The sequence below is a fragment of the Caloenas nicobarica genome, chromosome 2, assembly GCF_036013445.1.
Source record: "Caloenas nicobarica isolate bCalNic1 chromosome 2, bCalNic1.hap1, whole genome shotgun sequence".
In the NCBI taxonomy this organism is placed as follows: domain Eukaryota; kingdom Metazoa; phylum Chordata; class Aves; order Columbiformes; family Columbidae; genus Caloenas; species Caloenas nicobarica.
Genome location: NC_088246.1, coordinates 80,276,816 through 80,420,994, shown reverse-complemented (window position 1 = coordinate 80,420,994; position 144,179 = coordinate 80,276,816). Strand labels below are relative to the sequence as shown.

Below are 144,179 nucleotides of genomic sequence, written 5' to 3'. Positions count from 1 at the left end.
AGAAAATAAATGTTGGAAACAAATTGGATTTTATATATCAAGTCACTAGCACCATTAAAAACACATAGAAATATTTTTAAAAGAACAGTCTTATATGTACATGAGCATGAATGCATGGGCATATGTGATGGAGTTTTTTAGGCATGCTGTTGTATGTATTACTTATATTTTCTTCCTAAACGAATCTTATTATAGGAAAAAATCTCTTTTATACCTTTCTACAACAGATATAAAATGATAATCTAATTCAGCCCCCAAAACTCTTTGTAAAACATTTCACTACTGCCCTCTGCATATCCTAGGTCACTTAAGATGAATGATGGATGCAGGAGTTTCATTGAACCACACATGAAAATTAACAAGTGGTGGCAAACTAAATTCTTACTTAATTTTGGCATTCATTTCCTGTTTAGCCCCGCAAACTTGAATTTTAAAAATGATGCTGAATTACTGTACTGAAACTGAAGCAGAAAAATTTACACAGGAAATCACTGAGGTGGGACCAGGCATCTGGGTCTTGTGTGGCAATAGTTATATCTCCTTGAGTTTACATGACAGATTGCAAAGTCAGGAAGGCATCATTGTATACTCTATTAATTGCAATGGGAAGAGGTGACACTCACCACTTTGTAGGATGGTTTTTCAATGGGTCAAAGAGGAACAGAATAGAAGAACTTGGTTACAATAAGAGGTACTAAATATGCCTTATGTTATTACAGAGATTCTTGTAAATACCTTATTACAGAGATTCATGTTTTAGGGCTTTGGGTGGGTCAAAATGAATCCAAACAGTAAGCAGCAAGAAACTTCGTAAAATGGTGTTAATAAATAATATAGGAAGACATATATGGCTTAATAAAAAGTAAATGTATTCTTTATGTTACTATATGGATATCTATTATTTTCAGGACTCAGTTTGCTCAGGTTGTACCTACAGAGACCAATCTATTCCAACAAAAATTTTAACTGCTGGAGATAATTTATGCAGGGTCAGATGTTCTGTGGAAAAAAAAAATCTAAAATTCAAAACACATCCCTTTTTTCTCTGAGATGCCAAAATTGTGCATATTGTCTTCACCTCTTTCAGCTCTGCTCTGAGATATAGAAGAAGCCTAAGGCAAAAGAAAAAGCTGGTGTCCTGGTTTTGTTAAAAACAAGACCAGTCCTCTTTTAGTGATTTTTCCTTTCAGCTAACCTCTTCTAAGTACCTTCTAAGTAACTGCACTTTTCTGAATTTAGCTACATGGTTTTTGAGACGCTGTTGGCTCTGGACTGATAAGGTGACCAATGGAATGCAGGAGAGGCTCATGTTTATATTTATTGCTATAACAACTAAGAATGTTGATAAGATTTCACACGTTCAGCTATGAGAGGGGCGTATTTGCAAGGAGGGGAGGACAGAACAGGTGACTAAAACTGACCAACTGAATATTCCATCCCATTCACGTCATATACCCTATAAAAGAGGAAGATCGTGATTGTCTCGCTCTCTTCGACCATGGCCAGCATCTGAAGAAGACCCTGACTGTTGTGCCTTCAATCCAAGGCCTGAGACCCTGCATCCCTGAATCCAGTTCTAGTTTGCTCTTAAGTCCCGCCCAGGACTTCCGGGTACCTGCCCTGCAGCCGCTGGAGCCATGCTAGCTCCGCCCACCATGGAAGGGGTTAAACACTGCTACCTGTGATATTCAAGATTGGGTTTTGTATATTTTGTATTGTTTTCTCTATTTATTAGTAGCATTAGTAAAGCATTTTAAAACCTTTCCAACTTGAAGTCTCTCTCCCTTTTTCCTTCCTATCACTTTCCCTTAGCGAGGACTTTTTCCTGTGTGGAAAGGGTAAAGGGTGGGGAGGATTAACAAAGAGCGTCTGCCACAGTTTATTGTCGCCTTGCAATTAAAATTTGATGTATTTAATCGGTGGCCCATACGGGGATAGAGAAACAGTAAGGAGACAGAGAAACCATACGGGGAAAGATAAGAGAAACTGTGACAGCTGGAAAAAAATTAACATCCGGAATTCTGGCAAGGCAGAACAGAAGGACAGAGAAATTTAAAAGAACAAAACCAAATCAACCTCAAAAAAACAACAACATAGTTTAATTCACTGATTAACTAACAACATAGTTTAATTCACTGATTAACTGACAACAGTGAAATATAAATTATTTCTAGAAATTGTTGTATGTGTCTTCTGAAGAATGTCTAACATATTTGAAGCATATGGACTAAATATTACATTAAACCACAGCTGTGTCATAGGGAAATTATGAGGTCATATTACCTAAGTAGAATGACAAATGTATGTTACTGAACCGCAGACAACGATGGTGGTAATTTATGTCATAATCTCAGATAAAGATGTCTGAACAGTTTAGTATTAGTGACAGTTCTCCTGTCCCTGATGCAGTTTTGCATTTCTTCCAGTCCTTCTTCCTGCCTAAGATGCAATGGTGGCAGAAGACTTCCAAGTTCACTATCCGCTGAGCACAACCTGCTCACAGGCTGACTGCAACCTGTCTTCCTATTTGTAGGTGTCACTCAGCACTCTAATGTGTTAAAAAAACTATTGAATCAGCAGATATAAAAAGAAAAGCAATAACTTTTTTTTTTTTTTTTTTCCCATACTGAAGTACCAGGGGAAATAAAAGATAGTTTGGAATCTATGAGTGAAGTTGGAATTCACCAAGGTTAGCCTGCCTGTACACACCCATTTTCCTAAAAGGTGTCCTGAGACCTTAAATGATCGCAAGTAACCATTGGCTCAATTTTGTCATCACTAAAATATGCTAAAAATAGTTATAGTCTACTCTATATTAGTTACCACATTAATTGGTACAGAGTGATTTTTTGAGGTTATTTCAATTTTTTTCAGTGAGCCAGAAAAGGTTCACCACAGCTGTTAGCATTAAGAAACACCTGTCAGAAAGTATATTTTAATTAAATTGAAATAACTTTATAATAAGAAGACATTAATATGATATTATAGAGAAATTCCTTTGGAATTCCACCAATTGTTGAAACAAAAAAAAGAAAAAAAATATATGAAAACAAAATTATCAATATGAAATGAAATGATTGAGATGCCATTTGCTTAACTTGAGGTATCGAGTGATAAGAAAAAAATATGTTATATGTATTTACACATATAAATAGTAATTTATTTTCCAATAAAAAATAAGAAGACCATGGCATTAATGAATGCAGAGACTTGGGAAGACCAATGAATGAAACTATCTTCTGCAGTCCTGAAATGAAACAATAGCTTTAAAAGGGTGTATAATTGTAAAAATACACTGGACACCTGCAAAATACTGTTATTTTAAACATCTAATGCTTAAAAATCTACCTCAGAACCACTTACAGAACATCTGGCATAAAGCCAAGCATATCAAGTTTACTGCCGTACTGAAAATTATCGGAATTCAGAGCTCAATTAATGTAGATATCCTTAAAATTTAAAATTCAGTACAGTGCTACTTAGATAACAAAGGCAGGTGTAACAGCTCTGCAAGGTGATGGAATGAGCTATGGAAACTAACTGTGGGTCTGCAAACATAATAAAGAAAGACTTCTGAGAGCTGTGAAATACCTCAGGCAACTCCCTGGAGTCTTGAAGTAATCAGGAGAATATTCTTGTCCGTCCATTTAATTTCAAATGTTTCTGTTCTGCAAAGAGAAGAGAGTTCCATAAATGACATTTTTTTAAAATTAAACACTCTTTACCTGAAAAATTATCAACAATTCAGTTAATATCTTAATGCAAGACCACCTTAAAAGACATCTCTGACAGAAGCAGGTAAGGAGGAAAGAAGGTTGCCCAGACCATTGCTTATGCAGACACAAGTGAAATAATAACAAAACAAACAATGGAAAATCTTCTCATTCTTTCTTCTGTAAATACAGACAACAAAGAAAAGGAATTTTGGCCTGGTTATTCTTTGAAGGAATAAATACAGTGGGGAATGGAAAGAGAAAGAATGAACTTTGCTACTGAAGAGCAACAGGCAACAACTTCTAAGGATATCTGGATGGACCTTACCATAAAAGAAAAGAACAAGGAGAAATAAATTAGCGGTAGATAAAAACAGCCAATTATCCCTCTGCATCATGTTATCCTAGTGCATCTGTGGCAGACCCTAGAGGAATCCAAATTTTCAAGAGTGCCTTCCCTCCCACGGGTTCATGCAAGTCTCCCTTGTTTTGTAGTGACAGAAAGTGTTCAACAACAGCAATGGATGCTGTTTAGTAGTTAGCTGAAATGAAATAATAGTTTTATTGTATATTTTCCTAAAATGTTCGCAGACGTTGAGCTGCAGAACATGAAAATGTATAATGGAGATACCCACATTCCAAATGCCTCTAAAATTTGGCATGTGGAAACGAATGATGTATGCCTCTTCAGTGAAATTGCTTTGGCTGCCTATAACAAAGATCCTTGCTTACATCTCAACACAACTCTCTGCTTTTTAGTGATATGACAAAAGGACATGTAACTCTAATTGTGTAGCAAAAGCTGGTCAAAACCTTGGGCTCCTTGTTCACCAGAAATTCCATTTTTATTGGTATTTTTCTAATTTGTCGTGAATGAAAAGCTCCTAGAGCTCTCTTCATCCATGACATGAGCATTTTTTTTATGCTAAGGAAAAATATCTATTTCATGAAACTCTAAGTAAAGGGCTGCAGATCTTCATTTACTAATATGCCAGAAATTTTTCAGGGGCCTCCTTAAGGGTTGAGAAAAAAAGTTATCAGATGCAAAACCTTTCGAATAGAGGTTTACTAGCTTAATAGACCCACATAGTTTGAACCAAATGTTGTTCCAGTGGATAATTCACAGGCACCTGTATTCATCGAAGACTGAACACCTCAGCAATTAGATTTAATTAAAAAAAAAAAAAAGAAGCAAGAAAAAAAACAAAAAGAGGGGAAACAAACAAACAAAACAAAACCCCAATGCCAAAACTTATTAAACAAATATTGAATGTAGAAATTTTACATCCTTTTTGTATAATATTTTTCTTTAGAGTTTAGGCTAGACACAGTATTCAGATGGGATCTCATAAGTGCCAAGCAGAGGGCAAGAAACCCTCCCTTTGATGTCCTGTCTGTGCCCCTGTGATTAACTCCCAGGGTGCCTGCCGTCTTTGCAGCCAGGGCACAGTGCTGGCTTATGCTGAGCTTGTATCTGCCAAGGCCCCCAGGTCCCTTCCCACAGGGCTGCTCCCAGCCAGGCAGACCCCAGCCTGTGCCCTTGCCCCAGTGCTTCCTGCCCAGGGGCAGCGCTTGGCTTTACCCTTGTTGAAATATATGAGGTTCCTGTTGATTTATTTCTCCAGCCTGTGTAGGTCCCTCTGGATGACAGCATCGTGCTTGAGTGTCCTCAGTGGTGCTCCCACTCCATTTTGATGTTGTCTCCAAACCTTATTAGAGTGCTGTTCCTCACCTTCTTCTTCAGGCCATTGATAGAGGTGTTAAACCATACAGGTCCCAGACAGACCCTTGCAATAAATGTTTGCCACAAAATTCCAGACAGAGTAAGAAAAATTAATAACTACTCTCTGAACCTGACCATCCAACCTACTATTTAGCCATCTCATTCACTACTCACTCAGAACACAAAGTCCTAACTTGGATACAAGAACATTTGAGAAACAGGTTGCCTTTCACCTATTCATGGATGGAGACCGTGGTTTTTTTGCTAATTACCTTGACTTTAGTAAGGCTTTCAAAGTTATTTCATGACCTGGGTTTAGAGAATTTTGGAGTTAACTAATAAGAAATTCAACTTTATTTTTAAAATACTCCTTAATCTCTTTGAAAACAAAAATTCAAAGCAAGCTTGTACTGTTTCACTGGCATCTCAGTTTAAGAGCAAAGATCTCATCAGACAGATTTCAAGATCCTCATTTAATATGTAACAGTAAGTAAGAACATTGTTTGTCACAGTTACTAACTTTCCTAGGATTTATTGGTTTCAAACACTCAAAGTTTAGAGGCTTAAACAGCAAAACCTTATTCCCTTTATTTTTGTCTATGCATTATGATGCAATTTCAAATACTGGATAGCAGATTTTTTTTTTTCCATAAGTAGCTTCTCTACTTTGTTTGGAAGGCTTGTGTTGGTCACAAACTATTTGGTTCTGCTTCACACAGATCAGTATGTGGCCTTGGATCTGTTTGATAATCAAACCATGCTGGAAGGAATATCCTCGAGTCTTTATCTCTGATGTTCGTCATAACAATTCAATAAGTTCTTTCTAAACACTAATACATTTATTTTCTTGTGACTCCAATCAGACTACTCTTTTTTCAAACAGAAAACTGAAAGATTAAGGTGAAATGCAGTCTTTCATTCAAAGCACCCCATCTGAGACACTAACACTTAATTTCTCAGGGCAGGTAGAACAATACAGTGTTTTATATGTTCTTACTGACTTCAGCTGTTGTTTGAAGAGTTCTGCTTTTTTGCATGCTAGACTGGAAGATCTCAAGCACAACACCTAGAGAAAAATGATGCCCTGCAATTCCTCAAAACTTTATTTAAATTAGTGGTGCAGCCTAATCTACCATCTACATTGCACAGATAAAAAACAGGGAGTTTTTCTGTCTTGATTTCCATTTTCTTATTCTCCGAGATGGTTTTCTTCTTTCTTTTCCTCTCACCTTTAACCTTATTCAACATACATCTTACATATTAAACATGCAAATATATCAACACATGAAAAAGGGCAATTTGTGTAGTAGTATTGGATATGAGCTCTCTGGATTCTGTCTGGTTTTAGTCTACCCTGCTCAGCAATGTCATTTCACCTTTCCTGCTACAGGGCCTCATCACATTTGTCTCACAAACTCCTCTTCCTGTTTTTATTATTTCCACTGGCTCATGTTGATGTTTTCACCCAGGCAGCTTGTGTCATGCTCCACTCAGCTCACACTTGGTCCCTACGTTTTTTTCTTCCCTATTCCCTTTTTCAGTCACAGTCCTGGTCTGCTTTAAAAAATTCATGGACAGTTATGGTGCTTCCTTCCTTTTCTCAGAAGACCCCAGTCAGCTTCATTTATTTTTATGTCCTCAGGCTTTTTACTTTGATGTAACTCGATTTTCTCTGCACTCTTCTAAGACTGGTCTTTTTCCTTCATTTGCTTTAGTGGTGGTGAATTCGCCACAGGAAATATCGTTTTCCTGGCATCATGAGAGTCTGCATCCCAGTAGACAAAAAAAACCCAAGAGATAGGTGCTAAAGAGAACAGACATGTCTGTTGAAAGAGGTGGTTGTGGTTCTGCTTAAGATATATCTCCTTTACCTCCTAAAGAGAATATTACACCCCTGAAGGAAGAAGGTGGTCCAAGAAGCCGTAGACATCTGGTCACCAGAAGACCACACTATGTGACAAATGATTAAAGCAGGACAGGCCAATTATGTTAAAGAAGTGCTTTCTTATCTGTACTAGTTTTACAGGAGAATCTAGGTGACTACACTGACAACACTTACCTGAGAGATGTATATCGCCTCTAAGGTCACTCTTGAGAAACATCTGCATGACTGTATTATTGTGAGGTTATGTTGCTCTTAGCCCTGAGACAACACAGCATAATCAAGCCTTCCTTTGTGTCTTATGCTTTGAGGGCATCTTTTTAGAAGATGTGAGTCAACTTAAATATTTTATTTGATGACATGCTGTTAGCAACATATGCCACTGTGACCTCAAAGCTTGTTTATTAAGATTTCATTTTGACGGACGTATCAGCAAGACTCATCTGCTGCTTGCAGCTTGTTAGGATATAGCATCATGTTTGCCTTGAAACACTGTGGTAAGATCCTCCCCAACCTTGAAACATATAGTTTTATGAACATTGGAACTAATCCATGAAATTTATGTCTTGAAGTTAATCGACTTCAGTGTCTGAGTTGAAAGCCCTGGTTGAAGCTTTTCCTGCTGCTGAGAAAAGCACAAACATTCACTCTAACAAATATTAAAAATAGTTATAAAACATGTAGAAGATCACGTTCTAAAATTCCTCTTTTGAATCTCTGACTATATCAGCTGCATTGTCTCTCTACTTAATTTCCTTAAGGGTTCACACATATGAAAATTCTTTCCTTCAAAGATCTGATAGGGTGCTGCACTTATTTTGAGTTACACAGTGACACTGATTTATGAAATATTTTAAGATTTCCTAAACAGTTATCCTTATAATTTATTTCCTTCTGACTTGAACTTGTGATATTAAGAACATTAGTATATTAGAAGCAAAAGAAAACAGAATAAAAAGAAGCTTATCTCTTAACAATTAATTTTATTTTTTAATTTATTTGTTTATTGTGTGGGCTTTATGTGCTGGGTCTAGTTGGGATGGAAGTAACTTTCTTCATAGCAGACTGCATGGTCCTGTGTTTAAATCTGTGAGTAAAACAGTGTTGATAACATACCTCTGTTTTAACTAGTGTTTAACAGTATTTGCACAGTATAGAGGCCTTCTCTGTTTCCCACTCTGTCCCTCCAGTGAGTAGGCTGAGAATTAGCAATAGTTTAAGAGGGGACACAGCTGGGACAGTGGACCTAAACTGACCAAGGGATATGCCTCACTGTATAACTTCATGCTCACTAATAAAACTTGTTGGGGACTTTTTCCAAGGTAGCCATTCTTCAGAGACTGGCAGGGCAATGGTCTGCTGTTGAGACATGGCAAGTGATTACCTTTGCATCACTTACTGGTGGGGTTTTTTTGATCTGTGTTTGTTTATTTGTTTTCCAGTCACTTATTAAATTGTCATTGTCTCAACCCATGAGTTTATCTTACATTTGCCCTTCTGACTCTCTCCTGCATTCTGCTAGGAGCTGGGAGTGAGCAAGTAGCTGGTGGGTGCTCAGTTGCTAGCAGGGATCAATCCACCACACTCTGGGACTGAACAACTTCTGTTTCTGTAAGATGAGGTGCATATGCAAAACAGAAGATATTATCATTCCACACACAAATATTTTTATGATGCAGTTAGCATGACTTTTTCTGGATAATTTTGAGTGCTGCTTCATTTTTCAGACGTTGCCTCATTTTTTTTCCATAGTCATTAAGGATATTTTTTTGCTTCCAAAGATATCTAGGTATTAGATTCAGTCACCTATGTAGTCAGAAAAATTATACTCTTGACATCCCAAGTGCCATAGTATTTTCTGCAAATAGGAGTTACACTTCAATATCTTGTAGGTGTTTTGAAAAGTACTCTAACTATATAGAAAAAGAATGAATATGTCCAAGTCTTGATTATGAACTTCTTCCAACTTCCAGAGAATGGAATTAGCATTTGAAGGTAAGACTAGATTTGAAGCCAGAGGTATTTTAGAATTTTATGCTCATCTGAATTGGAAATGAGAAATACTTATTTCCTGTCTTGCAAAGGGTGTCCTATGAGCACATGTGCATTTAGAAGTGTTCTTAACTTTAGCAATTTGAAATGTCATGAAAGTAATCGCTCTCATAAGCTTTCCACTGATGGAGAAACTAAGCCTTATGGTATCTATTGACATGGGATCTAGCTGTCAGGCAGGGCTGAAGTCAAATAAGAAAAAATCTCCACATCTAAGTCTTAATCTTGATTTCCATTTGGGTTCAAATTTTCTCTGAAGTTTCATATCCCTGACCACAGTGACATGAGTGAAATTCAATGATAGGTCAAGTTACAGAGCTTTCAAAATGAGATTTAAAAACCTTGTAGAACAGTCAAAACACTTTTTGAAAGTTTTATGGGGTTATTGATTACACAAAAGTGACAGATCCCTCTAATACATTTTCAGATCAAGTGAAATTTGTAAGGCAGCTTCACTTTTGATTCAGTAATGAGAAGAACAGAAGTTATATGATAATCTTGTCTTTCTTACAAAAGGAAAACCCATTTGATCTAAATGCATGCTAATTTATTGCTCTGTAAACTGAATATCCAAATAAATTAAATATATGTCTTCAGAATAGATTCTTCCCAGTTTAAATTTTGATCTACTAGAACAGACATTGATATAATTCACACAAATTTTGGCAATTCACTGAATCATCCTGTCTATTTGGCACCGTAGTCCAGAGATATTCCATAGGAAGAGGAATTTTCTTCAAACTCTAATGTTTAACAGCTTCAGATATGAAATAGTGAGTTGGATCATTTATCATTAAAATATGTAGCTTTATGAATGAAACAATAACTACTACAAAGCCAAACAAATACAAGAATTTAAATAAAATGGGCTAAAAAAAAAGGCAAAATCTTTCATCCATGTTTTCAAGCACATGGCCAAAATACCAACCTTTTTGAAAACCAGAATTAAACTGTCCTTCAACAGATTCAAATATGGTGCAGAAATATACATTTACAGGAAAAAACAACTAAACAAAGAAATAGGCAGATAAAACACTTTTTATTGCATTTTATCATACTGATGTAGTTCCAGGCTTATGTGATTTACAGATATATGTGTGAGGTTTTCGTGCACATACATACAAGTTCAGTGAAATCATGCACACTGGATTCTCTGGAGCCAGAAATGCAAGGGATAGGAAAGATATAGTATTTTAGCTAGAATTAGAATCTATTGGTGCATGTACCAATGACAATTGTGGCCTGAAATTCATTATAGTTGACCTTAGTCAGGGTCACAAAAACAAAGCTAGCTTCCGGGAAACTAGTTGAAATTCCTCCCACGATTTATTTTTCTCTACTCAGAGATCCTGCTGATACCACCTGACAGAGGAATATGTTTGTCTAAGTGAGAAGTATTACAGTTTAAAAGACCTTATATATCAGCACCAGGCTTTCAGGATGATTTGGGAAGTTTTCTCTCCTGAAAGAGGACGTTTTCATAATAACAAAAACAGTGTAAAGGAAGGAGACCTCCTGGGCTGAAAGGACTGTATCACAAGACTTCACCTGCTAGCAGGTGTTATTGTGGTTTTCAGAGAGGACTGCTCCTTCTGAAGATAGCCATGGAAATGCCTGAAAATAATCCTCACTGACATCTAGAATTCAGAAGATAAAACTGTGAAACAGTAACAAGCTGGAGTGCGACAAAAGTTCCCACTGATGAAACAAAATGCATTTTGCAGGAGAGTGACACAATTTGTGCAAGGTAGTCCAGAGGTTGTAAGACAGCAGAGTCCAGAAGGTAGTTCACAGGAGGCTTTATTAATAAAGCTAGAAATCGTACCTCACCAAAGAAAATCATAGCTTTCATGTTTTACAGAAAAACTTTACACTCATCTTCCTGAAAACAGTCTAGAAAAATGAATTAAAAAAAAACCAAACAAACCTCAGACGCAAATGCTATGTACAAAGGAAACAGAACATTTTTGGTTTTGTGTCAGGATGATAGATAGATGTAAATATTTCATCACAAATGCAAATCAAATAAAACTTAATGTTTTGGGACCTTTCACCTTCTCCATGTAGAAGAGAATCCTGTTAACCCTCTCCCCAGTTGGAGAAAAGATATTGGATTGGATGACGTCTTGGTCTGACCTGCTGGGCCATTGGTGAACATAATGTTTGGTAGTGGTGGTAGTGGTGGTGGTGGTGGTGTTTGGTTGATTTTGTTTGGTTTTAGTTTTGGTTTTCTGCAGAAAATATCTTTGATTGCTGTTGACTGTTTATAATTGTTCATATTACTGCAATGTCACAGTTTTGAACCAGCATCAAAGGAGGCAGTACTGCATAGGTATAATTATAAGGTTTGTACCAGACAACTTTGAAATCCAGTTATAAAAGAAGTGCAAGATTAATAAGGCAAAAATTATGGATACAAGTTGCCCTGGCAGGCAGTGATTTTGAAACACTAACAGCCTAAATACTGTCAAATTTCCTGTAGAATATTTTTACAAATGAAAGAAAAGAGAGTTTTGACAACTAAGAATGCAGTACCCAGCCTCGTACTTCTCTTAAATTAGAGGACAAGCACTATAAAAAATTCTGAAGCTGTTTATTTCAATGTTTAGCAAAATAACAATGAGGGCTAGTGTTTGATCTTTTCAGGGGTTCCAGGTAACTTTTCAGTAGAGAATAAAGAATGATAAGCAGAGTGACAAATTGTGACTGATGGCCTTAAAACCAACACCTTTTTAGGCAAGATATAGAATGGTAAGGTGCAGGAAAGAGAGAAAAATGATGAAGCATTTATGATCTTGATAACACAAAGCATAAATTAACTGTGCAGCATGATTTTATAATAATCCCAGAAAAATAAAAATTAAAAATGTTATTTATTCATTTATCAAGGGTGGATAGTATGATGTTGTAGTATAATAGCTGAGGCAGGAGTTTAGCTTTGCAGGCAGCCACCAAAGCAGTTGTCTTAGAGGCATTATACAGAACAAACTAAAAAATTAATATCTAGTAAATTTCTGAATTAATGATGATGAAATTAATTAATGAATGGAACTGAGTGCCATTCAGGATGATGATATAGTCAACAAAATATAAGAATACTCTTGGTAGATAAGAACCATTCAGGGAAACCTTCTGGATAAAGAAGAATGTGAGAAAAGCTCTGCAAAATACTATATATCTACTGACTTCAGTGGTGGAAGAGCAAATGGAGATGAGATAGTTAACGGAAAAGCAAAATGGTCACTGGAGGACTTTTTGATGGGGAAGAATGCATGCTTTTATCATGAAGAAAAAGTCAGAAAACCACTGACAAGCATGAAGATTTAGAGAGCAAAAGAGAATCATCATGAGAGAGATCAGGGGAAGAAAGCAGATGAAGTAAAAGTATAAAACGAATTAGAGGAAAAAGCAGGTGAATAGGAGATGGCCGGATGAATCAGGCTGTGTGAGCATTGCAGCAAAATATAATGGCAAAAAACCCCAACCCAAACCAAACACAAAAAACTCCAAAACAAACAAGCAAAAACAAACAAAACCAACAACAAACAGAAGAACAAAACAAAACAAAAAATTTGCCATGGGCAATGCTGCCCATTAAATCACTTCCCAGAGTACCAAAACATTCTTTGAGGACTTTGTCTGTATAGCTGACCAAACCCTTACTTTTAAAATCCTTTTAATAGAGTGGCATTGCTGCTGAAGAGAAGTAAAATGAAAATGCTGAAGGGCAAAGTCCAGGTACAATGAGACTTTAATTAGTCAGGTTCCCAGCCAAGGCTTACTTCAGCTTTCACTGAAGTCAAGAGAAAGCCTCCTACCGATTATAGTGAAATTGGATCAAAGTTGCATGACAAGATGAAGACTCTGTAGAGTTTTTTTTCCTCAGCTCCTTTTAATAGAGATGTCGAAAAACATAATTTTATTTTGAAGGATTATTAAAGTTTAGACTCATGTTCATATATTTTATAAAGCAAAAAAAAAAAAAGCAAAATTATTTGGTTTTCTTTCTTCTACTTTGTCAGACTTTTCCTTTTTGTTTTTACACTAGACTAGAAAAGGCAGCAATAAAACAGTTTAGAAGAGTCTTCATCAAGGTGATGCTTAAATGACTTTTTTAAAACATGTTTAACTCTGCCCTTTATATTTCTCTCCCTCCTGTGAGTATTTTGCTGGTCTATTGCCTGATAGGAAGTTGGTTTAAATTGTTACAGTACTTTACCTGTGTGTGAAGAACTAGAGATGTTTTGACTTCTCTGCTCTCCATTTTGAGTTAAGGAAAAGTCCTCTATTCTCTGCCTATTGCTGTTTCCTGAAACAGCTTTCTTCTATAGGTAACATATAAATGAAAGCAAGCTTCTCAATGAAGTGTTATTCAGAAAATTAACAGTTACTTGACAATGTCAGAACTGGTGGACAGAAAATTTGCCATTTCACAGAATCACAGAATTGCAGAATCACAGAATGTTAGGGATTGGAAGGGATCTCAAAAGATCATCTAGTCCAATCCCCCTGCCAGAGCAGGAACACCTAGGTGAGGTTACACAGGAAGGTGTCCATGCGGGTTTTGAATGTCTCCAGAGAAGGAGACTCCCCAACCTCCCTGGGCAGCCTGTTCCAGTGTTCTGTTACCCTTACTGTGAAGAAGTTTCTTCTCATATTTAAGTGGAACCTCCTGTGTTCCAGTTTGTACCCATTGCCCCTTGTCCTATCATAGGTTGTCACCGAGAAGAGCCTGGCTCCATCCTCATGGCACTCATCCTTTAGGTGGATATACTCCCTATTCAGCTGTATTGATCTCACAAGACAGTCATAAACACTAAGGAATATTTGATTAAAATACAGCTATACAGAGATGAAATTCAAAGGCTGATACAATAATTTTATAGAATCACAGAATATCCCACAAGGATCACTGAGTCCAACTCTTGTCCCTGTGTATGACAGCCCCACAGTTCACACCATACGTCTGAGGGCATTGTCCACTTGCTTCTTGAACACTGTCAGGCTTGGGGCCGTGACTGCCTTCCTGAGGAGCCTGTTCCAGTGCTCCACTACCCTCTGGGTGACAAACCTTTTCCTAATATCCAACCTAAGCAACCCCTGGCACATCTTCCTGCCATTCTCTCAGGTTCTATCATTGGTTGCCAGAGAGAAGAGATCAGCATCTGCCCCTCATCCTCCCCTTATGAGGAAGCTGTAGAGTGCGATGAGGTCTCCCCTCAATCTCTTCTCCTCCAGGTTGAAAAAATCTAGTGACTTTATCTGTTCCTTATATGGCTTCCCCTCCAAACTCTCCACCATCTTTGTGGCCCTCCTCTGGACACCCTCCAGTAGCTTTATATCCGTTTTATCCTGTAGCACCCAGAACTGCACACAGTGCTCCAGGTGAGGCTGCACCAGTGCAGAGCAGACTGGGACAACCACCTCCGTCTCCTGGCTGGCAACGCTGTGCTTGATGCACCCCAGGACATAGTTGAGTCTCTTGGCTGCCAGGGCACGCTGCTGGCTCATGTTCAACTTGCTGTCAGCCAGAATGGTCAGATCCCTCTCCGTGAGGCTGCTCTCCAGCCTCTCATTCCTCAGTCTGTAAGTAAATCCAGGGTTGCCATGTAAAGTAATCGCCGCTGCACTACAAGGCCTACACGTAACTCTAAGGAAATAATTATTAAGAAAAATATCCAAGATTTATCTAATAAAATTTATCTTTCAGTAATACACATTTTATGTTTTACAGCATTTAAATGAAATCAGACAGGAAATATTTTTCCACTCCCTAATAAATGAATGGTGTTTCAAATTTTTTAAAAAATATCAATTTGAAGCTTGGAAAATATTTTAAAAGCTTAATTTTTTATTAATTAATCTCTACCTTTAATTTCTTCTTCAATTCACTAAAAAAAGGGAATATTATGTTTTAATTTTCAAAATGTGTAGTTTCAGATCAATAATTTAATAATGACTTTTGTTTTGACTAAACTTGAAATCACTCACAAAAGAACAAATAGTGTTCAATCCTAAAAACATATTTTAAAATCATTGCAATAAGATCCTTTCGGGCAATTCATTAAAAATATCTTTGTTTCTTCAAAATGGAAAATTTATTTATGCTATCCTTTTAACCTATACATTTCAGTTTCCACAATCATCATTTTGCCAAAAAAAAATTCAACTCTAGATTTGACTACATTTATGAGCCACAAGTTTGCCAGTTGATCAGTCATATCTGTATAGCATCCCAGCTTTCACTTTATTCTAACATTCAAAATTTATTAAATATATTCCATGAATTTATTCCCATAAAACTGAACTTGTAGTTATTGAGTTGAGGAGAATTTGCTGAAAACACCTCCATTGCCTGCTGAAGATGAAGTAAGAATTAGAGTCACTCGAAAGATAAATACCATCTAGGAATTACTGTGCCTAATCATTAGTAATGCGAGACATAAGTAAATTTGATCACACAGGGAAGTGACCTTCTTTATGGAAATGCAGGAGTGAGTTAGATGGCAACATATTTTAGTGGTCATAACAGAATAAGAAGACTCTTGCAGTGCCTTTTAGCATTACCTTACAAAACCAAATTAAAAATAAATTAACAACAGAGTGAACAACAGAGTGAACAACAGCACCACATTTCCACCTTTGACATGTATGTAGAAAATGAATATTCTAAGAAGACATCAATCAGTGGGAAAGCATCCATCACTGGAGAAAAAATCTAATTAAGGAAGCAGAGGATTTCCTCAAACTGGTTAATATTTTCAAAGGTACAGTAATGGTGGGTTTGTTTGTTTGATTGTTTGTTTATTTGTTTTTACCCCAGATTATACAGTCACAAAAACAACAACAACAACAACAACAAGCACTATGAGGAAAAATATCTCCTTATTTCTCACTCTGGAAAAAGCACACTTCACCCAGCTCCACCATCCTAAATTGTTCACTTCTTGTATAGCCCCGATATAAAGATTTTTAAATGTATAGGTGGGAAACATTCAAGCAAGTTCAAAATAAGGTCTTTCAGTAAGACCTACCAAAACAAGACCTTCCAGAAGACTTCCTTACCTACAATCTGTTGTTATTAACTTCAGAGTCTGGAGCTAAGGAAACAGAGATGCAGTTAAAACAGTGATGAGCAATATCAGTAGTTCATTGTAGAGTCCTGCAACACTGTTGACAAAGTGATCTGTCAGTCTCATATTATTTACTCTAGAGCTCTTGGGACACCCTTAGAGTTCACCTGCTACTGAAACAAGCTTCACAGATGAAAATTGGACCTTGCCCTTATAATACCAAAAACAATAATTAGTGAAACAGTAGTCTGAAAATTAAATTCAAAATGTTTCAGTTCCACTAAAATAATACATCTAAATATTTTCGTGGTTTTCTATTTTTAAATAAGCCAAAGGGGATTTTAAGAATCTGAAGACTGTTTTTGTTGAGTACTGAAAATGTTATTTTTGTGGTTTAGTTGATGTTGTTTCTGTTGGGTTTTGTTTGTTTAGTTGGTTAGCTTTGAGGGTTTTGTTTGTTTGTTTTCATGTTCTGCATGACCAACTTAAAGAAAAATGAAAGGAAAAATGAGCATCAGCTATGTTCTCAGATTGTTTCATTTCCTCAAGCCATGGTGGCCAAGAATTATACAAAACGTTACCTTGCAATGCATTTTTGTTCACAGCTTTTGCTTCATGTAAGAAGACCATCCAGACTCCTGATTGGTTTCATGGACATTTTTTAAATAAATGAATAGATAGATAGATAAATAAATAAATAAATAAATAAATAAATAAATGATGTGAATACTGAAGGTACCTGTGATCAAAATCAATTAACATGTGAATTGTTGGAACTTGTCAAGATTGGTTATTTAAACTGAAGTTTTTTGCTTATTCTTTAACTGTCTAAGGACCTAACGCTTCATTCTCCTTGGAAGCCAAAGACACTAGAAGAAAAATCTGTTGGAAAACCAGGTAGTCAATTTGCTAGAGTCACTTCTTCTAGCTCAAAAATAGAAAAAACTCCCAAAGCTATTAAATACAGGGATATCCAGGATCTGTAGGATGAACTGAGAATAATTATGGTAGCATAAGCATCTCAAAATGCCAAACCTAAAAAAGGCTTCATTTTCCCCCAGGAGGCTCACTATTGGTTGTATTGGTTGCATCCTTCTTCCTATAGCTCAAAAGCAACTTTTTTTTTACATTATTTTTTTTTTTAGCAAAAACCTTATTTCACTAAATTATTTTCAAATGAAAATAAACTGCGAAGAATTATTGGATCTTACTGTATCCGTGCTTGCTTTCCAGCAAACATCATGTGGCTTCACTGCAGTGTTCAACTAATGTGAGGACAACACAAGCTAGCTGGTAATTTTCGCATGAGTACACATGTCAAAGTAAACTCTTGTCACCTTCAAGACATTACCTTGTGCTAGTTACTCAGATTAAAGCAAGGAACCACTTTATTTTCACTGAATTTTTGTTGTAACCTGATTATTTAGAACTAAAAAAGAAACATTAAACATTTTATGTTAGTTATGTAAAGGTTAGACTTATTCTGAGTGGAGAGATTCAGCACTGCCTTAAAGAGAAGAAAGTGTTCATGGGTCACCTGTTTCTTTACTTTTATTGTGCTTACAGCCTATATTTATGTCCTTCTCTCCAAAAAAATTAGTAAGTGTCACTTGCCAACACTCAAACAATCATAACCCTAACCTAAGCACTACACCTTTGCTCAAATAACAGCTGAAATGAGCAGAAATACTGCTGTGGCAGTTGCACATTCCCCTGAGATCTGGAGTCTTCAATGGGGCAGTTGATGGCTCTTTTAGCACCTTTTGTGCCCCACTGTGCCTGTCCCCACGTACACACCTAGGGTGGTACCAAGGTGATAGTCACACCCTCCCCTACCCCGGATCAGGGTGACTTCACCTCCACCAGCTGATGGGACAGGAGGGATGTGACCCTTGGTCAATTGACAGGGTCCTTAATGGGATCCTGAGTCAATTGACAGGGTCGTTAGCAGAGGAGGTGCCCAGAGTAGCTGCAAAACTTCTGGACCATGTTGTAATGCCCACAGCCAGATCTGACCAGACTATAAAAACGGGGTTCCAGCCAAAGGCCACCTTTAGAGTGGTCTTTTTGGAGTAGCAGGTCTGTGAACTGGAGCCCTCTCCTTAGACTGGAACACTGGCTAAGGAGAATTCCCATGATTGAGATCGCCTCACCTCCTCGTTTGGGTGAGTGGTTATTTACTGGATATATCCTTGAATGAGTCTTTGCCTAACCAGGCAGGTGAGAGTCCTCACCTAACCCAGGTGAGTGTTTCTTGTGGGTACTCTGGAGTCAGAGGGCTCTGGTTTTGTTTCTTGTGAGTGTGTGCATGCACGCTGTGGATCCTCATTATTCTTATTTTGCTATACCCCAATAATCTCCTCAACTGATATCTGTACCTGTATTTTATGTTATTGGAGTGCTAACTAATTGTATAAACCCTGTTTCTGGTCAGTTGATTGTTTGCACTTTTCCAGCTAGAATAAAGTCTGTTTTGGAACTTGTTGTCTGCCTAAAACTGACTTTGGGGTTCCTCCGTGACAACTGCTATAAAACATATTCAGCTATGAGATGGTGCTTTACAAAGGGCAGGTTGTCCTTTGTCTATCCCTCAGCCACATCTGAATCTGAAGAGAACTCAAGCAGAAGAAATGAGAAGAATGACGGAAAAGTAGGTTAAGATAGGAACAAATATAATGTAATCTAGGATTATATAGAAATAAGTAAATTCTATGGAATAAAATATTTTTTTTCTAATATGTGTAAAATAATTTAGCATAGTAAAGTAGTTTTTTAAAACCCTTTTGTAAAGGGACAGTAAAGTCTTACACCCTAGTAGTACAGATAATAAGAATGCCCCATACTTAAATAAATGGGATTCTTTCCCTAATCATCCTGACCTGAGACAACTAATAGTTGTAAACCCTTTTAATTACTTCCTAGAATAGGATTACCTTCACCTGACTGAGTAAACTGACATTTTAAATTCCTTTTTACAATATAATGGGTTATGTTCTGTTCAATGCTGCATTTCTAATGGCCCAGTGTCTGTCAGAAGCACATTGTGAATTTAATTCAAAATACCAAGGCAGGTGTTTAAATAGATATCCTATGCTCCAAAGAAAACACAACAAAAGATAGCATTTAACTTTCAACGAGGAAGGAAAGGCAAGGAAACATGTCAACTTGTGCAATCCTTAAGAAACAGAATAACTCACCATCAAATGCATCAAATTTATCTTCCTGGTATGCAAACCTTGTCCCAAAGTCATTTCATTTCTTCAGAGTCACATTTTGTATGAAAAATCACATACTGACTGCAGGGATTTACTCTGCTGAATAAATGTACTCAGATGCAAATCCTGATGATACTGTAGTGGTAACAGTCAAAGTCAGTAGACAATAGAAGGACCAAACTTGGTGACACATGCAACGGTTGTTTATAGCCAGATATGACACAGGTGAGAAATATAGAAAATTTTTCACACATTTCTTGACAGTGCAACTCAATTACAATAAGTGTAAATGCCCTTGAAATGTAGAACTCAAATGCGTTAAGATAATGATTTTTCGCACAGAATTCATACTGAAGAATAAATGGATCTTATAGAAGAATTTGGAATACAAAGTAGAGAAAAATACTTCAAGGATATCAGTTTGACAAGGATACATGTGATTAACTTTATACAGTTGAGTCATCTCACAAAGTCAAAGGAATAACTCATTTTAGCAGTCTAACATTTGAGATTTTAAAAAGTTAGTCACATATAATTTAGGTCCTATAGGTCCTTGTTCAAAAAATTGTTTCAAAACCTTTTCTGGGTGAGCTTTTGTAGGAACTCCAGCTTCTTCCAGTGAAACCTATTGGCTACACAAGATTGAGTTCAGAGGAAAAAAAAAAGAGAAGGAAATAAAACAATATTTTCAAAATAAAAAGTTATCTTCAGATGAGAATAGGCTATAACAAATCTATTCTCAAGCCCAGAGAACATGTCCTGTGGTGACATACAATCCACATATTCAAAGACTGTTAAAACGAGTAGAAAGTACTGATCTGTAATCTGGGTTTTAAGGGAAAAAAACCAAACCAAAACAAAACCTCCCTAAAATTTGGAGGTTAATAGAGCAGAAAGAGGTGAAACCTTGGCTCTGTAGTAGTCATTATATGATTTGTCATGAGCTCCAATGGATGCATGATTTTGGTCAGGAAGTTTGTATGTCCTTTAGAATTTTTCTTTTAATTATACAATGGGAAATACAATTAGGAGTAATGAATAAGCTTGTTGAGGTCTTTTCATGAGACATTCATTACAATTTTTTCCTCCCTAGTGTCATTGCAAAAGAGAGATTTGACAGTTTTAGTCTCAACTTGCATATTTTAATACCAGTTTGTATTTGTTTAAAAGTAAATTTTAGTACTACACTTTCTGAATGTGTAGCCCTTGATTTTGTGATAATTATATCACTATAATCCTTTTGTTTCTGGAAGTATATATGTGTGCTTGTAACTTTTCCTACTTCTCTTTGAGAACCTCCCATGAAAATATTTTAATCATAGAAAAATACAAATAAAAATATTCTGGAATAAAATCTTGTCATAAAATGTTTATGACAATTTAAGCATTTCTATTACAAACTTTAAGCTAAACTGAACATCAAAAAAGACCTTGTTGCTATTGGATTTTGGTTTACCTACCTTATCTGGATCTTTTATTTAACTCAGAATAATAGAAAACACTGAAGGCATGCTCATCAGACTAAAATGCATTTATGGCTGGTTTAGATTTCCAAGAGTATCTGTCAGTTCATGGCCGAAAAATCGAATATACTTCACTAGGAAAACTCGTAAAGGTGTATTTCTGCAAACAACAGAGGTTGCACTATATGGCTTTTATAAGGTGATTTACATTTCAATCACAGGTAGCAGGGAACACCTCCCTTTGTTTATCTAAAATCTGGCATATTACATGTAATTTAGACAAAGAGATCGTCTCTACAAAGACATTCAGTTCTGTGAGTTCAGCAATGCCATCCCAGTTATGAGCAACTGTATCATGAAGAGAGCATCAGCTGATTTCCAGATTGATTATAGGGAAGCCAGGCTAATGAAGCATTTGCTGAAGGCAGTATCACAGATGCTGTGAGAGGAGCAGAACAAAAAAAAGTTTTTATAGTGAGATGGGAACATACATGTTTCTTGTACCACAAATAACTCCGTTAATCAGAGCTGTATTGCCAGCAGACCACCCTATCCCTGTTTCCTCATTCATCTGTCAAAGACACTAGTAAATAGTGGCCCATGGGGATGTCACACTAGGGGGAAGGGCAGCATCAGAGGAAAGGCATTGATATCATGGTAGGGAATCTGTAAACAAGATATTTATGTCTTTGTGAAGAGGTTAACTACTGAATTGTTTAGCTAACCAAACCTTTCAAATATTGTGAAGGTAAACAGTTCATACAATCAGGACCTTGAAAACATTTTATGTTACTTTAGACTCTGGGATGTCTTCTTGCTATGGACAGCTGAATTTTTTCTATCAGTTTTGCCTGACACACAAGATTTGTTTTGAATCAAAAGTGGTTTCCATGGAGAGTTTATTCCTTCTGGATTCTTACTTTAGTTTTAATTTAAAGAAATTAAAAACCTAGGAAACAAAAAGAACTTCAGAAAAATAACATGATTGCTTTGTTAATTTGTTTTCAAATTTTAAATTAAAGAAAAGATGTTCATGTTCAGCTCATGACTTAAATCTTTAGTCAAAATGTAAGAAATTTTCAGACTACTTCTTGATGCTGCTATTTTTCGTTCAAAAAGGACTTATTTAGATACCTTTTTTTTTCTTTTGGTAGAAAGGAGGAGTGTAAGTTCTCCTACCTATTTTATTCATAATTATTCATAATTAAGAAACCCTGCACACACTGTACAGCTTGGTCTTGTCTACATAGCATAACTGATATATATGGTGCATGCCCATAATCAGACATATAATTAACCATACATCAGCAGTTCAGGTGCATCTGGAAAGCCTTGGAATCAGTGTGCACATACTGTACTGATAATTTCCTTAAGAAAAGCAAGACTGAAGCTTCCAACCAAACTATAGCAGGCATGCATACCCCAACTGGCTTCAGGACACCAAGAAACCATGGGCAACTGACTAAACCTCTCTAATTTTATATATTCTTAATAGCCTAAAACACAGACAAACCTTGATACAGTATTGCCCTGCATGCAATTGTCCTAATGTACCCATAAACTAAGGGAAAACATGCATCAGTTTGTACAGAAAAAGAGTTGTAAGATGTGAAATCCAATCACTTAGAATGGATCATACACATAGATTTTGTTCTGAAGGTGGTAAGGTTGTTACATGCATAATTTATTTCAGAAAGCAAAAGCAAGGAAACAAAGTTAAAAAAAAGGAGCAGAGATATCCAACAGAGAGGCACCAAATTACCCGTTATGACAAATATCATGCGCTCTAGATCAGTCATTGGCACTTCAACTGCTATCATTATGGTTTATCATGCGTTATATTCCTAACAGTAGGAATATTATAGATGAGTTGCTTTGGTGTTTGGTAAAAAGAAGGGGTGGTTTGAAGAAGGACAGTAATGTGATTACAGATGGAAAGGAGCAGGCTGCAGCACTGGTATTTCAAGGAATCTGGAGCTGCTCTGCACATTACAGTCAGAGTACACATCAAAGGGTTTGAGAAAGTTGCAAACTTTTCTTTTGGAGAATGCACTTCTTGTATCACCCTATAATCCACAGCAGTGCTACAAGGTGCTAATGTGCTTGGATGATAAAGCATTAACAACTGAGTATTCAAGAAAGAATTGGGTGTCAAATTGTTTCTTTAAAGTTTAGTGAGTATCAAGTATTCACTAATTCATAAATAAATAATTGGTTCTTGAAGTGCATGGACTGCTTTCTTTGTCCAATGTAAATGATGATCACTTCTGGTACCTCTCCGCTCATTCTGTCTGCTGTATTTGCAGTGTGATTTTGCTGAGGTATGTGGATTGTTTATTTATTTATTTATTTACATACAGGTTTGCCATCCTTGAGGGGTGGTCTCACCATAAGCATCCTGAAAGCCAGATCATGTAGTATACATCACAACATATCTTCAGACGCCTCCCCAGATGCTCTTTCAAACATGCCACCTGATTTGCCGAAGTACCAGATGACTGAAAAAAAAGACCACAGAAAAACAAATAACTGCTTCTATACATACATTCCAAAACTTCTGAATTTTCTCACTGAGAGATCTGAGAGTATGATGTGCTTGCTCACCACACAGAACACTGAGCAGTCTATCTTCACTGGCATGCATTATTTGCTCTTTTGAAACTCATGCTGTGTTAAAAGGTTGCTTTGTGTGTAAAAAGGCAATAATTCATAATATGTTTGTATGTGAGAACAGAGTTCTATTATTATCTTGAACAAGTAATTAGATTGAAAGTAGTGATAATGACACACTGACAACACCAGTACATATAAAAACAAGAATGAGCTAATCTTTCAGTGGCAAAGAAAAACCTGTTATTGTATTGCTTTATCCAGTAGGCTTGAATAATACTATCATGACATGATAGCTTATGTTCAATTTTAAACATATGCTTTACTTAAAATATAATATTCATTTAGTATGAATAGGCTTTTTTCCATGCCGCTTTGAAAAATATTCTATAATAGTCTGTAATGCATCTGTTTCAAAGAGTTGGAATGATATCTTAATATAATTTATGAAGCTATACAAACTTGATCATATCAATACAGCTGTCAGGAAACAATTTTACTGTTCTTTCAGAATTTTTAACATATAAAAAAAATTCCCATCTAAAATGGGGCCAGAAAAGTCAAAATTCTCAAAATAAAATAGAAAGAGCTGGTTAATCCTTCAGTCCATATCCAGTTTAGTTTCACTTATTGTGTTTAGCATAACAGCAACAACAAAAAACACTGATTGCTTTAAAATACATTGCATTACTTTGGTAATTTTGTTTTAAACTATTCATTAGCTTTTAATTAAGATTTTTTTAATACCCCAAAAATAGTTAAAAAAAAGAGTCAGGTCTATTAGAGTCAGCTCTTTTCACTAGCTCCCCAAAATCTACACAGAGAACAGCTATGGTAAACTGATTTCTCATCAGTAAGAAGATGAGAAGTATGCATCTGTGAAAGTGCTTAAAGGCAATTTTTTAGCTTAAGAATCATCACACACAAACTAAAGGCACAAGGCTTCCCCAGCAGACTAAGAAAAAAACCCCAGAAAATTAGTAAAGTCTTTTCTGATTATTAAAAATCTGGTTTGACTATACACTTTTTTGAAACTCAAGTCATATTTACATCCTTGGGTTTGTAATTCTAAAAAATACATTCATTCTGAGAAAGATGAGAGAAGCAATACTATATATTCAGCACATGACTAGCAAACACAAATCATGGTAATAATAATAAATCCTAAACAAACAGTTCCCTAAGTGTGTTTTAGACAAAATGATGTTATTTTTTAAAAAATGTAGACATCTGTTGATAGTTTTTTGCATGTTTACACCACGCTTAACATACATTAAAAATCCAATTTTTATTGAAAAATAATTAATGAAAGTAAACCTTATGGCAATAGAGGAACACAATGAAACAGAAACTGTCAGAATAAAGCAAATTTACCCTATTAATCTGAGGCTTTATGATTGCCTGCTGCTTGTGCTAAGATGTCAACAACTGAATTGTTGTAGTTTTGGGATATTTTTAATCTCTAAATGCAACAACCATCAGTCAGAGGAGAAATTTCATTTGAGTAAATGAGTGTGACTCTCATCTAGGGTAAAGGGAAATGTGTCAGAATTATCCCAGCAAGGCTGGCATAGCCCCTGGACTGAATTAATCTATCACACGGGTCTTTAATGTCTCCAGAACAGTAGTGCACACAGACTACTTGCTTCTTCTGACACATCGAGCTATTTCCCAGGAGACCTTGCTCTGGTCTATAGTACCACAAACAGTTCTAGGCAACTTGACAGACTGAGTTTCATCAGTGGTCTAATTTCTCCAGGATTTACACTCCCTTTAAAGCAAACAAGAGTGTTTGTCCTTGGGGAAAGTAGCACATCAATAGTGGTGGTGGTTTTTTTTTTGTTTTGTTTTTTGTTTTTTGTTAGTGGTTTGTTTTTTTTTTTTCATTAGAATTATGAATGGCATTGTGGTTAAAAACAGTGATAATAAATAGTTTAAAGCTAATCAATGTCATGTAGAATATAATCAAATTCTTCTCTCACTCTCAGCACATCCCTAACTTGAAAGGGCAGCAAATTCAGTTTCATCTTTTAAGAAGCTTGGCAGAAAGTTTACAAATGGACAGTAAATATGACAAATAATTTAGAACTTACAAGAGAGAAGAGAGTCTTGAAAAAATTCTCAGAGGTTAGTTTTAAAAGAATGTATCGGAGGAGGAAATCCAGCAGCCACTGGTAAGCTAGTCCCTGTATTGATTCTGACCACAGGTTTCAGGGATAAAAGATCATTGCATCTTCCCTGACATGAAGGACCCTTTGGCCACACTAGTTTTGTAGCTTAGCAGGAGAGAATTAATTTTACAATACAAGCTCTTCAGAGTCCTACTGCAGAACAAATTCTTTTAATTCAGAGCCCCCTTTTTGATGGCCTTCCAACTGTTAGTTTTTGTGTGCTATAAAACATCCAGTTTCAAGCTAAAGGGCAGCAAAGTGGTGCTTAGGGCGCAGACATAGGGGAGGAGCATTAAAGTCCTGTCATTATTTCTCAGGTGAAGGAGGAAAAAAGCAGAGAGCAGTAATAGGAAAGCAAGTGTTGAGGCAGGATTGCACCAGGGCTCTGGTCTGAAGGAGGCAACTACAGGGTAGCTACTCTTTTTAATTTTCCTAGCAGGGTCCATATTAGTCCCTGAAGAGAAGAATTGTGACTGCCAGTATGGTAAGATCAGGTTCAGTGACTGAATCTGCATATTTTATGCCAAAGGAATTGTTGATGTTACACTGTGGCTGAAGCTGAATGCAGCGAGATTGTAACATAGACATTCATTTCATTCTGCTGAGTTCTTATACTCAAACTAAGTAATATTTAGAGTAATTTTTCTGAATAGATGGAAAAGCTTTCAAAGTTACATTTGCAATAGAAAAGTCAGCAAAACATAAACTATTAAATGACAGTACTATAGTAAAGACATTTATTCTTCATTACCTATTTGATCAGCTATGAAGGTCTCTAACTTGCTGCTCTCCTTCCTACAGTGGCCCCAGCTCTATGCTTTACTTAGCTTGAGAGAATAGAAGATAATTCATTGTTATTAACAATACATACGCTAAGTATCTAAGCTTATGCTCAAGGCAATACAATTTTTTTTTTGTGCATATAAAGAAGGTGGTTTCTTGGTAGCAACAGGAAAACATTGCCATTGAAGTTTTATAACAAAAATCCTTATTGAAATTTGAGCAATAACAATTCTTACTCAAAAGTCTTAATATTTGAATTGACCACAATATATTTCTACAATCAAAATTACAGACTCAGTGATCAGAAATAACTAAGGCTATTGGAAAATTATCTGTTTACTTATAGGATATATGAATTATTTGCTATAATATTAATTATTTTGCCAAAAATGAAGAAAAAATTTTACTGGCAACCTAATTATTGCAACACATAATTTCAGGTTTGTATTGCTTATTCTAATACTTTACCCCAGACTTTCAAGAAAGATGATTTGATATAGTATGTTCTTAAAACTTTTCCTACTTCTACGGCTGGCATAGTTATAATTTTAAGTTTTCTTTATTTGCTCCAAAGCAAAGTCTTAAAAATTATGGGCACAACAGCTAAGTTCAGAAACACTGCCACTTAGTTTATCTGGCTCATCTTTTTAGAGTGCTTTTTTTGGCTGTGTTTTGTTTTAATTCCAGTATGTGGCTTCATGAATTTTGATCTTGGGGGGTGGTAGTACTTCTGAGCACTCTTTTAATTCAATAATAAATAATTGCCTCTAAGACAGAAGGGTTCCAGAGGGAAAGAAATGGGAAGCTGGTAGGGTTGGAATATATTCATGTGGGTGCAGTGACTTGCAACTGGCCAAAATGTGCAAGCAGATTGAGCTGTGTAATCGCTACTTAGGTTCCTGAATAACATGTGTCATAGTCATTTGGCCACTGAATGCAATGGTTAGAGCTGAGAGATACTGAATGTCTCCTGACAAGATGGAAGATAGCTTAACACTGTCAGAGGTATGCTACATATCCACAGCTAGTGGTCTGATCTATGACCATTTGAGGAAAAACCCCTCCTCTAGGGGCAGGTGGTCCATTGTACCAATGGACACGCACAACATGCCTCTCCCCAGCCCTCCCCCCACAACCAGGAACAACTACAAAAAAAACCCAGAAAGACAGAAAAATCCAAAAGCTGTCCACATCAGGAGGTGTATATTCCATTCCTACTAACCAGGGCAATGTGGCCACAATTAAGCTTTGAACAAGTTCGTGTAAAGGGGTCTGAAATCAGCATTACGATCTAGGGGACATACAGCACTTAGAGGTGAACGTGGAGAGTGGAGCCCTCCCATTCTTTCCCTAAGCTGCTGTATGATTGAGAGGAGTAATTTCACCATAGCTTGTCATGTACTGTTCCTTTGCATCGCTTCCATTCACATTAAGAGGTCTTTGGCTATTTAAAATGTACATTCAATAATGTAAAAACACTGGTTTACAGCATGCTTTCAAAGCATCTAGCATATTATGTTCCCGAGTTCTGTAAAAGCCCTCTATTCACCACAAAAATAGAAATAGATAATAATAATAAAGACTGTTGCAACATAGTGTTCGAGACTCATTCAAACACCAGTCTATAAAGCTGGCTACATCTAAACCATTGTGTTGTCCGTCTGCTGAAGAAACCTGACTATTCTGCTGTTTGGGAGGGATTCAGTGACAAAGTACCCCTCTACTCAACCTGGCCTTCATCCTCAGAGAATACCTACTCACTCCAGGATAGTATTTTGAAGCTTGAGCTGTTCTGTACCTCCTAACATAATGCATTTTTAGAGCACTGTATTTTGTTGATCATTAAAACGCAAACATCTTTTGGATTTTGAATAAATGCTGATTCTGAATAGTTTTGGATGCTATACTAGAGAACAAAATAACCAGATGATCTGGCCTCACATTTGGATGCATTTATCTAATATATTTTCCTCTCATCTGTCTCTTTTCTTTTTACTCTTATTGTGAGCTGTGCTCCCTCCTGTTATTTTTTTCCCATCTCCGTACCTAACTTACGGTGCTTGGAAAACAGCAGAAATCAGTCACTGATTTCAGGTCATGTAGAAACTATAAGTGAATAAAAAATATAGTATTTTTATGCTAACTTCTATAAGTTAAATTATTGCTGTGTGCACACTTACAAAATATGGTTACAGGTTTTCCATTAACCTCCTGGTAATATCCAGGAATTTGATCTAATCTAGACAGTATTGCTTCTGATATTTATAAAGAATGGTTGATTTAACACAGATCTCCCTGTAAGGGACTCTCCTTGTAAATTATCCTGCTGTGGTTAGAGCAACATTTACCAAAAATACATGTTGTTTAGAGAAAACTGATTATGTAGGACTTGAAGACAAATAATTTTTCTATGTATGATAAATTCACATTATTTCAATCACAGCTTTGTGAAAATAAAGGTCAGGAAACTAAGAACTGTGTAGACCATAGTCCCATAAAACAGGGCATAGGGGTTTGCATTCTAAAAGAAGAGGCATGTAAACATGAGAGGACAATATTAGTTCTTTTTCTCTCCTCCTATTAGAGAGACCAATGCTATTAGAGTTGACTGAAACAGAATTTGTTAAGCAATTTAGGCTATGAGGTTTTTTTTGCCTTTTGTTGTTGTTGTTGATTGTTTGTTTTGTTGGTTTTTTTAATCAAAATTACAGGCAGAAATGCTAATAATAAAAAAAAAAATCAAGAGGATGAAATATTCTGAAAAAAACCCTCTAGACTTCAGAATATTAAAAATGACCTGACTTTTTTCAAAATACATGAGTTAAGTACTTTACCCATGTACTTTATCTTCCCATTGGGGAACCTTAAACAAAGCACTAGGAAGAGTTGCCTGCAGAGAATACTGTCTCCCAAGCCACATATCCCAGCTCAAATTGTGGACACTGGCTTCCCTCAGCACCACAGCTCCAGCCTGGGACTCTCAGGCTTTGCTGTCTCCTAGACTATTGCTGAGTCCTCAAATCTGAACTAACCACCAAAACCCAGGAACTCTCTGATTGCCCGAAGAACTACCCAAAGGCCAAACTAGGTTTCATTAACTTCCTGATTGTGCTTTGGTGAAATCCTGAACAATTCAAAGTGTTCCTTGAAATCTACTGGTATTGCCAAACTGGTTTTGTTGTTGTTTGCTTGTTTTTCTACTCCAAAATATTTTTAATGAGAAAAATCCTAATAATCTGTGTACTTCCTGTGTCCACATGAGTAGTAGAATCTATCTATGGATACATTAAATCTAATCTGTTTGTCTAGGTCAAACTGGTCAATGGCAATGCATATTGTCTTAGTATTGCTACTTTTGTGTGATCTATGTAGATACCTTCTTGTAATTGAGCAGCATGGCAAAGCCAAGCTCTGAGAAAAAAGTTAAAGTTCGTCATATTTTTGAATAAATAATAACACGTTAAAATCTTCTTTCTTACCCTCTTTTTCAGGTGCACTTTCATTCTTTCCTCCCAATCATGATGACTTGAAATACACTTTAACAAGAAGTTAGGAGAAAAGATGGATCTTGAATAGTTGGCATCATGAATGATAGACATTTCAGAATTCCAGGAGCTGGAACTTGAGGACAGGATTTATCTCGCCTAACATCAGCAGTTGAAAGTTAGGCAAACAGTTCGGCTTCTCAACAGGGTTCCCTCTGTAGTCAGCTCAGAGAAAAAAAATAAAAAATAAATAAAAAAAATCCAGGTGAGGTTGCTTAGTAACTCAAATTTTCTTCAAATATCTTAGACAGTTATCTTAAAATGGGATGGCGTTTCCCCTGGAAACCTCTTTCTCCTTCCAATGATTATGGATGAAATAGCTTAAAGTGACTGCCTAACTTCTGGACCAATAAAGTAGGCAAAATTGATTCGATCTCAAGATCTAATTACAGCACAATTATGGATTTCGGTTGTGCTCCAAGGACTGTAGTAGAAGGAAACTTGAGTATTACCACACAGAAAGTAAAATAGTTCATCTCTGTAACCAGAATAGAGATTTGCCAAACCGATGGAGGAAGCAATGGCAAGTGCTGTGAAGATTATACATTTATGCATTCTTTTAAATCCGTAAACAGAGGCAACATGGGAGAGGTCTGGGAATATTCTACACACGTAAACTAAGATCCTTGTTAATTGGCTTATCTATCCCAACGTAGAATAAATGAAAATTAATTTATTGTTTGGGGATCATTCTTTACCTTTGTCACATCAAAGGGCAAAATATCATCACACAGTTTTGTTTCTTTTTTTAAAAAAGCTGCTTCTTCTGATATTTTATTGATTCTAAATAAGCTTCTTCTTCAATGTTAGAGAAAAGTAACTCTCTTCCCACTTTTTTTTCAGTAAATGTTCAAAACTGTCATGTGTCACACACTGTAAGCAAAGAATTTAGGGATGAAGTTTATGAAAAAATGACAGCTGAAGGGTTAGCAGCTCATCTCAATAAGTTTTTGAAAGCACATACAAAGCTCATATTGACTTTAGCTATGGAAATAAGGGTGGAAATTGCATGTGAAGCTGAAGTACTTTATAGTTGTTCCTAAGCAAATAAAAAAACTCACCGTGTTTATTTTTCTTTTCAGAAAATAAAGTGGTTTGTTTTGTTTTAATCACTAATTTTACTGATAGTCTAAAATTCCTCTCAAATTAATTATTTTTAATTTTTTTCTATATTATAGTTTTGGGGTCATATTTGCAGATCAATAATTTAAGATCTACAAGTAGGTACCGAGTCCAAATACCATAGATACATGTATCTGAAATGCCTAGGGTTCATTGTTTCTGTACTTATCCGGTGGCATTCACGCTGCAGAGCACTTTGCTGGTGTCTCTTCTGAATCGCAAGCACTACCATTGTTGCCCTGAAACAGTCAGGTAGTTAGTTAATTAGCCAGTTTGTGTGTATCTGTGTGTGTGTACGCATGAATGAGGGTGGGAGTAGTTTCAGATCAATGAGTCTGATCTAAGATCTGTGCAAATACCTCCAATCATTTTGTGCCAACTTTCTAAAAAAATCACTGTTTTTTTACCAAGCTGAGAAAAATTCAAATCTAGGGATTTAATTTACTTAGAAATGCTGTAAACAGTGTATACAGATTAAGCTCTGTAACTGATTATTGCATATATTCTTAACTAAATCTTGTACTATTCTGTTTCTCAAAACAGAGACACAAATAAGTCTGGAGACATGTTAGTCTAATCCATTGGTCTGTGTGGCACAGGTTGCCTTATATAAGTGTTTTAACTTTGCTTTGTTTTAAATAGCTTGAAGTTTAGAATGTCTAATGTTTCTTACCTTGTTTTGGTCTTGTTACATGTTCTTCCCTCTCCCACGCACATATCTTTCCTCCTCTCATGTCTTTTTTGGGAGCTTGGAGCCATATACAGAAATGTAATTCTCCTTCAGACAAGACAGAGTGGCTGTTCCTTTCATAATTGTACCAAAGGAAGAGATTCAAAAGCAGGAAAGGAACATAAGATTCCTAATTCTCTCTCTTATGCCCTATCCTGTGCATATCAAAGGGGGTCAGCCAAAATCTAGTGCTTGTCAGGTCTGATTTAGTAATGTTCTGACAATCTTTCGAAGTCATACACTTCATCATATTCTTTAACAAATGAATCATTTAAAGTCTTTCATAGAAATGGAGAAGAAAGCTTAGAGAAAAACTGGAAAAGAAGCCAATAGCATTCCTTTGAAATGATTGACTAAGTGAAAATACAGATGTGTTTAGAACTAGTTTTTTAACTAGTGGTAATTATTTTATCTAGTTTCTTTATGTTTCAGAATCTTAAAGGCTCTGGTGAAAATGAGCAGAGCTAAAGTTGCAAAACCGTTAACTTTCTTCTTGTGAATCTTGGGGAGCTTTTCTTATTTATGTACCTCTTGATTGTTCTGTTCAGCTCTGTTCTTCTTTGGCATCACATAGGTTCTTCTATTTGTGAAAGACTAAATGTATATTTAAGATTTCTGACAATGAAAAAAAAAAAAACCTCATATAAATGACATATTGAAGGGAAGTTATTACTACTGAAGCCCAGACTCATTTTTTCTTACAGACTCTTGGACATCTGTGAGAACATAGATTTGTGAGAATTCAGGCCTGCCTTGTCTTACCAGAAGCATGGGAAGAGACTGCCTGAGATATCAAAGTCCCACTGGCAGATTTCTAGACATCATCTGCTTACTGGGTATAAGTGGTAAAACCTAAGGATAAAAATAGATTATTACTTTCCTCTTCCAAAGTTTTATTTGCATTTTGTTTTGCCTTAACAAGTTAAGTGTAAACATGTCAGGAAAAGAAAAAATGATGGGAACCAGGGATTGAACTCAGAATGATTCATCATGGCAACCAGCCCAATTCTGTGCACTGCTGAGTGATCTTAGTCTCTGTGAAATAAGGAAATGCTCAGAATTTCAATGAAGATTGGGTTTGTAATCACAGCTTCCCATGGACTCTAGCAGACAAATCTTTAGGAAGGTAAAGAAAGTAAGATGAATAGGGGTCAAAAGAGAAGAGACGTGATTCAAAAGAGGCTTCATAAAACTCAAAACTGAAGCACAGCCTGTCTTGCAATAAAAACAATCCTGCCTTACCCTTTTGGTTGGTGCACTTTTTGCTTCTCCATATCTCTTCCCACTGCCCACTCATTTTTGGAAGAAGCATTTTGTTTTCCTCCTCTATAAGGAGTAGCCTTCTGTGTGTTAGAACACAGCCTCAGATTTCCACCCATCTTTCCCTATTTGCTATTACACCTACACCTTTTCCTTTTTGGCCTACTTTTGATGTATATTCCATTTACAGTGCATATTGCAAAACTTTTCACCCCCATCATGCAACACTGTTAGCATTAGAACTGTCTTTTGTTTGTGAATGTATAGCACATAATTTCATTTTTTCCCCTGTAATAGTTACTGTGCTGTATTTACAACACCATGAAAAAGATATGTGAGAGAATAGGCATTATGCCATCAAATATAAATAATGTTCCTTGTTTTACTACAAACTTCTAGGTGGCATCAGCAGAAAAAGAGGCATTCCCATTTATCTGAGTGTATTCTGCCTGTTATTCCTTTCAAGAAGAGGCCAGTCCTCCACCTGCCACTGAATAATGTTCTCTAAAACTCAAGGAAGTATTGTGCAAAGATACATCTTTCCAGTTTCAGGGATTTCTCTGTACCTGGATGCCCTCCTGATATTTATTAGAATAGCCACAATGTTCCCAAAGAGCAGCCAAACGAGTGAAAAAAGCCAAGGTGGTGAAAAAGTAGAGCCATTACTCATGCATTTTTATCATACAGGTATCCTCCTTTTAAGAAAATATCTTTTAGGCACCCCAAGATTTAAGGCTGTACTGAGACCATAGGGCATCAGAGATATACATTTGTCGGTAGCTTTTCTTTTTACTCTCCCATGTAATTACTGAGACAAAAATTTTGCTAATTTTTTTTTTTTCCAGTAGTTTCACCACTGAAGTGGACTGACCATGGGATGAAAATACAGATTAAAACTTTGCTTTATACATTTTAGCTGACATAACTGATTTTGTTCTGGGTCTGGATTTTGCTTTTTGGTTTTGAAAATATTAAACCAAATTCTGCACGCCATTACACATATGAAAATACTGGTTTAATTGATGTGTAACAATCTCAGAGAAGACTTAGTTCATTTAGGGCTCAATTTAACTGCCATTGAAATCAATGCAAAAGCCCTGACTGATGTCTATATGAATTGTATCAATGTCTTAATCATTTCAAATGAGATCTAATGGTGAAATGGTTCTCGTTAAGAGACAGTGTATTGTGAATATGAGCCTGCTGAGCTCATCATTGGTAGTATTAAAGCAATAATAAGAACTTTAAAAGCATTAATTTACCCAGGTGTCTCAATTAGCTATTTGACGTAAACATTCTTTTTGTTACAGTAAAATTTCTCTGACAGAAAAAAATATTCCTCCTTTCACCCCAGTTACCGAACCCATAGCTTTAATGATATTTCATAATTAGAAACTAGTCTCATCTTTCTAAGAGGAAATGTTGGTACTAGGTTAATTATGTTACAAGCCCAGACAATGACACCTTGCAGCATTTCATGTTATTCTGTTGGTGCCCACAACAGACATCAGATGAAAGCTGTCTTCAGGGTTTGTTGGCAGAGAAAGTGATTGCAAAGTACACGTTCCTAGAAGTTCCATTGAAAATGCTTATTTTATGTAAGTGGCTGAAATAGTCATTAGTACCCAGAAATCCACAAAAATGCACAAGTAGCAGGTCCAAAACTAGAACCTATGATACTCCAGTTTTAAGAGGCAACATCTTGTGCTTCAGTTGGAGATGCTAGTTCAAGTAAACCACAATATTCTGTAATATTCAACATCTGGTGACATAGTAGGGAGCAGTGATTACTTGTACCCAAACAGGCTGCACCAGGTACTGTTCCTGGCAAAACTATGTATTTCTATGAATGACCTGGACATTATTAGCCACAATTCCTGAAATGTCCTTTGCAACTTTGTATTATGTCCGCTTTCAGGTACAGTGGAAGGTCCATCATTATCAATAGCTGTAAATGACACTAATGCTGTAAGCCTATTGAGTAAAGGGGGAAATCTCCCACACCTTGCCCTCTTTCTACTAAAAATATTTTGTCACTGTAGTGTTACAGGATAATTTTACATTCCTCAATGGGTATGTGCACACAAATGGCACCGCATTGCTAGTGTAGATAATTAGAGTGATTTTTTTCTCCATGTAATTCACAGGTTATGGGCACGCTTTTAGCCTTATTATTAAAACTGAGAACAGATAAAACTGAGGTGGTAGCATGAGTCTCTGTGTTTAAGCCTCAGTTAATAAGAGGGTCCTTAACAAAGCCCTCCTCCCTGAACCCTCCCACTGCATTCACTTGCAAATCACTGTATGGCTGGCAAAGCCGGCATCCCGTCCCCCCCCAGCCCCAAACCTTCTCTTGTTGAGCACTGCGGTTCTATCAGCAGCAGCATCTCTCTCAGTGAGGGCCGTTTCTTATTAATCAGGGGCACTGAATGGAAACCAATCAGAGAGAGAGAGTCCCTTTGGCTTCATGTCTCTGCCTGCTTGATTTAAAAGTGATGCTGGGAGAGAGGGAGCTCTAGTTAGATGCAAGTACATGCAGCGCTGGAGATACAGTAACAGGCAGAAAGGAGGAAGCAGGTAAAGAAGCAGCACTGGATGGACTGAGCTAGGCTCACACTGGCATACACGGTGAGTAGATTAGCTTTCTTTAGCATTGAAATTGCTGACAGCAGAAGAGCATATATTTTCTTAAAAAGTGTCTAAAACGTTGAAGATGCCTTACAGATACTTTTTAGGAAGGGGAGGTGGGGGGCAGGGTCAGCAGAGCATTTTGGGGAGAGTTCTATACAATTCAGAAATAAAACAGTTGTACTAAATTGCTGAAATCTGAACTTCCGTTGCTGTATATATGACAACTGCTTTTGTATATTAGAAAGCTGGCAATGTACATGCTATTTAGCAATATTATTAGATGTTATTCAGTTTTTACTACAATATAGCAGTAACAATACAGACTAACTTTTGCGCAGGATGCTTTTTTGCCTATCCAGATAGAAGTTATCTTCTTTTTCTTTCTTTCACGTCTGTTTTTATCAAAAACATCTAATCAAAACAAACCCAGTTAAGAAGGATGAAAAAGGAGGATGCCTTTATTACTAATAAGAACAAAGTACTGATGCTTTGTTTTATTTTTTCTTCATTGGGAGTAACAAAATTAGTATTTTTTTTTTTTTTAATATGTGTTATGGGCGAAGTGGCAGTTCAGTAAGACTGAGAGTTGAGGCAGATGTCGCTTTGGATATTCACAGCAGTAAGTCAAAGTCAACAGGCTTAAAGTGTAAGGCTGTTTTCCAGAAGTAGTACCAAACAACCTCATCAACCTAATATGTATAATCAGAGACAAGTGCAGAAAGCAAGGCAGAAAGCATAAAAGATTGAAATGACTGCTTGATTTTGAAGTAACCTGCAGAAACCAATTGTCCAATGATTGACATTTTGCTTTTTCTCTTAACATGCAAGAAACCTGCAGTCATATCCTTTCAATTTCACTCTATGAGCTTCAAACAAAGAATGATGAATATGAACTATAAAGAAATCGATATCCCTTGCTGTTGTACAACAACGTGCATACAGTAGCCACTCACTTTCTCACAGATTCAAGTAGCAGGTCTGAAAATATAATGGTATTTTCTTAGGATGATTTCCATCTTCAGTAGACAAAGTTACAACCAATGTATCAGTTTTGCTCTGATTAAAGTCAGTGACAAAACTCATATTTTACTTAAATCACAGCAGGACTATGCTTCATTGCTGAGTGCTACACTAGTTTCTCATGGTAAGGACAAAAATGGTCAAAAAGACAAGTGTAATATTTGCAATAGTTCTGCAAATGGAACAAAAAGCTTTGTTTAATAAATAACATTGGCGGTAATTGCAGGAATTGCGAATAACAGCTATTTAAAAATCGTGGTTTCCACATCTGAAACGCTAATTTCCAATCAAGAAAGTGAGAATGGACTAATTAAAAATTTAGAATATTGTGATATTTTTTCCTACGATTATTAAGAACTACGTAGAAGAATTATGTTAGTTTTAAAAAAGGTGTACTGTTATCTCTGTGTCAATTTGACAGGTAAAATGTATTGTCCTGTCACTTGTCCTTCACTATGTAATAATATAAATTCAAGACAGAATTAAATATGTTTACAGATAATGTGATTTTATGTTAGCAAATATATAAAATTTTACAAGGCCACATTATACAATCAAAAGCCTATGAAATAAATATCTTTTGTTTTGTTTTATTTGCTTTTTAGTTAGATAAACAAGATTAAGTTTAAATGAGGAAATCTAACTGTATCAGTACTACATACTAAACTTGTACCTAAAATAGTTGTCAAGTCTTGAAAACTTGATGGAATGATTTCAATAAAGTTTTTCATATGTTTATTTGTGTGAACAGAGTAGGGTATTGCATTTCAGAGACTGTCTTGAAGCTGTTACTGTGAAAAATCATGTTGCATGGGTAACCAGTACATCTCACCTAAACACAAAAAGCAATAAAATGTGAAGTGAAAAAGCTCTGCCATATGCTTTGTACAGATCCATGGTAAATGTGGTTTGGGCTTTCAGCATTTTCACATTTGTCTGCAAGAGTGACCATGATGAAAAGGCTGTCCCCCCTGCAGAGAGCAGCCCATTTGCAGAGATTTGTGTTGTCCCCTCACTTGGCTGCTGCTCCACAAGGATGCTGAACTCAGAGGCAGTTACATGATGTTGGCAGAGATACTCTCATCATTGCATCAGCCAGTTAAGATGATTTCATTCTCCAACTTCTCTACCAAACAAAATGTAATAACCTAAATCTGCTAGTTTAAATGTTATCACCCATGATGCTGTAGAAAGAACTGTGCAACTTAATTCTGACATTCGCTTATGCCCTGGCATCAGGATATGGTTTCTGAAGCTGCACAACATGGGTTTCAAGGAACCTACTGGTGGTGGTGTTGAGAAGCAGAGCTAGAAAGTAACAAGACTGACAATTTCCTCTGAGCTTGAGTTTGTTCGGGAGATAGAACAAGCTAAATTGATGTCTCCTTTTGGCTGTCCAAAGCCTGATGATAACAGGACACATGAAGGAGCAGTTTTTACTTCAGAATTTTCATTTATTGTAGGGTAACACACACACACAGAATTTTGAATCTATTTTCAGAGATAAACAGAAACACAGAACTGTTCTGCTTTTCTTCATCCTCACCCTTCTTTTCTCAGTTTTTCAAAATGTTCTGGAGAAACAACAAGACCTTACTGAAAATCAAAACTCAGCAATGACCATTGTTTAAAAATTCTCCCAATTCCTACACAAATCTTATGCTTTTAAGAAGACTGGGCTATATAGACCTGGATATAAGACAATATAGTTATATAATTTTCTATGTTTCTTTCATGTAGTTAGTTCTATTTGACTGCAGAAGGCAACTAGAGGAAAAGCCAAGACAAAAATGCCTCTCCCACTCATATCAGGATGTCTTCTGAATTTCTAAGGCTTGCAGCAGGTGTTACATGCAAATGCTATCTGCAGAAGCACAAATATTTGAACATGAATAGGGATGTCTGAGGGAAAGCTAACTGCATTCTGCATGTGAGTGAGAGAGTTTATGAAAAGTCACTTGTAGGAATAAATCAAAAATTTTGCTGAAAGGGGGTGGGAGGAGAAGGAAGATAAAGAGAAATGAACAAAAAGAGTCTTTGTAAAAGCAGTCAAGCAGCATTTTAATAACTTTCTCCTTTTGCCTTTTAAACAAATAAGAAATTGATGAATGGCAAAAGGCAAGTTACCATCCTGACTGTTGGTGACTGATGGAGATAAAAAAAAAAGTGACATCGAGGTCTACTTGCTGAGCATGACTGAACAGGAGAGACATCTTGATCAGATCATACTATGTGTCTGTAGTGCAAAATCCTAGCAAAACTAGGCTTTGGTTACTTCAAGGAAAATGTTGTTACCAACTTCATGGGAAAAGGAGAAATACTGGATATATACTGCAGCTTTACAAAAGTGTCTAAAATGGCTATGTTTTAGAAAGAAATAATTTTTTTAATGCACATATGTAGTGTAATTATAAAAAATCTAAGTGAATTATGTTATTTATAATCTTCATTCTGCAATCTTGGAAAGATTACAAAAGGAGACTTGTGGCATTGTCTTCTTCCCATACACAGAGATGATTGCACAGACAGTTGACTTGACTTGGTCTCAGTTGCGGAGTAGCTCAATGTCAGAGCCCAGGAGTAGAACGGAGCCTCTGCATTTCCAGTCATCCATTTTTTCTGTATGAAAACACCAATGTTCATAAAAAGAAATGTGCCTGGAATGCTTAAATAGTACCATAAACAGCCACAAATATTACTCTGGAAATATATTTCTCTAACTGTAAAATGGAATGCCTCAAGTGATGGCCAATGTATTTCTTTGCTAGTTAAATGCAAGATTGTATATTTAAATTTCACACATTTTAGTAGGAAGAATAATAGCAACATCAAGACAACAACACATTAGATTCAGTTTTCCCTGTCTCATACAAACATGTCTTTCATATTAGAATCTCTTGACATGAAAATGTAAATGTCAGAGAGGTTTATGTAAGTACAAATTTTCTATGCGCTAAATGATATTCAGGTTGCTTCAGCCTCACAAACCCTAGGCAAGGAAAATAAGGGCCAGTTTCATGGAAATTCTGCCTGGAAGAACATTATAGTGTTGGGCTATGCATGTCATTGCTTACAGACTCCGATTTTCAAAAAATACTGAAAGCCTTTTCCCACTATATATAAGTATGTTGAGAAAGAACTCCTAAATTACTTGTCCAAGTTCAAAACATGCTTTTCATAAATGATACCCAAGAAAAGATTCTGTGAAATAGAGAAAATTGCAGATGATGCTTTCATGTTTATGGATGGAAACAGCAGGCCTTTCCATCATTTTAGACAAACTACATGACAATTCTCATAAGGAGATTATCTCGATTCGCACATTTTTAATAGTTCAGTTGAAGGCAATTAATAATGTATATAAGCCTATCTAGCAATATATACAGACATTATTAGATTTAGCCATTACTTTCCAAAAACGATGATCAATGACATTGATAATCAGTAGTGCAGAATTTGACATTTATATTTTAGTACCTCTTAAAAAGGAATTCAATAACACATCAGGTTGTATAAAAGTGTTCAATAAAATAAATTTTAAAAGCATAATGATATAACAACCTCAGCTGAATATCTTACCAAAATAAATTTTCTTTATTTCCTCTGTATTACATTATTTGGTCCTGAGGAGATGACAAAGAGGTAAAATGAAAAACGTGTGAGTTGGGAATAAGGGTGAAGTTAATCCCATTACTTCTGTTTTGAAAGAAAAAATAGGCATAGTACAAAAAAAAAAAACATTTTAAAATCCAGCAGTTATAGGTTATATATTATTAGAAGGTATCAGCAAACTGCTCATATCTGAATTTAAGAAATCAAAGTAGCCCCAATTCATGAACAGAATTGGTCATATATAAAAATACACATTCATGTATATATATGTATATACACATAAACCCAAGCGTAATTCAGGAAAACTGTAAGAAGAATGGTAAAATATTTTTAAATGAAAAGATTAAAATAGTTTTGCTTAATTTTGCAGTGCTACTTTCTGGCTGAATTTGCATTCTTATTTTGTTGTTTATCATACTTTCATGTGATTTGTGTTATTCTTTATCATAATACTTTATAATAGTGAATTATAATATCAAATTCAAATTTTGTAGTGGGAAACTATGGTAAACAAGTTCTTTCTCCTGATTTTAAGGCACAGGTGCTGGTTGTGGGAAATCTCATGGAAATAATTTCACCTGTGTAGTAGCAGGAAAAAAAAAAAGTTATTTCAAAAGGAAATTCTTGCAGTTATTGAAATTATTTGTCAGGAGAGCTGTTTGTGTTTGTGCCACATTCTCGAACCCTTGTTCAGCATGACTAACATCTTGCAATAAGACTAGTCCCACTGAAGCTGGTTGTCATGGTTTGATCGCGGGGAGACAATCAAAAACTGCGGCAGATGTACTGTTTCCTTAATCCTCTTCCCCGCTCCCATTTTCTGCCCCCCTCTCCTCCCCCTTTTTCACTGAGGACAGGCAATTTTGAGAGGAAAGGAAAAGAAGAACAGAGAGAAGAAAGCTGGAAAATTTGAAAACATTTTACTAATGCTACTAAATAAACATAGAGGAAAATAAAGCAGAACCAATATTATAGAACCAGTCTTGCAATTCCCAGCAGCTGCTTCGGCAGGATCCTTCAGCCAGCCAGAACTAGATTCAGTTTGTCATGAGGCCTCAGCTTGCAGGGACAGCCACGAGGCCTCAGCTTGCAGGGACAGCAGAAAAATGCAGAGACGAAGCAAAGCAGCAGGAGACCCAGCAGAAGAGAGAGAGAGTCCTTCGGGTCCACCTTTTAAATCCAGGAAGTCGTGAATGGGACGGAGTACTCAGTTGGCCAATTTGTGGTCCCCTGAGTCAGACCACCTCCTCTCGTTGCCCCCCCCTCAATGACCCAGGACATTCCACCCCTTATAACATACCATTCACGGCATATTTAAACCTCATCAACACAATCTAATTAATACAATCTATCAATGCAATCTAATTAATTACAACAACTATACACATATATATATATGCAGGTGTAGCTCATCATTCTTTTAGTCCATGGACCATCCTTTGGAAAAACTCATTTAAATTCACTTATCACACATCTAGTACATCTCATGACCACTGTTTGTGGGTTAAAGACATCAACTTCGAAGAAGTGGTCAGGCACCACTCGAAGAAACTGGCTCTGGTTCCATCACCACTGTCTTGATCTGAAAGACACTTATTAGACACTGTTAGTATGGCAATTAACATCATGCAGTTCAGCCTTGACTATCTTCACCTAAAATCAAATCCCCTTGAGGTACACATCCAACTTCTCCATCTTTAAGCATCACCCACCAGGTGCTACCAGGACCTTGGGCAAAACCAATCCCACGAATGAGCTTGCCTTTGCCTGAGGTAGGAGTGACCCAAACTGCCTTTCCTAACATATTTTTCATGTGTACTACAGGGACTTTATCTCCTTCTACAGTATGTAGAATTTCTGATTGTGCAGACCCGGCTCGATTAGTTGATCCTCTAGTGTTGACCAACCAAGTGGCTTTTGCTAAATGTGAATCCCAATTTTTAAAGGTTCCACCACCCAGTGCTTTTAGTGTAGTTTTTAACAAACCATTGTACCTTTCAATTCTCCCAGAAGCTGGTGCATGATATGGAATGTGATATACCCATTCAATACCATGTTCTTTGGCCCAGTTGTCTATAAGACTGTTTTTGAAATGAGTACCATTGTCTGATTCAATTCTTTCTGGCATACCATGTCACCAAAGGACTTGCTTTTCAAGGCCCAAGATCGTATTTCGGGCTGTAGCATGGGGTACAGCATATGTTTCCAACCATCCAGTGGTTGCTTCTACCATTGTAAGTACATACCGCTTACCCTGACAAGTTTGTGGAAGTGTAATATAATCAATCTGCCAATCCTCTCCGTACTTATACTTTAACCATCGCCCCCCACACCATACAGGCTTTAACCTTTTAGCTTGTTTGATTTCAGCGCTAGTGTCACATTCATGAATAACCTGTGAAATAGTGTCCATAGTTAAGTCCACCCCTCGATCACGAGCCCATTTATAGGTTGCATCCCGACCTTGATGCCCTGAAGCATCGTGGGCCCACTTTGCTAAGAAGAGCTCACCTTTATGTTGCCAGTCCAAATCCACTTCAGCTACTTGAGTCTTGGCAGCTTGATCCGCCTGTTGGTTGTTTCCATGTTCCTCGGTGGCTCGACTTTTAGGCATATGAGCATCTACATGATGAACTTTCAAAGGCAGGCTCTCTAGCCAAGCAGCAATGTCTTGCCACAGTGTGGCAGCCCAAATGGGTTTACCTCTGCGTTGCCAGTTGTTTTTCTTCCATTGCTGTAGCCACCCCCACAAGGCATTTGCCACCATCCATGAGTCAGTATAAAGATAAAGTATCGGCCACTTTTCTCGTTCAGCAATGTCCAAGGCCAACTGGATGGCTTTCACTTCTGCAAACTGACTAGATTCACCCTGTCCTTCAGTGGCTTCCGTGACTCGTCGTATGGGACTCCACACAGCAGCTTTCCACCTTCGATGTTTTCCTGCAAGACAGCAGGATCCATCTGTGAACAGGGCATACCGCTTTTCAGTCTCTGAAAGGGTATAATACGGTGATGTTTCTTCAGCACGTGTTACTTCCTCCTCCTCTGGGGACATCCCAAAGTCTTTACTTTCTGGCCAGTCCGTAATCACTTCTAAGATCCCTGGGCGACTGGGACTCCCAATTTGAGCTCGTCGCGTGATCAGTGCAATCCATTTACTCCACGTAGCATCGGTTGCATGATGCGTGGAGGGAACCTTCCCTTTAAACATCCAGCTCAGCACCGGCAGTCAAGGTGCCAGGAGGAGCTGTGCTTCAGTACCAATCACTTCTGAAGCGGCTCGGACTCCCTCATAAGCTGCAAGTATTTCCTTTTCAGTTCGAGTATAATTGGCCTCCGATCCTTTGTATCCTCGACTCCAAAAACCTAAAGGTCGACCTCGGGTTTCTCCTGGCGCCTTCTGCCAGAGGCTCCAGGTAGGACCATTATCTCCAGCTGCAGTGTAGAGGACATTTTTAACATCTAATCCGGTCCGAACTGGTCCAAGAGCCACCGCATGAGTTATCTCACACTTAATTTGTTCAAAGGCTTGTCGTTGTTCTGGTCCCCACTCAAATAGGTTCTTTTTATGAGTAACTCGATAGAGAGGGCTCACAATCTGGCTGTAGTCAGGAATATGCATTCTCCAAAAACCTACAACACCCAAAAAAGTCTGTGTCTCCTTATTAGCAGGTGGAGACACAGCTGAAATTTTGTTGATCACCTCCATTGGGATCTGACGCCGACCATCTTGCCATTTTTTTCCTAAAAACTGGATCTCTTGTGCAGGTCCCTTGACCTTACTACGTTTTATGGCAAAAGCAGCATCCAGAAGAATACGAATTATTCTCTCACCTTTCTCAAAGACTTCTTTCTCTGTGTCACCCCATACAATGATGTCATCAATATACTGCAAGTGTTCTGGAGCTTTACAGTCTTCCAGCGTGGTTTGGATCAGTCTATGGCAGATGGTAGGACTGTGTTTCCACCCCTGGGGCAAGCGATTCCACGTGTACTGGATGCCCCTCCAGGTCAAAGCAAACTGCGGCCTGCACTCTGCTGCTAAAGGGATAGAGAAAAATGCATTAGCAATGTCAATGGTGGCATACCACTTGGCTGCCTTTGACTCCAGTTCAAATTGCAGTTCTAGCATATCAGGTACAGCAGCACTCAACGGTGCTGTAACCTCATTCAGGCCACGATAGTCTACAGTTAGTCTCCACTCATCACTAAACTTACGCACTGGGCAAATTGGGCTGTTAAAAGGTGAGCGAGTCTTACTGATCACACCCTGGCTTTCTAGTTGACGAATCAATTTCTGAATAGGAATCAAAGAGTCCCGATTGGTGCGATACTGTCGACGATGCACCGTCATGGCAGCAACTGGCACCTGCTGATCATCAACCATCAGCAGTCCTACAACAGAAGGGTCGTCTGAAAGACCAGGCAAATCAGACAGCTGTTCAATTTTCTCAGTGTCCACAGATGCTATACTAAATGCCCACTTATACCCTTTCGGGTCCTTAAAATACCCTGTCCTGAGGTACTCTATGGCAAGGATGCACGGAGCATCTGGGCCAGACACAATGGGATGCTTTTGCCAGTTTTTTCCGGTTAGGCTCATTTCAGCCTCTACAACAGTCAGTTTCTGGGATCCCCCAGTCACTCCAAAAATATTGATGGATTGTGTTCCTTTATAATCTGAAGGAATTATCGTGCGCTGAGCACCAGTGTCCACCAAAGCCTTGTACTCCTGGGGGTGCGTTGTACCAGGCCATCGTATCTGTAAAGTCCAATAAACTCTGTTATCCCTTTCCTCCGCCTGGCTGGAGGCAGGGCACCACTAATCTCTGTCTTGTACAATCTCTGAGTGTGAATTAGAGGTTCCTTCACGAGCATCAGAATCTCTTCTGTCCCTTCTGTAAACTGGGGCAGCCCTTTTCCTAGGAGTTTTCCCTTTTAACTCACGTACTCGTTCTTGAAGTTCTGAAGTAGGCCTTTTTTGCCACTTATTCATATCTTCTCCCTGCTCTACGTAGGAAGGACCACAGTGAACTTCTGGTGCTGGTCTGCCTCTGCTCTCTCTCCAGAGATTGGAAACGCCTTCTCCTAATAGCTGCAACATTGATTCGTGAAGCATGTGTGTCTTCTCTGAGTACTTTGATTTCTTGCAACAGCTTTTCAAACTGGTCATCAGATTTTTCACACAGTTTCTCCACAGCAGAGACACAAGCCCGTAGAGAATCAGCAAGTGGTCAGACGTACCTTTCAATTTTCTTGGCACAGTGCCAACTCATAGAGTTATAAAACTTGCGGGTCTGAGTGCTTAGGATATTATTTAGTGGTATTAAGGCAGAAGTGAATTACATTGGTTTGAAAATGCTGTGGTATAATTGGTATCAGTTATTTTCTGTTTTATGGACTGCAATACCCAATTTATGTTGGCTGTTTCTTGGGAATAGGATCTTATATTATATCACAACAAAGAACTGGACAATGCTTATGATTGTACTGTGTGGTTTGGCATTGGCTTACTTTATGATATTGCAACCGATAATGAGTTTCTATTAGTTTCTGCTTTACTTTGAGAAACCTCCGAGAGAGATAAAATCCAGCTATGTGTTCGCTAAATGGGCTAGCGAATCTTTAGAAAGGTTGACTAACCATACTTTTGCCTTCTCGTTTGAGCAGATTACCAACATTTTTGAGTGCTTTGAATATCCGTGGAGTTTTGATAGAACTATAGCAGTGTTCTCTGCCATGACGAATATGCTAGTATTAATACTAGTGTTAAGAGAAATTAGATTAAATAGGAGGTTTATGTCCTTTTTGAGCAAAGAGAGTTGCACGGTGTCTGTTGAAGCTGGAAGGGCAGCTGAAGCTGCAGCTACAGCCACCGCGCCCCCAGTCGCAGACACCACAGCTACACAGGCTCAAGCTTCTTCCTCGACTGTGGATGATGTCGCTTGTCCAAAGGCTAACAGGGCTCCTCCTCGCTCAAACACGGGGCATGGCTGCTGTTGCAACAATAACAACCCCTGTGATAATAGTGAGCCCATATCAACATCAGTTGCCGGTTTTAAGAAAGTCACTAGAAAGGCTACTCGTACTGCAGATGATGGCAACAGGCCAGACTCATCCCAAGGGGCATCATAAAGGGAGGAAGTGACCACTTTTAAGAGCCAAAAGATCTCCAAATTTCTTGCCGAACTGAGCCTCAACACGTGGTTGTGCCGAGACGAGGCACGCACACAAAGACACGGCAGGCAGCGCCACCTCGTGGCCGCGTCGCGCAACGCTGAGCACAAACATGTGGCCGCCAGACAAAGAGAAACGCGCCAGGCACGGGCGGCCCCACCTCTTTTTAGTGCCAAAATACTAACTATTTCTTGAACCCCAGTCTTGCCCGCATTCTCCACCAATTATCTGTCGTGGTTTGATCGCTGGGAGACAATCAAAAACTGCGGCAGATGTATTTTTCCTTAACCCTCTTCTCCCCTCCCATTTTCCAACCCCCCCTCTCCTCCCCCTTTTTCACTGAGGACAGTCAATTTTGAGAGGAAAGGAAAAGAAGAACAGAGAGAAGAAAGCTGGAAAATTTGAAAACATTTTACTAATGCTACTAAATAAACATAGAGGAAAATAAAGCAGAACCAATATTATAGAACCTGTCTTGCAATTCCCAGCAGCTGCTTCGGCAGGATCCTTCAGCCAGCCAGAACTAGATTCAGTTTGTCATGAGGCCTCAGCTTGCAGGGACAGCAGAAAAATGCAGAGACGAAGCAAAGCAGCAGGAGACCCAGCAGAAGAGAGAGAGAGTCCTTCGGGTCCACCTTTTAAATCCAGGAAGTCGTGAATGGGACGGAGTACTCAGTTGGCCAATTTGTGGTCCCCTGACTCAGACCACCTCCTCTCGTTGCCCCCCCTCAATGACCCAGGACACCGGTGAAATTACTTTTGTGCATTTCTGTTACCCAGAGTAAAAATGAGTGCTGAATCTGTGTTTTTGTAATAATTCTATTTAATAAAAACATATATTTTCCTCAGACTAGAAATAAAAATTATGTGTATTGTTACTGAATATATTTTCTCATTTCCTGTAAGATTTGCAATAATCCTTACATTTACTTCCCAAATGTAAAAGGAAATTTTACCTCTAATGAGAATTCAGACTTACTGAAAATTGAAATATATTTTAAAATTAATGTAAACTTTTTTTCCTTACTGTTATCTGCATCCCATGGGTTACCAGCAATCAAGTCAGATCTTGCTCTTAAAAGTTTTAAATTTGTGTGATACATGGCTTCTTTCCTAACCAAGACACATTTTTGATTGCATTTATATCTTTTCTAGGGGTAAGATACTAAGTAAAAACGCTTGTATTCTAAAGAAAATTAATTAGTCTCTCCATTTTCCTTCATGGAGATAGAACTTCTTTATCCATGATACTGAAGATATTGTTATTTGTTTAGTAGTAGTAGTAGTAGTAGTAACACTACTAGTAGCAGAAGTATCAAGGGTGAGAACTTCAAGTAAGAGTTTTGTAATATTTTAATAGCATTTGTCACATTTTAATAAAATGCATGACTCTGGTGCTGCTTGCTCTTCCAGGCATAGTCATCCTGAAAAATCCTCACTACTCATGATGGCAGACCATTCCTGCAGCAAACAACAGGATGTTCAAACCAGAAAATTATGTCATGTATTTAATGTACTTCTACATTATGTTTACTAAGTATTTGTTTGATTAAATAGTGAACTAAACTGCTGTATACAGACATAGGACCAAAGTTACCTTTGACTACTGAAAAGATATAGTCAGTAATGGCAAGTAATATGTAAATGATGATTTAGAAGTAAGCATAAATCTGAAGATTTCCTAGTAATGGCAGATGAGACCAGGTAGTTCTTGTTTAGTTTGTGTACAGATCTGTGTATGTAACACACCAGTAGCAGCATATATTCACAGACTGAGTGTTGAACAGAACTAAAATGAGTATTAAGGATTAACTAGAACAGGATTAAAATTCCTGGTCTCATGACATGGAGTCTCAACTTATTTTCAAAAAGAACTTCATTACTTTTTATCTGGCAGAAAATGGTATAAACTCGGTATAACTACTAATGTGTTGTTTTCCTGAAAGTGCAGGTAGATTGAAACTACCTATGTCTCATGCATGTCACTGGGAACTTTCCTAAGACCTAGACATGGGGGTACCAAGCTCTACAAAGCCAGGGCAGAAACACACGCTGGATAACCTGATGTAATTGTTAAAAGATATCTAGAGCCACTAGAAGAAACCCTATCAACCTGTTAGAAAGAATCACTAGTTCCTAGTTCTCGGGAGAAGGGAGAAAGGGAGGAAGGGGGAGAGGGGGGAAGGGGGAAAAGAAGGGAGGAAGGAAGGGAGGAAGGGAGGAAGGGAGGGAGGGAGGAAGGAAGGAAGGCAGGCAGGCAGGCAGGCAGGCAGGCAGGCAGGCAGGCAGGCTTTCTCTCCAAAGCTTCAAGAGTGGATTCACAAAGCTGAAGCAGCAGAAAGATCTGTGTAAACCAGCATAAGATTTTGGATTACTTGATTTGAGCTCCCCTAAACACAGTAATGTGGGCAGCCATGATACAAATAGTGCCAAAATAAATGCTGCAGTTTGTCTACATCCTTTCTGTGCAAATAGCACCCGAATCATTAATTTGTACAGACTGAAATCTGAAATCTGAAAAAAACCCATAGGAACATAAATAGGGGGACATTGCTGTGGAATGGCATATAAATGAGTCACATCAATTTTCTGCTTCCTTCACTTCAAGTTGATCAGCACTAATTTAATTTCATGCTAGTCAGCCTCTGAGTTTACTAGGCAATAAAAAAAATTTGACATTTCAGGGCTTGTGGCGAAAATGCACACACGTGTATGTGTATGCACGTATCTTTATCTGTATCTCTATTGATATCATTTTAGAGACAGAGAAGAGATAAAGAGATCTAGAGATCTAAAGATATCAATGTAAATATATATCTATAACTTTAATGATATCAATTTAGAGAAATGCGTTTTTATATAGGTTTTTTATATGCACAGCATCAGTGTTATGAAAGCCATGCATGTACTTGCATTGTAAGGTGTCCAGTGGTATATGTTCTAGCCAGTAACAGGTAAGGTAAGATGCTTATGTGTTCTGAGTTGAGGAGAACTCTGCAGGCCATTTCAAGTTGCAGTTCTTTAACAGCAGACCCAGATCAGTAAATATCAGAAGAAAACATGACAAAACAGCTGCTCTGCCTATACCATCAATCCAGAATTATTGAATCCTAGAATCATTTGGGTGAGAAGGAACCTTTGAAGATCATCCAGTTCAAACCCCTTTCCATGGGCAGGACGTCTTTCACTAGATCAGGTTTCTCAAAACATGATCCAACCTGACCTTGAACACATCCAGTTATGGGTCATCCACAACTTCTCTGGCCAACTTGTTTCAGTGTCTTAACACCTTCACTGTAGAATATTTCTTCCTTCTGTCCAATCTAAACATGACCTCTTTCAGTTTAAAATCATTGGCTTGTGTCCAGTTTTTCATCCAGCAGTATCCCCAAGTCCTTCTCCACAGGGCTGCTCTCAATCCCTTCATCCCTCAGTATGTATTGATACTGGGGATTGCCCCAACCCAGATGCAGGACCTTGCACTTGGCCTTGTTGAACTCCAGGAGATTCACACAGGCCCATTTCTCAAGCCTGTCAAGGTTCCCCTGGACAGCACCCCTTCCCTCAAGTGTATCAACTGCACCACTGGGCTTGTTGTCATCTGCAAAGTTTCTGAGGGTTCACGCAACCACACTATGTCATTAATGAAGACACTAAATAGTAATAGTCCTAGTACAGACCCTTGAGGGACACCAGTCATTACTGTTTTCCACTTGGATATTGAGCCCTTGACTATAACTCTTTGGACACAGCCATCCAACCAATTCCTTATCCATCTAACAGTCCAATGATCAAACTTGGATGTCTCCAATTTAGTAGCAGTAATGTTGTGGGTGATCATATCAAAGGCCTTACAGAAGTTCGGGTAGATAACATGTGTGGGTCCTCTTCCACTGATGCACTCAGTCCATCATAGAAGGCCACTAGGTTAATCAGGCAGGATTTGCCCCTGGTGAAGCCATGTTGGCTGTTTCAAATCACCTCCATGCCTTCTATATATGTTTTGACATGTCTTCCAGGAGGATCTGTTCCATGGTTGTACCAGGCACTGAGTTGAAGCCAGTAGTTCCCAGGGTCCATCAACCAGTAAGCCTCAGTTCATTCTTTCAAGATTTTCAGGAAACAAATTCTGCTTCATTCAATAACTTCGTATTGAGGCAAGAATTCCCTGCAAAAGGAACTGATGACCAAACCACCTTAATACAACTATATGGCATGACTGATTACTTTCAGTGAAGCATCTGTATTTCCTCTAATACTCATACAATTTCTACCTGATTACATGTATTGATAAAATTCCTACCTTTAGCAAATTTAAGCAACTATTTCCAAATGGGATTTTCAGGTTGTCTCACTGTTTCTTGACTCAAGGGATGAAGATTCAGGAAACCTGGAATCTTGTTGCTACAATGCAGTTTTTGGAATATCATCAGCCTTACTATGTGGTCATCTAAATGATCAGCCAAAAGCTAGATGAAGCAATACTTCTGATAACTTTAATTTAAATGCCTCTTTAAAAGGCAAAGTTCACTTCTTATTCCTACTTCACATAATTGCTTCTGAAGTTTAGCTTTTTCCTGATAACTGACATTGATATGAGCACACTCCTTTTGAACAGAACTTTCCGTCCCAGTGGTCACTATCAGATATCTGAAGGACAGGAAGGATAAGGAAGATACAGACATGTTCTCTCTCTTTTCCAGGTAGCCTGTGGTGTTTAATTCTAAGGCACACTGAATGAAGCATGAGGTTTCCAGGATTGTCACAGAGCATCCAAATTTCTTATCCGATTTATAAAATAGAGAATTGTAGATGTTAGGATTTAAATAAAAAGGTAGTCATAGGACAAAACTACCACTTCCATTTACAAGCAATCGTTTTCTCAGGTGCAGGTGACAACAGTACCTATCCCATTTAAAAGATGAAGAACTGTTATTTGTCTTGAAATATAATGTTGTTCATCTGTGGAGGCAGCATGTATTGTGACTTTTTTTCCTCAATAAATAGAAGATTACCATATGGTATGCTAAACTGTTGTGTCTGAGAGTTGATACATCTTAATACTTAGCCAGCCATATTCATTAATGTTAGGAATAGATGTTAAAACTCGCAGTTTATCCCACTGAGAATTTAATAAGAAGTATTCGTTAATGTTCATTTGGTTTATTGTCCACAGTACCATGGAAGTTATGTGTGAAAGATATTCAAACCTAATCAGTGTAATAAACTTCAATATTTAAATGCAAGAACATACATGTGCGTTACTTACGTGTATATATATGTATTTATGAACATAAATAAGTGTAATTGAAAAGTTAGAGTTGACTTACTAGTGAGAGTCAGGTGCATTATGATTTCACAGAGTGCATCAGCTGGTGAGCAGGAATACCTCAAGATCCCAGTAGAATCTTAATTTACATGATGCCAAAATTATTATCTGCTATAGTATTTTCAACATAATTTCCAATAAACATAACATTTCCAACATTTATCTCTTCTCATACTCTGTACCCCCTCTAGGGTCTGGCCTCACTGCCTTCTCATAGAATCATTCTGGTTGGAAGAGACCCTCCAGACCATTGAGTCCAACCATAATCTAACCTAACTCTAGGACTAAACCATATCCCTAAGAACCTTGTATCTTTTAAACACCTCCAGGGACAGTGACTCCACCACTTCCCTGGGCAACCTCTTCCACAATGCTTTCCGTGAAGAACTTTTTTCCTAATATCCAATCTGAACCTTCCCTGGCACAACTTCTGGAGCAACTGGCCTTGCTGTGTCCTTGCTGTGGTTTGAGCTGGAGGACTGTTGAGTTTTGTGGGGTCAGAGGGACTTGCTGATTTGAAGAGAGGACAGTGGAGGGCACAGAGGTTTCTGACTGGTCCTCATTCTGAGGGAAGTGAGGAAAAAGAAGGTGACACCCTCTACCATGAGGTGATGTGTCAGTGAAAATGTCCTTTCCCTTTGCTCTGGAAACCAAACCAGTTTAGCAAGTGGACGAAGAGATCTTTCCGCCTTACTCCAGGTCTCACTGTCCTCTTGTCCAAAATAACTAATGCTGCCATCATATTTGTTTTAACACTTTATTGATATTCAAACAATTAGAGATTCAGAAGGTCTTAACAAATACTAATGTCTGTACTCCATCATTAAGAGACCTTCAGGAAAGGCCAGGGACTGGGCTAAAGCATAGGATCCAACCTGGCCTAAGTATATGCACTCGCATCACTGGACAGCCATAGCTTGTCAACCTATTAGAGCAGTCATTGATCAGACCACCTGCAAGTTGTATGCTCTTCTATTGTATTTATGTCCACTGATAGTGAATGCCTGGCAAATAATTAACTAATAGAAATATTAGTAATATTTCTGCATTTCTCCAACATGGAAAATATTGCCTATTACTTATGTGAAAGTCAATTTATCATTTGTGAATTAAGGACATTGAAACTAGCTCTTATAGAACAACACAACACTACCTAACTCACTAGGGATACACTGTTGTGTGTGTTTTTTACCCTGTGAGTCTCCAGACTTTCGAGCCTATTTCTACAAGACCCATACAAAAATATATATGCCCATTACAAGGAGGTTTAGATTTCTTGTACAGAGTCCCACTTAACTCATGGGAAAATATTTATAGTGTCTGTAAACCATAGTAATCAAAAAGGAAACAACTTACAACAATATTTGTCTACTGTATTTTCAACAGATTTGACATTTATAAATAAGACACATGGTCTAACTAACTTTGTGTTCATATACGGCAAATACTGGAGGCACACAAAGTGAGAGGTTGGGAAAGGACTTGACAATGAATAATTTTTTATTCATATTTTGGTGTGATTTTGATATCACTAATAAATTTGAAGGACAGGAGAACAGGCAGGAAGGAACAGGCAGTGCTGTTTTAAAAATGAGTTCTAACCATTCTGGTTTTAATGTGCTATTAACACGTTTGGAAACTCACATGGATATAAGTCTGTATTTCTTAAGTTCAACTTTTGTCTTTGACTTCAGCTGAGACAAAAATAAACAAATAATTTTACTACTGAATTTGAAGTTCTATTAAATTACTGGTACAACAGGAGAGTATAAACAGTTATAGTTTACTGTTCATTAAAAATGTAAACTAACTTGAATAACAGGTTTTCTCATTGAGCACAGAATAAAATACTGACATTAAATCTTGAAGAATACTAGAACCTGAGAAAATTATACAAATACTATTAGTGCATCATACGTAATATCTTTGTAATGATATGGTTCTATCTCACTATGACTGAAATGGAAGAAGGTCAGTGTTGTAAGTACCAGGTAAATCGATATTCCTGTGGTGCCTCTCAGAAATTACCAATTACCAGCCAGTAATTACAATGAAATGTTTCAAAGTGTTCTATGAAAGCAGTTAAGTATAAGCTTCAGGTAAACAACAAAAGTGCATGTAGTCCTGATGGAAAGCTCTACATTGTTTAGCTGAATATTCCCATAGAAATTGCTAACATTTAGATTCAATCTTTATAAAGGGAGGAAATACTGTCATGGTCATTAATAAGCAGAGCAGAAGACCTGAGAGCTGCAAAGGGAAAGAAATGGCAAAATTTGCTACTCAGCTGAACACCAGCTTGTTCATGAATGCCTGATGTGCCTGACCCACACCAGAGCCTACAGGCTGGGCAGTAACAGCCAAACTAGAGGGGAAATGGTCAACTATTGTATAACCAGGACTGATGTTAAATTATACTTTTTTTTTTCTTTCAAGCCTCTTTACACACATTCTCCTACACGGGGGTTGGTATGTGTACAAAATCCACATTAATTTATATGTGTGTGAATGTAAGGTGAGTAGATACATAATATTACATGACAAAGCAAATATACATACAATATGTGAAAAAATGTACCATTATTTTTTAAAATGTATTATCTTGTTGACGTGAGTAATAAGTATTCAAACAAATAAGTGGAATAACTCTATGTTTCTTGCAAGATAAATGTCAGAGGAAACAGTATTGCAAAATGCCAACAAATATTGATTTCTGATAGATCAGAGAACAAAGTTAGAAGAAAATCCTGATAGTGTAAAGAGGTTTCTTTCTGCACAGGCTGGGAAAGAAAGGGAAATTATAGCTTGTTCAGCTGGCAAAATGAGATTGCAATATAATTTCAGTATAGCTTTAAAAGGTATAAATAGAATACTGTGAACATATTACTCCTTAAAGTAATAAATTATTTTATTAAATGAAAACCAGTTATACTTCAGTATTGCATAATTACAACATTAGCTAAACACACAGTACAGATTTTAAAATTATAAACAGGGCTATGAAATCTTTGGTTTAAAAAAAAAATCAAAATAAAAATGCATACATTTGTAACTCATGTTGAAGAAGTGATTTCATTAAAAGACAGACACTGAGTAATGCCACACAAAGTGAAGAAAAACTACAGAAATGCAACAAAAACCTAACTGTAACCCACTGAATTTAGCAGAATCTTTTTACTGACTTACATGACTTGGAAGAAAGTTCTAAAATTTCTTGCAAAGAATAGAACAGCAAAAAATATGAACACTACTATGAATATCTGAGCAGAGCAAATACAGTTGATGTAGGAAAGAGAAAAGAAAATCCACCCCTACAAAGATTAATTGCTTATTGAAATAGTGTCCTGTGTAAGTGATGAAGGAAAGAAGAATGGAAATAAAGAGTGCCTTACCACACTTAAGCTTTGAATGCATGCCAAAAAAATAGATACTGAAATAAAGACATCAGAAAATTCTGGAATACATTGGCTTTCAGAAAGAAAAAAGAAAATTGTAATTGTATGTGTCATAGAGAAATCACCAGATGTTGGCAATTCAAACTACGAAGTTACTACCTAAATTCTTATTAAGACCATCTTTTTTTGTGTAGGTACAGGTACAACGTGTTAAAAACAAACAGTAATTCAGTATTAATAATAAATCACTGTATGACAGAGGACTTAAATGATCAAAACAATAAATCGAAAGTATGAATATTTTTGACTTGGTAATAGAGTATTGAAAGTAAGCCTGAAGGCACATAATAGAACTTCAGTGAATGTAACTGGAGAAAATGTGATGTTTTTAAATGCTCACAGGGAAAAGAGAAAGTAAAAATATGGCTGGAGTAAGCAGTTTTATTTATAATTACATTCACAAGGCTTACATCTAAATGAGGAAAGTTTCATATGCAGTATATTTTTCAATGTATTGTCTATTATACTTTCAACATTCACAGTCTGGTGTTAACAAATTTATTTTCATATTTATTCATCAAGACCAAACAGGAAAGCTAAAGATCAAGAAACAGATTTAACCTCAAGCTCATAATTTCTTTTATGACGATTTAATGGCAGCTAATAATATTTTATTAAATGAAATTCTGTGCAAAATTATTCATTTTCATGATAATACAAGTGAGAGGGAGGTTCAGTCTAGAAGTTATGATACAGTATTTCATTTTGTATTACTTAACAAGGCCTTCAATTATGAAAGTGGTTTTATTCTTTAATATTAACTACTAAACCAGACCACATGACAAAAGGAGTGGTGAAGTGGAAAGCTGTTTATGTATGGTGAGATAATATAATAAAAGCTCATGAAATATTGATACTAAAACTGGAAAACATACATTTTAGAACATACAATTAAAGAAGTTCTCTTTTACAGGAAATTTGGAAAAATACTTGTAAAGGGAGTAAATGATAAACTGTGAACAACTTTAAACAAACAATAATAACTTGTTGAACATAAACAGCTCTAAACAATCTTCTCTTTTTTCAAGTTTTTAGTTCCAATATATTTTTGGAGCAAATTATTGGGAGGACAAGTCACAAGCTGTTCCAATAACGCACAGAAAATTCAGCAGATCTCAAAATAAGCAAAAAAATAGCAGCTTTGAAAAAGTTAGATCCATGTTTCTTAAACTGAGCAACTCAAAAGAATAATTCTAATGAACAGCCAATCTTTATCTAACAAATATATGCTATGAATGGTATGCTTACATTTAACTGAAGAGTGCTTATCCTCCTTTCCTGCAGCTTTTTTGTTCTCAAGTGTTTGTATCTCCCTCTTCTCCTCTTTCCTCTCCTCCTTAGTACACTTCCCCTTTCCCTTCCCTACACTTGCTTTCCTCTTTTCTTATTTACTCAGCAGTTACTTCACCAAAAAAAAAAAAAAAGGAAACAATATATTGGTTTAGATAATATAGCATTTGTAGGCTATGGTGTTTGATTTTACATAGAAATAAGAAAGAAAAATACTGGAAACACCTAAAAAAAATCACTTTCCATCCAAGGGGTAACATTTTCACATAAGTTTCATATATAATTTCAAATATATTTGAGCATATCTGCTTTCAACTACAGAATTTCTATTTGATGTTTCATCTCTAGGGTTTTAACTTTGCCCTTCTTTTCTCATGTACTAAGTAGGTCTATAATACCAACATTAACATTACTTTCTGCCAACTACATTGCTGCCAAATAATGAGATATGGTCAGAGCCAAATCAGCAAGAGAGCTTTTTTGGTTTTTTTTGTAAAAGAACAGTCAAATCAAACCTATAGTTTAGTTTAAAAATATTAGAAAGGGATTAAACAACTATCAGTGTTCCTCTGATGCCAAAAAATATCAAAAGTCTTTCCTCGTATAGGCTTACTCGGGTGTGCTGGACTCCCCATATGGTACACAGAACTATCAGGAAGAGGCAAGGAGAATGCTCTAAAGAAATTATGAAAGCAAAGCAAGAATTATTGACCATTCTGTGCTTTTCTATTCTACTCCGTCAGATACATCCTAGTCCACTGACCTTTCAGATACGAAGGCAATATAGTATATGCTTTCGAAAATATGGGTAAAGTCTTTATGAGTACCATGTTCCTCCAAGCAAAGGTTTCATAGAACTGGATGTCTCACCAGTTATTAAGAGTGATATTTTATGTTGATCTCACTTTTTACAGAGGCAAAAAATTGAAGCATGTTTAACTAATAACTCAAGCACTCTTCTTTGATAGTTACATATATTTTTTCCATTTCATAAGGTGGGTAATGAGTACAGAGAGATTAAACTCTTTTTTCAAAATTGGTGAAAATGCATGTGGTAGAATCAAAAGCAAGAAAATTTACTCTGACTTTTTTCTTGTGACAGGATATTTTTCTATTGTTTAAGCATATTTGACTTCAGTAGAACCATTTCACTCAGGTCCAATAAGATCATTAGCATGTATTATCTGTTCTGAACCACACTGCTTATTCATATAAAACCAAAAAAATCTCAGAGCAAACATCATTCTTAAATACAATGAAGAAAAAGGAGTAAAAAAATGTATTCAGTTTCACTGTCTCGTAAAGTGGAAATATATAGTATAATGTTACGGCTCCCTCTTTTGGATAGCATGTATCTAGTATACAATTATAAGAAAACTCAACATGTCTCAACAGCAGAAAATCACACAAGTCTCTGTTTTCCCCTCAGATCCTGCTTAACAGTGATAAATGCAGACAACCAAGATTTTTATAATTTTATTGCAAAATGCAGTTATATTGCAGACCTTTACATTCTTTAAAAATAGACATGCATTTGCCAGCTGGGGCTGTAGCTAGAATATTTTTGTAACACTTTAAACATTAGTCTATCAAGTACCTACAAAAACTGGAACATAAAATTCTGTCATGGATTGTTCCTTATTTTAGCAGCGTTGTTAAAACAAAATGAAGGAAAACAATAAACAGAGATTTGGTGGAAAGCACTTAAGCTAACTTAGTCTCTGGAAAAGTGACTAGAAAGGAATAAATTTTGTTCCTACACTATTATTACTTCATTAGAATCTTTGAGTGAAAAATAAAATAGACAGTCATTTGGGTTACTTTTCTAAACTCTTTAGCATAACTGTGACCCAGCTGAAAGTCCACAGACTTATATACATTGACTTCAGGAAATATTTGAATATGCTTTTGAAAAAATAAAAGATATATAACATTTTTAGAAGGAAATATATATATATATTCTGCTAAAATAAAAGTTTTTTTATTAGATGGGAGAGGTAAGGAAAGAGTAAAACTATTAAAAGGTATCAATCAATACAAAACAGTGAATCCTGACAGAGCCTAAACTCCTATGGTTTAAGTTTTTTTCCTGCTGTAAGACTAGTAATTGAACAATGTGAGATTTATAGATATATTTAATTTTTAATTTGGATTTTGTTTCTCTTAAGTATTAGAAGCATACCACCATTCTTCTTCATTAATATCTAGGCATAATTCCACATAACATAGTGGGATCAATTTTTTCCATGTTTCCATGTATGTTGCTGTGAGACAAATAGAAATAAAATTTTTCGCAAAAATTTCTTCATTAAAAATTCAGTAGCACTATTCAATGACTTCAGCTGTGTCAGCTAGAAGACAGACTCTATTTCACTCAGAAATCCTTCCTATTGCTTTCTCATTACCTTTATATAAAATATGGATGTTAGGCAGGTACATGTAAATGAATTGTTCTACAGGCTTTGTTTAGCACCTTTTTAAAACTAAAAATAGCCATTCATCAACATTAAGATGTTGGGCTATACAATTATGAAATTAGTTGGATTTATACCAGTGAACTTAAAATTGTTATATCATTATTCCCATTTTAATTACACCATTGCAGCATGTTTTCCCTTCATAGCATCCGGAATTGCAATAGGACAATTGTGCTTGACTATGTTGGATCATTGCAGGGGGTCAAGTGCATCCACCACAATTACTCACTCCATTTATCAGTAGCTGTTGCTATAAAATGTTTATTTTAAAATCAACACTGTACTAACGAGATTTAGATGAAGGTGCCTTCTTTTCCGTGAAGAATCATCTGTGGAGAGCTCATATAATGACAGCTCTTTAGAGTTGGGAAAAAAAAAAGGCAATTTAGCATTCTTTATGGACAGTAGTCATTTCAGTGTTATTACAGTCCCTCACATCAGTTTAGCCTGTGCTAACTGGTACTCTCCCAGGAAATTCCTGACAGGGTTTGAGGACCAAGCCCAAGGTGATTTCTCATAGATGATATGGACATGGTAACTCTGCTTTGGAGGGGGGCAGAGGAGAAAAGAAGAGAGTTTAGCCATATGGATTTGAGCCTTGCCATGCCAATCAGTCTCTACCTTACAATGGCTTAATAACTAGAGTAGTTTTCTCTATATATTTTTTTTAGTCTATGCAATACAGTAAGTAGATACTAAAATGATTGATGGTGAAATTGTTATAAAATTATGCAAAGCCACACACATGGTAAGCCCCAGATTTTATGTTTAAAATAATAAAGTCTGACTATTGCCATTGGGGAATAACACCATCATGTAACAGCAGATAATAACAAGAAAACATTAGCCCAGAGTTCTGCAGTAGTAAAAAAAACCAAACAATGCCATGTATCATGATGAAATTAAGCAGACAATGTGATTAAGCTGCTGTCTATATACGCATGAAGCTCCTGCAGCTTGAATACTGCAACAAGTTATGATCTCCAATCTCAAAAGACACACCAAAAAAAGGAAGAGATTCAGAGGAGGGCTACAGGTGCAAGCAGAAGTATAGCACAGCTTCTAGACAAGGAATGATTAAGCAGGTAGTTCCAGAAATTTTCACCTTGGAAAAGAGACAACTGAAGGGGAAGTGATTTAAGTCTATACATTCATCAGTGGCAAAGAGAGGGAAGGGTGCATGATTATTTACTGTGGCTTCCAATGACAGTACTATTTCTGCAATGAAGCTGTCAGTGATAATGTTCAAAAGAAACTAAAACAATTGGTTCTTTTCACAAGATATTAAAACTGTGAGTCTCTCATAGAATGTTGTGGCTCCTAGAAGCTTACATAGTTTCAAAAGAAAAGTAGAGAAAGTCATGGCAAAGACTTGGGGATTACTAAATAGCTGATATAAGGAGACTTAGAAATTATACAGGAGAAAAATCACAATATGCTTCTCCATGCTTATACACTATCATGGATGTCTGCTTGTTTAAGATATTGTCATCTTGGACTATCAGGATACTAACAGAATAAGCAATACTTTGTTACAGTTATTTAGAATTTGTTCATATTTTGCATTATTCTTTCATTAATGAAGACAAATGAGATGCAAGTGAAAGGAATTTTTTGTTGTTATGGGACAGGTGGTGGGTGGTTTTTGTTTTCAAGGAGGAGATTCAGACCTAGAAATAAGAAAAAATAAAGTAATTGTAATTTATATTTGAGAGATCTATATTATTCCTGTCAGTGTCAGAGTTACGAATTACAGACATTTTGGGGTGTTTATTATGGAAATAAAGCCTGAAGCCCCAGCTGCATCAGACTACTTTCAGATTAACTGAGATAATAAATAGCAAAAAAACGTGTTAAACCTATGCACTATTTCTGTGTATAAACTCCTACGCTTGTAACGGGTCTGGTCAGCTCTGAAGCTGAGACTTTTCTTGATTTTATGATCCCCTTGGAGACAGCAGAAGGGCATAAGGGGGGTTGAGCTCTGGTAAATGGCAGTATTCAGCAGCTGCTCAGTTCCTTGAGTAAGGAAGCAGCAAAAACAGGCTGCAATTACCAGTCCGAATTTGCTAACTACCTTTAATTGGTGAGCAACTGACTTTTTCCAGTCCAGAGGAGTGAATGTATATTCCTTTATAGGCAATAATTAAATCTGATTTTCATGATCCTTCTCTATATGAACAAGATTTCTAATGACTCAGACCCACATAGGCAAAAAAAAAAGGAGGATGGAAGCAATGAATGTTTTTTAAAAATTTGAGAAATACTACCTTGAAGATGTTGTTCCAAGAAATTCTGGCTTCTAACAACCTCTTGGGCCATTATACAAACTGTAGACAGTTTAGCAAACTCTCATCCTGGTACATACTATGCTCAAGAGATATGCAGAGGTAGGAGGTACCTGACTGCTTCCTTAGGACCTAGGTGTGTGACCAGAGTGGATTGCTGCATTGGGGGATTGGACTAGATGATCTTTTGAGCTCCCTTCCAATTCCTAACATTCTGTGATTCTGTGATAATAAAGCATCAAGAAAGAGGTAATTAGTGAAAGCACTTAGTCCCAGTTATCAGGAGAACTGGTAAGTACATCTTGTCATTAACGCTGCTGCCATAGGTGAATCTCATCTGCCACATAGGGAGACACTGACGAGAGTTGGTGTGTCTGGAAAATAGGGGTCTAAGTCTCCAGATATTGCTTTGGTTTGTATTGGTCAGATAGAGGGCTATGCTGTTTATGAAAAAGCAAACAAACAAAACCAACGACAATGAAACCACACACACACACACACAATCTAACCAACCAAAACATCAAGATCAAACACCAAAACCCCAACCAAAAATGTTGTAAATATTGCAAGGTATCAATATCAAAATATAGCTAACCAGTTTATGAGTGACAGAACTTGAGACTATCTTAAATGGGAAGCAAAGAGAAGAGTTTTGCTTTGATTACAGCATTTTTCTGCCTGACTCTGAAGGCTATTCTTTGAAAAACACGAATGTGATGAATGTTTCGTTTGTAAATAAGGTGTGGTGTAAAAACACATAATACAGCTTCATTATGTGATAAGAGAGAAATGTGTTCCCTGTGGAGAAAAATCGATACTAAAGATCAAAGGAATATCTTCAAAAGGCCTTACATTAAGGGTTTACAAATGCTATATTTCCTAGTTCCCCTCAAGTTGATGAAAAGCAAATCCTGTAAAAAGGTTCATTATTGGAGAAAAAGGGTCTGTCTTTTTTTTTTTTTTAATGTGAAAATACACATTTCGCTTTTGTAACCCAGCGAGCTGATGCCTCAGGTGTAGATATTTTTAAAGTGTCTTTTTAGTTTCATTGAATACCATTTCCAACAAGTGAGAGACCCTTATATAGAATGGGTTGGAAGTGCTTCAGGCTTCATTCACTAGCTGACAGAAGGATGGCTGGGGGATAAAGAGTCCAGAAACAGTTTTATCTGCACCTCAGAAGAGACTTACTCCAGAGAAGGGCAGATGGTATTTTCACCACCCAGGGGCAGTTGCTTTAAATCACAGCTGTGTCTCTGCACAATTCTTTGCCAGTGGGGTTTGTCCAAACACAAATCAACACATTCTCTTGCCAGATCCACCCACCTGGGGGACTGGTGTTCCTCACTGTGAGTGCTATAGAGAGGGTGACTCAAGCCATGTTGAGTTGAATTTGGACCAGTGTCTCCAACGTACGTGCTCAAAAGGCTGGCAAAACCCTAAAATAAATTTCACCTCTCACTTGTCACAGCAAGATAAATTTTTCTTATAATGCACCTACAAACCATAAATTTGTTTGCCTAAAGACATTAATGCAACAGATGTTCCAATATAAATTGCTATTAGTTCACATTCTCTAAAACTTTATTTATATTTATATTTATATTTGTGTGAGTCCTTGACTCATGTAGCTAAGGCACTAGTGTCCCAGACATAAAGAATTGCCTTCAGCTGTCGCCTCGCAAAATTTTCACCTGAGCTTATCTCCATTGTATATACTGCTGAACAGATCAACAACCCAATGGGCAAAAAGAGATGCTGAAAATCTGTTCCTAAAGGTTTGCAGCAGGAGCTGCTGAGTGGGCAAGAGTTTCTTTTTTAGTGTGGCCCATGTTGTTGTGCTTGAACGGGATCTGAGTACTTGTACTCAAAGAATGGGCGTTAAGTTTTGTGGATCCCCCAAATGCTACTTCAGCTCTCACAGAAATCAATGAAAACACTTTTCTTGATTCCCCGAGGCTCAGCACAGGAGGTCAGTCAAGATGCACATTTGTTGTTTTATTTCCGTCCTTTCAATGTTACACCCAAACCTATCTTTATCTGAAAAAAGGGAGAGGGAAGCTAAAAATTAGGAGGATGAAAACAAAAGGAGCTTGCTTTTTGAAAGTCAGCAATCAATGATACATCCAGTCTGTAGTCACATTTGTAAGATGACTGTGCTCAGAGAAAATTTGAGTGCTGGAGTCAGAGGGAAACATGTATGCATACCTGGGCTATTTTCAATTAGTTAGGGGAATAATAAAATTGAACCTGCAGTGGCACAGACCTAGCCTCTAGCTAAGTCATGTTATTATCAGTGGCAGTGTACAGATAATAGAACTACCTTTTGTTGCTACAGCTTCACTATTTTTAATATTCAGGCTGGGTAGATTAAAGCTACATTCAGATATTTTGTTTTCAAAGGAAACACAGTCAAAGTCAATGAGACTGCTTCCATGCATGCAGGCTACATGAGATTTATACTTTCTATATCCTGTTAAAATACGTATTTTAATTTTACAGATTGTTTGTATCATCCTGAATATCAGTCGCATCCTTTCTATTTAAAGATTAGTGAGTACAATATGAGACACTGCTGCTGCATTTAACTCTGCTATTTTCAGCTATACACGAGCACTATGACCTCTTTTTTTTTAGAACAGAATTTTACTTCATTATTAACAAATGAAACGAACTAATGTGAGATACATTATCAAGTTGCCGAAGGTTAGCCTTTCTTCATGTCATGGTTGTGAGTGACTGTGCTGCAGTAATTAAAAACATTGCCATGGCAATTGCTATAGAAACATTTAAATTGGCATCATTGCTAACAAATCCCTGCTATCGATCCCAGCAGGGCCTATTTCGCACTACACCTGAAGAATCTAAATGGAATGCTTTACATTCAAAAGGACTTTAAAAGATATATTTTCCCAGTTGCTAATGTGTTCAGGAAAATAATGTCTTTCATATAGAGATAATTCTTTTGCCTGGAACTGTTGTAGGATTCTGATATTAGAGTCCTTACTGCAAGGAGAGATTGTAATGTTTCTAGGCTACCACCACATATCTCTCAACCCATAAAAATAAAAAAGCATTTATTGCCTCCAGCCAGATCCTCTCATTTGCAAAGTGGGGAAAGAATGCAGGTTCTCCCCAGTTTGGTGCATGAAAATGTTTAATGCTTGAATACCTCATCTTAAAAGAATTTTCCAGTGCAACTACAAAGAAAACCATTTTCCATTGTTTGACAAGAACAATGTGTTGACTGTTGTACTGAGTAAATGGTGGAAGAAAAAGTGAAGCAGGAGAGACTGCGTATATAATTTTGATCAGTTACTTAGAATAAAAGCAATTAAAATTATTCTCTCTGGTTTCAGACTTAAGAACTTTGCTCCTCTTAGAAGAAATCAAATTAGAAGTTTACCATAATGTTCAGTAGAACCAGACTGATCCAGACTAATAACTCTCTCTTTACACCTAATATGTCCAACTATTGTAAAAATCAAAAGTGGGAAATAACAGACTATATATATAGATATATATATATATTTTTTTTGTCATTTCAAAAACTGAGTCTCATCCTTCTTGTCACGGAGATGGCCTTTCCTTTCAGTAGTAGTAAAGTCGTTCTGTTAATTAGCAAAGAAATCAGTAGAGGGCAGCACTACAGCAGAAAATACCCGTTTTAAACAAGCTCAGATTAAGTTCTGCCTTGGATGGGACAAAATATGGGAATCTGGATTCTGCTGAGAAAAAACCTCTCTTAAAAAAAATCATGTTTGCATAGAAATAATTTCTTATAGCAGGCTCAAAGTGTGTGTCCACAATGCATTGTGGTACTTAGAACTGTTACTCTTACTGTTCCAGATTACACCAGAATCCTTTCTTTCAGCATTAAAATATACCTTCCGAGTCTGCCAAACACAACTCCTGTCCCACTTGAGCAGCTGACTACAAGACAAGATGCATAAGCTGGTGACCACCTTGAAGTGTTTGAGTACAAAGAAAAGAGTAGTATATACATCTTATGCATTTGACTCAGTACGGCAAACAGAGTTTGGATAGAAAGGAGGGTAATGTCAGGAAATTTAAAATGTGTAGTTTTGAAAAAGCAAAAGTAAAATGTTTGAAATTTCATTTCCATTTGAAATTATTGTAAAATTGAAGGTACAATCACATATCTTCAGATCACTGAATGAAAATATATTGCTGTCTCCTATCTTTCCCCCTGTTTCAAGAAAGTAAAAATAAACCAGACTAAATCATCTGACAGGTAGATATGCCTAAGTTATTAGATAATTACATTTTGAAGAGAAAAAAATCTAAACAGTTTGATATTTTTTAAAAAGTGATTTTTCTTAGCAGTCCTTCAAGGCTTAGAAGTTTTAATGTTTTTAGGATTTTTAGTAGTTTCATAGATACACTATGTGTTAAAATTTTGCCAAATACGTGTGCAGTTTTCTGGGCTTTTTGTTTGTTTGTTTTATGGTTTGTTTTGATGCAGAAAAGCTGATATGTTCCAAGAAATTAGAGAAACCAATCAGTGATCACCTTAAATATATAAAACCATAAAATTTACCAGAGTAGTTAAGTAGCAACACATCACTCACATACAAAGCAAAACCAATCAAATCCAAAATTTGATAAATATGAATACTTGAACATGTTATCATTCAGAATATATGTAAGATGAATTCTTTAATGAATCCAACAAAAATGCTGTAATGCAGCTGTGAAAGAGGACGTATCAAGCAAGAGTATCTCAAGAAGAGATGAGAGACATCAGAGCCATTGGATAAACTTGACAATCTTCCTTTTGAGTACAGTATTTTCAAAAATAGTTCCTATTGCTGTTTACTTTCATTCTACAATGCCTTAACCGGGATCTATTTTACAGAGTCTGAAAAGGCCATGCAATCTGCTTCAAATGGTGCCGTGCATTGGATTTAAGGATTTGGATGATCATGTCTTATGCTCTACATTGATAAATGATTCTATTCAGCAATAAAAATTACTATAGTCTATATCATACAGGAAATTTAGACATGGATAAAAGATTGACTGACGTCTTTGTTTTCTTTTGTTATGTATCCAGTAAGTTTCAATCACAAGGCAAGATCATCATGTATGCAATATGCTTTCCAGCTAACGTCAAAATTCACTAGTGTTAAATTAGCCACAGGAGGGTTCCCCCTTGCCCCTCTGTATGCAACAGGAACATATCGAGCATTACAAGGGAGAAAACAAGATTTTGAGAAAGGAAATACATCTGCTAATGTATGCTAAGATCTATGCACATGCATGATTTTATGCAAATAGATTTAATTTATTTTGTTATTTGATTCTTCAATTTAAGTAAAGAAACAAAAGAAAATAAGAGTTTTCCTGCATTATATCCATGATCTTGTGCATAAATTTGACACCTATTAAATTGTTTACTTTTTCCTTTTGAACACTATGTTAGAAAGTGATAAATATTCGAAGCATTCTCTTCTTGCTCAGCTAAAACTCTGTTTGAAGTTGCTAAAATTCTAAGACTTTGATCTTCCTTCAGAATTGCTAGTTGAAATCCTGGGACCATACAGAATATCCTCATTTTAAGGAAAACTTCACACAAGGACACAATTCTATCAATTTAATCATTGAAGGTCATTAGAATACAATTCACTGAATGTTTTCAGTTAAAGAGTTTGGTTCTCAACTGACAAATAATTTTCACCAAAAAAAAATCTTATTTCCAAAAACTTATGTATTTTTATACAAAAAAAAAAAGGACTTGTTTTCCCTCCTCTAAAAAAACCCCAAACCAAAACAAAGTGCAAGTACGTGCTGGTAATGTTGGATTGTGGGAGGAGGATAGGTATACTTTTTATTATTATTATTTCAAAATTTCAGTATTCTAAAATTTCTTGATGTTATGGCTTCATGGTAGTATCAGGGTTCAGGGACTAGGATTCCCAAAGTAAACAATAATTTTCCTGCTGAATTGTTTTCCTATAGTTTCTGTAATATACAGTGACAACTCAGCTAACGATGTCCTAAAGCAAAAGCAGGCTTGACAGGAAACTGAGGCCATGGAAAAGACTGGGACATCAGGCACATCAGTTGTGCTGCCAAAAAAAAAAGAGCATGGATTAAAGAAAAAAAGGTTTTGATTAAGTGTTGTTTATAAACTTCTATGCAAAACATCAGTGCCAGTTTCAGAAACATAATAACAATAAGATTCTACACCATGAAAATTCTCTTCATTCAGAAGGGGGAAAAATAAAATACACTCCAAATGCAGAATTTTGTTAACCCAAGCAGGATTCCTATGAACTGAAACGTACCTAACAAGTACTTTTTCTTTCTTGAATAAAGAATCTGTTGAAGACATCAATAATAGTTTAAATTTCATCTTATGAGTTCCTTTGTGCAGAAACAGAAGCAGATCCTCCAGATAATTTGGGGCTAGCAAAGGGGAAGAAAGGGTTTTATTAATCATGAAGTAAAAGAAAATTCAGATTTGCAGACAGTTATGGACAGATAATAAGAGACAACAGCATCAGGCTGAGCTGGGAGAGATTAAGTTGGAAGGTTTCTTACTATTTGGGCTGTTTGTTTCGGGATGCTGCTGGTAGCTAAAGTTTTCACATGAAGCATTTTTCTCAGATTGTGTTTTAAATAATGTCTATACACAGTGTGAGAGAGTGAAATAGAAGATGAAGGAGACATGAAACTCTCTGAGAAATTCTTGCATGTAATTGTGTCAAGAAAATGTTCAAACATACAACTGGTCTTCATTTTTATGGTTATATGTAATTTCCATGGGTTATTGTGATCACCAGGCTACTGGTATTCCTGTTTCCCTAAGCCCATGGCATTAGGGACACAAAATTATTGGAACTGACTCAAATACTTTTCTACATCCCCTAGGTCCTTCTTACAAGAGGAATATAACATTTGAGAAATTTGTTCTGGCGAATTATTACAGGAGTGGAGGCTAGCAGCATCTCTGTAAATGATGAGGACTTACTCCTTGACAGTTTTGCTATGGAGCTGTGTGTTTCATGTGATTCATATGATGCCATCCCAAAAAAGGACTAACAAGCACTCACACAGTGAAAGGATAACAGGATTGTCGGAGAATGGTGGAAAAACACTGCACCGCACCAAGCGTGGTTGGATGTGGAATCAATTTTTCTTGCTGGAGGAGTACACAGGTCCAGATACTCAGTATGTGGGCAAGGTAAGCCTTGTGTTTCAAGGATTCTTTAGAGGTGGTGCATCTGACACTATTAGTATTTTTCTCTCCTCCACAGTTGTTTTCCTCTTTATAGAGCAATGGTCCCAATTTCTCATTTAAGTCAAACAAAGCATGCCATGGACCATATGAGGCTTCCATGATTGTTTAAAGTTGTGGCAGAAATGAAGTAGTTCAGTGAAAAATTGTCCAGCCTAAAATGTTCCCATTTCTTATTGCATATGCCCATACAAGTTTTATCACTGAATCCTTTCCAGTTTTCAACTATTAAAAAGAAATATGAGATAGGGGAATAGAAAAGTTATTCCTTCATTCATCTAGCTTGTGACATTTGCCAGGATGCTCAAGTGAAATATAGAATTATTTTTATTAATAAATAGAGGGAGGTGATTAATAAATTGAGGGACATGATTCTTCCCCTCTACTACACTGTCATGACACCCTGCCTGGAGTTCTGCATTCCTCCCTGGGGCCCCCAACATAAGAAGGACATGGACCTGTTGGAGTGAGTACAGAGTGATCAGAGGGATGGAACACCTCTTCTGTGAAGACAGGCTGAAATAGTTGGGATTGTTCAGCCAGGAGAAGTGAAGGCTCTGGGGAGACCTTATAGCAGCCTTATAGTACCTAAAGAAGGCCTACAAGAAAGCTGGAGAGTGACTTTTTACAAGGACATGTAGTGATAGACAAGGATTAACAGCTTTAAGCTGAAAGTAGATTGATTAAGTTATATAGAAGGAAGAAATTCTTCACTGTAAGGGTGTTGAGGCACGGGAATAGGCTGCCCAGAGAAGCTGTGGATGTCCTGTCCCTGGAAGTGTTCAAGGCCAGGTTGGATGGAGCTCTGAGCAACCTGGTCTAGTGGAAGTCATCCCTGCCGCCCTGAAGGGGCTTGGAACCAGATGATCATTAAGGTCCCTTCCAACCCAAACCATTCTATGATTCTATTATTCTGTGAATAATAAAATTGGTTTCTATGCACTATTTTAAGTATGGATGAAGTATCCGTGGGAAAAAAAAAAATTTATTTTCACCATTTCAGCAATAAACTGAGAGACTTTCCATGCTTTAAGACATGTCTGCATCAGCTATAGCCAACCGCATTGTCTCTGAATTCCAGCTGTCTGCAGTCCTCCATTTTCTGATAATGCACAAATCAAGGATTTCAATATTTTTAGCCCTTTGTGTTGTCTCACCATCCACAGATCTGCCTTGGGGTCTGGTATAACTGAACAATCTTGGTAGAGACCTAGAATACACACAGCAACTACCTAGAGTGACTTACAAACTAAGGAAATGTTCATCTTCGTGTCTTAAGTTAATATATGTCCATTCTATCTTCTCTCATTCATCCACAATTCTGTCACTAGTTTGGATTGTCAGATAGCTCACTCACTTTCTGGTACCTAACTAGCAAATGGATTGAGACATTTTTAATTAAAAGACCCTAAAATTGTTTTGAACATTTGCTAATATATCTGGTCATAGAAGGCATGATCATCTGCAAAATAGGGAAATCATCTCTTTTCATTAAGAAAAAAATATCCAAAGAAGTAGCTATGAACTTGATTCTGATCTCGTTCATACCAGCACTACATCCATAGAATTCTCTTTTCAGAGAAATTTATTCTGACTTGCTGTTTCCAGAAATAAGATGAGAGCTAATAATCCTATTTCTAAATCTGTTTACCAGTGTGTAAAACAGGAAGGTTTATAATAAGCAAAGGGATCTTCAATAAAGAGTGAACTAAATTAAGAGCTGATTCTAATTTCAGTCCCACTGCTATAGTTGAATGGACTCAAAACCATATATGCCATTCTAAACCTCAAATAAATTAAGCTTGCATCAAGACTGCCATCACCATCTCTGTTTCAAACAAGGAATGTCTACATGTTATATTGCAACAGATGGAAACATACTCTGCACTTTTTCCAGACTAACTAAAAGCCATTGGACCTTATTACCATGATGCTAAGTCCAGGAAGGGAAACAAATGACTGTACAGTATTTGGATCTGAGAGGATTCATTTCTTACAACTCAGATAACAGGTTGAGATTTTCTGCATTTCACTGCAAAATTTTGCACAGAGGCCCTGAAGGAGGGGTTAGCATTACTGATTCTCTAAATAGATGGACATAACCCCAAATATTACCCCATATTCCAAAGACGTGGAGTTGGATTTCAGTGATAAGCTCCATATGGTTGCATAAACCTTAGAATGGTTTATGACAGGGCAAAAGGATCATGTTTCTGGCCTCAGTGGTATAAAACCAAAGTAAATCCATTTGAGTTAGTTTGAACTATCCTAGGTACATGTAACAGCACTAAGCGAGAGCTGCTACAGCAAGAAGTCAACTAAGAAATGTCTTAAAAAAAAAAAAGCAACAACTTCTTTGAACAATATTATTCTGAGAAAGGCTTAAATCTCAGGTTTAGTATTCTCCTGCTCAAAGTGATGGTAATTAGCAAACTGGTATGTGTGAAGAGAGAGCACTTTTATTTCAACCCATGGGGACAAGTCCACAGAAAGTATTCTTATCCAGTACTTCTTTAATATGGATATGAACATGCAGATGGGTTGCTGGAGTAGAATAATAAATGTTGCACTAAAATTAAATAAACTGAATAAAGAAACTTTATCAGGAAATAAACTTTTAAGGGATCATATTCATAATACTAAAAAATTAGTTTTCCTTCCCTAGTTCAATTTTCAAACAATTTTAATTCTGTTAGGTCATTGTTTGTGTTTTGTTAGTGATGCTACTTTGTTGATGCTTTATTTTCTTTTGAGTGCATTCTGTTTTTGCCGTGAGGTAGGATCACTCAGTATGACAGAAAGGGATAAATTTGTTTACTAATAAGGATAGGTGGATGGGATGGAGAGCTACTCTGTGACATCCACATTCCTTGCACTTCCATTGCTCAGCCCCCCAGCCTAGTTTAGACCAGCAGTAGGGACCCAGGGTAACTGGATACCTGCTGTCCAAGTCCTGGCTGGCAGCCTGGTCCCTATGAGGGCACTTCTGCCTTGGGCTCAGACCCCACTTGGTGTCAGAGGTCCCTGGAGGGAGGAGTTTCTCCCCAAAATCTGAGGCGTTATCATATTAAGTAGTGCTTTTTAAAATTAGTTTGTCAGCAGTCAATGGCCTAACTAGCTAAGTCATCTCAGAATGATCTCTTTCCCAATATCTAAGGCCAAACAGTTGTTACTGGGGCTACTCTCACCCTCTGGTGTCCTTCCCAAATATCTTCCAGGAATAGAAAGTCATTAACTGCTCCGTGATCCCTGAGTTTTTGTTTCTTTCCTATACATACCAGACTAATTTAAGCAGTTAGACCTGGCAAATGCAATCAAAGTCTCATTTATCTGAGTGAAGCTTGTGAGTAGGCTTCACTCTGTGACAAGAAGTAATGAAAAAAAGAGGTCTGGTGTACTTGTAAGTTAGAGGAAAACATCTAGCTTCATGCAAACCTGGTGCATGGCTCCCAGACTGCTAACGAGGGTAACACAGTGTTAATGGACTCTGAGTAACTAGAACAGAGCTTATGTTCCCAATTACAGTTGGATAGCTTTTAGACAAAGGCAGTGGTAGCGATTATAAGTGACATAAAATGGAGACCAGTAATGTGTGTAATGCATTTAGCAGGAAAAGAAAATACTGTTTGATGAGCAAAGGAAGTTAGCATTCAACAGCTACAAAGAGACTTGATGTCTAGAACAACTGTAGTAAGGAAATTACGTAAAGAGCAGATCTAGATCACCAACCACCCTTCATGAACAGGGCATATACGCAGAACAATTGTCTTGTGAGTGTGATGAGAGTCAAGGTAAATCCAAACAATCTACAGTATATCCATCACACATCTTTCCTTCTTTCTATCAACCCAGAGGACCTATCTGTCTCATATACTGGTGCATGCATTAAAAGTACACATAAACATAAAAACGACCATATCCTTTCAAGATGCCTGTTGTTTAGTGTGAGTGTTGAATATCTCAGTGAGATCAACAGTGTGAGGAATTTTCAGAGGATGTAGTGAGGGGAAATGTAAAAATCATTTTGCTTACTAAGTATTCACAAAAAAAAAGAAGAAAAAATAGGTTACAATATAACATTCAGTTAAATATATGAGAGAAGTTTCTTTTTAAAGGAAAAGAAACAACTGGGATTTTTTCTTTAATATGAAGTTGTTGAGAAACACCTGACTGTATATTATACTCTGTCATTCCATGGTTTCTGGGATCTCCTTTTCTTTCCCTACGGAAGATCCATAGGTCCAGCTTCTCAGCTGCTACTAATGTTAAGCCCCATGTAGAACCTAAGATATGGAATCTAAACCACTGACATTGTATCAGAAAAAAAGGCTGCCAGATTTACTCACTTCCTAAACAAACAATTCAAAGAGATAGTAATCAAACAAAAAAAAAACACAAACCAAAACCCAAACCAAACCAAACCAAAAAAAAAAAGAACATGCAATTTAGGAAGTATTAAAATACTGATGGAAATCATGTTCCTGAATTAAAGAAAAAGCTAATAAAAGCGACAGAAGGTTCTAACCAGTGGCCCTTTAGGGATAGTTAGTTTTATTTTCCAAAGCTAGTAGCAATTTTATGTGCCTCCGTTTCTAAATAACTTAGATGATACCTGTCACGGAGGGACCCCAAAGTCAGTTTTGGCAGACAACATGTTCCAAAACAAACTGGCTGGAAAAGTACAGCCAATAAACTGACTGGAAACAGGGTTTATACAATTAGTTAGCACTCTGATAACATAAAATGCAGGTTCGTGTATCAGTTGAGGAGATTATTGGGGTGCAGCAAAATAAGAATAACGAGGATTCACAGCGTACATGTACACACTCACAAGAATGAAAACCAGAGCCCTCTGCTCCGTTTTGCCCACAAGAAACAAACACTTGCCTGTTGCGACAAGGACTTACACTTGCCTGTTGCGGCAAGGACTTATTCAAGGATATATCCAGTAAATTATCACTCACCCAAATGAGGAGGTGAGGCCCTCCCAATCCCAGGAAGTTTCCTTAGATGGCTTTCCAGTCTAAGTGGGGGGCTCTGGCTCAGCAGACCTGCTGCTCCGAGAAGACCACACAAAGGGAGTCTTCGGCAGGAGCCCCATTTATAGTCTGATCAGATCTGGCTGTGGGCATTCCAGAACTTCTCAGCTTCTCTGGGCGCCTCCTCTGCTAACAACCCTGTGAACCGACTCCGGGTCTCCACAAAAAGAGCCATTAACTGTTCCATTGAGGGCTCCAGTTCTCAGAGGGGGATGTGCAACTGCCTCAGTACAAAATTCAGTTACGCAAAATGCCAAATATCTCACCTCTTTAACTCCAGTCCTTATGAAATACCCCTAGGTTGGAAGAAACAGGCCTAATCAAAATTATTAGCCATTTTGGAAAACACAGTCCTTTATGCTTTGCACAAAATACTTAAATGATTTCAAGAGACAAGAGATTTTCATTTTTTTACATGAAATCTAGTCTCTCCTTGTATCAAATAAGCACATTGCTAATCAAAGAATGCTAATTTTGATGAGCAGATAATGTTTGAAGTTCCATGTAATATGTGTTAGACCAATCTTAAAATGTACAATCAAAAACCTGTCATCACCCAGAATTTAGAAACAATACACAACGAACCATGAAATATTTTTGTATACCACCCGCAACCTTTCTTTTTCATATTAAGGGGGATAACAAAAAATCAAGTAAAAAAAACCTGACACTGCTCAAAATTAGCTGCTCCATGAATAACCACCTCTTTAATAAGTTCCATAAAGATAAATGAGCTAGGCTTTTTATGCCATAAGCATCATCTAAATTGCATGCAAACTGAAGAAAAATCTCTGTTCTACCTCCAGTTAACCAGTGAGTTTGATTCATGACATTTGCCTGTGTGTCTTATTAAAAAGTATAAAATGAAAAGAAAAGTATTCAGGGGGTATTTTTTGGGGGGGGGAGTGTTTTGTTTTGGTTTTGGGGGGTGGACTGCAACATACATTCAAATGCCATTTATTTCTTGTAGTCTGCACTTACAAATATTCAGACATCTATAGGTGAGGTTGTCTACTATAGATGTCCACCTTATAAGACATCATGTAACAGTTCAAGAAGTTGCACTGAATTACCAACATCGCCAGACTTGCTGTTATTTAATACAAAACTTCACTTAGTTATTCAATCTTTTTTTTTCTTACTTAATGGAATTGGATCGTATATTCTTGCAAATATAGACCAAAAATTTGCTAATGCCTGGAAATATTATTTCACGTTACTTTGCTGGCTGCCTTGGGCACATCATAAAAGTTCAGAGTAGGATCCCTCTTAGTATGGGAAGCAGCAAAGAAATCAGAAAATGGGATCGGTGAAGCCTTTACTCCATTAGTCTTATGCCAGTTCATCCCTGTCCTCTCAACTTTGTTACTGAGGCCTTGGCCATTCTCAGCCTCTGCACAGAGGAGTTTGGGAGGAAGAAGATTATGACCCAAATGGGTGACCTACTGAGCTGGCTTTTGACAGCACTGCAGCACCAAATTTGCAGTAACCTTAGTTTCTCAATCCTGAAGAACAACGTTCTCACTGCAAAAATATTTTTTTATTAATTACGTAATATCGTTTTCTTTATGTATTGGATTTTATCTTAATATTGCCTCTAATCCATAAGGAATTCTTTACAGCATTTGTAATTTTCCCTCCACAGAGTCAGTTTAAGAGCCATCTGTTCTTAGGACAAGAGAACATAGGTGCACTATCCTTTCAGTGTTTTCAAGTGTGTCCTCTGCTTTGCTACACTTGCAATCCTCTTGTCTCTTTGAAAAACTGTTGCATTTGTTACAGCACCCAAATGATACTGAAAACAGTGTGTGTGTTTGCCATCTTTTGACATACCAGTGTGTTTCAAAAAAACAACAGAATGAATCATAAACAATCATATGTTGCAGACCTATTATCATCTAATAGTGTAATGGGGAGATTTCATCACATTCTTAACATGTTCCATCTAGCATGTGCTATAACCCAAAGCTATCTTTTAAAACACAGCTTTTGAAGAAGATTTAATAATGTATTTTGATTAGAATCTCTGCTCTTAAAATAAAATCAGTACTTTAAGATTAAATAAAAGAAGAAAAAATATTGGGGGTCTCCTGGGTCTACTCCCTTTGTCTTTACTTTCGTCTCTCAGGTGCTGAGTTTTTCCTTATCTTTGAGTGAATACTGGAGAAAAAATGATGTATCAAAACAGAAAGGAAAAAAATTCATAAGGACAGAAAAGATCAAAGAAATAAGAAAAAGTCTCACCATTTAAAAAAAAAAAGAAGAGGAAAACCTATTTGATTCCAAAATTAATAAATCAATAACAATTATCTCCACTTATATTGAATTCTTCAGTAAGCACATTTTTTCAGCAAACATTGATCTAGTTTCAAGCAGCTATATCCTAAGGCAAAAAAAAAAAAGCTATATCCCCAAAAGGAAAGTGAAAAAGAAACAGGCAAAATAAAAATAATAATAATAATTTTAAAAAAGTTCAAAAAACTGCCATGAGATTCTGGCCCCAGATACATGCATGCCTTAACTACAAATACCAATGAAAATCCATAGCTTTACTTGTTTAAAAATAACTTATTTTCTGAAGGTTTTCAATGTAAGTTTTACTGAGAAACTGCTGGAAATAAAATTTATTTTTGTGAAAAAAATAATAAACCCCAAAATTTTCAATAAAATTTGATTGCTATTTTAAAAAGAAGGCTGAAGGTCCAAGGAAAAACAAACAAACAAACAAACAATGAACAAACACAAAAGAAAAATGCTGCATCTTCCAAAAACAACAGGATTGTTTTCTTTCAGAGAAAGGAGTGCTGTTCATTTCAGACAACCTAAATGCATTTTTGATTGAAGTTTCAAAAATAGTGAAGAGATCTAATCATATTGTGCATAATCCAAGGATAAACAGTTTAAATATGAAATATCTTCAATGTTACATTGAACTGATGGGTCTAAACTAGAGCTTTGCAATCAAACTTGGACATCATATTTCACAAAATAAAGAATAATTTCTGAAAACTGCAATGATCAGAGGCTTCAAATACATTAATAACAAGAGTGAGTTGGCATTGTTTGGTTTAGATAGAGCAGCTGTCATGAGATCTGACAGCTTCTGTTTCTTCAACTACATAAAAGACTGCTAAAAAAATAATATCAAGTTCTTGTCATGTTCAGAGCAAGAGGTTGGGTTCATATTTTTCATGAAGTTGATTTACATTAAACATCAGGAAAAGGAGTTTTGATGGTATCTATAGGCAATACAGTGAAGTACTAGGTAAAGATCACTCAGAGAGACAGGATTATCTTGATACTGCAGGTTTTCATGACAAACTGAAAACCCATATACCAGAAAGTCCACACTGATCCTACATGGAAGCAGGAGGATGTGATGGAATATCTCTTTAGCTCCCTGTCTGTTCTGTTTTCTAGGACTCTGTGCGTGTTTTTCAAGTCCAAATGTCAAATCAGCTAAACTGCTTGTGAAAAACAAAACTAAAACAAGAATAAAACCGAAGAGATAAGAAATGAGGAAATCCTCAAACTATTGATTCTTAACACTTCCCTTTCCCTTTTCCTTCTCTTTTTCCCTTCCCCATCCCTTCTCTCTCTCTTCTCCCCCAAGGAAGGACATCCAGTATGCAACAATTTTCAAGGTTGCTTGTTTGGGTTTTTTTTTTTGTTGTTTGTTTGTTTTTTAAAAAAGAAAGCTTACAACTATGTACCTTTTCTTTTTTTCTCTCTCTCCCTCCATGTTCCTCCTCTCAGGTGTGGAAAAGTTATGCTCACCCAATACCCAACACAGCAGCAAAGGCTACTATATGGAGTCTAGTTTATTGTTCACTACAGTACTTTCACTTAGTCACAGGTCCCCTTCCTCAAGGATCTCCTGAGTGTGCTCTGAGCACCCATGGGGGCAGTCAGGACAACAGTAATGTGGATCTGTGGCATGCCCAGTGGAGGCCTCCCTATGGATTTTACTCAGATTGAGGTGTTGACAAGCTAACAAAAACAAAGGTTCAAAGTAAAAAAAAAAAAAAGATATTTAAAGACAAAGTGGGAATGAACAATGGAGTTCTCTTCTGTCTCCAGTGGTAACTTCTAGTTGCCATTTAAAATACCATTTTCATTTTAATAAAAAATAGCTTTTCTGACCTTAAAACCTTCTTGGTTTTGACAAGATCTTTATGCTAAAAGGCCTAAGCAGGTCTGCCTCAAAGATCTGGCTGACTCAAGATCCTGGATCCTGCCACAATAGGTAATTGTTATTCATAGAATAGCCCAAGCTGCTTATTACAACTTCATGGGCTGTATTTTTCAGCCTTGAAGCTATAAGACTGTGGGAAGAGAAGATTAGACTAGTGGCAATATGCACACCTATCATTGTCTGTTATCAGGCAATCATTTATTGTGCATGAAAAGGTGGGAAGGTGAGGAAAATGTATTTTGCAAGATACTTTTCATGATGTATATTTCTTACAGTGATTACATTATGAGAGAGATTCTGAAAAGGGTGTTTTAAGTATGTTGCGGTTTACTGGTACCTGCCAGCCTGGTGAGTGCAAAGAGTGCAAAACCCATCAGAACAAATCAATATATGACTACTTAGAAGGGGCAATTTGACTGCACCAGAGGGTGGTATTGTGCAACATCTTGTCTGTTGAAGGAAGGTTTATGAGTAGTCATCTTGAAGACAAACAGAGGAGCTGTCAACAGGCAACTGTCAAGTACAGCAAGTCTTTTCTTCCTGTGTGTGTCTGATAAATCAAATCCTGTCCATTGCAGAAATCGTGACACATCTCAGTCTTCTGGAAACCAAAGAAATATGCTTAGCCATCATAATCCATCAGTTTAACACTATGCTGGGTATCAATCAAAAGAGGAACCTGTGATCTCTTATCAGTTACAGAAAAACATAGCTACAGTCAAATCCTTGCTGTATGTATTGCCGTAGCAACACAAACACACAGCTAACTTTGTTGTCATTATATTAATCTATTGTCAAGAAACTCTGCTGAAATATCTCTTTTCTATTTTTACATAGCAAAGTGTAATAAAAAGAGAAAGCATTCCCACCTCCATGAACATTTCAGAAGTTATAAATTCCTCCCTGTCTTGCTTCAAGGGTTAGTTTAACTTTGCCTAATACATAAAAATGATGAGCATAGAAGTATTAAGTCAGAAATCGTTATGCTTTTACTCAAGCATTCATAAAATGCATTTATATACTGAAAATCTGTGATTGGTGTCACCACCTGTAGCCATTTTTGCCCCTTGAACTTTCAGCTGTTGCTGCATATTTCTCATTAACAGCTGAAATAGGTTTAGTTTCTAAATATAGAGAAAAAATCTAGTCCTTGTTAAAAAGTTCTGATTTACAACTTCCATGTAGCTGAAGTAGAATTAACACTACTCCATTACACTGTTAAAAAATGTTGTAACCACTGATGCAAGTTTTAAAAATGGTACTTTTCTAAGAGTTCAGTCTTACAGAGATTGTAGGTAAGCATATTTTTATTTTTAATAAGCATTTGTGATGAATAAACACTGTCAAATACCAGGAGGTAACAGAGCATTAAATGTTCAAATATAACTGAGTCAGGCAGCTGACTGATAGGACTGAATTAACAAATGAAAAATAAAATAAAGTATTTTCCTACCTTGTGTCTCTACCACCATAGCATTTGCATTTAAAATGCTGAGACTAAAGAACCTTTAAATCAATGACCTAAGAAAATGCAAAAAGTTATTGTATGTTTTGCCTAACACAAGTGATTAAAAGAAATAACCATGCATATTTATCTTTTATTTTAAACCTATAATAATTATATATGAACAAATAGTGTGGATAATAAAACAAATGTAAAGAAGAATGCATATAAGCAAGTATTTCTGTATAAATTGTCACTGAAGTAAATGGAACCAGGGTTGTTGTAAGAAAGCAAAATAAATCTTTTTTTTTTTTTTTTTTTTCTTAACTGTCTCTTGAAATTTCACAGAACATGAAAATACATTCATCTCTGTACAGGCTAGTAATTGTGCAGTGGAAAGCGTCACAGTCTGATTACCAACCAATCCATATGAATGATTTAGAATCACATGCAGAACGGCATGAAGTGGAGGGCAAAATGTGAATCTATCAAAGAAGGAAAACTTTAGTCCTTCAAAAATACTTTTAATGGAGGGAAAAAGGAATGACCCATTCTGATTTCATTCTATCAGAGGTATTGCAATTAATTGTCTTTGAACTTCAGATGTCTAAATCTGGTCTAACTTCAAAGCGTGTAAAAGAAAAAGAAACAACAAAAAACCCCAACAGTTCAAAACATTTTTGTGCTTCTAAAAAACTGTGAGAGTATATACATACGTGTGTATACATATATATATATATTTATATAAACATTGTTTTCTCTTCAGGAAAATGAAAATATTTCTTTTGACCTCTTGATGAGGATAAAAGAGAAAAGGATAAAAAAACCTTTTAATGATGATGCTATGATTATTAATAATGACTTCCACTTCTGTAAGTACCATCCAAAGAAATGGATCAAAGTATTTTATGTTAAATGGACAGTACCTAGGCTGAGGCAGGAAATGACATAATATCTGTTATTCTGAGAAGAAAACTGCAGCAGAATTGCTGAAACAGTGATTTGAGGACACAAAGACAGTCGACAACAATAGTTAGATGCAGAACAGAACAGCCACTACACAGGGACAATTCAGCATAATGGCAAGTCTTATCTATTTCAAGAGAAGTTCAAGGCCAAAAGGACACCACACATCAAGAGTTAAAACCAATTTCAAAAACAAGCACTTCTGATACCTCATTTTGAATATTAGTAAAATATGAAGTTGTATCTTAAAAACTATCTCCAAGTGGTCAACAAGACCATGCTCAACACTTTATTCCAGAAGTCATAGGATATTTAGTAAAACAATAATTTTTACTTTATGTGCTGTGTGCTTCTCCAAAGTACAGAATAGCTCTTTAGAAAAAAAAAATGGATTTCAGCAAAAGATGCTGACAGTCAGCACTGAATACTCCAGTTTCCCAAAAAACTTTTTTTTTTTCATAAAGTTAATACTAAATTAGTATTGATACATTCAGGTTTTTATCTGCTTTAATGAGATGCAAACACTTTGACTATCCATGCTGTCAAACTAACATCAGTTTAATGCATCCTTTATGTACCTCCTGCTGGGCTTCTTTTTCATCAATATTTGCTCTGAGAATCAAAGAAAAAAAAATCTAAAAGATCTCTCTTAAATAATTCCTGCATTTTCTAATGTCTCCATATAATCTCACTTAATCTGAGGAGTTTGCAGGTTCAGCTGTTAAGTTAAACATACCCTCAATGAAGCAACACTCTCTGCAGGGCTTTATCCTTCATTTGGGCCTTATGATTTGACTTCTCTAGGAACTACTTCTATTTCACCAGAGTTTTCATCTGAAACCCCAGGCAGCCTTATCCAGGCTCTCCTCTAAGCCACAGTCTTTATGCTTAATCGGACACGTAAAAACAACCTGTGGTTTATGCAGAATGTGAAGCTCGTCTTAGGTACCCTCCAAATGGCATTACCCTTGTCAGGTTCTATTGAGCCAGGAAAATAACTAAGTTGTTTTGATAATTATTCCAGCTACAATATTGTCTTTGCCATCATTACAGTGATGACCTTCCGAAGATGGTATTTTGAAACAAGATTTAAAAGAACCATACAAGTAGGTAATGCAAATGTCAACAAATATAAAATTGGTGACAAATAGGAAAAAGCAAAAAAAAAAAAAAAAAGTGACCGTAAATATTTCTTTCCTAATTACTGTCTTTCAGCATACTCTTCTTCAAACAATAGCTTTACTTAGGAAGCTACATTATAACGACAGAGATTCAAGGCTTGGTATTTATTATTCCCTGTCCTTATTTCAAACCTTACGTTTTGATACAATTACCTTTGATAATCTGCTTCTCAGATTTTACCAAGAGCTGGTTATCCACCTGTGTGTCTTGGAGCAGGCACAAGGCAAGAGAATTACACTTAGACTGAGGAAGGCATGAGATGGGTAATCTACAGTACACTTTCACGAAGTACCCTTGGCTGGTATAATAGCTTACATGTCAAATACAGTCTGCAGAAGAGAGAAACAGTGTCATATTTTAAATTAATCTCAGCCTGTGTTTTTCTTTTTTTTTTTTCTTTTTTTTTTTTTGGTTAACTTTGCCAATAAATAAGCATTAGCAAAGGACCTTAGAGATACTTTCAGTCAAGCAATGACTTTATCTATGTTCCACATTTTCATTTGAAAATTTAGTTTTAGATAAAGATTTAAGGTACTTCAAGAATCACCATTTCACGATTACATTTTGAAATGAGTACTGAGAGATGAACAGATTTCTTGTGAGGTCTGTACAGTGCCCACAAAATACTTAGCTTCTCAGTTTGTGAAGTAGGATCTTAGGAAAAAAACATCTTTTAAAATTGCAATTTGAAGTTTTATGGTAGAGATCGTTGTGAATCAATAAGCATGGAACTCAAAATAATCATTTTTTTAGGTTTGAAATGCTCTCATGTAAAAGTAAATATGTTTTAAGGATAGTAAATAACTTTAAATGGTTTTAGTATATCTGGGAAAAAAACATACAATTAAACAGCTTAGGAAAAATGCAAGTTTTGGGAACTGCTTCCTTTGAATCAACAGGCCTGCAGTCTGTTTTTTTTGTTGTTGTTTGATGCTGCAAACCTGGAAGCCTGTTTACATATTTTAGGCTAAAAAAAAGCTCTTTGATCATATTGCTTTGCATGATATCTTACTCCGTGAATCTTGCATTATGCTGTATGACTTTCTGAAAAACATTCCATCTTGATCTGTAGATATTTGTCTACAAGTATACATACATATATGTATATAGACACATAAAATTTGGATTAAAATAGTAAAATACTCCCAGTTTTGATGTATGTTTCAGATAATTGTGGATGACCCACAACTGGAAGTAGTATAGTATTGTTCAGTTCAGTATAACTTCAGTCAATGCAGTACTTGTCCAAAGTTAGGATAATGGATAACTAGACAAGTTCAAGGATATCAGATTCATGTAACAAAACAAAAAAAACCCAAAACCACACCACCAATCCCTCCTCCCCACCCACCACCCCCCCGCCCCGCCTCCAACATCCCTATTCTAATCTGACAGTTGTAGATGTTGGGGGTGGAGAGTGTAAAACAAGAAAAAATTACAGTGGCCAGACTTCACACAATCACAGAATCACAGAATGTTAAGGATTGGAAGGGACCTCAAAGATCATCTAGTCCAATCCCCCTGCCAGAGCAGGAACACTTAGGTGAGGTTACACAGGAAGGCATCCAGGCGGGTTTTGAATGTCTCCAGAGAAGGAGAATCCACAACCTCCCTGGGCAGCCTGTTCCAGTGTTCCGTCACCCTCACTGAGAAGAAGTTTCTTCCCAAATTTAAGCGGAACCTCTTGTGTTCCAGCTTGAACCCTTTACCCCTTGTCTTACTGTTGGTTGTCACCGAGAAGAGCCTGGCTCCATCCTCGTCTAAAGAGACCTGGCTCCCTCAGCCTTTCCTCATAAGGGAAATGCTCCACTCCCTTAATCAGCTTTGTTGCCCTGTGCTGGACTCTCTCCAGCAGTTCCCTGTCCTTCTTGAACTGAGGGGCCCAGAACTGGACACAATATTCCAGATGAGGTCTCACCAGGGCAGAGTAGAGGGGAAGCAGAACCTCTCTCGACCTACTAACCACCTCCCTTCTAATACACCCCAGGATGCCATTGGCCTTCTTGGCCTTAAGGGCACAGTGCTGGCTCATGGTCATCCTGCTGTCCACCAGGACCCCCAGGTCCCTTTCCCCTACACTACTCTCTAATAGGTCATTCCCCAACCTATACTGGAACCTGGGGTTGTTCCTGCCCAGATGGAAGACTCTGCATTTTCCCTTATTGTATTTCATTAAATTTTTCCCTGCCCAACTCTCCAGCCTGTCCAGGTCTTGCTGGATGGCAGCACGGCCTTCTGGCGTGTCAGCCACTCCTCCCAGTTTGGTGTCATCAGCAAACTTGCTGATAGTACACTCAATTCCCTCATCCAAGTCGTTGATGAATATATTGAATAATAGTGGTCCCAGTACTGACCCTTGAGGCACTCCACTAGATAGAGGCCTCCAGCCTGACTCCGCCCCATTGACCACGACTCTCTGGCTTCTTTCCTTCAGCCGGTTTGCAGTCCACCTCACTACCCGATTGTCCAGTCCACACTTCCTTAGTTTAGCCGTGAGGATGCTGTGGGAGACGGTGTCAAATGCTTTACTGAAGTCAAGGTAGACCACATCCACCGCTCTGCCTTCCTCAATCCACCTTGTTATGTCTTCATAAAAGGCTATGAGGTTGGTCAAGCATGACTTCCCCTCGGTGAAGCCATGTTGACTGCCCCTGATGACCCTCTTATCCTTGATATGTCTTAAGATGGCACCAAGGATAAGGTGTTCCATCACTTTCCCAGGGATGGAGGTGACACTGACCGGTCTATAGTTGCCCAGGTCCTCCTTCTTGCCCTTTCTGAAGACTGGAGTGACATTTGCTTTCCTCCAGTCCTCAGGCACCTCTCCTGTTTCCCAAGACTTGGCAAAGATGATGCAGAGTGGTCCAGCAATGACTTCAGCCGGCTCCCTCAGCACCCACGGGTGCATCCCATCTGGACCCATGGATTTATGGATGTCCAGATTGCTTAACTGGTCCCTAACCCAGTCCTCATCAACCAAGGCAAACTCCCCCGTTGCCCTGCCTTCCTCTGGGGCCTCAGGGGTACGGGGCTCCTCAGGACAGCCTCCGGCAGAGTAGACGGAGACAAAGAAGGCATTCAGTAATTCTGCCTTCTCTGTATCTTCTGTCACCAGGGCACCCACCCCATTCATCAGTGGGCCTACATCGCCTCTGGTGTTAGTTTTATCTGCCATGTATTTGAAGAAGCTCTTTCTGTTGCCCTTGACCCCTCTCACCAGATTTAACTCTAAGGAGGCCTTAGCTTTCCTAGTTGCCTCCCTACATCCTTTAACAACAGCCTTATATTCTTCCCAAGTGGCCAGCCCCTCCTTCGATGATTTGTAAACTCTCCTTTTCCACTTGAGTTTGCCCAGCAGTTCCCTGTTTAACCATGCAGGTCTCCTGGCTCCCTTCCTTGACTTCCTATGTGTCGGGATGCACGGATCTTGACCTTGGTGGAAGCAGTCCCTGAATGTTAACCAACTATCTTGGGCCCCTTTACCTTCAAGCAGCCTTGCCCACGGGATTTCCCCCAGCAATTGTTTGAACAGGCCAAAGTCGGCCCTGCTGAAGCCCAGGGTTGCAATTCTGCTCGGTATTCTGCTCCCACCACATGAGATCCTGAACTCCACCATCTCATGGTCGCTACAACCAAGGCAGCCCTCCACCTTTACTGCTTCAACCAGACCCTCCTTGTTAGTGAGGACGAGATCCAGCAGCGCACCTCTCCTAGTCGGTTCCTCCACCATTTGCATCAGAAAGTTATCGTCAATGCACCGGAGGAACCTCCTAGACTGAGGCTGGCTGGCTGAGTAGTCCTTCCAGTAAACATCAGGGTAGTTAAATTCCCCCACAACAACCAGAGCCTGTGACTGTGAGGCCGCTCTCAGCTGCCCGTAGAAGGCCTCATCAACTTCCTCACCCTGATCTGTTGGCCTGTAATAGACTCCCACGACAGTATCACCCCTGCCAGACTTGCATGCTCTCTTAAAACAGTGTCTCCTATTGCCACTGAGATAAAGTACTTGGCTAAAAAGCCATTGCTCTCCCCTACTAGAATATTTCTTATATGCCTATTAGTCTAGAGCTGGGCCTAGATCAATTAATTCTGTGAAGCGTAAGGGACGATGCATCCATGACAAACTCAGGTTGCTTCCAGGGCCACAGCTTTTCCTCCTGCCTATCTGTGTGCACATCTTTTGGAACTATAGTACATTTTGAGCGTGTCTGAAACATATATAGACAGATTTCACTCACAAGTTTCTGGTGAGAGAAAAATCTAGTAGAAATATAACCTTTCTTATTGTGGAGCCTTTAAAATAATGACGAATTTACCACCTGTTCCAGGGACTGATTGAAGTACTTGATGTTGTGATGTGATAATTTCTGACCTGTGGATATAACTGATGACTATAGTCACTTCCTGTAAACCTGTATAACATGTTATGGAACAGCCCAATAACAGAGTATGGCAAACCATAAAAAACCACTTTGGTACTTTTCATCAGGCTGAAAACCTGCAACCTAGCTGTTCATTTGGAGAACAGAGAGAGAAGAACAAATTCTAGGTGCTCTGAAATCCAATTATTTGTGCAGAAGTAAGAATGCAACCACTTCTCCAGATTTGACTACAACCTAGCATATAGGGCACAGGAGGGAAGGAGGCATTTGAGAAAACAGGTCTGGTTTCCAGGACTCCCCCCTAGCTATCAGGAGATGTAAGCGGAGGGAATGAATTTGCCTGTATTGTATTTGTATCAGCAGAAGTGAAAGACTATGAAGAATTCTGCTGAACCCCTTTTGAATGAAAATCAGATTTATCCTTATCTACTAAGTCAAAATCAACACCTGCAGCTGATGTCAGCAGTGTTTTTCACTCTCGAAAGAATTTGTAATAATAGACAGCTGAACACAAGAACCAGATGCTGGAAAACAGAAGATAAGAAAAGTAAATGTCATTTGCTTTGTTTAATATACAGTTACTTAGGTTACTATCACACAGAGAGTTTGGTTGTTTAATTAAGAAGTTTGTGCTGATTTCACAAATTCAAGTCAGGTAAACACATTACCATTTAGCACATACATAAAACTTTTGATTAAACACACATAAATAGAAAATTAAAGCAATGCAGTTACTGCTACTGCAATCCACACTGAAGAATTATTGCAGTTATTAGGGTATCTTTAGAGTTCTTAATTAGTTAAAATACTAATGAAGAAGAATATTGACTGAGCTACTGTTGGTGCTGTATACTAGCTCCTGTAAATCTCACAAAGGTCTGAAATCACACAGTGAAGGCACTGGTTAACATTATACCATTGCACTTATTTTCGGTGAGATTTTAGGGTTGGCTGAGATGTTACAAGCTCTTATTCCAAGTACATTTCTTGCAATTTTTGTATTAATTAGTTTATTTTGGTTTAGGTAATACTCATCCATCTTCCTTCATAACTACTGTCTTCTTTCCCACGTCTATATACATAACCTTCTTTACCTGGAGTAAGTTTTGAGTGATAATTACAGTCAAGTTTCTTGGGGTCAAATCAATTTGTACTTTAATACATACTGGATAGACTAGGAAAACTCAATTTTTTTCTGTGCCACAGCTTGAGAATGAATAGCATAGTACAATCACCATATATGAATAGAAATTTGATGCAAATAGGCACAGGGCTTTGTAAAATAACATACACATGAGCTTGTGTTTTCCTATATTTTGCATGTTTCTTTCCTCAGCCCAGAAGCTTCAGCTAGAAACTGTGATTAAAAGTTGTTTGAGGAATCCTAGAAATAAATAAAATTTCTTTTTTTTCCTCTTGTTTCTGAAAGGGTCACTTTGGACATACCTGAATAGCTTACGCTTCCTTGTTCCTTCCCATTTCTTACTATACATGCTTATCAATTTCACATTTAAGGAGACATAAGCATATTTGAAGGAATCATACTAAATCTGACTGTTAATGACACTTTGCTAAGTTGGTTGTTTATGCCATATACAGTCTATTACTGTTTCCCTATACAGTTTCCAAAGTCAGTAGGTCTGTATATATTACAGCAAAAACTCAACGTTTTCTAGCTGTCAAACTATTAATATAATGCTTCATTATGTTAATTTTATGGAAAAGTTTTCCAATCCGAAGTTATATATGGCTTGACTCTCTTGCTTTAAGGCATCAAAAAAGCAGTGTTATGAAAGGTAAACTCAAGGAAAAGACTTTGTAGTAAAGGCAAAGTTGTGACTGGCAAGCGGAAAACATCTTAACTGTAACAAGAACTAGGAGGCTGAATATACAGCATTTTTGGAGGAGGGGGAATGTTTTCTATCTGAAGTGTAAATTGCGCACGAAATACAAAAAGAACAGAGACGTGTTCAGACATCTGTGTTGTGGTTTAGCAAAACCTTAAATAGAAATACATTTGATATAAAAAGAAAACACCAATGTAACTCTTGGTTCAGCTTTCATTTTCACAGGGAAAAAAAAAAAAAATGCCTTTGTAGCTTCCTAGTTTCCCCTACTGACTTGTGATGGCCTCCCACCGAAATAACTTGCACCATTTACACTTTACATTTTTATTGTCATGCCTCCAGCAACTGGAAGTAAAATAAAATAAAACAAAGCAAACAAACAAAAACCCCAGCAAAAAAACCCTTGTTTGTGTTCTGGTAGCAGTTTCACGACAACAATGTGGAAATCAGCATGGTCTTCATCTCCCACTGAAATAAGCTGATGTACCAGTTAAGTGACACTGAAAATAATTCATTTGACTACAACATTCCCCAAGATATCTTCACTTAAAAAGTAAGAATGAACAGTTTTTATACTTTCTAGAAGGCAAGCAAATCGGGTCTGATACAGAAGACTTTGTGGTATCAAGATTCTCTGCTGGAAACAATTATGTGGGTGGAGGCAGTGGAGGTAAGAAAACTGTAGTAATAACCCTTTTTCTACAATGTGATACAGAAGCACACTGTAAACTATTTAAGTTGTAAGCATTAGTTCAGTACCTACCACAATAGATCTACCCTCTCCTTGATATGCCTTCATCCTTCCTTTCCCCTCATCTTTCTCCACAAGAGACATCATACCTCTTTTCTGAATTTAGGCAATCAAATATATTTTCACCGTATTTATTCATAACAATCTTGCCAGTCATAAGTAGCTCATCTTGCTCTTTTCACAATGGTTGTAGAGAAATAAATTGTAAATAATATTAAATTCAAATGAAGTCAAGCAATTTCTTGTTTCTAAATCGGGAAAACTCATTAATATCACTATATAATTTGTTCACTGTGTCCATTGATTCTCCCCTCTCCAGTTGATTGTATGTCTGCCTAACTTGCAAAGAGTTACCCTCTGTTACAAAGAGCTGAGAACCAGACCAGATGCACAGTTTACAGGAAAGTTAGTAAATTAGAATTGAATTAATGAGAAACAGTCAAGTATTTTTAAACATGGGCCTTTAGGGATCTCTTTTCTAAGGCAACATTTTTTTTCTTTTTCCTCTATGTTTTCTTTTGCCATTCCATACCAATTCCTGAACTTGGTAATTTATGAGATATCTTTTCCCTCCAAACAATGCTGATATCTTATCTACTGTGTATAATATTGCGGTTTTGAGAGAAGTTACAGATAAGCCTTGAACACTTTAAGAATTCATAGTCAAATAAAATACTTCCTGAAACCAGTCAGTTATGTGTTATAACCACCATTTCTTGGTAAGTATTGAGTGCTATGTGAGTGCAAAGGGTAAGCCAAAAGAGCAACATAATTTAGGGGCAATGGAATTATGCTACAGAACTCTGAGATAGTATACAATAATTCACTTTCACAGAGCTGGATATACAGGCTAATTTGAGATGCACAATTTCCTATGTAAATAAAGCAAAAAGATTGAGTGATTTATAAATATGCCCATATTTGTAAGACATACATTGTTAAAAAAAATAGATAATTGTCACTTCCATAGCCATTACGAATGTCTTTGTCTCTGATGATTCTCAGGAAAAGTTGTGTTGAGAACACATTTAACCAGTCACACTATAGAGAAATAAATTTGGGTGAAAGAACAGAAATCAAGATACCCAGCAGTGCATCTTCTAAGTTATGTCTTCATTCCGACATGTTTCAGATGACTTGATGCTAGATATTGAATGGAATGGGAATGGTATTTGTTATTGGCGTGGTCACTATATACCAAGTAATCTAATATATTATCTGGTTTGGTTTTTGTTTGGTTGGCTGGTTATTCTTTTGGTGGTGGTGGTGGTGGTGTGTGGGTTTTTAGTTGTTTTTTTTTTAATTTGCTTTCTTTTATCGAAGTATTTCATGGTTATCCTCTAACCTGCCAGTTCTTTATAGAAAGTGCAGAATGAACAATTTATGATATGAGAAAGGACACTTTTGACAAGTTCATTTTCCACTCATATAAAGCTTTTGCTTGCTAACATACTCCAGCCCAAATAGAGAAAACGGATCATGTAGAGTAAAACAAAACAAAACAAAATATTTCTACAGAAATAACTTTCTTCTGACAGTAAATGGTGGACCTCCCCAGACCTGCTGACTCTGTAAAATATAGAGGGAAACCACAGCAGTCAAAGATTACTTTAGATCAAATGTATGAATACTGTTTCTTCAGTTTCAACATCTGAGCCTCCTTCATGCGCACATACAGTTTACTAATCTAAAAAAAAAAAACCATAAATTATTTTGTATGTAAAACTGTTTACTAAAACTGGAAATAGCATTTAGAAAATTTATCTGTTCTTGTTCCTTGGTTTAGTGAATAAAGGGCATAATATCTTGTAAACATAACACACCACATTTTTGCATGTGATTTTCTGTAGGCTCACTGTAGAACAATTAAAATTGGAAAAGTTGAAAAAAATTTGAAAAGCTGAAATCATATTTCATATTATTAATTCAAAATATTTAAGCAGTTTATAGAAGATTACCAGTCATAAAGAATCAGTATAGATCGGTCAAAATTAAATTGCAATACATTTTTTACAAATGTATATGTTCTTACACTTATTTTGCATAAACATCTACAATCTGACCTGGAATTACTCTGTCTCCTAAATTAAAAGCATGTTTTATAATTATATAACTCTAATATAGTGAGGAATAGTTGGATTGCTCTGTTTTACACAACTAGGATTTCATTTCTATAAGATGCTGGATAATGTTTTGCTTTTTTAGTTATTGCTAAATATGAAAATGGTCCAATTTTTTCACGAACTATGATGTTGCAAAATTACTTCACAGATTAATGAATATTGCTCAAATCTGAAGTGCAAAAAACCCCATACATATGAATTAGAAATAGTTACATGTTGAATATGTGATAGTTTACAACTGTACTTCAAGTGAACTTGGTAACAGAAAATTGGCAATACGAAGTGGAACTCTTCATTTCTAGGAAATCACATTCTATTATCAGATCTATCACACCTGAAAATTCTGTTTATCATTTAGTAGAAACCTGAGAACAGCAGGAAGCTTAAAATACCCTTCCCAATTTGAGCTACCTGATATTTTTTGTAGATAGCTTGAACAGACATAAAATAAATTAATATACTCTCTAAAGACCTATGTATAGTTGAGGAGCAAGGTAAGGAAATGGCAATGGAAAGATGTGATTTTTTTCCAGAACCCCTTGTTAGTGCAGTAAAGATCACTGCTCCAACTATTTGCTCATCATCACCCTGTTTCAAGAGTTTATGAATCCAGGATTACCAGCAGCATTGTTCATATGAGTGATCAAAATGAGGTCGGCAAGCTAACACTATTTACATTCACAGCCTGGATCTCTGCTACTCATCTGCATCTGTCTTCTTTTAGTATATAGAACATCTTTTCAGCAGATGACCAGCTCTCCAAGTCTAGAAAGAGTTTGGAGGAATAAAAAAATTCAAATAACAGAATCTGCAATCTTAGTAAGTAAACTGCTAGCTTTAAGTCAGTTTATACTCTCTGAAAGATTCTTTAGGTAGCGGAGTTGCCTGGGAAAAGCATTTAGTAGGTTTTAAAATATGAACTACACTGCTACCACAGTTTCAAATAAAATTATATTAAAATAACATTCCCAATATAATTACAAATAAAATGCGTATTATGTACTTACTATTTCTGATAAAATTCCATATATACAATATATTCCTTTTTATACTAAGAATTTTGTTATCTGTTCTAAATCAAGACAAAAAATATAAAAATCTCATTTTACCTCCTCCCCCCTTCTTTCTTTTATTTTCCAGTTCAATATTGTGTGAGATTTAGTTTCAGTAATGGCTGCTTGTTTTTAAAGTGGGAAACTTGTAATGTCTCTGGACATAGTCCATTCTTCCCATGCATAGCAGTCCTGACAATTAAAGACCGGAGCTCCTGTAATTTAAGCCTCTTTCTTTGCAGTCTGTCAGAGAGGCTGCTATGGAGATAATACCTGTGGGCCAGAGCCTAGTTTAACTCATACAACAATAAGTTAAATGAATTTCTGTCAATAACAATGTGTATTGGAGTATGTACATGTGAAGGAACAAAAACCCTATGGAGACTGAAGGAAATTATAGCAAAAATACAAAAAAGTAACATTGTAAATACAGGACAGGTTGTGCATCTAATCAACTTGTGAGTAAGCACTTACATGACTGATGTTAGTACTATTAACAGTTTAACAAATTACTGATTAGTCAGTGGTGACTTATTGTGTAGGAGTCGAGAGGTACTTCCTGATACACAGTGTTGAGAAAGGATGTTATCTTTATGGAGGCTCCAGACTCCCTAAGGCTTTATGTTAAGTGATTTCCCTTCTCCTGACCCATGGGTTTGATTCAGCACCTAGCTTTCAGACACAGTTCTTGCTCTGGCTGCTCCCCCAGCTGGCTGAGGATGTTAAGGGGATGCATAACAACACAGGGCATTGTAACAGGCAGTTGGATTTAAAGATTCAAAAAGAATCTGGCCTGTCTTTATGAGAAAACTAGGTTCAGGTGCTAGTAATAAGTCCCGAGATGTGATTCTTCTTTGGCATATTTTAAAAAAGGTTCTACCTCAAGAAAAAAGGAGAAAACCATATTTATGCCACAAGGTGAGGAGTATCTGAACAAGAATGAATGTGCACTGTTTCTTAGGGACAGGAAATTGTCCTATGTGGCGCAAGACAAAATCATCTGACCAAAAGAAAGATGCTAGATTTTGTACTTGACATACAAATATGTCTACTTTCAACTTTTTTCCTGAAAATAAGAATCAAATACAAAAATCAGATCAAATATGAAAACAAGAATAAAATATTTTTAATGAACTTTGTAGATAGATTACATATTTTTCCACATTATATGTCAAGATACCCATACCATATTTAAGTTTATTTTCTCTGTATTGTCTGTAGAGTTGGCAAGTTGACAGGGACGTTTTATTTTTGAGTGCTGTATGCACTAGGTTATAGTGTTAAAAAAGTGAAGAAATGTAACAATATCCACCACAATTGCCCTTCATACAGGTGGAGTAATCAGAAGATGTAACAACCCAGCTACAAAACATGGAGATAAACACTGGCAGAAATACAGAAAAAATAAAACAAGGAAAGAAGTGGCATAAAATAACTTATCTGGCTCTAGTGACTATCTAGAGTAACAGCTTTACTGATACTGAACGATATTTTCTCAGGTAGATGATATGTTATTTTTTTCTACTTAGAGAAACAAAAAAAATGTTTGGATTCTTACTGTCCCCACCTGAAAAACACTCAGGTTACCAATCTGTGGCCAGATGTGACTGTAAACATATATCTCAGGAAAACATGATGCAGATGCCCATGAAAAGGAGCTGTGGGTTCCTGTAAATGAAATTAGAGGAACAGACTTCCAAAACAGAGTATTATATAAGAATTTCTGGTTCCTGGGTCAAATTCAATTCCTTGCTTTGGCTTTGGTTTTAGGAACTTTTTCATAATGCTGCTATATGGCAAACTAATCAGTGCCTGTAAGTTCACAGGGATACAGTTTTGAACTCTTACGAAAAGGTGTAGTAGGAAAAAGACTGTTAAATGCCACTCAATGCTTTGAAAATTTACCTCCTAGTGTTCTTGAAAATTATTTCTCCTGAGTGGAGAGGACTAGAAGGAAGGAAGTAATTAAGTGAGGTAAGATGTGCCTAACACAAAAAAGAAAAAAAAAAAAAAAAAAAAGAAAAAAAAGAATACAACTAGAAACTGAAGTTGCTTAAACCAGAGAATTTATAGCTGATTTTGGGAAGTTCAGAAGCTGTAATGCTTAAAACCCCCTTCCTGTACACTGTTACAAGGTGACTGGTTGCCTTAACAGCAGTCAATAAATAGGAAGACAAGGGTTATTTTGCAGATAGAAACTTGGCAGTTTTACACTCCATGTTATATTCAAAAAGGAGACTTCTGGTAGTTTCTGGACAGATTATTTGAAGAAATATAATTTTTTGTTTTAAGTTGGTCATTTTAAATACTATGCCAATATCTTCTACAGTCCCTTGTGTCCTTAAGAGTTTGGAGCTATTTTTTGTGTGTGACTGAGTCTCAAATTTGCAATTTTTCCAACAGTGAAACAGAAGATAACCACTGCTGACCTCAATTATAGTCAAGATCGTACAGACTTATTCATATATGCTGAATGATTTGGTCTGTAATAACAATACATATATTTATAGAATTCTTCTTTTCTACCTCCCTGAAGCTGCACACTGACCAAGATAAAGGAGATGGAAATTTAAAATACATATTAACAGGAGATGGGGCTGGCAGTCTGTTCATTATAGATGAAAATACAGGAGATATTCATGCTGCAAAGAAATTGGACAGAGAAGAAAAGTCCCTGTATGTGCTACGTGCCAAGGCTATAGACAGAAAAACTGGAAGACAAGTGGAGCCAGAGTCTGAATTTATCATTAAAATCCACGATATCAATGACAATGAACCAAAATTCACCAAGGACACATACACCGCCAGTATTCCGGAGATGTCTGGAGTTGGTAGGTAAAAACTTATCTTTATATAAAATACAAATGGGTTCGAGTTCATTTGGAACTTTTAAGTAATTTATTACTTGAGGCACTTAATTCTAGCTTGTGTGAATACCCATGGAACAATTTACATTGCCAATAATGTACCATGAATTATTGGTTCCTGCTTTTATTTATTTGCTTCATTTTCATCCACTTCTTAATTCTTTTGCCACACTTCAAGCTACTATTTACTTTTGTAAGCCTATCAGAACCATCAAGGAATATATATATGGTTGTCTTATCAGTTACTACATAGTTTTGCCACAGCCGAGAATATCAGCTGTGTAAAATGTATCCTCTTTGTGTTTGTAAAATCTAATTTACCAAACCTTTCTGTATCTTTAGAGACAGAGAGCCTTAAGCATGTAAGTATGTAAATCATCATGTATCAAAATTATGCCAAATATGTTCCTCCAAATACAAGTTTTTAAATATTATTTTTCCTCTTTGGTGTCAACATCAGTAGTTGTCCTCATTTTTTTTAATATAGACTTGTCCATTCGGGTTTCTTTAAGATATCAACCATATGAACACCTTCTTCAAAGAAATAACTCTTTTTGTTTAAAAAATGTGTTTCTTCATGGATAAACACAGCTATTCACAACAGCTGCAATGAGAAGTAAAAATGTGGAGTGATAGAAGACAGGTAGAAAACATAGCATCAAAGGAAAATAATTCTCTGAGTTTTGTTTAAATAATATAAATTGATAGATAATATTCACCAGCACACATTCATCAGAAGTTATGATTACCTAAGTGCTCCACTCTTTTACAGTACGGACAGTACAGTACAGTACAGTACAGACTCATCTCTGATGAGATGAGTAAACATGAAGTACATAGGCTGTGGGAAACAACTAACAGATGAATTCTCAGGAGTTATTTACTTATCATGAATTACTGTAATGGTTTGCAAAATCAGTCCTGGATGATGGCATTGATAAGAGAGACAATAAAATACCAATCAACATTTGTGACTAATCTGTATCTTTGTGAAATAATTTCCAGAAGCCAATAATTATCTCTGAGAGCAGTAACAGAAATGTAATGGAACAGGACTCTAGTTTATAACTCTCTTTTATAAAAATAAGAAGGGAAGAACTACACTGCTATGTGTAATGCAAAGAGAATAAGAATCATTCTTTTAAAGATACATGGAAAATAGAGAAGCCTTTTCCAATCAGAATTTGCTTTTCTGATAATCTTTGAAGGAAAAATGTTGGCAGTGCACTTGTCATATTTAAGTTGAAATATATTTGTAAGGAAGAAACTCTATGGGAATAGATAGGATAAAAGGCATTATGTCCATCTTTATCCTTATCACTTAGTCCAACTTGACCCTCCATTAGAGTCAATGGAGAAGCATGAATAAAAGGATCCAGTGCTTTGACACTGCCTGTGAAATTTTAAGTCTATGAGATGAGATGTCTATATTTGATGAGGATGATGATAGTATAAGTACTATTATGTACTTTAAGCTGAGCAAGTGTCTATAAAAGACCCCAAAAACAGTGAGTTTCATTGTGAAAAAAAGAATTAGAGGAAAATTATTTAAACACTAAAAAAAGCCCTGTAGCTTCCAATATGAAGGCAAAAAAGGGATCTGAGTTACTCTTTGCTCTGTTTTGTTGACGTTTGCATTTGAGAGTATAAAAACTACATGGGAACGACCATTCTTAGCATTTGAATTTGAACAAGTAAAAGTAGTTTTGTAATTTCTTAAATTACCAGAGGATAAGAACCCAAATACAGATCAGTCCATCCAAGAAGCAGAAATTCTGTTTTTCTGAAGTCGGTCATAAGAATGCTAATATATTCCTTTTTGGAGTTCCTTTATCCTCCTCCAGATAAGGAAGCATACCTTAACTCGAGAAAATTACTTGTATGTGAAAAGGTGAAGTTCTTGCCATAAGTAGAATACAACTTACAGGTGAGCAAGTGGTACTCTTGTAAACCCCCCAATAAAGCACACAAAAGAATACATAAAATACAGAATGAAGATACTGTAGTTCTTGAAATATCTAAACAAAATAAAGCTATATGAATGTAAGCCAGCAAATATACACTGGGCAGCATATACAACAAAATGCAGGGAAAAGAAGAAAAGAGAGTGTTTAACAAATATTAAACTCAAAACTGACACGGTGTGGCAATGGGCTGTGTAAGTAGCTTGTGGTTCCTACTTTCCACGGTGGTTAGGATATCCATTAAAAAATCTCCAATGCACTATGAAAGCATCATTTAAGCAGTTGCAATTATTCTTTGTTCAATAGATATGATTTAATGAACAACTACTAGCTTTTCTTTTGTCTGGATATGTAGTCCAAATATTTTTTTTCCTGAATATACAGTTTATTGCAGAACATCACAAATTTACAACATTGTCAATTATGCAGGTAGGTTCATTATACCTCAACACTTAATCTCACGATAAGCGGGTCAAAAATGCATGGGAAAACCTCAGTTTCTTCCCATCCTTCACTTTATCCCAATTTTGTGTCTTAAATTTTTTTTCTGTTAATTATTATATTTATTATGTTTACCAAGTTCAACAAATACGACAGCAAATATTTATGAAAGCTTAGGAAAATGTCACTAAGACTGAGAAGTTGAAGAGGAATCATCACTAGCACAGTTTCCAGCTGCATGTGTTTCTGTTATTCAAATGACACATCGCACTGTGTCTTTCTCACTGTGTAACTGACTGTTTCTTGGAATAACTAGATCTAAAGCACACAGGGAAAATGATAAGTCAACACCTCTGACAGAATGTGTGATTTTCAGTACCAATAGGCAAACCTCGCTCATGTTTAACTAGTTTGATAGTAAGAACAGTGGATATGTAACATGACTCTTCAGCACAACATATCCAAGCCTGAGGGGAAATATGAATACTAATTTGTGCATTAGTTTGTATTGATCCTATGTTATGATATCTGCACTGCAGCCATCAAGCTATACATAAATTAACCTTGCTATGCATAAACAGGATCCAGTCATATCTCCAACAGCATTATGGATATATCTAAAATGCTGTGTAGCAAAGTTAGTACTGGAAGAAATCAAAACCACTGAAGTGAGCTGCCTGCAGTGCCATTTCAGATAGCTTTTACGGAAACGATCATGCTAAATGCTCACAGCGATACTAACTCAAAAAATTAATTTAGAAAGTTAGTTTAAGAGATTCTAAAACTCATAACATGGGATTTCTCATTAAAATCAGCTACTATACTAAAGATCTGGAGGATAATAACTGCTGTAGCTTTATTTTTAAAGAGTGCTAGAATTGACTGGAAGTGTCGTGAGATTTATGTCACACTAGGCAACTTGGTTCACTAAAAAATACTTCCAAAAAATGAGAAAAAGATGCTAGACAGACCCATAAAAGTTAATCAAAACATAATATTGAATGTAAAGGAACCAAAGATGTTCAACATTTTAAATTCGTGGAGTGCCAAAACCGTAAGATACAACCTTGGTCACAATGAAGAGCAGGTTGATTTGAAGCATAACCTATTCTAATTTGGCTGTATTTTAGAAATACTATAAGAGGAAACTTCAGAGAAGCTAAATACATATTATGCATATTGACAATAATCTTTTGATTTCCTCTTCATGTGGAAAGAAAAGTACAGCCCTCATCATACTTAAAACCTACTCATTTAATCTTCAAGACTTATGTGAGTAAAAGCTATGAGAGAAGTATTTTTCCAAGTAAAAGCTGATTCCTAAAAAAAAAACAAAAACAAAAACAACAACAAAAAACCCAAAAAAACCCAAAACCAAACAAAATCAAACCAAAACAAAACAAAAAACCCCCAAACAAACAAAAAAACCCACAAAAAACCAAACCAAACCAAAACAAACAACCAGCCAACGAACCAATCAAATAAAATGAAATCAAAACTAACCCTACATCTCATTGTGAATACCAGTTTTCTCAGGATATAAATAAAGTACTTAAGAAATTTTTAAAAACGGAAGTTAGCAATGAGATGTCATGTGGTGTTCAACCTCTTTTGACTCCCTGGTCAATATTATTACATTCTCCTGTATCTTGCTAATTTTAATCATTAAGTCCTACCATTTTTTCTCATTAAACATTTTTAGCATGCAGCTGATGAGTATTTCACAACGTATTTTTAATCTTCGAATTGATCTTATTAAGAGAAGGCATAATGCCTAATTTAATTTAACACTCATTTATTCACACTGAATTGCTGCTTTCTAAATTTTATGGATCTAACCAAAGGCACCTTCTGGTTCAGAATTTCTACATGATAAGATTTGTATAATGTATAAGTATAGAGGGCCATATTTTAAATGGCTCAGTTTAAAATTTATATTTTTTTCCATTAAATTATTTTTATTGCAAATACGGCCAGAATAAAAGAGTTTTTCTTTAGCTTAACAGTGAAGTTTGATAGAAGGACATTATATATGAAATAAAGATATGGCCATTTTCAACTCAGACATACAAGATTACAGCATGCCTAAATATGTCTTGTATTTAGCAGCTACTCTAAATAAAATATATATACAAAATACATACACACAAAGCAAAAGAGAGAAAGAGAGAGATGAAATTGCAGTGAAACACACAGGGTAATATGCATTGATACTATCATTTTTATTACCGTGCTGTTGTCTGTGAATGCAGTAGTATATACTGCAACATCCGTTACACAATGAGTGTGTTAGAAGTTTCATTATTGTTTTTCACTATTTCTGTAGTATCTCTTGGGAATCTGTAAGCATCACAACTACTACTGGATTTGAGCAAGACTGTATTCTGATGATTAGTTTGATTTACATCATGTTTTCAGCATCACATAATCATAACCACTTATTTCTCAAGAACAGTTTGTTATTTTGTGCAGGAAACGCTTACAAGAACAAGTAGGTCTTATGGTAATTAAAAAAAAAAAAAAAAAGAAACTGAACCAAATACAATAACCATCACATTTTCTATTTCTGAATTTGCTTATGTGAGTAAGCATTAATCTACAGATGTGTGTCAAAGACGAAATGGATGCAGCTCTCATCTTCCATATTTCACCAGAAAATAATTATATTTTCTCCTCTGCATATTTTCCCTGGTTTCAGATGTTTATAAAAAAAGCTATGAATGACTTTCTTGACTTTACCACAACCTCACGGAAACTATTTTGCTAACTTGAAAAATTTCAGAATGTTAATAGTTTCTAATAGTTAACATAAATTCTGTGTTAAAATGAATTATTGAGTTAGCTTTAAAAGAAAGATATATTTTGAACATTTTATCCACAATTTCGTATTTTACATTCTGCAGTTAAAATGTAGCATTAAAATTCATTTAACTGAAGCTAAGTACAGTGGCAAAATCCTGTAGCTAGAATACTTCCTATGTTTCTGTTTGCATTTACCACTATAACTAAAGAATTCCAAAATCTCCGTAAATGTCAGAATCTGCATAAGGTTCTCTTTTTTAAATGCAGTATCTAATTGTCTTTTAATTTATCTTCTTTATTATTTGTTATACAAGTTTTCAGAATGAAAAGTCTCTTTCAAAAAATAAAGATAAAAACATAAAGTAAGAGCTCAATGCCTTTCTTAAAATAAACCACCAAGGCAAAAAAGGCAAAAACCTCTTTTTGTTAAACAGTTAAAAAAAAAAAAGTAGATTCCAAGAAATTTGGGGCATTTTGGGGCTTTGTCAGTTTTTGACGTGCATTCTGTTACATACATGCATAGCATTTTTATTTACAATAGGCTTACACTACATTTTTATTAGGAAAATATATAGAATGCTTTATAAATATTTTGTATATGGGATGAGGCAGAATTTTTTCGGAAGAGTATGTGAGGGTGCTGTAAGACAGTGTATTTCCAGTTATAAAGAAAGAAAATCATTAGAACACTAAAGGAATCTTATTTAGATCATGATTTTTTTTTTCCTTAAATTATTCTATCATTTGTGTAGTTATGTATATAATATGTGTAGCATTTTCAGAGCAAAAAGGAGGCTTACTTTGCAAGGAACATGCTTGCTAGATCTCTGATACTATAAACAGGTTATTTTGAATTTGTACAGCTCCATCGACTTCAAGCTAGGTGTTTTGTAAGTGTTAGGATCTCCCCACATGGAATTTATTTCATGAATAATATACATGATTTCTGCAAAATTTAAATGTCCATGTATAACTACTATTTTTTTCCTGAGATTTGTCCTTAGTAAGATAAACAAAATCATATGTAATGTACATGTTTTGACTCTTCAAGAAACAGAATTAAACCATCCTCACAGGAAAATCTATGAGTTTAAAATACTCCCAAATAATTATGTGATTTCAAGAAACAAAGAAACATACACTCTGATACAAATGAAAAGCAATAGTTTCCTTTTAGGTTACAAACAACTAATGTAACTAAGTTTTAACAATAACATTTTGGCATGATTATCATTGTAAAGCTCTGGTCAAGATCCAAAACAAGGTATGAAATTAAAAATAGACACTGAATTTATATATTCTTTTTTCTACTTCATCACTTTATTAATTTTATTTTTACATAAATCATTTCACCCATGAGTGATACTACTTTATTCTTTGTAACTGACTGAAGAAAAGATAAATACTTAAGAAAATAATATAGGCAATCACATAAAAAATAATATCTATATATCATGTATATATACATGAAGGTAAGGAGGAAACTTAAATAAATAAATCATGTTCATAAAATTTGGAAATTCCTCATAAGTCATCAGAAACAGCACAGTTCCTTTAAAGTTTATCAGAATGTATTAACGTCACACTTGAAAGAACTGAGAGAAACTGCACATTCAGAAAAATGAAGGACAAAAATCAGCCTTAGCAAGATTCAAACCAGTGCTTCTGAAGAATTCAAATAATTCACAAATTTGAGATTTTAACATTACAGACAAGCAGATCTCAAGCTACAGTTAAAAGTAGTAGCTCTCTTTTTCTTCTTTTGGTCTCTCTGCTCCTAGTTGTGCTGTCTTATACCTTACTCAGGGTCCCTCTAAACCCAAAAGAAGAAAGTTTGAGTGAAATAATCAGAAAAATGGATTGTTCAAGGTCAACAGTATTTTTCTGCTACTTTTGTTCCCTGGGTCAGGTCACGTGAGGTTAGATGCCAGAGCTGGTGCTGGGGAGGTGACAAGATCATGCAAAGTTTAACAGGCAAAAGCAGGAGAGATGGTTTAATATAGCAGTAGCTGACCTCAGCTAAAAAATTGCGTGTTGTGTTCATTTTTCTTCAGCTACAAAATCCTTATATCTTCCAAACACAGGATGCCTCACTTCCTCACTTCCTTTCTCTCTTTTTTTTTTTTTTTTTTTTTTTTTTGGATGGGGGGGAAGTTTGGTTTCTTATTAAGACACCAACAAGTCAGAGGCAGCACAATGGGAAAACCAGAACCATCTATTCAATCCCTGTGAGTGATCACTCACTCTTGGTGCTGGAAGAAATTGGGCTTTCGTAGAATTGCTGTCAGTAAGTAAAGGCAGCTAGCACTCGCTGTAAACACAGGAAGATATAAATAATTTCCATATTTCTGTCCTGTGAGAACTGAGCCGCTGTCAAGTCATTGTTTAAGTTTGTTGCCTTCTCTAAGCTCTCATAAACCTCCACCTGACCCTTCATGGCATGCTGGTCTAAACTGTTTCCCATAGGAAGAAATAAGGTGACATTAGTTCAAATGCAGCAATTAGTAAGCAGGATGGATGACTTGTGAAGCACTATATGAGGCATTTAGGCTTTGTAAACTAGTTGTTCTAAATTTTGGAAATGAATTCTTAAGGTGATCACAAATTCATTTCATCCCTATATGTCTCAATTTCCCATCCATTAGCAGAAGAGTAGAACAACTCTACCCCATAGATATGTTGAAACATGTTCAGCTACTGCAGCAACAGACATCACAGAACCCTTGGAGTGAGAGTCTTTTTTGCCTAGTGGAATTTTCAGGCCTGGGATGTGTTAAGTGTGGTCCCTTTATATGTCTCTGAAATGATTCAGTTTAATATTGTTTGCCTGGCTGCTTTATTGCAACACATTTGTTATTTCCCATTATCTGTGTACATTGGAAACAAAACAAAACAAAAAACCCAGAGGTCTGAAACTCTCTAGATTAGAGCCTGAAATTAGCATTAAAAGTACCTGTATCATACACTAAAAATTGTTTGATGTATCCATTTTCCTTCATTTCAGTAGATTTTCAGCTATAACACTATAATCTCTGAACAAAAGCATAATGGGCCTGAATTCTTTACATCGGCACTTTTATTCACACTGCAATGCAGTACAATGGGATACATTCTGCATTGTTAAAGATGCTGTCCTTAAGATAGCATGTTAAACCACAGTCCTTTTATCTTTCATGGCTTCACATCTAAAAAGTAAAAATCTCATTGACATTATGGAAATATTAAGGAACAGCCATGTTGCTTCAGCTGGTATATATACCTCTTGATATGAACCTACACCCTTTATACACGCTTTGATATTAACGTGTTACAGTTCACAGCCATGTGCAACCTCTTTTCAGAGCCACAGTAAATACTGAGTTCCTATGCATGATACCAGTTTACAGACACCTAATTTATTCACTTATGAGCTCTTGCAGCTACCAGCCACCAAACAATTTTTCATCTTTTAAGACAGGCTAAAGTATAACAGGTGCAGTGAGCCCCTTCTCACATTCATGTGACCATATTGGAGCCTGCGGCATTTGAACTGCTGGTAGTAAGGACCGAAATAGCCGGTACTAATTAACATTACTAATATTAGGAACACCTGCACATTTATCAGAAGGAAAAGATCAAATAGGTGCATACATATGTTGTATCCTTTCTTAAAACTAAAACATGGCAGGCATTAAAATAAGCAAGCCAATAGTGGGAAGAAGTAATGTGTTGTCTAAGGGCAGGTCTTGCTCTTAAAGTGCTAATGTTAATGTCTGTTTATATCATGCCAATGCACAGGGTTCTTTGGTAACACCATGTAATTAAGTTAGTTGTGCTGTTTCAGGTGTCTGAAAAAAAAAATCCTTTTCTTCATTTAAATGATTTCTGAGAATGAAATTTCTCAAATGTTGGATCTGTAGTAGTCTGGGAAGACTGGAAACACAAATCTAAGTCAGGAATTGTAATTAACTAGATATAAGTTAAATCTGTTTGAGAATTGGTTATAGGTAGCCATAAAATGCAATTTACAAATTATATTGAGAAGTATTATTTCACTTTTTTTATTCTGTTAAATCAAAGTATACCTGAGATGCTTACCTAATCTTATCTTTTGAACACAGAAGTTTTTCAATCAGTTTAAAAACAAAGTCAGCTTTCTGAATACCTGAATACAGATTTTAGTTCCTGAAGTTATACAGCTGAGTGTAAAATGTTGGGTTTATTTTTTAAAATCATGCTAAAGCATGCACCTATTTTGAAAGTAAAACACAAAGGCGGGGTGGTTTGTGGTTTGTGGTTTGTTGTTCATGGTGTTGCTTTTCCACCAGATTTCTCTAAGTATTTCCAAAATGTGTAAACTAGATACAATAGATCATATTTGGGTGTAAGAGAAAATACATTCTTTTTTCTTAATATAACATAAATTAACATTACTAAGTGTCGCACACAGTAGAATGTATATAAATATGCTTTGACAGGATTTTCAGTCTTCCAAAGAGATAACAGTCTCATCAAACAGATCAATTTGTCACAAAACAAAAGTCCATTTCATGAGCTATACCCCTCCACCCTTAGCCCCCAGTCTTAGTACAGCTACTGAGAAATGAAAGCTTTATATCATGTGAATCTGAATGATTAGGACTACTTCTATTACAAATGATTTAGTTGCAGCATACCACCAGCCTAAGAGCAGCAAACTCAGGAAAGGGACATTACTCCTGCAAAAGAGGTCCACCATTCTTCTTTAAATCGACCATCTACCATTTAAATTGGCTCTCTACTGAGGTGGAGGAAGTATGAATGTCTGCTCATAATGGATACAGTATTGTTAAATAAGTAAATTTCTCACTTAAAATGTGTCCATACATATGTATATATATGTGTATACATGTATGCATATATAATAGATGTCTATGTTTATATATATTACAGAAATATAATATACATCTTCCAATTAAACACTGAAAATAGCTACGAGAATCAATAATAAAGTTTTAGCAACATAGAGAGTGAATTATAGAGATGGTAGTTACTGCATATCTGATTTTCTTTGTACAATTAACAATTCAGCTTGAATTCTATTATACATCACCAATTCTCCTTCTTGACAATCATATAGTCATTCCAGAAATTTTCTTTGTCATACACAGCCTTCAGAGTCAAGAAAACGAAGGTAAGAAAAGGCTTATCCGGGACTATCTTGTCTAACTTTTGCTTATTGGAAAACTACTCTATATTATTCCCACTGATACTCATCTTCTACTTAAGTACATGGAACAAGATAGCTTACAGCATTCCTTATGGCAATCACTGTATTTTTTTAATATCTAGCAAAATGCACATCCGCCAGTTTTCACAATCCTGATGCTCACATTTACATTACTTGCTATGTATCCAGAGGCCTCAAAAGACTTTTCAGAATAAACCCATATTGGTCACACCTAATTGGTAATTCAAACAAAACAACCTAAGTTGCTGTCCACTGAAGTATATACACATGTGTGAATATCCTGCACTTAACCAACAGAGTTGCTGCCAAAACCCCATAAATTCTCATCAAAACTTCATGTCAGAAAGCAAATGCCTTTAGTCTTTTGCAGCCTGGTGTTTTCAAATATATGAAATTTGTCCAAGTGAGATCATCCTCATGGTGTATGTCATTTACTGTGACTGTAATCTTGCAATCAATAGCCAATGCACTTGTGACCAATTTGCAAACACAGTGAAAACTCAACAGTCTTTAGCAGAACACTTCTGCATGTGAATCATTTGACAGATTATTGTCAAGACATTTGAACACTTTTGAAGATAAATTAAATGTTTAGAAATAATAATAGAAAAGTCCCTAGAGTGACCCTATTTAATATTCTAGGAGCGTTGTCTATATGTACATACATACACACACACATATTATACTTACATCTATATTTACTTATATATACCCGTGTAAGATCTAAAAGTGTTTTGCTTTGGTCTAAAAATAGTTCTCTAACTAATGTGACTTTTAAAAAGCCCATGACTAAGATAACATTGGAATTTGTTTAATTTTTCTCTGCTTTAGACTCAATTTCTCTTCCCAGTTATAGCTGAATGAGAATGAGGTTGTAGTTCTCAGTCATAGATAGAAATTTATAGTAAAGAGACCCTCCAAAATCTAATAAAAAGATACAAAAGCCAAGTTCAAAAAAAAAAAGCAAATGAAAAATAGATACAGAAAGCTAACTTGTTTTTTCCAAAAAAAAATCATAAACCTGTCTGTGTTGCATTGTAAAACACAGAACTGTACAGGCATGTATGTTAGAAATGCAAAAGTTAGCCCTAAGAAAGTGGCAGTTATTGAAAACTTATTCTTTTAATCTTGGCTTTTTGCTCTAAAGTGAAACTCTTAGAGTAGGAGTGTCAAACTAATTTTCACCGGGGGCCACATCAGCCTCGCGGTTGCCTTCAAAGGCCCAAATGTAATTTTAGGACTGTACAAATGTAGGAGTAGCAAGGCTGATGTGGATCCCTGCGTTAGAGATTGAATGGAGGAGTCCACATAATGTCATTTGAGAAAATAAAATGGGAAGGCAGAAAGCTTCTTAAAGCTGTGTGACATCAACAAAGGGCCCTGAGATTAGTGAAGAAATCACATCCCTATGTTTATTTCATTATTTTATAAATTAAAAATTATAAACAGAACTACAAGCTTGGTTGGAAATTTTGACTAGGAATTGGGATTTTTAATCAATAGTTTACCACGTTGCAGCCTTTACAAACTATTACTTCTATTAGGATCAAAGGGGACAAGCTCTTCCTAGGTTTATCATAAAAACAGCTGAAAACATTCTCTCTCTTTTGGACTATCCTGGCAACTAAGATGGGGCAAAGGACCATGATCACCAGCTCTTGTATTTAAAAAGCAAATAAGCCTTCAAGGATTTTTACGTGGTGGAGTTCCTGTGACTGACTTACTGTCCTGTGACTGGTGACAGCTGCCATTCCATAAAGCTGGCCTATTTCCACATACTCCATAAAAGCATTCTGGTCAGAGAAAGGGTAACCAAAGTAATTAATTGCCATGTTATGTCTTGTTGCTCCTTCAACATATTGGTTTCTTTATCAACTAATTCTAATTGGAACAACGTGACAATATGCATAGCAGCTCCAGGCCCAGAAACATTCTACTGCTGAGTTTCATCATTATTTTGAATAGAAATTTTGAGGATAATTTTGTGATTCATTCTTTTCATTTTTGTTTTTAATTGATTATTTTATTTTATTTATTATATTTTATTTTATTTATTTATATATTATTTTGTCAATTTAATTGAACATATACTGCAGATACTTGCTCTGCCTAAAAGAAGTGTGTTTTCTAATTGAAAGTATGTAGAACATGTTGAACAAAATGAAAAAAAAAATCTAAGCTGCAGTTCATCTATTATGGATGGCAGATCACTTTATACTGTACCTCTTTAGTCACTACGAAATGCAATGTAAAAGCTAGTCAACATTAACACTTGAAAGAGTCTGACTACTCTTCTCTGTCTTATCACTGCCATTTCATGGCACCAGCATTGCTGTTTCAGAAGTGACTTTCTTTATGGTCAGGAGAGGAAAAAGAAGGTTCCCAAAAGAATAAACATACAGAGTTGTTCAGCCACAGATACTTCAACCTACTCATTCTTTTTACTGTTTCCCACCTGTTATTGCATCTATAATGCTTTTCAAATTCTCATGCAGGACATCTTCACAGTTACAATTACTACCAAAGGAAAACTAAAGTTACTGTATCAAGGTATTGAACAGCAGGAGGGCAAGGACTAGAGGCTTTGTTCTGTTTTAGCCTTCCTTTTCCAGTTCAATTTCAGATGTTATGTTACAATGGTGTATATATTATATTCACTGACAAAAGCTTCTACTCCACACAGCATTTCAGGCAGATAAAGACAGAGTAGTTTAGTCACATTGTATCTTTCTATCTGGTGGGACAATCATTACTTTAACACAAATTCTGATAATACAATCAAAAAGGTGACTTAATTTTGTCATAGAGAAGGAAGCATTGACCAAAACCCCAAAACATCAAAACACAACACACACAAGAAATGATGAGAATTGTTTCCCCATACAAAATACAAAGGACTGTTTAGAGAGTAAAGCTGCATAAAAATAGCATCTCGTATTTCTGGAATTGGTGGTAAGGTTCATCTGTTTTTACTGGTATGGAGTGAAATGGAGAGGAAAATGTAGTTCTGATGAAATAAGTAAGGTTGTACTAAGCAGAATAGCTTGGTTTTCTGGCATCTCTCATAAAGTACTTTTAGTCACATTAGCAGGGATTACAGTCACGGTTTATGTACACCACAGTGCTGCAAAGATTGTGATTCCTGGATGGAAGATAAGTGGGCAGCCAAAACAAAGGTACGGTACCCATCTAGAGGGGCTAGCACATCAGCTGACTTCTCAATCTGCCATTATGTGACACTATATACACAAAAAATGAGACGGCATGTTTTCGAGTGAAATTAAGTGTCACCTCATACCTATATGTCAGACTATTAAAAAACATGGACTCAATAATATGTAATTTATGAAATATCGCATCTCCTGTTTTATGCTATGTGTTTGCCTCCTCTCTTTTTTTTTTTTTTTTCCTTTTTATACATTTCTGCTCCATATATATATGGCTGAACTACATTTTAAATTCCTTCTTAATTTTTCAGTGTCATGTTGAGTCTGGTTCCTCAGGTTCCTTATTTGTTCTAAGCTGGATTTTTTTTTTTCCTCAGTCATGCTCATGTATTCCTCTTCTAGCTAGGATCATTTATCTATGTACCTGTTGACACTTGCTCCTTTTCTGCTTTTACTCATTTCCTTTACTCTTACAAATATTTCATGCTACTGACTTTCTGGCCTTTTCTGCATCAAAGAAAATCAAGTTTAGTGAAATCTCCACTAAATTGTGGTCCTGTACAAAAGAGCAAAGTTCATCTTGCAGTTCCCTATTCCTTCAGACTTCTAGGTAGAGCTGTCTTTCAGTCAAAACATAAGAGTTATGTCTCAGCCTTGTTTAGTTTCGCCCTTTGTGTAGCAAGCAGTCTGAAGTGATGTAGTCCAACTGATGTGGTAATGAGATCCTTGTTGGTGAATTCTACATGTTCCTAAACATTTTAGGCATGGGTAGTGCCATACGACTGCTCCTAGTTCATGATATCTCCAGTTGATCACCTAAGAACAGAGGCCTATCTCAACCTATCTCAAACTCAAAAGTGGTTTAATACCTCTCGATATTTCTGTAGCTCACTTAAAATTTCTCTCATGTCTTCAGCAGGAGCTTCTCCTCCATAGTATATCCATATGAAAATAACCTTTTATAAAAAATGTCAGAATCAAACTGAAAATGCACTTTGAAGTTACAGAATTCCCTTTGGAAAAGAAACGTCATGGATCTGAATAATATTTAAATCACTCTCTGTCATTTTTTGATCAAGCATTCATTGTGGAATCTTGAAACATACTATGCTAACAACATAATCTGCTCATTTTCTTTACCCAGGCTGGAGATTACTGCTCAAAATTAAGGTTACAGAAAAAGTTATCAGCAAAAATAGCGTTCTCAAATAGACACAGATATATTCATCTGACAGGCAGAAGCTGTTCTAATTCATGTCAGCCAAAGAAGCCAAGCAGGAGCAAGAGTTAAATGCTAAGGACTATGATTTTACATGAAAAGGTGACAAAATGTATGCCTGTCTCATCTAGTAGAAGACCTCTTTTGCACTACAGCAATCCTCTTGCAGGCTATTTATGTCAGCTTTGCAATCCACTCTGGTATCATGCTAGGAAACATAATCATAGCAGAGGGACTCTTTCAAAGGCTGAATAGTAAAAACAAACAAACAAACAAAATTAAAGCACTTTAAACACAATTCAGAAAAGCATTCTCATTTCAAACTTTTTCTCACAATTATGTTTTTTGCCTTCATGATTTCTGGAAGTCTGTGTCAATGGGACTCAGTTCTGACACTGAATTACACTGTCCTAGCTATGGAGTGATGCCCTCTCTAATTCAGTTTTCCTTCGTGGACTCTACATTTTTGCATGTACATACCTGCATACATGTGCACTTGCAAACACAAACATGCAAAGACACTACGTACAGGAAGGAAGGAAGGAAGGAAGGAAGAAAGGAATGAAGGAAGGAAGGAAGGAAGGACATACATCTTGAAAACTCTGAGATTTAGTTCCCATCCTGAAATGGGATAGTCTTGCTGGGTAGGATTGGGTTGAAGTTCATTTTGTTTTGCAGAAAGGTGATGTTATTACTCCTCAGATTGCTATTGTAGTCATTCTCACATTTTCTCTGTCACCTTTCACAGTTGTTTGCTTGTGTGGTGAGTCTGATCTTGGCGGCTGTCAGAGGCCCACCTGGATGCTCTCTTCCTCCTCTTTCTCAACAGTACAAGGGGAGAAAATAATCTGGAAAAGCTCATGGGCAAAAATAAAGACAGGGAGATAACTTACCAATTACCATCGGGGCAAAATAGCCTTGATTTGGGAAAATTAATTTATTGCTCATTAAAAATAGAGTTGGATGGTGAGAAACAAAGAAAAAAACTAAAACACCTTCTCCCCCCACTAATTCTTCTCAGGCTCTGCTTCACTCCTTCATTCCTGTTCATGTTGGCAGCTGTGGAATATCTCAGAAAGCTTCTAATTTCTAACTTAACATCCCAATTAATATTTTAAATCATGCTGACTTCTGCTGACAAATGTTGGGAAAAGGCTGCTTGTGAGGTAATTTAGACTATAAATAAACAAATGAATAAATACGTCCACATTCTGTGGGTAGTATTCAGGTGGGGGTGGGGATAAGGCATAGTTGTCTTTAACTAAAATGATCCAAATTGGTTTTGCCTCCTCACTAATTACTTCATGACTAGGGCTGAGTTCCTTTATTTCACTGCCATCACTGTTTTAATTTTGGACCCCAAAAGCTAAGAGAAGTTTCTTTTCTCATTAAGAAAACGCTACACAAACATTGCCTATAATCCACGGGGATCCTCCTTTATGACACAGCAGATTGTTGGCACAGAAAAGAGTGAGTTGCATGCTGACCACAAATTTTCTGAGGATATACTTTTGTGAGATGTTTTTCACAATTGTACTATTAGTTTACTAGGAAGCAACAGCTGTTAAAGCACTATTTTTTCACCATTCTACATAATTCAACAAATAAAAGGAAACATTGATATTTTGCAAGCTATAATGAAATCTTATTCTATATAAGATCCATTTGAATTATCTGATAGTGACTTCCAAAGTTTCTGTAGAGTAACAGCTTCCGTACTCTCCTCAACAACTATAATTATATAGCACTTGAGCCCAGGAAACAAAATACATATTTCAATAAGACAAAGACAGAAATTCCCCAAAGACTGCCCTGAACTTTGAAATGCCCTTCTTAAAAAAATGAAACAAAACAAACAACAAAAAACAAAACCAAACCAACCAAACAAAAAAAAAAACAAAAAAACCCCAAACCCCACAATCTCTAAACAGGCTTCAGCATTTTCTTCTTTTTTTTTTCTTTCTTTTTTTTTTTTTTTAAATGAAATCTCTATGCTAGGAAAAAGAAAGTTAATGTGCATTCAGTTATGACCATACTCAAATTTCTGTGTCAGTACCAAGAAAATGTCTAGATCAGGAGGCCACAGCAATAAGTTTTCCTGATGAAGATATTTTGGGCTTTTTTAAGGAGAGGGTTGAATGGACATATACATTTCCCATGATTCTTAACTTCTAGGTGCTACAGTGGCACACAGTATAAGCATATGATTCTATTGATGATTTTTATATTTTTATAGGCTAGCAAGTGATATTGACTCTCCTTATTAGTCTTGAGAAGGCATGGGATTTAACTTATTTTCTTTTCTGAAAGCAGGTAGGACTTATGGAACTTTACATTTCCCGAAAAACCTGTCTTTATTTTTTGTCTAGATGAGCAGTTCTGCTAGACACTATTAGTGAAAAATTGTCCTTAAATATTGACTTCTTCAGGATTATCTTTACAGATCAGTTTGGCACACAGATGACCTCCAAATGTTTAACCAGACAAAAAGTAATCTAGATAGCTGACGACAGAAATCCTCTTTAGAGTTTGATGAATTGTGGCAAATCTTTTTAAAAACTTTATTCTCCTGGTTTGTTGCAGAGAAAGAAGTATCCCTCCCGTCTTGTCATGTTGTTCAGATAACCTTAAATAGTGGATATTGTTACTATTACATAGGTAAAACTATTACCTGTAAAGCAGTATTATGTACTATGAGAAAACAGATGCATCTAATAGGACCTGATAATATTGTGGTCTCATAAATCTGTTTTGATTACTCTGGATTTCTATTTTCCCCAGTCCCTCATATAAGCTGATGAGCAACAGTAGAGATGATTCACTGCAATTCCATTAGTCACAGGTAAATAAGCATCTGCTAAATGTATAGTCAAGACAGATACTTGACTGCAAGTTGTCTGTGTGAACTTCAAACTAGGGAGGCTGAGGGTAAAGAAAAAAAAGGAATAGGAATTGGTATCACTTAACTGGAAAGTGCTCACTAGACCTTCTTCTTCTTCTTAAGTAGAGATACATAAAACATACCCAGTTGAAAACAGGGTAAAGAGCTTCTTCTCAGTCAGCCTTGTGCCCTTAAGAAGGTGTTAAAGACATTTATGCTTCTAGCTATTGGACTGCCTGCATTTATCCAAACGTTTGTCAGCTCTAGATTGTGTTACCAAAATGTATTCTGACATCTTGAAAATTGCTTGGAAATAAAAGCTTGTGAAGAACAGTTTTGTCCTTTTATATATTGTAAGAAAGGCTTTACAGAAGTTTTCATCTGCTTGTAATCCATAAATTATACCAAATGTATTGGCTCACAGTGGTCTTAATCCCATATAGCCTATACTAGCCTCCTTTTGATCATAGGACATGGATGAAACATTTTTCATGCAAAATAAGTGAATGCTGAAAAAATATGGTTATCATTTAATGACAATTATTTGCCAAATATATGGATAATTTTGATAAACAGAAAAAACCTCCAGAATTTCTTATTGCAAATCCAAGCTAACTTTTAAAAGAATCCTAAAATTTACTAAGGATGAGGCAAAATTTTGTATTCAGTCTGACTTCAGATATTTGGAAGCTGTCATGTAAGCAGAAAATGAGTTTGGGGAAATTTGCTTTAGGTTAATTAACCAATAAAGCCAAACTTATGAATCATTGTGATACTTTTCACACAGCAGCCACCTACCTTTTAAATGAACAGTTTCAACTGAGGTCATGTTATTTACCAGAGAACAATCTTCAAAACTGTTTGATCACCCAAAAACCCTAATGCTGTGTTGGGTTTCAAAGACATGTCAATCCCTATGTGATTACTCCTGTTCAACTGAAGAATGAAACTTAAGTGATAACACTAGATTTGTCCACTGGATGCTGTTCAATTTTTTTACTGAATTCAACACTGAAACCACTGTGTGTGGTTTACAAGAAGTAGGTGCCTTCTTAAAAACTTAATTGGTTGATTCCTTGTTTGGTACCCATTTAGGTACATCTGTTATTCAAGTGACAGCTACAGATGCTGATGATGCCAACTATGGAAACAGCGCGAAAGTGGTATACAGCATCCTCCAGGGACAGCCGTATTTTTCAGTGGATCCAGAAACAGGTTAGTAATTCATCAGCCTTACTTTTTGCAATGACAGATACAGGACTCAGGGATCAGGAAGCTTTTCACTTGCATGTACATATTGGAATAGGCCTATGGGATCACATGACTTGACATGAATCTGATACACTTCTTCTAAATGGAAACTGGAGTCACAATAAAAGTATGTGTTCCGGTGGGGTTTTTTTGGTTGTTGTTGTTCTGGTTTTGTTTTTTCCTTAAAATAATAGTATTTAAAATAATTACTGCTTTACTTGGTATGAATTAGATTTCTGGAAGACAACTACTAACTATAAGAGTCAACAGTTCAGAAAGGGTGTAGAATATTGTAAAGGGTCCAAAGAGTCCTGAAAATATTAAAGCTTATTTTACAATTAAAAAAAAAAATAACCCCAAAGGTAAATTAATTATTTCTAAAAGTTTGTGATAGAGTCTTGACTATTGACAATTTTTAACTCAAGCTGCTTTTTGAAACTATATTCTGATTCCAACAGCTCTTAGAATTGAAGCAAGAAGCATTCATGTTTTAAGTTGTAAAACATGAATGAAAGCCTTTTTCAGTGTTATGCAAGAAATCAGAGAGAGACAGAGACAGACCCAAAAAAGGAAAACTTACGCGAACTTTGGATATTTATAATCCAAAATTTGGGTTCAAAATGAAACAAAAAGGAACACCCTCCCCCATCCAGATACCTAATCCTAATTCACATAAGACTTTGCATTAACTTGTTCCTGCATGTTATCAACATAGTTCTGATTTGAGAATCCAGAATTTAAGCGCAATTTTGCCCAGAATCAGAACCTGGTAATCCTGGATCAGATGTAAATGCCATAACCACTAGACTACTGAGGTTTTATTCTTTGCTTCAGTTTCTTTCTAGGAGGAGGAGTTTTCCAGGGTTGCTTTTTTCTTTTGTTTAATAGGGCAGGTCCCATACCAACCTTGTAATGAGATCGTTCTTCTGAGAAAGGAAAGGCAGGGGTGTGAATCCTCCAACAAAAAATGATGCTGTATTTTCTCCCACTTCAAAAAAGAAAGATCTCATCGCTTCAACCTTGCAAAGCCACCACGCTTCTAAATACCAAAAAAACCCAACCAACCAACCGAACGAAAAACAACCAAAATCCAACATGAAAGAAGACATGAGTGTGTCCACTTTAATGGAAAGGTCTTTTGGGCTTGTATCCCAGAAGGACTCAGGTCGCTTCTTTGTTCAGGCCATGGGATTTTCAGTTTTGTCACCTGAGGTCCTTTTTTTTTTGTGTGTGCTGTCCAATAGTCTGAGACATTTAAATTCCATTTATGAAATTCCTGAGATTGGACACCCAAAAATATTTTCCAACACTAATTTTACAGTCTTGTCCAATTATTTTATTAGCTGTATCCCTAGTTGACTTACAGTGGCCAACACTGGGCATTGAAATCTATGATCTATTACAGTGTAAAAGAATGAAACCAGGGCATGTGAAAGTCCAGCCTTGTGCTATAATACCAGAAACTCACCTGGGCTGGAGATTGTGTAATGCATTAAAATAGTAACTGGAGATAGTAGCTGAAAAATTTCATTGATTCAACAAATACACTTGTATTTTTGCCATTGAAAGAAAAATTAAATTGATTTAGCACATCACAAAAAATGAATACTATCTCTTTTAACATTTATTTCTCTTTTCTTCTTAAAATTACATTAAATCAGCCATAGATTTAAAGGCTTATCACTGTATATCTTGTTTTGATACTCATGGATTAACATCTGCACAGCATATCTTACATGAATCCATTTAAAAACTCTGAGATTAGAGTGAGTGGTGTTTCTTCTCTTTCACCTCTCTGTCTCTCCTTTTTTTCTCTTTTCCAAGGCATAATCAAGACTGCTTTACCAGACATGAGCAGAGAAAACAGGGAGCAGTACCAAGTGGTCATCCAGGCAAAAGACATGGGAGGCCAGATGGGAGGACTATCAGGCACTACCACTGTGAACATCACACTGACTGATGTCAACAACAATCCGCCTCGCTTCCCTCAGAGTATGGATCATCTAATAGTTCTTTTGTTTTCCAGCTAGACTCTCTAAATTCAGCTGTTTCACTGTCAGCATCTGGGATCTTCTTTTTTTCTCCTTTTTTTTTTTTTTAATATAAATACTGCCTCACTGCTATGTCTGTTTATGTTGCAGCATTATTAAGGTAAATAGGAATCTCTGCCTCCATTTTTTTAATAGCAAAATATTTATTGAAGTGAAAAACTCACTTCTAGTTCTTACTCTGTTTGAAGGAATGTGAGCTGTAACAATAACCTAGGCTAATTGCAGGGACTTGAAAGCCTTTAGAGGAATTTAATTACAAAATCTATGGTTCAGTTTTTGGAGACCGTTGTAGTTCCACGTGTTTAGGTAAGCAAATATGTCACCAAATTTTCTAATGTACCACCTTGCACAGGTAGAGTTGGTCAGGCGGTATGCACTGCTGGAAGTCTAAGAATTTGGTTTAGGTACCTGTAATTTATGTTACAATTTATGTTATGTTATGATTTTGATAAACTAGACCAGTTTGACATAATTAAGTTTTAAAAAAATATCTCTGTAGAATAAAAAAAAGCAAACAACAGAAAGCTACACAGTACACAAAACTTCACAGCGTACTACAGGTCCTTTCATCCTAGGCCACTGCTTTAAATCCAATCCCAAGTTGTTATAATCAGCATCTGATAAGTGTTTGATAGGCTGCAGATAGAAGAAATTTGCAGCCTCAGTTCAGTGCCTGCTGGAAAAATGTCCACATTATAAAATTTGAATTGTTTGTTGGCACTGATTAGGGACCTGATTGGCTCTCTTTACAGATTCACCAAGGACTGAACAAACAGAACTGATTCAGAAAACTGTCTCCTGGACTTGAAGAAACTTGAAAAGCACTTCAGTACCATGGCAATAAGTACACTCAGAATAATATAAACAGGTCAACCTAGAACAGATTTTAAAAAATATTAGAAAACTCTGACAGTGTGGGAGAAAGGATTCTTGAAATTGCATATAACTTTTTTAATCTGTGTTCATGATAACAGGTTGCTTTTTAAAAAGATAGGGGAGGGGAAGTACTGCAGTACTTATAAAGAAAATGTAGTCTGAATTCACACTCAAGAGTTTACTTGCTGAGAATCACCTTCACACGACAAACTCAAACAGCAATTTTTAACTAACCTTTCTGTTTGACTTCAGGAGGGGATACTGCTTGAACATGTATAGCATGATATAGCCCATAATACTTTGGTGAACAGGAATTCTTGAACATAAATTAGAATACAGTGTAGCACATTGCATTGTAAGCTTTTTTTGCTGAATTATTTTTTTCTTTTAAATAAAGAATGCAGAATGCATAGAACTGCAAAATAACTTATGGCTTTCAGTCTCCTTAACCTTTGTTTCTTATGATGGTCTTCTTTCAAGATTAGCTGAAGCCTGAAGCCTATGGAAGTTCTGATTATTTCAATAAGCTTTGCGTTTAGTGCTTACTTATAGAGAAATTTTCACAACTGATGCCTCATATAATGTTCTCTGTAGCTTTCTGCTTTGAACATCACTGAAACACATTGGATGGGCTATAGAAGACCTGTTGTGGGGTCTATTCAATGGTGCAATTTTCATTTTGCTGATGCCCTTTCCCTCTCATTTCCTTTCTCCTCAGCAGGGTGGTTTTCAACACGTCCTAGGAAATCAAACATAGAGAAACATCTGGACATTTTGATTTCTTCTTAGATAGCTATAAAGAGGGGCAGATCTTGAAAGGACTATCTAGTTCTCAAGTCTGCTCCTTCCAAAACCAATCATCTTCCATTTTCTCTTATGTGAGGCAACAATAAGTGAAAATTTTGCCCAAAGCAGAGGGTTAATTACAAATGAAAGGAACAGGAGTTGATGTCAACATACTGAAGAACTACAGATTGATTTCTTAGAGGGACAGAAGAAAGGAAAATGTCAGAGTGCACTCTGAAGTTCTAGTTGTTCAGACTGCATTAAGAAGGAACAAATTTTCTGCTCTTTTGTTTGTTTTCCTGAAAGGAATCCTGGACAGTTAAAAGACATAGGCCTAAACTGAATTTAAATGTCATCATAATGAAAATCTTACACTTTTTCAGTTCAATTGTACTCCAAACCAAATTAGCCATCCTGCATGCTGAAAACGTGTAGCACTCTCACAGCACCACAAAAGAAGGATTGCTTTCAGATGCAAAAGCTTTCAAGGGAGTTATTTATTCTGGAAGAAGTCATAAGTAGCATGATTAAATCTGTTCTTACAGCATTTCTGGCTTACCTGCCAAAACCTTGAATTTGAGAAAGCCTTCTAACTTATGGTTAGCTGCCAGGAATCCTAACTTCCATGCTATTTTCAGCGTGGTTTAAGGCAATAACATACATTTTAGTCTATGTGAATTGCAGCCAAACAGTCTACTTGCTGAGTTTTCACTTAACAACCTTGAATTTTTAACAGCAAATACAATTTGTCATCAAGCATTAACTTCCGTCTTCTTATACGTCTATAAAATATAAGGTATTTGCAGTGACACTCTCTTATACTCAGCCTGTACAATTGGAGATAGAATTTCATTCGGCATTCAGACATTTGGTATAGTCCTTGAACTTAAAAGGAACCCTCAAGACCCTTTAAATGTCTTAAAAGGAAGCAAAGGATGTGTAAATATAGGAAACAAGCTAGTTGCAAGAAACATACTTGCCTGTACTCTACTACAAGTCAATGCAATTTATACAGGTTCTTATCGGACCCTTCAAATAAGGATTGTGCATTTTATCAGGTGCTAATTTTGTCAGGTCCAGGCACTTCAAGATATTTTTCAAAAGCTACTACTTCACACAGTGAATTAATAATAAAAAATGAGATAATAGATAAAAAAAACCCCATCAGATTCTGCAATGTCACATGTAAAATGCTGAATATATTAGAATTTTTTTTTACATTTTCTTGATGGCAAATAACAGACACTGCAGATTTAGAAACATTTGTGTCTTCTTAGCATCTTCTTGAGCATTTCTAGAAAACTGGGAAAAACAAGGATATAGATATAGTGTTACATTATCAAGGTTAGAACTGGTGCTTCATTGTTGAACTTTTCCTTATAGATGAAGAAAAAAAAAAGACATAAAAAACATACTACTAAATGGCTTTGAAGAATCACTTGAAATTTTTGTGACAGTTTGTCAATCAAATCCAAGGCCTGTTTTAAAGTTTAGTATGATGACTAACAGCATTCTTCCTGAAGTGTTTCTAACTTCAAGTTACTTAAAAAATTAAGTTGCAAATTCAGATGTATATTACTTAGAAGAACAAAGCTTCTCAAAATAATAAATGCTTGCTTTTGCTCTTCCAGGCACCTACCAGTTCAGCTCTCCTGAGTCTGCACCACCTGGGACTCCTCTTGGCAGAATTAAAGCCAATGACCCCGATGTGGGTGAAAATGCAGAGACTGAGTATAGCATCTCCAATGGGGATGGATCAGACATGTTTGATATCGTCACTGACAAGGACACACAAGAAGGGATTATAACTGTCAAAAAGGTTTATTTTTTTCTCCTTCTCTTCTATATGTAGTTAGCTCTCCAGGTGTTATGGTTATTTTTCTTTTTTTCCAGGGAAAGGAAGGGTAGATCTCACAAGGGGTCAAGCTGCCAAGGAGTTGTTGAATTAGTTTTGTTCTTCTCTTTCTTCAGCAGATATCTGTTATTTTCAGGTCTCGAGGGAAATTTACTGGCATGTCACTTCACATAAAGCAATATTTCAGTGGCTCCTGTTTGTTCAATATATATTCTCTCAGACATGTTGCTTCTGAATTAGGGCTGCGAAAACCTGCAGGGGTTCAGTTCACACGGGAGTTTGTCAACTGAATGCTGCAGTAAGGCTCACAAGGGTTGAAGGCTCACCTGAAGTTTGCTGAACTTACATCTCCAAGGCTAAACAGTCCCTCTCTAATCTGTCCAACGGTCAGGTATCTCCTGTACCTAAAATCTGTCTTGGTTTAAGCCCAACATTGGTGAAGCTTAATTTGTTACATGTTATGTCAATGGAAGTCCAAAAAGCAAAGTTGTGGGCAGACATTTAATTCAAAATACCACCTCTGACAGATTTATTTGTCACTTTTTAGTGTTCAGACTGTTTAACTCTGCAAACGATTTTCAGTTCTATTCGTGCTGAATATATCATTAACAATTCACATAAACATATATATAATATAGATCTATACACATATATTTGGAAATATGTATATTTATGTATGTGTATATGTGTGCACATGTGAATGTATATATGGATATGCATAATTTAAATGTTATATAGATTGGAAATCAGACCTCATAGTTTTTCTTTTCACTCTGGAATATGGAGGCCAGGGACAGGTGTGGGTTGCTCCTGATGGAAAGTAGGCAAGGGTAGATGGTAATGTGGGAGGAGTAATGAAAAAGGAAATAGGACAAAGAACATTTAAGAGCTGGGATTATTGTTCTTTTTCCAACAAACGAGGTGAGGTAAATATGACCTTAGCAATTCTTAGTTGTGCATTGAGTCCAACTTCCCTGTTTCTTTCTCTCTTTCTGTTTTACTATCGATTGACCCCTCCTGGTTTTCCACGAATCTGACCAAGTAGTAGGCAGAGGGATCATGATTGCCTTGCTGCCATACAATACTCCTTATTTTCCTTATAACTAGAACAAGCCTAATATACTCTATCTTCTCCAAGATTCATTAAACTTTAGAGCTTTTTTTCCTAAAAATGACTATACTGCTAATTCAGCATTATAAAACTGATTCACATTTCTTGTAAAGTGACACAATTTTCTTTATTATTATTATTTGCTCCCCAGCATCTGGATTTTGAAAACAAGTTGTTATATACCTTAAGAGTGGAAGCAACCAACACTCATCCTGATCCTCGTTTTCTTCAGCTGGGGCCATTCAGAGACACGGCTTTTGTCAAAATATCTGTGGAAGACATAGACGAACCTCCAGTGTTTAGCAGACCCTGGTATTTAATAGAGGTAGATGAAGACGCCAAGGAAGGAAACATTATTGGGCAGGTTGTAGCCCAAGATCCAGATATAACAAGGAATGCAATAAAGTAAGCCATTATAGAATATAAAATGCTTTAGATGTGGGTCAAGTCTCATGCACAAAGTATGATGAGAGTGCAGTACAACAGGAAGTCATCTGAGTAATAAAGCCCATAGGGTCTACTGAAAAGTGTCAAGCAGAGAAATATCTATGGGAGTTTGTGAAGTCAAACATTTAACAGTGCAGGGTATGTTTCTGAAGGACAGCCTATAGACACCAGGCAAAAAAGAGAGCTCAGCATTTAATTGACATTGTGTTCTAGTACTTTCACCAAACTGTTAATAAGATTATGCTTTTATACCATGTCTCCAATGGCAAACTTATGTAAAATACTCAAAATGGTGTATTTCTATCCTCCTGCTGGTTGATAGCAGTCAGCCTTCTGTATCTCCATAATTCCCTAGAAACAACACTATCTGCCATGTTCCATAGCTTAACTATTTAATGGTCACATTATATTAAATAATAAATGATTGTGAATAAGTCATAACAATTAGAGGGAAGAGTTCAGTGTTGTGAAATTGCTGTAATTGTTATCCATCTGCCATTATTTTGTGCAGTAACAAAGACAGCACTGGAATTTGTGTATTTGCCATGCAACTGATTAGGAAACCTGATTTCTGCACTATTGAACAAGCTCACTGCGTCCCGCAACAGTAGCGTTTGAGATAGGAGGTGTGAGAGGGGGAAGAAAAAAAACATATTTTATGTAATCTAGGTATAAAAACTCAGTTTAACCTGATAGTGACTGGTAACTACTAGACTAATTAAAAAACACCTGTAAAATAAGTTTTTCCTTGGTGGGAAAGAAAAGGGCAAAAGTAAGTGTCATAAAATAAGATTTTAAGAAATTTTGTCTTAAAAAAACAACTAATCCAAAGATTTTTGTGGTGATTTTGATGGTCCTTGTGACATCTCAAAAATGTCTTGGTTTAAATCGATACTTAACTCTGTCTGTAATGTGTGCCCTCTGACCAATGAGTTATCCAAGAAACAACTAATTTGCAAAAAATATTATCTTAGAATGTTCACTTTCAGTTGTTATTCCAGCATACACTTTACAAGCTAAAATACAAGTTCAAATATCATTCTAACACACTGCACACATAAATAGTTTGCTCTTCATCCCACTCACTAGTCTTAAAAAATTGTTTCTCAGTATTTGTAGCATTGCACTTCTCAGGCAGTTACAGGAAAGCCTCAGTGAACTGTAAAGAAAACAGCCTTGATTAACCACAGTTAAAATTAGAAAACTTTTACAGATGGCTGTGAGCTAAACCAGAGACTATAACAGGAGAGAGTGATTTTCAGTTGTACTGTATCTTGACAGATATTCTGTGGATCGACACACTGACCTTGACAGAATATTCAACATCTATTCAGGAAACGGATCCTTATTCATCTCAAAGCCACTTGACCGGGAAGAAACACCTTGGCACAACATAACTGTCATAGCAACTGAAATCAGTAAGTTTGTGAAAAGATAATTTAGAATTCTCAATCTCAACAAAACTGTGTACAGCATATATTAGACAAGTTAACTGGTTCCCTGAGAATTCTCAGCAAATAATTTGGTGCAGGTATGATGCACTGGCTTTGTCCTAAGCTAAGTCTTTGGAAAAATCCTTGGAAAAAAAGATGTCCATGACAGACAAATAACATATTGTCAGAAGGACCACAGTAAACAGGGGAATAAATTATGCTTTACCACAACTGCTTTAACTTATCTCAGGAAATGAATTCAATTGAAGCTAAGACTAGAGAAAATTCTTCCCCCTCCACGTCTGAAGCAAAGCCTGGCCCTGTCTTTTGCCTGGATTATTTACTATTCTGTTAGACTCTTTTAGATCGGGACATTTCTTGCCTGCGTTTTCTTTCCAGACAACCGGTAGCAGTTATCAGGGGGAGAGACACTGACTTTAGGGAACAACTTCTCTCCCTTCTTTCATTCTCACTATATATTCTCCAAGAGTCTATGTGCTTAACAGTCTGGGAGTCAGGTAATATGGACAGAAGAATTATATCCCCACATTCAGAAAGACTGATATCTCTTCCTCACAAATGCTTTTTCATTTTTTGGTCAAATATGGTCTCCATTTTCAATATGCGTACTGTGAGATTCATCTCCAGTGAGAGCTTGACTTTGGAAGACTAGTTTGTGAAGGGCAATTGGTGATAACCTCTACACAGACACTTTTTTTGGTTTGGTTTGGTTTTTACATTTTAGGGAGAAAGGACAACTTTGGGATGTTTTGTTGTCGTTGTTGGTTTTGTTGGTTGGTTGCGTGTTTTGTTATTATTTTTTAGTAGTAGTAGTATTGTGTTGTTGATGACTGGCACTGATTAACTGCTTTACTGCTTTGAACAAGTAAATGTTCTTGACCACTTGACCTCAGGAAACAGTTTTTCAATGAATCATTTACTTCATTGATGTGTGGAATACAAGTCAATAATAACTCAGTGGCCTGTTTTTAATGCAAATCAATTAAAGTATACTCTGTATTATTTTAGAATACATATACTATGGTAGAACAATTTTCTTCAAATATTAATAGGGCTTTTATGCCTGTGGAACGTCAGTACAAAATGAAATATAATTGCTTTAAGGTAATCAAGATAAATGAACATTTATAGTATCTATTGGAAAAATGTATTAGATCATTTGAGATCTTTTCATGGACTGTAAGCCTTTGCTTTGTAATATAAATTATTTTCTTGTTTCAGATAATCCTAGACAAAGTACCCAGATACCTGTCTTCATCCGGATTTTAGACATAAACGATCATGCACCAGAATTTGCCAAATACTATGAAACATTCGTTTGTGAAAATGCAAAAGCAGGACAGGTAAACAAATAAATATGTTACTGAATAACCCGTAATGAGACTATTCTGGAATATCATCATGAAAACTTCAGCGTATCTTAACTTAACCAACTGCAAACCAACGCAGCCTCTTTACTTCCTATCTTCTAAATAAACTACCAGCTAATTAAAAAAAAAAAAGTTTAAGGAGATAAAAGATGCATGATTTTACCGTAGTATAATAATATACATATTATACAAGTTGGTTATTTAAGGTGTTTTTCATTCCTAATATCAGAAAATATTTTTCACAACTAGTTATGTGCAATGCTACCAAACCATATATACTGTTTCATAATTCCATTTCTTTCTGGATTTCTTTCAAAGCCTTAGTTGATGTAGCTAGACCTTCAAGTACACAAAGCAGGAAAATCTTTTATTATGCATCAGTGACAGAGATGTGAAAAATAAACTTTTATGAAAATAAAATACAATGCAACTTTTTCCATTATAATTTAGACCTCAATTTGGAATTGAAATTAATTTAGTCAAACCTCATGTATATCTCTTTCTAAAACTCAGCAATTCTGTAATAATATAAGAATTCTGTGATAATCTAAAAAGATAGTATCAAGATTTGTAGAGAAAATAAAGTGACAACTGGGAACTGAGAAAGAAGGCATACCAACAGAACCCAGAAATCTTTTATTATTACTGCTGCTGCAACCATCAGCTATTTATACTAATGCCAGTCAACCTTTCAGTTTTAAATCCTGTGAAGAAAGACGTGTGTTTTGCAGGTTTCTAATTCTGAAAGCATTTACCAAAGAACTGGATATAGTAGCAGGTTTGGTACCTTGAGATTGTCTTTCAAGCATGGGCCTAAGTCCATGCATGATCTTCTTGCAATTACAGAATCATAGAATCATTTTGGTTGGAAGACACCCTCAAGATCATCAAGTCCAACCATTAAAATAACTCAGGCACTAAACCATGTCCCTAAGAACCTCATCTGTACATCTTTTTAACACCTCCAGGGATGGTGACTCCACCACTTCCCTGGGCAGGCTGTTCCACTGCTTCACAATTCTTTCCATAAAGAAATTTTTCCTAATATTCAATCTAAACCTTCCCTGGTGCAACCTGGGGCCATTTCCTCTTGTCTTATCACTTGCTACTTGGGAGAAGAGACTGACAGCCTCCATGCTACAATCTTATTTCAGATAGTTGCAGAGAGTGAGAAGGTCTCCCCTCAGCCTTCTTTTCTCCAGGCTAAACAGTCCCAGTTCCCTCAGCTGCTCCTCATAAGACTTGTTCTCTAGAACCGTCAACAGCTTCCTTGCCCATCTCTGAACTCTGTCCAGCACTCTCCATGATCTCCCGGTCCTTTTCCACCAGGCAGCTTTCCAGCCACTGTTACCCAAGCCTGTAGCATTGCCTGGGACCCAGCACTTGACTTTGTTGAACCTCATACAATTGGCCTCAGCCTGTCAATCTAACTAGTCCAGATCCTCTTAGAGGCTTCGTACCCTCAGGCAGATCAACACTCCCACCCAACTTGGTATTGTCCTCAGACTTACTGTGGGCACACTGAATGTCCTTGTCCAGATCATTAATAAAGATATTAAACAAAACTGGCCCCAATACTGAGCCCTGGACTCTTCTACTAGACTGATGCATTTTTGAGTGGAAGAAAAAGCTTGAGATCACTATTTTCGCTAGAACAAACCTGAGTGGGTTCTTGCTCTAGAGGAGAGAGGCCAGAATGGAACCCTAAAGTCAGCTGAGGTCTGTCCTTGTGTCTCACTAGTTTTGTGCTGACATCATCCAACCAAAAGTGTCTGATTTCATGGAAAGTATGTGGAAAGGATCAGAATGTAGGATATTTTGTTTGTTCCTAGAGTACAGTGACCATACAACACTGAAAGGCTTTACAGGGCTGGGGGATATGGATAAACATCAAGAGTCACGGTCATGGTTTACCTTGGTCACTGCCCAGTGTTGTATTTAATATAGCCATGGGGGCTGCACTGAAAATACCATAGATGATACCTGAGATGAGTCTAGAATTTCAGGTCCTGCAGAACTCCAGACAGAGCAAGAACATGCAGTTTACCAGTTGCAATTCAAATGATGTTTTATCAATGGTTTCACAGATCAAAACTAATAATAATTAAAAAAGAAAGAAAAAAAACCACGAGTGACCAAAAAAGGGAGAAAAAGAGGGTAAAAAGAAGGTACAAGGATTCCTGGAGTTTGCATTCAATTCGGTTCTACATATTTTTTTTATTTTTGCACCTAATACTGGAATTAGGTAAGTAGGTTAGAAAGACAGAGGATACTTTGAGTGAAATTACTTGGGTCTGAGGAGATATTTGACCATTACTCTAATGATTTTTTCAAGAAAGTCTTACTATTTTTGATAGAAGCGACATAAATATAAGAATATGCATATCAAAGGCAGTGATGAATTAAATTAAAACAGTGGAAGGAATTATAATATCAGAAAAATGAACAAGGAACACCTTTCAAAACAACCGAAGTTTGTGATCAGAACATTATGTCTCAACCAGTGACATAAATTGTCACATAAGAATACAGTTCGAACCTTATAGAATGAGCAAAAATTCCCTAAAGTTCTGGTTATTGTAACCGCATGGTTTTGTTTTATGATTTATAAACCATTTTTCCAGGTGGAATACATTCAAATAATTGTAGCTGTTAATTTTAAACAGCTAGCAGAGGACTTAAATTCCCTCTGTGCAACAAAATCTCTTTTCACTAAATGAAACTAAGCCAAATAAATCTTAAAATCTCAGTGTAATGACTGATAGCTAAGTGAGTCATATACTTTAATTGCATAACACAAAGAAATATTCCAAAGCTTACAAATGAAGATATCATTGAAATTAATCATGTGTAATTTTATCAACCAGCAAACACAGGTTTTGTCATATATTTGAACCAAGTTCAAGCCAGGCATACTGCTTGTCATCTTCTTTAACCCAACATCCATTTTGTCTAGCATACTTGCTGAAATATCCATTAATGTGGAAAATTTCATTTACCTTTCTGGTAAATTCTGTGTTTTTCTAACAACAGAGATGACAGATGCCCATTAGACAAGTATGCTGTTATTCAAAATTCCCTTCCTTATATACCAATATAATTCCAGGAAATATTTTCCCTAGTTGGAAAAATCCACAAAAATACTAGAAAGACAGTGTGCATCAGATGTACCTGCAGAAGAATGAGAGATCCAGACCGTTCTTCTATTTGTTAATATTCGGGTTCCTCAAGACAGGCATCTGAGCTCCTGTCTGGACATTTACATATGGTTGATTTAGTATTTCAGAAAACAAATTACCTTCAGTACATGAGACTACTTTTATTTTGGTGCTTAAAAATACCGATGAACATAGAGATACACACATGAAGATTTTGGCCAAGGATGCTAAGTTCCAGATAGCCTGTATTACTCATGTTTAGCAGTCCTCCTGTAACAGAATAAAGATGCAGAATCATGTTATGTTCACTTAGTACTACTCCACCTTATTTTAGAGATCAGTTAAAGCAGCTGTCTGATTAGAACCATTATTGCTTCTTGGCACATCACAGCAGTGCTGCTACATCTGGTGCCCATAGCAGGAGGGCCAGCCTGAGAAGATAAATATATTTAGTTTTGGTTTGGGTTTTTGTTGTTGTTGGTTTTGTGAGTTTGTTTTTCTTTGGTTTTTTTTTTTTTTAATGGGGACCAGCTATTAATCACACCACTCTCTAAATCTCAGTTGCATCAGGAAGCAGTCAGAATGATCAAATATTACTCTATGCCACCAAGTGACATTACTCATTCTCAACATGAGTAGATATTAGAGGCTGCATTCATTGTGTTTTTCAGATAGCATTAGGAGGGTCAGAGGATTTGTCACCATGTGAGTCCTGTTCCACTCACTAACACACAGGCTAAAGGAAAGTTTGATGCAGCCTTGCTCTCACACAATTTAGAAATCCCTAATCCTTTGATGGCATGCTAGAGCCTCAGGGACTGTTGTGGGGAAGGCTCTGGTACAAGATCTCTCATGCTCCTGTCAAAGAAATTAATTGGGTCTTTTTAGCTGGATTAGAAGATGAGTCCTTTCCATGGAAACCAAGAAGATTTACTTGAAAAGAAGACTGATTTAACTGAACAATTTGCTAGTAACAATTTAGCTAATTTCAACACCCATCAATAATAATATTTAAGAAAATAACCTACGTCACTTTTTTTTTGCACTGATGCTATGTTCTTTGCTGCCATTCAGGGGCTCTCAGACATCAGAACAGAGAAAGAGTTCGTTTCCTCTTTCTGAAAGCTGGCAGATTTTCTTTTTGTTAGTCTCCATGCCTCCCCTCCCTTTTTCAGATGGAGCAGACAGAGATCACATTTTTCATGTGGCCATTGCTAATTATCAGTCATGAGTTGTTTATACATCGTAGTTGCCTTCTCTAGCTAGGCACCTATTGGCTTGACTTAGTGAGAGACCCATGCTAACATTCTGTTTCTCTTTTGAAGTTAGACTTGAAGTTCAAGGGAGAAATTTCCAACTTCTGACAAGCATTCAGTCCTGCTTTAAAACTGCCAACACATTCGTGGAACAGAGCCAAGACTTGAAAATCAAACTGTTTTGCATTACTAAACATGAGGCTTTGTTAAGCAGCAGGCATTTTAGAATATTTTTTAAGACAAAAACTGTCAAGATCAAAGGTCTATTCAAGCTTACACACCTGTGATGGAGGCTGCTTTCTGCAGCTAGCACCATACAGGTGTATAGGCTAGAATTGTGCCTGACCATGTGCGATCACTCAAGCCACAAAATGACAAGATGGGCATCTGCTGACAGCTGAATTGATTTTGGAACACTTCTATCTGAGGACACTTGAAATATATTATTACTTCACTCCTAGAAAAGTGTAGCCACTTCAAAATTTTCTACAAAATCTTCATCCCACTCACACTGTGCTGTGTTAGGGATTGGTCCTACAAGATCATACAGGCAGGAAAAGGGGCAAGAGAAATGACAGGAGAAACACAAATTGCTCTTCCACCATTCCCTCATAGCATCTGCACTCTACTACATTCTGATGACTGTCAAAAGCTCAGTCTCTCTCACAACATGTATTTTCATAGTTTATTGCAGAAAAAAGTGGTGAGATCTTTCCAGATTCTGTGAGAAATATTTGCAGCACAAAACAAAATAAATTTCAAGAATGAAAAAGACAGTGCTCCAAGATTGGGGATTTATTCTGTCCTTTCCTGTACCACTTCTGAAAAACAGTGTCAGACTAAAACAAACAGAATAATGTCCCAAACATTCCTTTCTCAAGTGCCTAGTGACATTTTTTAAGTCTCATCTCAGAAGCAGCTGAAAGTAGATAAATGACATTTTCTCTGTTGTTCAATATGTAGGTTTAACTAAGTGCATAATATAACAAGAATGAAAGCCCAAATGACTGTAGTGGATTGAAGACCTTCTCCTCTGCATATCTAAAATCCGAAACAAGAAACAACTGAATTCAGCAGCTATTACTGTATCTCTAATTTAACAATGTCTGCCTCCAGCAGTCTTATTTCTCTGAGACTGGAAGTACAATTTCATGCTATATGACAATTACATTGTTTTATGTCTTCAGAAAGGCACTGTCTACAACAGCAGACCATCTTTAAGTTCCTGTGAAAGTGACACTATTTTTCACTACCTTATTTATTGTGAATTTTATTGTGAATTTTATCAGCTTTCTTCAAGGAACCTTTCAAGAATCTGTCTGAAGCATGTTGCTGCATTTTTAAAGTGTGTGCCCTGGAGTCAATGTGCAACTGTGGTTTATTCGCAAGATATGCCAAGCCAGTGCAGGCTGAAAAACCCATCTAAAAAATGGCTAGCTGGTACTGACCTCTATACTGTTAAAGATGCACTACTGGCTTAATGTTAGCTTTAATGACTCCTATATTCCTTTTAGAGGCAGTCCCAATACTGAGCACACAACCCAGATCTCCTGCTCTTGCAGCTCTCCATATCCAAAAATGAAGCCTGAGGAACAGTAAGGGCATGCTCTGAAGTGCATGGGGACCCTTGTTATTGTAGAGTGCCCCCATCTAGCTTTTACTCTCTGTCTATAAAACAGCTTGAAGAAAACTAAAAAGCAGGCAACGTCTAGGGATGTACCAGATATACGTAAGGAAACTGTTACTAGGCAGTCTATTCATCTCCAGTCACTTTTTCAGAGATGAGTATGAATAGCTATAAAATAGCCTGAACATAAACTAGAGTCACAATTTTGAGTGTGGCCTTAAAAACACAGTATTCTGGAGAAAAGAAAAAAAAAATAACCACACAAAACAGTATTATAACAATTTTCTCATTTCATAATGATACCAACGTGAAATGGGTCCAAACTCTTCAACTGTGGCTTCATCATGAAAGAAATTCTTCAAAAATTGTTTCCAGTGGGAATAATTCCTCATTCACAGCTCACATTGTCAAGCTACTGCAACTTCCTTATCCTGAGTGTAAAAGAGGAAACTTTGCATCAATGCCTAAGTTTAAATTCTCAGTACCCTTAAAGACAAGTGACCCCTAAAGACTTGAATTTACTCAAGAAGAGCCACTTAAGAGTATGAGATCGTTTCTTTGAACACACATAAGTGCACATGCACATGCACATGCAACCCTAAAAATAATGACAATAATGTTGTATTTTCCAAATTGTGCTCATTCCTGTGGTAAACTATGGAAGGAATAAGAAAACAGGAAGGCTTTTTATCTTCTCTATGCCTGAGATGCTTGAAACATATTTGAATAAAAGTCATTTTCTTGAAATAACTCTTCCCTCATAAATCTTAGTGTCAGTTCTCTGAACTCCTGGTGAAGAGAGATTATAACTCTATGCCCATGACTGCTTCAAAATGGAAGAATACATTTCCAATGTGAAATTACAAAATGTGTATGAAACAGTACTAATTTTTGCATATAACTCTGGTACCTAAAATTAAAAATAGCCACATCTCTCTCATTTCTGCAGTGATTATCATGAACATCATTTTTTTTTATTTACAGCCATATAACTGAAAAAAAAACCCAACAAAACCTTAATTAGATAACATTTCTAATTTTCTTTCACCTATTCATCATTTGGAAAAATTCACCTGCAATCATCCTTTCTCATTGTTCTTTTATTCTCCCATCTTCCCTGGTGGAAGAACAGCTGGTCCTCAATTTATGCAGCCAATAGTTAGAGCAGGTAATAAGATTTTTTTTTTTTTCTTTTTTAGTCTTACCCTCAACAATAAGTTTTCAATGTAATTAGGTTCCTCTATGCCTGGCACTATTGTCCTCCTCTATGTGATTTGCACATGAAGGGAAACATCCCACTGATTACATCTCAAAAAGCCCCAAAATACTCAACTGCAATTTCTGGTAGCTATTATATCAAGATATTTTCTCCTTGAGATTTTCAGCAAGCAATTGCACAAATATTATCACTTATTCTAATTCTCTTTCTGGTACTTTCACACTTTTTCTGTCTTTTCAAACTTTTAAAAATGTAAGAAGATTTTCTCATTTCAATTTGTATTTTAGTCCTATCAGAAGGATTTTTTTTGGTTGCACTATTACAATACAAAACTAAAATTAAGCATGCTTCTGGTCTTGCTCTCTATTGACACTCTCAGAGGTAGATTATGGCAAAGAGAAAAGTAATGGGAAACCAGAAAAATATTGGCATAATCAGAGACTCAGTGACATACTGAACAGGCTACTTTGCCATAAACAGGGATTTGGCTAATTTTGAGAAAGAGATAAAACTAGGAAAAAAAATATATAATGAGAAATTATCATCAATTGCTTTAAAAGAGAAGAGACCTTAATATGTAGTTATTATTCTAATCACACTTAGAAAAAATTATGTAATCCTGCCTTCGACACAATCACATCCTCTGGTACAAGGCTGATGTTAACAAATTATGGTGTAAGTTCCTCAACATGCCTCAAAAATAAAAAGAAAATTATTTTAAAATAATCATATGGTTATTTTAGAAGCAGCTAGTAGAAAGTGAATAAGCCAAACTTAGACTTTCCCTACAGGTGTAGTTGTTTGTTTGTTTGTTTGTTTTTAATAACAACTTAATACTATCAGCTGTGATAAAAGTATCTTAAAACTAATTAGAAAAAAAGGACCAAATACTCATTGTGCAGTACAGCACTACTAGCAGAAGTTTTCTGAATGATACAAAAAGAAAAATGCCTTAGTATTCTTGCTAGCCCTATGATTATGTTTGTCTAACACAGTGTTCTATCCCAAGAGGTGGTAAACAGCCTCCAAAATTTAACTGTATACTCAAGTCCCACTTAAGTTCAGAGAAAGTACACAAGAAAAAGCTCTTCCCTACTTGATTGCTGCAAAGCTTAAAAATCATGTCAGTATTACTTGTCAATTACTGTATTTCTTGAAGAAGTCATGCTGCACTTTCCCTGGAAATATCAGAAAAACAAGCTGTGAAGTAAGTCTTTGATAACAAATGGCTTTGATGTCTGTGGGATTTCAGGACACCCTATACAGGGGAAACACTTAAAACCTCAAGACAGGCATTGGCTCCCTCGTGGCTTTGAAAGAAACAAGTCTGCTCAGCTCTTTCTGCCTTTAAGTTTAGGTGCCATAGCAACTCATCTGTACTGAGGTGTAGCATCCTCAGTTGAAGATTTTTCCCATTCTTATGCCACCAAGGTTTGCCATCTACGCCCTTGCAAGCCAAAGTGGAGCATGGGTCATTCTTCAGTGTGATACCCACTAGGGAGTGCAAAGGACATAGCAGTCATTCATACAGCTCACTGAAGTTACTACAATGCATGACACCTTACATGGTATTAACTATTGCAAGTCATTTCACAAACCACAGATATTCCCAGGTATCTTTTCCTTCCTAAGTTCTGCAGCTGTTTTCCTTAGCCTCCATCTATCAACCTAGCAGCACATAGTAGAAAAAGCGTCAAATTGCTAATGTATACGTGCATCTATATATACATGAGTACACATATTCACACACGTTTCAATGCAACAGGAAAGTCTGTGCAATCCAGAGATACTGCTGAAGCCTCTCTTTTTTTAATCCACTCTACTCTGACCCTAGGCTGGTACTGTTATCGCTCCTTCCCAGCTGGGCTTGAGTGGCCTTATTAGGGTAGCTATAAAGATCCACAGCCAGAAGTTTCAATTTAGGACGAAGGAAAGCATATTTTTTTATTACCTCAGGAGAACCGAGCATCCTGCCAGTGCAGTACTCCAATTTATCACCAGGAGCAGATGAGGTGGACCAGGGAATTAGACCCACACAACAACTGGTTTACACACTACTCTGTGTCATTGCTACATAAGGCCACAAGAGGTTTATGGCTTACTCAGAAGGGCAATTGTTTCTGTATCGCTGCAAGATACTGAGTACAAATCAAAGCACACAGCTGTCTTGCAAAGAGGACTGGCCTCTTTTTCATCCTCCATTGTGTGTTTAAACAACAAAAACATTCTCTTACTGTAACCTCTCTTGCGTTTATGAGGGGAACATTTGGCTTAGGACATCAGTTTGTGTCTTCAGGTAGAGATTCATTAGATTTTTACTGGACATGAAAAGCAGAGGCCTTATTTCAAACACAAGATTTCTAAAATAGCATGAAATACTGTTTTCTTTATAGCTGATACAGACTGTGAGTGCAGTTGACAAAGATGAGCCTCCTCAAGGACACAAATTTTTCTTTGAGTTGGTGCCAGAATTTGCCGTTCATCCAAACTTCTCCATTGTAGACAACAAAGGTAACTGCTGAATAGCACCATCCCCTCTCCACCCCCATACCACATAAAACTTCATCAAGAAACATTTATTTATTCTGCTTTTCCATTCTAGATAACACAGCAGGAATTATGACTAGAAGAAATGGATACAGCCGTAGCAAGATGAGTACCTATCTCCTGCCAATCATAATATTTGACAACGACTACCCGATCCAGAGCAGCACCGGCACGCTGACCATTCGAGTGTGTGCCTGCGACAGCCGGGGGAACATGCAGTCCTGCAACGCTGAGGCCTTGCTCCTCCCTGCTGGCCTCAGCACAGGGGCATTGGTTGCCATTCTCCTCTGCATCATTATCCTTCTAGGCAAGTACCTGTGGTGAGATGTTTAATTGACTAGGCAAAGGTCTGGTCACTTCTAGACCTCTCATATTCTTCAACCCCCTGTTCATATGACCCTGTGGAACAATATTTAACATCTGATGTGTTTGTCTGGTTTTTACCAAGTGTTTTCTAAGATGGAAAAGTTGCTGGGAGAGTGGGAGAGGGAGCTACTATGGGCTGATTGTCATCATTACTATTCAGAAGAATGTGCAAAAACTAGACTAGTGAATGGTATATAGATGAAATAAATTTGAAAATCTAGGGTCAGTTTTAGAAACTATAGTAATTGCAACAATGTTTTCTGTTATAAACTTGTCTTCGTTTAGATCCAGGACTTTAAAATCACACTCCTGAATCTGAGTGATAAGTTTCTCACTGATTAAAAGATTGTCAATTATACTAGCTATTTAATCAGAAATTATTTGTAATTTTTATACTGGAGAAATATTTGGCTCAAAAGCATAGAAGAGAAATGTTCAATTGTTTGCAAGTGGTAGCAAGAGCAGCTGATTAAATAAAGTGTGAGCACAGAAGTTAGGCAGGTGTTTGGAGAGCAGAAGCATTAGACAGATGAGGTGATATATGAAGAAACTAGAATAAAAACTGCAACTTCACTGTTTTGCTTACCAGAGAAGTGCCTTCTTAAAAGTGCTATCATCTCTGCCTTCCAGTCAAACTATGGAAAACCTCTTTCCCTTTCCACCTGTCCTAGCAAACACAGCTTGCCAAGTGGGCAGTGACAAGCTTACAGGTGTAAGTTTGTATAATTCTAAGGACATCACTTTTTCGACTGGATTCAAGCTACCTCCAGTAAATATTCAGAGGACCACAAAGATTGTTGGGAGACGGGCAATATGCAGGAACTATATCTGTAGTATTTGGCATAGGGAAGTGAGGGTACTTGAGCTCTGACAAACTGATTGTTCACACTGCTTAGGTTCAAGCACTGTTGCTGACCTGGTTTCAGCACGAGCCAGCCTGGATTCCCCAGGCCATTGCCCAAGTGCAGTCTAACCAGCAGAACTTAGAGAGTACTACTTTCAGCAGACAATTATGGTTCAAACTCTGCCAGATCTGGCTCTCTGCCTTGCATAGTTAACCATGTTAACAAGCCCTGTGCTTTCAAAGCCACTCTTCATGCTCCAAAATAGAGCACGGAATGTGTACCATGAAACACATACTCTTACTTGCTCACTGTGAAAACATCACTCTGATCATCTGTAACGCTTTAGTACAGAAATGCTTAATGAAAACAAAAAATCAAGGTGTGCTTTAGGACCACAGTGACAGCATATGAGACTCAGAACAGGCTCAGGTACCAGCGCTGTGCAAAACAAGTATTGCTACCTTGTGTCTCTTGGCCCCAGGGTCAGAGACCCTCCTCTACTTAGCACAACAGCCATAGCTGAAGCCAAAGTAGCGTAAGTCTGAAGAGCACCTAAACGGAATTGTTAGTCTGTAGCTGGTGTTGTTCTCAGTACCTTATTTACTTGTTCAACAAGATGTAGTGTGTTAAGGTAGTAGGCTAGTGTCATCATGCCCAAAATAGGAGACATATTAAATACTCAGCTGTAAAAGACACTTCTTCATTATAACCTTTCAGTAATCTGCTCTACTTCTTTATATGAAGTTCTTAAACTTATTTAGCTGGGCTGTTACTTGTCTAGCATTAGGAAAACTTGAAAGAATGGCTCCTGTACGGATAAAAAAACTGCAAACAAAACCAAACAGCCATTATATTCACAGCAATGTGCCATTGCACATGGAAGATCTTGGTTTCCTTCTCTCTACCCACAGCATGTCCAATCTTCGCTTTTATTCACCAGTACTCCAGTCATTCAGATTAAAAACTTTGCTCCTAAGACTCAACGAAAGTGCTCAGCACTGCTGTAATGTGTGGTTTGGCAACCACTGTTATGCCTCATTGACAGATGATCTCACTGGCATCTCCTGTTTACTCCAACTACTGGAGCTAGGCTCAGATTTTTAAATGCATTTAAGCATTGAATATTACTAAAATCAATATAATTTAAGCATCAGAATAGATTTACAAATCTTAACTTCAGTTTTTCATCTCCCTCTGCAGAGGTTCATTTTCATATCAAACCTGACCTCTCCAAAAGGAAGAGTTATTCAAATGACATTTCTTAAAGTAGGGGGATCATGTTTTTAAAACGAAACATTTAGCAGCAAAAATTGGATTTTAATTGTTGCAGCCATTAAAACCAAAAATAATTTTGTCAATAATATTGATAGCTGAAGATCTTCAGGTTCTTATTTTCAGAAAGACCTGTAGATCCTGTTTTCAAAGGCGAATTAGGCACTTAGGAATACCTAAGTCATTAGCTTTCAAGAGTGTGAATTACTTTTGCCAAGGAGATTCAACTACATTTGACGAAATCACCCTTAGTGACTGCCAAGAAGGCAGTACTTCACAAGATTAAAATCAAAGTCAAACCCTAGTAGGATGCTGTATCTTAACACATTATCTGCTCTTCAACTTCAGCTTAACTATATATCTATTTCAAATACATATTTTTCTAATAATTGTTCCTATAAGTTTAAAAAAGCATGGTTTTGTCTGCTACGAAATCATTAATATTTTTAGTTTTTAACTTATACTTGGAGATAGTTTTTATTGCTCTTTTCCTAATAAAAATCCTATCCAGCCTTAAAAATTTTCCAGGTCAACAGATGATGTAAAATATTTGCTCATTTGTTTAATTTCTAATTCTCCGTTTCTTCATTCATCTTTCAGTATTAGTTGTCTTGTTTACGGCTCTCAAGAGACAAAGGAAGAAAGAACCCTTGATCGTCTCAAAGGATGATGTTCGGGACAATATTGTGACCTACAACGATGAAGGAGGAGGGGAAGAAGACACACAGGCTTTTGACATTGGCACACTGAGAAATCCAGAAGCAAGGGAGGAAAGTAGGATGAGAAGAGATGTTATCCCAGAAACTATATTTCAGATAAGACGGACTGCACCTCTTTGGGAAAACATCGATGTTCAAGATTTTATTCATAGAAGGTTAAAGGAAAATGATTCAGACCCAGCTGCTCCTCCTTATGATTCACTAGCAACATATGCCTATGAAGGAAATGATTCCATAGCAAATTCCCTCAGCTCCCTGGAATCACTTACCACAGAGGGCAACCAAGACTATGATTACCTCAGTGACTGGGGACCTCGGTTTAAAAAACTAGCAGATATGTATGGTGGAGAGGACAGTGATCAAGATTGAGAAAGTAATCTGTGACCTGGTCAGTGTTAGTGGAATTCATGTCTATGTTATTAGATAAAGTGGCCTGCTCTCTCTTACTTGGGAATTAAAAAATTATAAAAAATAGGTGTTGTCTTAGTAAGGGTTTGCTTAATCAATAAGTCCACATGAATGAATATGAATGATTTAGATTTTTAAAAATCTATAGATTCTCCCTCTTTGCCTAGGAAACTCTGATGAAAGATTTTCATTGACAATGAAAAGACAATAAAAGGCTTTTTGTGCCTTTAGTAATGAGATGGAAACTTAATTTTTTTTAATTGCTTTACATTACCTTTCCTACTAGCTGGGACAGTATACACCCACATTGTAACATAATCTCAAAAATATACTTTAAAAAAGATGACTATTACTGTCATATTTATTGAGTTTAAGAATGTATGTGTGTTGATTCATCATATTTTTATATATGTATATTTATATTTTTGTATTTTTATTAAATAAACTAATATTTATAAAAACACTACTTAATAATGTACTTTGTTAATCATAAGGAAATGTCCAATCTTTCTGAACAAAGGAAACTGCGTATTGTGCAATACTTCATTTTTGAATGCATCTTCTTATATTGGATTAGTAGTTGAAATGTGCTGTGCAAGAACAATATGGAGAGAGTGCTCTGTAATGGGAATGCAGTGTAGAAAAAAATATTTTGAAAAAGTGATTATAAATAAATGCAGTCTGACTTGCAATGTGTATTACTATATGGCATAATAATACAGTTTCATCGTGAATCTTGCTCCCACATACTTATATGAACAGGTGACCAGTGAGAGGATTTAACAGATATATGCTCAGGGATTTAAGAAACCATGAAGGTTTGTTCTGGTAGATATGAAAACGATTTTAAAATAGGCCTTTTAAAAAACTGGAATAATTAAGCAACCATGAAAGGAAGGCTTTTGTATTCTTATCTTATTTTTGAGTTTTGAGGCAATCAGACAAATCAGACATGTTATTAACAGCTTCTTTTTAAACCATAGAGAGCCAAGCAATAAAAACAAAGTCCAACTAAGATTTTGTTAAAGAAGCTAGTGTTCTCTTCCTTCAATGAAATACATACATTTGCACAGTTTCTAAAGCGTTAATGACAATCTTCAAGTACATATTTGTGTTTAAAAGCTATTTGCTGGATCAGCTTTTATGCAATGCACATTTCTTTTCACAACACAGGATAAGAGGAATTTACCTGGATCACATGTAATCTAACTGAGAATTTGTTGCCATTTAGCCCTGGGCAGCAGCTAAAACAGTAGACAGCTGCTCTCTCTTGCTTTTCCTTCTCTAGAGGGAGGGAAGAAAGGGAAAAGGAGGAAAGACTCATGGCTTGAAATGAAAACAGATTTAATAAAACAATACTAAAAGAAGGATGATACAAAGCAATACTTAAGCCACTGGAATGTGTGGTCCCAGCAACGAACATCAGAGGGCAGACACTGTGAGCACAGCGAGCCCAGTAAAAACACAGAGATCGGAATGGTTGTCAGGAGAAGGAACAGGAGTGGGAGCAGGAACAGGAGCAGAAGTCCTCACAGACAGCAGCCATTGAGAAAAGAGGGCAGTCCCTGGCAACTTCCCACTTCTATATGAAGCATGATGTTCAATGTATGGAACACTTCTGTTGTCCAGCTTGGGCAGCTGTCCTGGATCTTCTCCTCCCTGGTGCTATCTTGGACCTGCAGCTGGGCAGTGGGAAAATCCTTTGTTCCATTGGCAACAGCCAACATATCTGTAAGTTCTTACATTCTTTTCATACCAAATCCAAAACACTGGAAAGTTACTTGAAGAAAACTTTGACTTTATCCCAGAGTGCTATCTTATTATTCTCAAACTAAATCCAAAACAGAAGACTGTGCTAGCCACCAAGAAGAAAATTGACTAACTGCATGGAAAATTACTTTGATTCAGCCAAACCCGCACAGAATTGCAAGGTTTATTCACATTTGTTTAAAAAAAAAAAAAAAGAAAGAAAAAAAAAGAAAAAAATCAAATGTAAAAAGAATCAAAGACATCAACAATATAAGATGCACACTATCCATAGCATTTCTATTTTTAACATCAACTTTAAGGAAAACCAAGTGCAAATAGATGTCCAAAATAATAATAATGTTTTAAGGTTTTCTCTTGATTACTTAGTTATTTTTCAAATCTTTTCAGAAAGAGATTTAAGATACACATTGGTAATGTAATATGGGCTACTGGGACACTCATCTCTTACCAAAAAGATAATAAGGACACTACACACGAGGTCACTTCACCCAGACACAAGAATATACTGTGCCTTAAATCTTCCTCTCTACTAGATTGAATTTCAGATTATTTCTTAAAAATATCTCTTTACTATTATTTATTTTATCCCTCTAACCTACTCTTCTGCCAATTCCAAGTTTTCTGACACTGAACTCATTTTTTTTTTGTGGAAGGGTGTGTGTGTCAGGGGATTGGGGGTCCAAACCAGCACCTTAATAGCTCACTGTGAGCTTCATGTCAAGTATGAAACACTGTTATAAGCAAAAATCTTTAGTGGCACACGAAAGTCAAAATAACCTGCAGCCATGTGACAGCCATGTACGTGGATGTGATATAGCAACAAGACATCAGTGTATAGCTTGATGGCATAAGAATACTTATTTCTTTTTTGTGTCTTTTGGAGGTGAAAGTAAAAGAATTATAGAATCTATGTTCTCACCAGTGTTGCTGGCAAAGTGTAAGTACACAGGAATATATAAGTTCTTCAATCGAATTTTCAGAATTTTAAAGCACTACCTTAAGATGGCATAGGAGGAAAAAAGTAGATGATGAAACAACTATGCCCCTGAAGATAAATGACTGCAGGCAAAAAATAATTTAAAAACAAACAAACAAAGGAAAAAAAAAAAAAAGAAAAAAAAACAAAAACCAAAAAATCCCCAGAATATAAGAAAAATTTCCCTGACTTGTAAAATTGTACACCAAAGCTTCACCTTCAGTGACAAACACAGTAGATTGGAATAAGAGGTGAGCTTTTAATCATCTTGTAAGTTGTCATCGGAAATACAAATATCACACAATGATGTAGAATGTCAGGAGAGAGGAAAATGAAAATACATCTGTCCTCAAGCAAGGACAGATAGAGGCAAGTTATACGTCAATGAAGTTGAGAAAGTTTTCAAGATGTTAAGAGTTGGTGTAGGATACATCAAAGGGTTGCGGTTTGATTTCAGAGAGGCTACTGGTGAAGGCAGATTGAAGGAAACAGGGTGTAAGGAATTCTTCCTTGAAGACTTATAAATTTAATTTATAATTATATTTTTCACATAGAAATAAACGCATTTGTGCATTTTTGTCTATTTATTTATTCAGAAAGGAGTGACAGAAAGGAAAAAGAAGTATTGTAGAAGTTACTTCACTGAATGCTCCGATAGATGCATATCCTCAGTATTATTATGTGATAGTACCACTATGGTACTTTGGGAAGAGCAGAAAATCCAGACGGTCAGAAAAAGGGACCCGCTCTTCTCTCATTCTAGGTTTTGTTATCCCATGAGTCATTGCCACTAAAGCAAATAGAGATACTTTGCCATGCTTTCCCTTTATTTCAGTAGTGAGCCCAAGAACACTATATCACTTAAAGCAATATGTATTTACAAGATGACCTATGTGGACTCACAGCTTACAAAAATTAATGTAGTTGATACAGCAAAACAAATAATTTCTCAAAATTGCTAAAAATTCCAAGCATTCTTAAAATGACAAAAGTTAGCTGGCAAGTTTATCATCTGATACGTCTAACTGGTAGTTATGTGGGTTTGTACATTCAAATGGGCTGCAAAAACTATTTTTTCTATCACTATTATTTTCTAAAAAAATGGATCTTTTTTACTTTTGCATTTTAAAGAACACAGTAAATAGCACATCACAGATGAGGTATTTGTATTCACAGTGGAAACTACTGTGATATGCTGGTTTTGCTCTCTACCATTTTTATCTGTTAACATTCATTGAGATTTTTTAGGGGGCCTTTTTGATTACATTTGATAAAATAGAACCAGTGAGTGACAACCATATGCGATATGATGAGCTGCTGCTTCTGGTGTCATAAGCCAGACTGATTCTCAGGGTATTTCCCATGGAGGAGTCCCTTTGCACAGCAATAGCCATACTCCTCAAGGGTACCACTGCCACCTTCGTTTATGACAGAGGCATGCACATCTGCTGCAACAGATATTCAGCAGAGTAGCTGTGCTGCCTCTGAGTTTTCCCACCCAAAATGCTAGAGGGTTATGCCTGCAAATCCCATGCTGTGCCACCTTCCAGCATTGAGGACATTCTGAGATGAACAGGAACAGGTTCTGTCCTGTGACTCACTGAGGCTACTGGGTGGCCAGCCACTCTGGTTACTGCAGCTAATTAAATCTCAGTCTTTCTATGCCTTTGAACAGGCAGGAGGCCAACAGAACCAACCAATAAGAACCAACAGAAACTTGCATAGTGTTGGCAGATACAGAAATCTACCTTGGGTTACAAAGGTGCTAGAAAAACCTGAGATCATTCTTTGATTAACTTCTATTTTCCAGTAATAGGTTCAGACTGATAGAGTTATGTACATCAATTTTTGATCGTTTAAATTATATTTTCATGAAATAAATATTAGCCAAGTTCATCATTTAATTAATAAACAGCCATTTTGAAGGAGAAGGAAAGGAGAGGATAATAAATGTGTTTGTGTACAACTCATTTTGAAGTCCAGTTACAGGTAAATCACCTCCTTTTAACCATCTGTGAAAAAATAGCTATATGATTTCTTTAAGTCCTAAAAGGACCATCACTCTTAGATCCACTATTACATGTATTTGGATTCCCAGAGATACAGAAAAGGAAAAGAAGGTCCTGAGAGGCTTCTTAAGAGTTTGATGGCTATTGACAGTTTCACAGGTCCACATTTAGAGGAACTGAGTGAGGTCCAGTGTGGATCCATCTACCCTACCATGGCTAAAGGAGCTGATTGACACAGAAAATGTCTTTGATTTATCCAATACAAACTGGCACTGATGAAGTTATTAGCTTTCTTTGGCATTTTAAGACTACTGACATTGATGGGTACAACTGACAGAAGGTCCAACAAAAAGAGCAAGCTTCACCTGGACAGGCAAAAAGTATTGGTCCAATAGCAGGCAGAAATGCTGATTGATGTAATGGGGTACACAATACTGCTTAAGCATCAGGAAAGAAAGAGAGAGATGAGAGGTAGGAACTTCCTCCAGTGATGCTTCTGCAGATGTTCCTCCCTCTGCGAGAGAACCGAGGCACAGAAGTGCTGGGCATTTCATGCTTATGCATATCTTCATCCTCTGTGAAATGAACTGTGCTTACAAAAGTTCCAGATCCATGGGATTACCTCAAACCTCAGACAGGTCTCACTGGGAAGTTCAAGGCCCTGAGACCTTAGAAGGGCCTCGGGAGGAAGGAGAAAAGTCATTATTTGTCATGCTCGTCTCACCAAGATCTTACATTTCTGTCAATCACATTTGTTGTGGTTCACTCCAAAGGAGAAGTAGTAGCTGGAAACACTTGGGATATACAAGGCTAATTTGTGATCTCTTGCAGAAAAACTACTTACAGCTGCTAATCGCCAAGATAACTTCTGAGAAAATACTGTGGGAGATGAGTCTGATTTAGTCATCTAATTTGAACATAGTCTTATGTCAATTTTGAGTGAGCTCTCCCCAGGATTAAGAGCAAATAAGCTCAGGAAAAGAAAAAAAGAAAAAAACCCCAAACTAACAAAAAAAAGCAAAAAGGAGTAAAAATGAACATGGAAAAATTCCAAGTGAATGTTCCAAGAAAAAAAGAAGAAGAAGAAAAAAAAAAGAATCCATTACATCCCGAAAGCAGGAAAAAAGAAAGGATTATATTATGAAGTTCTTGTTTTGTAATGTTTATGTATTTTCTATTTCTTTACACTTTAACTGATCTTTTTAACATCTTCATAGAGTTACAAGTTTATCTTGATAAACAGTCTTATAAGTAAAAAATAATGCTGGAGACATTTTTCCATGGAAGGTTACATCTTTCAGTGAAATGACAAAACAGACTCCTCATTATGTCAGGTTATGCCACCTAAGTGCAACCACCACCACATGTAAACACACATAAAGTTTTCAGTCATTTCATAGAATGGTTGTTTTCAGAACAGAATTGTCACAGAAAAAAATCCATATATAGAACTTTACCTTAGTACTTTTCCTATGCATTGATGACAACAATCAATAACACCTGCTCTGCCAAAGGCATTTCAGCTGGTAATGGTCTAATTTACACTGAAAGTTGTGTTTTAAAATCACATTTACACTTCAGTCCTTACTTGTCCTAAGCAGACAGAACACCTAAGTGTTTTAGTCATTGCATATCATAAAAAAGTCATTAAAAAAAAAAAAGAAAAAGCAGAATGAAGAAATCAAATATTTTTGCCCCTACTATGGGAAGATGAATGAAAGAGAGATGAATTCTAGAAACATTTTTCAGGAACATAACATGGATATTACTTCGTATGCAAATGATTGTCTGTCTATGTGCATGGGTGAGTGTATATACGTATATGCACATATATTTAAAAAAAAATCTATAAGGTTAACTAACAGAAAACCTTAGGCATCACTTCTGTTCAGAGATGTCCACCTAAAAGGAAAAAAAAGCATGGCAGAGTACAAGATACATTAAACTATGCACAAACCAACCAGAAGACATAAACCAATTTGATTTTACAGATTGTTTTATGTTGTCCTAGCATCCTGCTGTTAGAAGGCATATTTTACACTTTGGTTCAGTTTCAGTTCAAGAGTCATAATTCAAACTAGAAAGAATCTGGCCTGAACTCTACTTAAAAATCACTTCCAAATGCAGGATTTTGCATTTTCCTTAAAATCTCACAGAAAGGGAAATGCAGAAAAGAAAGTTGTGAATATCACTGTTCTTGTGTTCCAAATAAACGTTGACATTATTTCTGCAGGGAAAGTGAGTGCCTCTGCACGGAATCAGCCCACTGGCTGTCACAGGGCACCATGCAACAGAGAAAATCCAGGAACATTTACTTCTTTGCTTTTACTCCCCACACCCCACCATCACCACTCAAAGCAAAGCACACTGCAATGTCCTTCGCCCACTCC

At 36.5% G+C, this 144,179-nt stretch overlaps 1 protein-coding gene across 2 annotated transcripts; it reads left to right on the top strand.

Annotated features, from left to right (window-relative positions):
• Positions 1-68,597: 68,597 nt before the first annotated feature.
• On the top strand, positions 68,598-136,995 carry LOC135986243 (cadherin-9). Of its 2 annotated transcripts, XM_065630147.1 has the most exons (11): positions 68,598-68,831; positions 94,403-94,697; positions 113,512-113,631; positions 115,492-115,659; positions 119,012-119,199; positions 120,498-120,751; positions 122,075-122,211; positions 123,469-123,590; positions 133,271-133,388; positions 133,480-133,731; positions 136,508-136,995. In XM_065630147.1, exons 1-11 carry the CDS (start codon positions 68,604-68,606, stop codon positions 136,993-136,995), a joined length of 2,370 nt encoding a protein of 789 aa, XP_065486219.1. In that variant the 5' UTR covers positions 68,598-68,603. The 2 variants fall into 2 exon arrangements, with proteins under 2 accessions (XP_065486219.1, XP_065486220.1); XM_065630148.1 differs by lacking the exon at positions 113,512-113,631 and having other exon boundaries at positions 68,763-68,831.
• Positions 136,996-144,179: the final 7,184 nt, after the last annotated feature.

Excerpts from the sequence above, each read along its gene's own strand:
- LOC135986243 (XM_065630147.1), top strand. The coding sequence starts at position 68,604 with ATGATGAGGACTTACTCCTTGACAGTTTTGCTATGGAGCTGTGTGTTT. Across the intron at positions 123,591-133,270 it reads AAAATGCAAAAGCAGGACAG|CTGATACAGACTGTGAGTGC; the intron begins GTAAACAAATAA and ends TTTTCTTTATAG. Across the intron at positions 133,732-136,507 it reads CTGCATCATTATCCTTCTAG|TATTAGTTGTCTTGTTTACG; the intron begins GCAAGTACCTGT and ends TTCATCTTTCAG.